We start from the raw sequence: 115,885 nt of genomic DNA on the forward strand, positions 1-115,885 counted from the left end.
TTCAGAAAAAGTGTATTTTAAACCATACTCAAAATTTTCATGCATTTGCCTGTGCGTTCTATTAATAATTTCAGATAATTGATACACTTTTTATTTTCGTTTATTTGTGGATTTTAAATTTTTATTTATTTATTCATAGAGACACACAGAGAGAGAAGAGGCAGAGACACTGGGAGAAGCAGGCTCCATGCAGGGAGCCCGACGCGGGACTCGATCCCCGGGGGACTCGATCCCCGGGGGACTCGATCCGGGACTCCAGGCTCACACCCCGGGCTACAGGCGGCGCTAAACCGCTGCGCCACCAGGGCTGCCCTTAATACACCTTTTAAACGTCTTTAAGGAAGGTTTCCATTTGTTTAGGGCGCCGACGCAGGATCTAGTAGTGCTGGCTCCTCACCTGTAAGTGTAGCGCCCTCCAATCAACCAAAAACGTTTGTGCAAGTTTCCAAAAGTCCCACCAGGGGGCGGTACCGCCCCGTTTGAAGAGAACCAATTTAGCCCGAGATTCTAAGTAAGTGGTTTGTATATTGATTGGGGTCTGGAGCTCAGCGGAGAGCTCTGTGCTGGACATAAAAACTTGGTGGTGGTAATGGGAGTGTCCTCTGATGTGAAGTGGTCACCGAGCCCCAATCTTAAAGACTGAGTATGGGACCCCTGGGTGGCTCTGCCTTGGGCTCAGGGTGAGATCCTGGAGTCTGGGGATCCAGTCCCACATGGGGCTCCCCACAGAGAGCCTGCTTCTCCCTCTGCCTATGTCTCTGCCTCTCCATCTCTCTGTGTCTCTCATGAATAAATAGGTAAAATCTTTAAAAAAAAAAAGTGAGTAGGTGTGCAAGGCACTGAGACACAGAGAATCACGGGAGAACCGGGGGGAGAGAGATTGTCCTAAAATTGCTGCTGGAGAATTGTTAAGGTGGGGAGTGATAGGAATTGAGGCTGGTGAGGTGGACCAGCATAGGTCATGAAGGTCGTCTTATGGCATTTGTACTTTATCCTATGAGTGGTCGCAAGCCAAGAGTTGAAATAATAAAGACGACAGACACACGGCTTTCATGAGCTGTCTCCACATGCCAATCCCTATACTAAGTTCTTTTTAAGTATTTTCTCCTGGAGCCATTAAAACCACTCATGAGCCCAATTGTTCTATCACCCAGTGTCCATTCACCCTTTCCCAAGCTGACTCTTGGGAAGCGGCAATACCTAGTCCCCCACTTCAGGTAGGCTCTGTGCATTGGATGTAGCCTACTTGACTGGGGACTCTAGCAAATGGCCACTTGGATTTGGCCAGTGAGAGTATCTAACTCTCCAACCCCAGTGATTGACTTAGGGGTTACCCGGCGACCCAGTCAGAACTCATGTGAGGACTCTGACCCCACAGCTGTTCTCCCACTTAGAACTGTCTCTTTGCTAATAGAAAAGCCCCTTTTCTTCTCACCACAACCCACAGGACAATCTGGAATTTCTTTCAAGAACCTTCCATGGCTACCATTGTATCCTCTTTGTTCTACCAGGCACTCAAGGTTTCCCACCTAGTCTCTCCCCTTCCCAGACTGTCATTTTCTTTCTTTCTCTTTCCTTCCTTCTTTCTTTCTTTTTAAAGATTTTATCCATTTATTCATGAAAGACAAGAGAGTCAGAGACACGGGCAGAGGGAGGGAGAAGACGGCTCCCTGACTCGATCCCGGGACTCTAGGATCACTTCCTGGGCTGAAGGCAGGCGCCAAACTGCTGAGCCATCCAGGGATCTCCTCTTTTAAGATTTTATTTATCCATTCATGAGAGACACAGAGAAAGTCAGAGACATAGGCAGAGTGAGAAGCGGGCTGTGGGACTCGATCCCAGGACACTGGGACCATGACCTGAGCCAAAGACAGATATTCAACCACTGAGCCACCCAGGTGTCCCATTTCCTTTCTTTAAAAAAAAAAAATTATGGGACGCCCTGGTGGCTCAGCGGTTGGGCTTCTACCTTTGGCTTGGGGAGTGATCCCGGGGTCCAGGGTTGGGTCCCGCATCAGGCTCCCTGCGTGGGACCTGCTTCTCCCTCTGCCTATGTCTCTGCCTCTCTCTCTCTGTGTCCCTCATGAATATATAAATAAAATTAAAATTAAATAGAGAATATTTATTTATTTATTTGAAAGGGGAATGGGGGCAGGGGCGGAGGGAGAGAAAATCCTGAAGCAGACTCCCCACTGAGCACAGAGCCCAACCCTGCGCAGGGCTCAATCCCAGGACCCCAAGATCATGCATGACCTGAGCCAAAATCAGGAGTCAGCTGCTCAACTGATTGGGCAATCCAAGCACATCCAGACTGTCATTTTCAACTTAACTTGACCCCAGTCTTAACTTTGTCCTTTGGGTGGGTCAGAATCTTTTGTTGTTGTTGTGGCAGATTGTATTTTTCAAAGATGGCCACAAGATTTGTTCTTCTTACAATGTGGCTTGACACTATCCACTGAAAGATGGGATCTGTGCCCTCCACACCTTGATTTGGTCAGGTTTATGACTATGGCAGAAATGACACTTCCAAGACTAGGTCATAAAAAACAATGCAGCTTCTTCTTGGTTCCCTTAAGATGCTCACCCTAAGAACTCGACCACCACGCTGTACAAAAGCTCAAGGGCAGCCCGGGTGGCTCAGCGGTTTAGCGCCGCCTTTGGCCCAGGGTGTGATCCTGGAGACCCGGGATCGAGTCCCACATCGGGCCTTCTGCCTGTGTGTCTGCCTCTCTCTCTCTCTCTCTCTCTCTCTCTCTCTGCTTCTCATGAATAAATAAATAAAATCTTAAAAAAAAAAAAAAAAAGGCTCAAGCACCCTATGGAGAGGAACTGAAGCTCCTCCCCAGCCTACCACCCTGGCTGAGCTTCCAGCCATGAGCCAGCACCAAACTGTCTCATATGTGAGTATATCATCTAGAAAGTACTCTTTCAGCCTCAAGTCGAGCTGTCCCTGCTCAGACTGCATGGAGCAGAAACAAGCTAGCTAGGCTGAGCCTTGTCCAAATTGCCAATTTGTAAGCAAAATAAATTACTGCTGTTGTTTAAAGCTACCAAGTTTAGAAGTAGTTTTGCAGGAATAACTGGAGAATTGCTTTTGCTGACACACTCACTCCTGGTGGCTTCTTTTCTTGTGTGCTTGGTGATCTTTGAGTGTGAGCCTATTACCTGATCTTAGTTACTGGGAGTCCTACAAACTTAAATTGGGGAAGCCTTCCAGAGAGGATTTGCTTCTGGTCGTGGTGGTACTTAAGGGTCACCATTAATCTGGGTCTATCCCAGCCCCTCTCAGGGCCTTGGCTTAACTCAAGAGTACCAAGTCAAGATCCCCTACCTCTCCAATAGCCCGAGACTTAGGGTCTCAGTAGCAATGCTGTTCTCAGCAACCACTGTCAGGGCAGCTCTACCTCTCTCTGCTGTCCCTGCTCTATGCTCCGCCAGATCATGATTTTTTTTTTTTTTTGAGGGGGTGATTCTTGAGGACTCTTTTACTTCTTGTAAGATCACAGTGATTCAAGGAGGGGTCTTAATCCACAATTTATGCATACTGCTGCAAGAAGGAATCGCTAAATCCTGTGTCCAGCAAATGCCAAATACATCCATGAAATCATTCATTCATTCAACAAGAATTAAGTTCCCTGTTAATCACTGGGGATAAATTAATGACATAAACAAATCTGGCCCTGCCCTCATGACATTCACGGTCTGGTGAAGACGAAGATATTAACTAAATATTTGTTCAAATAAGAATGAACATGTCAGGACTTACAAGTCAAGTGTGGAATGGTTAAACTTCCCCCTCACAGAAGGGGCTGCTGAGGATGTATCTTGAGTCCTGAGACCTGAAGACATGTGCGCAAATAATTAGGCAAATAAGAAAGGGAAGAATTTTTTAAAAAGGGGGAAGAATTGTTTGTTTAAAGATTTATTTGCTTTATAGAGAGATAGAAAGAGCACAAGTAGTTGTGTGTGTGTGTGGGGGAGATGGAGAGCAGAGGGAGAGAAAGAGAATCTCTAGTAGATTCCATGCTGAGCACGGAGCCTGACTTGGCCCGGATCCCACAACCCTGAGATCATGACATCCAACCAACTGAGCCATCCAGGTGCTCCTGTTTGTTTGTTTTTTTAAGTAAACTTCACATCCAGCCTGGATCCCAGTATGGAGCTTGAATTCATGACCCTGAGATCAAGAGTCAGATGCTTAACTGACTAAGCCCTCCAGGAACCCTAGAAAGGGAAGTGTTTTAAGTGAAAAGGAACAATAAGTAAAAAGGCCCTGAACAGGAGGAAGCCTGGTGTGTTTAAGGGACGTCAAGGAGTAAAAGAGGGTGGGAGTGGGGAAGATGTAAGAGCTCAGTCGGAGAAGTATAGGAGCCAGACTGTGGGGGGTCAGGGTTCTCAGCTGGTATGAACATTTAATCACCAGGGGAGCTGGTAACATTCCCAATGCCTATGAACAATGAAATCAGACTGTGTGGGGGTGGAAGCCCAATTATCAGAATTTTTAAAAGCTAACTGGATGCTGGAAACAGTAGGTTAATGGATAAACAAGCTGAGATGTGTCCACACGACAGAATACTACTTAGCAGTCAAAAGGAGCAAACTAAATGCAGCAACTTATGTGATCTCAAAGACCTCACGCTAAGTGAAAGAAGCCTGTCCCAAAGGATGACGTACTGTATGGCTGCGTATATTTGACATTCTCTACGGTGCAAAACCACAGCAATGTTAGCAAAGAGATCAGTGGTCATTGGGAGTTACGGGTGGGGAGAGGGTGTGGCTGCAAAAGGAGTGTTTTGGGAGGATGCAACTGTTTTTATCCTGATTGCAATGGGGTGTGTGTGTGTGAAATCAATTTATATATGTGTTAAAGTCATTGAACTGGGGGTGCCTGGGTGGTTCAGTCAGTTAAACGCCTGCCTTCAGTTCAGGTCATTATCCTGGGGTCCTGGGATCAAGCCCCATGTCGGGCTCCCTGCTCAGTGGGGGGTCTGCTTGTTCCTCTCCCTCTGCCCCTCCCCCCTGCTCATTCTCTCTCTCTCTATCTCTCTCTCTCTCTCCCCCAAATAAGGAAATAAAATCTTGAAAAAATTCATTGAACTGTACACACACACACACACACACACACACACACACAGAGTTATTTTCTGGTATGATAATTTAAAAAAATTAAAATCATCTCCCCAGGTGATCTCAGTATGCAGCCAATGTTGAGACACTGATGATGGCTTTGAAGACCATTTGAAGGTTTCTTTTCAGAACCATGGGGAGCAAGGGAGGGGCATTCCTGAGATGGGAACTCCCAGGAAGATTCACACATTGAGGTTGGTCCAGGGAGTGGAACACTCATTGGCCTGGAGGTGGCAGAATGGGAATGAGACATACTGTTTTTTTCATGTATTCATTCAACAGTTACTCAGCACCTAAGTTGTGCTGCCTGTGCCTGGGAAAGAAAACAAGAAAAAAAAATTAAACTACTCTTTCCTCCTACCAGGCAAGGAGAATGGGGTACTTTAGAGATTTCAAGGGAGAAATCTGGGGAAGGAATCAGAAACCAGTATTTCTGATCCCCACACCTGGCTAGAGTCTCTGTGCTTGATTCCCTGGAACCTGGGGTTCTCATGGAAAAGTTTTTGGGGGTTAGAGTGAGGAGACCATGCCCCTCAGATGCCACACCTGTGACTGTCACCTTTGGGATTTGGGGTTTCCATGAGGATTTGGGGGATCCCCCATTACCCATCTGCGTGGCACCTGTTTATCTCTCCCCTCCTCCACCTGCACTCTGGCCCCGCCTCATCCTTGCATCCCCATCCCTGCCTCAGTCTCCTCCTTGGCTTCTAGACTCAGACTCTCTTTTTATCTACTCTCCCACTGGGCAGCCAGGAGGATCTTTCCCTCCAACCCTGCCCTCTCCCAGAGGAATCTTCTTAAAGTCTAAATGTGAATTTCTCTTCCACAGCTAAAATTTTCCATGGCTCCCTAGTGTACTCAAGGTAAAATCAGCTCTTCAAAATGAATATTTAAGGTCTCTTGCAATCTAGTCCCAAAAGATAACTTTGTTTCTGGCTTCTCTCTTCTCCCTCTACCTCCCTGAACTCTAGTCCTCTTAATCCCAAAGTGGCAGGTCTGGGAAGGCTTTGAACTTAGCCTGTCTCCTACCCTCCTGTCAAGGCTGCCCTGGGAGAGTTGTTGAGGAGCCTGGAAGGCCTAATAACATGGTGGCTAAGAGATCAGGCCTGGGGACTCTGGAGTCAACCTAAATGGTCTCCAGTAGGAGGCTGGTCTACCAAATTATGGCTCTCAACCAAAACACAGGATTTACAGCAAATACATAGGATAAAGGAACACAGTAGATGACATCACATGAGTATAACCAGGCAAATACAGCAGGTCAGGCATTCTCCAAGACACCTGGCCTGGGCTTTTTTGGAAAGTTAACATTGTCTTTTAAAAAAAACATGGGGCATCTGGGTGACCTCAGTTGGTTGAGTCTCCAACTCTTGGTTTTGGCTCACATCATGTCTCAGGGTCCTGGGATTGAGCCCTGTGTCGGGCTCCATGGTCACTGGGGAGTCTGCTTGAGATTCTCTCTCTCTCCCTCTGTCTCTCCCCCTGCTCACACACTCTCTCTCTCAAATAAATAAATCTTTAAAAAAATCCTGAGGACTGTACCAAAAATATACCCAAAACACTAAAGAGACATAATAACCAAATGCAAAGCATGAACATGTACTGATTCTGGTTTAAAAAATGATAATAACAGGGATCCCTGGGTGGCGCAGCAGTTTGGCGCCTGTCTTTGGCCCGGGGCACGATCCTGGAGACCCGGGATCGAATCCCACGTCGGGTTCCCGGTGCATGGAGCCTGCTTCTCCCTCTGCCTGTGTCTCTGCCTCTCTCTCTCTCTCTGTGACTATCATAAATAAATAAAAATTAAAAAAATGATAATAACAGCCATGAAAACTATTATGGAGACAATTAAATAAATATGAATGTGAATGTGATATTAAATACTAAGGAATTATTGATTTTTTCCTAGATGTGAGAATGGTGGTATGGGCATGTAGGAAGGAGGTTGTTCTTTTTTTTTTTTCCCCTGCAGACAGGAGGGGGCCCGGCCCAGCCAGCTAGGAGGATGTTCTTATCCTTTTTTTTTTTTTTTAAAGAATATTTATTTATTTATTTATTTATTATTTATTTATTTATTTATTTATTATTTTAGAGAAGAAAGAATGAGCAGGGGAAGGGGCAGACAGAGAGGGAGAAAATCTCAAGCAGACTCCCTGCTGAGTGAGGAGCCCAACATGGGCCTCAATTCAAGGCCCCATGATCTGACCTGAGCTGAAATCAAGAGCTAGACACTCAATCAACTGAGCCATCAGGCGCCCCTGTTCTTATTCTTAAGACATGCATCCTGAGTTGCCACAGGACTATAACTTCTTTCAACTATAACAACTTTCAACTATAACTTCTTTCAATGTGTGTATGGGGCACACATTTACATTAAGAGATAAGAAAAGAGGAGAGAAAAAGCAAATATGGCAAGGTTGTTGGATCTAGATGGAAGGTGTATAAATGGTCAGTGGTCATTCTTTAAATTGTGTTTGCAAATTTTTTATGCTAAGTGTCAGAGAAAATGAAATCATCAATGATGAGAGTCCATACAACAGAACAATCTGCAAATGTTAAAAATGAGACAGATCAGCAAACCACAGAGAAAATTAACAAAGCCCAAGTTGATTATTTGAAAGAAATTAATAAGATTGATAAAATCCTTAGTTAAAAAAAATCCTTAGACTAATCAAGAGAGAAAAAGAACAAAAATGACCAATATCAAGAGTGAAAGAGAGGTCATTTCTACAAATTCTGTAGTTAATAGACAATTTAGATGAAGTAAGAACTCCTTGAAAACCACAAAGAGTGAAAGTTTGTGAAATAGAAAATATGAAAAGCCCTATATTTATTAAAGAAATTGAATTAATTATTTAAAAAAACTTCCCACAAAATAAAATCCATAAATAAATAAATAAAATCCCATAAATAAAATCTTAAAAAAACAAAAACCAAAACCTCCTCAAAAGACAACTGGCTTTGTGGTAGATTCTAACAAAGATTAAAGGAAGAAACAGGGGTGCCCGGGTGGCTCAGCATCTGCCTTTGGCTCAGGGCGTGATTCCGGGGTCCTGGTATCGAGTCCCACATCGGGCTCCCTGCAGGCAGCCTGCTTTCCCTCTGCCTGTGTCTCTGCCTCTCTCTCTGTCTCTCATGAATAAATAAATAAATAATCTTAAAAAGATAAAGAAACAACATAGAACTTTTCATATTTGAGATGGAGTTATTTGTGCTGAGATAGGAATGATCTTTCAAAATACATTGTTAAGTAAAAAAAATAAAGTCAATGTGCAAAGAAATGAGTAGTATTTTCTCATTATGTAATAAATCAAGGAACTATATAGGTGCATTTCTGTGCATAGGAAATTCTGTCTTTGCAAGGATAGCCCATTGCCTTATAGGGAGGAAATTGAGGGGTTCAAATTCAGGCATAGGAGAAAGATTAATTTTTCACTGTCTCCTTTTGTATTGTTTTATTTTTTTATTATTTTTTATTTATTTATGATAGTCACACACAGAGAAAGAGAGAGAGAGAGAGAGAGAGAGGCAGAGACATAGGCAGAGGGAGAAGCAGGCTCCATGCACCGGGAGCCCGATGTGGGATTCGATCCCGGGTCTCCAGGATCGTGCCCTGGGCCAAAGGCAGGCGCTAAACCGCTGCGCCACCCAGGGATCCCCACCTTTTGTATTGTTTTAACATGAACTGTGATTGGAATAGAAAAAGCAGTTTAAAGACTTTTTTTTTAGCTCAAGCTTTGCTGGATTTATAATCTGACTCTAGTCACGTGTTCTGTGAATTGCGTACTGATAAAAGATTGCAGAAAGAGACTGCATGGCTAAAATCTTGAGGCCTCGGGGTCTAGGGGACAGGATCATTAAACCCACACTTGGCCACCCACTGGCTGTGTGACTTCAGGTAGGTAGCTCTACTTCTCTGAGCCTCTACTTTTAACACCTGTGAATTAGAGGATTATGCAGTAAAGGATTAATTTTGCCCAGTTCCTGGGAGGTAACCTCTTGGAATATCTTGCTTGGCAAGAGTGTTTTTGTTTACCTGTGGACATGCAGCGTCAGCTTGACCTTGGGAGGAGCTGGAGGCTACAGTCAGTCATATGGGGCAAGAGCCATGACTATGTGACTGATTCTCCAATAAAGAGCCTGGACAACAAGGCTCATGTGAGGGTCCTTGGCTGCAATACTCCAGGTGTGTCGTCACACATTGGGACTGGGATCATTGAGTGCTGTTTGCTTGGTGGCACTGGGAGAGAGCAACGGGAAGCTTGTGTCTGGGGCCCCTTGGATCCCACAAGTCTCTTCCCTTTGTCATTTTTAATCTGTGTCCTTTCCCTGTAATAAACCATGACTGTGAGTAATCAGCTCTTTTGAGTTCTGTGGGTCCTTTTAGTGAATCACTGAACCTGAGGGGGCTTGGGGGATCCCCCAACACAGGAGTAATGAACAGTGTGTACTTCACTGGGGGCGCAGGCATCATGAGATTGTGTGCACACAGCACCTTAGGATCACAGCCAGTACTTACTGAGCACATACACAGTATGTGTGAGCACACGAATGCACCGGATCCTCTTAACAGCCCCATGAGACTGATACTATGATTAATGTTTCACCTTTATTTTATCTTGAAATGTACTGTACATTCAGGAGTAGAAAACGTAGATGTATGGCATTAAAAAAAAATACTTAGAATGTGAACAACAATGAATCATCAGGTTAAGAAGAAAGGACAGGGAAGCCCCCAAAGAGCCCCAACCCAGTTATAGCTCCTCTCATCGCCTGAGGTGACCACCTCTCTGACTTTGGTGATAGTCATTTCCTTTTTTGTCTTTTCTTTATGGTTGGGCCACGCATGTACATATTCCTAACATTTTTGGATCTAGGGGGTTTCATTTTTCCCTGCTCTCAAGAGTAGTGAACACAATAACGCAGCTTGTGCCGTTTGGTGTTTCGTTCACTTTGTTCACTCACCGCTATGCACGTGAGGTTGCCCCACGTGGTTGTATGCCCCAGGACTCTCCTCTTTTTCGCTGCTGTATAGTATTCCACGCAGCATTCCACTGTAGACCACGCTGCATCTAATCCGTTCTCTGGCTGGTGGAGGTTTGGGTGGCTTGTGGCCATCCCACACCGTGCGGCTACGAACATTCCTTCCTCTACATGTTCCCGGATGGCCGTGTTCCAGTTCTCGAAGATGCACGCTCAGCCTGGAACAGCCGGGTTACAGGTTCCGCGCACTTTCAAATTTATTCAGTAGCACTGTCATCTTTCCCATTCGAAGATGAAGCAACGGCAACAGCGAAGTTAAGTAACTTTGCCAAGATCATGAAACCAAATTGCCTTGAGCCCAGCGATCCTTGCTCCAGAGCACCCACTGCTACGTGGTGGGCAGCTAAGAATTGTTGGGGGCTATGACTGGGAGTTTCATTTCCTGACCCCATTAGTCTGAACTCTGTCCTCATCAGTTAATAATTAACTGACCCCCAAGGAGCCCACAATCCTAAAAGATTTGCCTTGCCCCAGCTACTGCCTGGTTAATCAATCACTGGCCCTGGCCGGGCAAGGGGCACTTGGTAGACCTCCCGCCCCCAGAGCCCCGTTACTCGCCGCAGAAGTGGCCAGGGATTCACGATGCTTCGGACCTGTCGTGTGCTCCGTTCCCAGGCTGGATCCTCCACTGGGGGCTGGCAGCCCCTGAGCTTTGATGGGGGTGCTTTTCATCTCAAAGGCACAGGAGAACTGACACGAGCTTTGCTGGTGCTACGGCTGTGCGCCTGGCCCCCTCTGGTCACACACGGCCTGGTGGTGAGCGGTGCCCCCTGGGGATCGGCCTCGGGCATCCCCGAGGCTTGGCCTCTGAGCCCTTCCTCTCTGTCCCTCCAGCTCCAGGCCTGGTCTCAGCGACTCCTGGGCTCCCGGCTCTCGGGAGCGTTTCTCCGAGCATCCTTCTACGGGCAGTTTGTGGCTGGTGAGACAGCAGAGGAGGTGAAGGGCTGCGTCCAACAGCTCCAGACCCTAGGCCTTCGACCCCTGCTGGCGGTACCCATCGAAGAGGAGCCAGACTCAGCTGTCAAGGCTGGGTGAGTAGGGGCCGGGTCCGGGGAGGCGGGGAGGTTGGCAGGAGGGGGGCTGGTGGGCTCCGGAAGCTAATGCCTGCTGGCTGGGCAGCGAGGCCTGGTATGAGGGGAACCTCAGTGCTATGCTTCGGTGCGTGGACATGTCACGAGGCGTCCTGGAGACCCCCAGCCCGACTGGGAACATCCTTATGCAGCTGAAGATGACGGCGCTGACCAGTACTCGGCTCTGTGTAAGGGACGGGCAGGATGGGGAGGGAGGCTACAGCTGCCCACCAGGTCCCCCTCACCCCTCCACCCACCGCCCCATTCCAGAAGGAGCTAACCTCCTGGATCAGAAAACCGGGGGCTTCCTTGGAGCTGAGCCCCGAGAGGCTGGCAGAAGCCATGGACTCTGGGCAGGTAAGGAGCCCAGGCTGTCTGGATGGTTGGTGGGGACTGTGGGGCGGGAGCAGAGTCCTCTGTACTAGGATGTAGCAGCCACCTGCAAGCGGCGTGTCTGAACCATGCAACTACTGCTACTTCCCAGCCTTAGAACAATTGGAATAAACGTGGCTATAGCCCGGGCCGTGGTTGGCATGGACGGAATATATGGGCCACCTGGGGGACCTAGGCGAGGGGGCTGCGGGCTGGGAGTTCTCAGAGGCGGGGGTGAGAGAGTAGCTCTTCCCCAACCAGAAGAAACTAATCAGTATTTGGTCAATCAACTCAGCTATGACTGGAAGTTATGATTAGGCCAGTGGGGTTTTGGTTTAATCATTCATTCATTCATTCATTCATTCATTTCATTTCCATTTACTATTTCTACTTTCCTTGCCATTGACACCCCCTTGACCCTGCATAATGTATTTCTCTTTGTTATTGTTTTGGCAAGTACACTGTTCAGGGGGACATATTTCCCCAACATTTTATTATGAAAACCTTCAAACATACGGAAAAGTCGAGAGAATCTTACAGTGAACACCCATATACCAGCCACTGTTAACATTTAACTTTACCTGCTTGGAATCATATCAGTCCCTCCATCCATTTTTCCGTTTGTCCACCGATCCATTTTATTTTTCAATGCATTTCAAAATAAGTTGCAGGCATCAGCACAGGGCCCTCCGAATGTTTCGGGATACGTATCACCAATTCGAGCTTGATAATTATTTATAGTATTTTATTTCTTTCGAGGAAAAATGTATATACGGTGAAATGTGCAGATTGTAAATGTATCTATTGGTGATTGTATCTATTTGTGGATTTGACAAATACACACACCTGAGCAATTCAAGTCTATCAAGGCACAGAAGATTTTCATCACTGCAGAAAGTTCTGGCATGCTCTTCCCCATCAACCTGAGGGTGTAATTTTAGATGTACACAAATAGCATTGTTACCTATCTCTTTCCATTTTTCACTTTTTCCACTGAGCACTCTGATTTTAAGATCCGTCCAAGAGTCTTTGTGTGCATCTAATCCGTGGCCTCTACCTGCTGCTCCTCGCCACGCAGCTCACGTCTCCCAGGATGGACACGGCGAGGGCGCCTCTGAGTCTCCACCACCACAAACAATGCTGTGGGCGATGTGGTGTCTCTTTCACATTTTAAAAAAATTGGCATTTTGAAAAAAGCGTCACAGGACACATAGAAGCAGGACTCGGGTGTTTCAGAGAATCAGCTCTGGAGTATCACGGACAGTGGGAGCAACTTCTTCCCAGGGCGGTTTTAAGGAATAAAGCCCCTGCTTGGCTGGCATCCGATCCCCCGAGGAACAGAGGGGCCTTCCTCGGCCTCTCGTCACATGATTTCCTTGGCTTCTCTAATACCTGGTTTTCCTTTTCCATCTCAGCCAGCTGGTTCTCAAACCATGTTAGGTTCTTCTCTGCTGGTCTCTTCAATACGGAGGCTCCCCCCTCCTCACTCCTTCCTCCCCTCCATGGGACCTTCTTCACCCACGCTGCAGCCTCAGTTTCTCCCCTGGGTACTAGTGAGGCCCACATCTGTCTCCAGCCCCAGCCTCTCCCCTGAGCCCCTGGACATCCTCCAGACCGCCCATACCTACCAGATCCCACCCTGGCTTCCGTGTCTCCCCAGACCCGCTCCCCTTCCTGTCTCCATCTCAGCGACAGCCCCCCATCCCCTGTCTCAGTCCTTGGCTCAGAGGGAGGCAAAGACCGGGTGAGTTAAATATTAGGTGAGGTACCCCAAATAGCACCGGGCACCCAGTAGGCCCTGTCTGAGGGTGGCCATCATATGCAGGCAGTTTCACCAGCTACTAACTCCCCAGGACTTCCCCAAGACTCTGCCCCCAGTCAGGGGAAGAGGAAAAGGTAACTGGGCAGGTGCCTCCTTCTGGAAGGTTTCTCCACTAAGCCGAGGGCAGGGTGGTGTTTGCCACCTTCTCACGGCCTGATCCCGGGGGCCTCCCATTAGCAGACCCAGCCCCCCCACCCAGTCTCCATCTGGACTCTGTTGGATCTGGGTAGAACTAAGTCCCACCTGCTCCTCCTTCTTTAGCTTCCTAATTTCTTTGAACCCAGCTGACTCCTTGAGTGGCCAGCAGTTCACATCCACCCTTAGAATCTCCACAATAAGAACAAGAGTTGGGGGACAACGATTATTTCCACCGTGTTCCTCCAGGGCTGGACGAAATGATGATGGAGATGAACTCCTAGTCCCTGAGGCACTTACTTGCTAGTCGGGGAGAGGCAAGACCAAAGCCAAGATGTACAAGTATAAATAGGCGTTGCAGGGGGGGAAATAAGGCTAGGGAAGGAGAAGGCAAGAGCCCCAGACAGGGAGTTGCAAATCTGAGCCACGGAAAACCTCGCTGAGAAGATGACATTAAGAAAAACACCCGGAGGAGAGGCAGGAGTGAGGCAAGAGGACATGGAGGGGAAGAGTGTTCCAGGCAGGAGCAGCCAAGCAAAGGCCCTGAGGCTGGAAGGTGCTGGACATGTTGAAGGACTGGCAGGGAGGCCAGCGTGGCTGGAGGGCAGGGGGCTCCGGAGAGCCGAGGAGATGAGAGCAGAGGGGCCCGATGGGGGAAGCCTCGTGGGCTGCAATGACGCAATGAGGCTCTGGCCCTAGAGGAAGGTATTGAGGTCCTAAGACACCCAATAGCAGGTGACACTTGTCGCACCCACTACGAGCTAGCCCCTGCTCACTTCCTACGTGTTAATTCCTAGTCTTCACTCATGGAGCATTAGTCTCCTCGCTGCAGAACAGGGTTTGGAGTAACTGTCCACCAGGATCATTGTGAAGATTATATATAGGAAGTCGCTTATTATCATCATGACAACAGCATGTTTTGAATGCTTATCACGGGCTCGCCCCGTCCCATTCTTACGTCCAGGCACGTCTTACAGGTCCACACAGCAACTCCACGAGGTAGATGCCATTATCAACTAATTGTTGAAAAAAATAGACAAAACTTGAGACCCAGAGAGATTATATGACTTGTCCAAGGTCACACAGTAAGGGATGGAGTCAGGATTCAAACCCAGATCCGGGGCTCTAAACCATTTATTCAGGTGAATAAATGGTTATTATTCACCTGAATAAATGGTTTCTTTGTGATAAGGTTACTTTTCATATTGCTTACAATTTCTCAACTTTTTTCCCTTCTTGGTGGTGGGGGAGAGGAGACACAGGCCCTGGAAGGATCCAGTAACCTGAGCCATTCCCACCTCCCCTGCTGCTCCCCCAGGACCTCCAGATCTCCTGCCTCAACGCCCAGCAAAACCAGCATCTCCAGGCCTCTCTGAGCCGCTTGCACCGGGTAGTACAGGTAACACCTGCCGCGGCCTGGCTCCGCCGCACCTGCTGGGCACCCCGAGGCCTGACCTCTGACCCTGTGACCCTCAGCATGCCCGGGCCCAGCGTGTGAGGATCCTGGTGGATGCCGAGTACACCTTCCTGAACCCTGCTCTCTGTCTGCTGGTGGACGCCCTGGCCCTGCGCTGGAACGGCCCCGGGGAGGGCGGGCCCTGGGTGTGGAACACTTACCAGGCCTATCTGAAGGTGTGTGGTGCACCGTGGGGGACTGCGGGCTGGCGCCCCGGGGCCCTGACCCCAAGCTGCCGGGGTGCTTCGCCAGGACACACACGAGCGGCTGAGGCGGGCCGCGGAGGCCGCTGACAGGGCTGGCCGGGCCTTCGGAGTCAAGTTGGTCCGAGGGGCGTATCTGGACAAGGAGAGAGAGGTGGCTCGGCACCAGGGGACCGAAGACCCCATTCAGCCCAACTACGAGGCTACCAATCAGAGGTAGGACTAGGCCAGCCAGGCCTCTGAGATAAATCATAACATCTAACCCTTCATCACGCACACATCCCATGTGTGTGCACCATCATTTCCTCTCCCTGGGCCAGGACCTCATCACTTCCCACTTGAACAGCAGCCTCCTCCTTGGGCTCCCTGCTCCCTCCTTTGTCCACCCCTCACCCCCATCCCAGTCTGTACCCCCACAGGCAGCCAGAGGGAGCCTGTTAATAAGTCAAATCCTGTCCCTCCTCAGCTCAAAACCCTTCCATTGCTCCCACTGCACCTCAGTAAAACCCCAAATCCTTCCAGCAGCTCCCAGGCCCCATGTGCTGTGATCTCCTCACCTCAGACTCTGCTTCTCACTCACTGCACTCCAGCCACACTGGCCTCCTTGATGATCCCCAGGGCCTTTGCCCTTCCTGTTTCCACCGCCTAGAACATTCTCCCTCCAGACAGCTGCATGGCTCACTCTCTCATCTCCTTAGGTCTCTACTTATCGGTATGTCCTCGGGGGACCTTCCCTGCCCTCCCTGTCAAAAATTAGAACACCCACACCTACTCTCTTCCTGAATTTATTTTTCTCTTTAGCACTTGCCGGTGTCTGAGGTTCTATACACTTTCGTATTCAATTGCACATTGTCTGTCTCCCCCTCCAGAATGTGGGCCCCCAGGAGGACAGGGGTTTCTGATTTGTTGAGCACCCAGTGCTTGGAACTGAGCCCGCTACAGGGCAGGTGCTCAGTACAGATCTGTTGAATACGTAAACGACCCCCAAGCAGTAGGTACTGTTATCTCACACGCACGCGCACACACACTCCATTTCTCAGAGGAAGGAACCCAGGCACAGAGAGGTGGAATCGCTTACTCAAGGTCACATAGCTAGTAAGCGGCAGGGCCAAGTTTTGCACCCAGCAGACTGGCTCTAGAACCTGAACTCTCATCCACCTCAAATCACTCTGCGTGGGGAGCAAAATATGGGTGAGCCCCTGGGGCCCCCATCCCATGGCCCTGGGAGGAAGGAAATTGTTCCTTTACTTTCTGATCACCTGACTTAGATCAGGACCTGTGCTGGCCCCTGGCCCCAGTAGCAACCAAGGTGGTCCCCAAGCCTTGTCCTTACAAAATCTGCCTCCATTTCACACTGGATCCAGGAGAGGTATGTAGAGTTACAGAGACTGACCCAAGCTCACAGGGCAAGTGGCCACATCACGGTCGGAACCTAGGCTTGCATCCAAGGACCATGGGGGCTTTTTTTTTTTTTTTTTTTTTTTTTTATGATAGTCATACAGAGAGAGAGAGAGAGAGGCAGAGACATAGGCAGAGGGAGAAGCAGGCTCCATGCACCGGGAGCCCGAAGTGGGATTCAATCCCAGGTCTCCAGGATCGCACCCTGGTCCAAAGGCAGGCGCTAAACCACTGTGCCACCCAGGGATCCCCCATGGGGGCTTTTGTGTACGTTTGTATCCCACGGTCTTTTTTTTTTTTTTGTATCCCACAGTCTTAATCACCGGCACCATTATTATTCTTTTTACTGAGATATGATCCATTATTATTTTTTACTGAGATATGACCCATAAAATCCACCCTTTCAAAGTATACGATTCAGTGGATTTTAGCATATTCACAATGTTGTGCAACCATCACCACTAATTCCAGAACATTCCATCACCCCCCTAAAGAAACCCCATGTCCTTAGCAGTCCCTTCCCATGCTCCTCCCCTTAGCCCCGGCACATTTTGTTTAGCCACTCATCAGCTGATGGATCGCTTCCAATTTTGGCTATTGTGACTAGTGCCGCCATGAACATTCGTGTGCACATTTTTCTATAAATACACATTTTCCATTCTCTTGAAAGCTCAATTGTCTAGGAGTGGAATCGCTGGGTTGTATAGTAACCCCCTCTTTAACTTTTGAGGAATGGCCAGATGGTTTTCCAAAGCTGCTGCACCATTTTGCAAAATTCACATATTATATATTCTGAAAAAATAATAAATTTATGCCACTAAAAATCAAAGTGATATGGGGTGCTTGGGTGGCTCAATCAGTTGAGCGTCAGACTCTTGGTTTTGGCTCAGGTCATGATATCAGGGTTGTGAGATCGAGCTCCACATAGGGCTCTGTGCTGAACATGGAGCCTGCTTGGGATTCTCTCTTACCTCTCTCTCTGCCCATCTCCCCTGCCTGCTTGCACTTTCTAAAAATAATAATAATAAAATCAAAATGCTATGAAAATTAATACACTGGGGCACCTGGGTGGCTCAGTGGTTGGGCATCTGCCTTTGGCTCAGGTCGTGATCCCAAGGTCCTGGGATTGAGTCCCACATTGGGCTCCCTGCGTGGAGCCTGCTTCTCCCTCTGCCTGTGTCTCTGCTTCTCTCTCTGTGTGTGTCTCTCATGAATAAATAAATAAAATCTTGAAAAGAAAATGAATACACTGACATATCTCACTTCCACCCAAATCCCCATCTCATTTTGGAGTCTCCTTGCTCTTCACAGGTGACTACTTTTGTTAGTTTCTTACACATTTCCTAAGTTCCTTCATCCATAAACAGGTAAACACAGAGATTTCTGTGTGCAAAGGGCATCATGTCTACACACTGCCCCTTGCTTTTCCCTTCAGCTGCATAACTTATTTTTTTAAATTTTATTTATTTATGAAAGACACACACACACACACACACACGCACACACACACACACAGGCAGAGACACAGGCAGAGGGAGAAGCAGGCTCCATGCATGAAGCCTGATGTGGGACTCGATCCTGGGTCTCCGGGAACACACCCTGAGCGGAAGGCAGACACTCAACCGGTGAGCCGACCCAGGCGTCCCCAGCTGCATAATTTAAAGCCAGGATAAAAAAAACCCAGGCCCTGGAGCATCAGACAGCCTAGGTTCAAATCCCAGCCCAGTCACTTTTAGCTGTGTGACCTGGGGAGAAGCTTCATTCAATCTTCCCCTCCTTAAAATGGGGATAACCAGGACATCTACTTCACGGAGCTGACTTGAGAGTCAGATGAGTGTATGTGCGTCAGGCAGGACCCCAAGGGAGGGCAGCCCCGGTAGCTCAGCGGTTTAGCACTGCCTTCAGCCCAGGGCCTGATCCTAGAGACCCAGGATCCAGTCCCACGTCGGGCTCCCTGCATGGAGCCTGCTTCTGTCTCTGCCTCTCTCTCTCTCCTCTCTCTCATAAATAAATAAAATCTTTTTTTTTTTAAAGGACCCCAAGGGAAAAAGAACTCTGAGCAAAGGAGTTTAACTAAGGGAAATGTAGTAAAATGCACTCTCCCTATTGAATGTGGGGAAGGTTAGGGGAGCCACAAGGAAGATCAAGGAACCCCGGAACCCCTAAGAGCATGAAGCCGTAATGACCGCTATTCCATAGCTTAGGAAGAGGGGCCACCCTAAGGAGGTGTCACCACACACAGGGGACAGTCAGCGGAGGCCGGGGAGGGGGCTACGGGGTGAAATACCCCAAGCTCTCTCTCTCCCCACCTTCGGATCTCCTGCCGGTTACTCCATGGGTGACACAGCTTCCCAAGGGGCAGAGACGGGCAGATCTGGGAGGTGATGGAGAATAACCAGGGCGGTGTGTGGAGTCCTTAGCTGGGCACATGGCCTGAGGCCAGCTGGGAGCACATTCACCAATTTGCCTCCGTTTTTAGTGCCTGGCGCTGCACTCGCTCTTGTGCACCACCACGCATTTTAGCCAGTGCCCACTTACAGCTAGGGTCGCGCTACTGCCACTCCTGTTCAGTGGCCAACACCGCAGTGAATGACTGTAGGTAAATGTCACCTTGTGCCTGTGATGAGGCCCTTTGCTCTGAGGCTGCCATTGCACCAGGGGCTTCATGACACCCTCATCTCACCCCATCTGCAATAGCCCTGTTAGGGGACCTTAATCCTTATAAGGGAGGTAAAAGGCCCAGTGAAGGGCCATCCCTTGTAGCAGGGGCAGGTGAAATGGGGGGGGGGGGGACTTTCTGGCTCCAGAGTACTTGCCCTTGGGCACCCCACCTCCCAAGGACAGGGTTCCCTAGCCCCTGGGGCCTGACCCTTCATCACCGGAAGCCATAAGCTAAACAGAACACTTCCCTTCAGTTACAGCCGCTGTCTGGAGCTGATGCTGACTCAAGTGTCCCACCGGGGCCCCATGTGCCACCTCATGGTGGCTTCCCACAATGAGGAATCTGTTCACCATGCCACCAAGCGGTACGTAGGGGAATGGGAACTAGATATCCACAAGAAGGCCCCCTTCCTTCCTCTTCCTTGCTCACATGCCAGGGATGAGCAAAGGGTGGTGGACATGGAATAGGGGGAGGAAAGCGATGGGCCAGTAGGTTCACAGGGATTCTGGGGGAGGCCAGTCACAATATCTAACCCTTGTAGGCTAAACCTGTAGACCCTGTAGGCCCCAGCTAAATAAGACATTTGTCCTTATTTGCTGGGGCCTAGGGAGGCCTGAAGGCTCCAGAGAAGGAGCTGATACCCACTGGGGAGATTTCAGGGGCCTGAGAACAGTGGTTATTTATCACTAAGTTTAGAAGAACTTCAAAATTTTAATAACTGCAACAGCCGTATGAGTGCATGATGGCTGACTTCCAGCTCTGGATCCAGCTGCTGTCTGGATTGATGATGTGGCCTTTTCTATAGCATGTGGGACCTGGGCATTCCTCTGGATGGGCCTGTCTGTTTTGGACAACTTCTAGGGATGTGTGACCACGTCTCCTTGGCATTGGGTATGTGAACGATCCATTCTCCCCATGTCCCACCACCATGCTCCATCAGCATGTGCGCCCCCCCTGCCCTAGGCCTCATCCCCATCCCCCCAGCCAGACCCCTTTCCCCACTCCCAACCAGTGCCTGACCAGGCTCCCATCCAGAGCCTGCAGCCGGCCCAGCCACCAGACTCTTCCAGAGAGATTTGTTGTTCCCATATCTGAAGGCCTTGCACGCCTGTCTCTGAGCCTGCTGTCTGTTGTTTTGGCTGGTTCTTGATCATGGTGTCTTGTTTCCCCGGTGCCTTATTATCTTTGCTGTGCAGCTGCCCGGGGTCTGAGACCAGAAGATTTGTGTTTTCTTCTGCCAGGTGCTAAGGGGTACAGAACCACTTTACCCTAAATTCAGGGCTTGAGGTTTCCTGAGGCATCTCAGTGATGCAAATTTGAGCTACAAATATATGAGGCTAATCCACGGCCTCGATCCCTCAGAGATGGGTTTCTGTTTTCTTCTCTGTTCCACTTATGGCCAAGGCCACAATTCTCTGTGAGTGGGGGAAGGTGGGAGGGTTGATTTCTGGTGAACTCTGACGCTGAGGGCGCAGCTTAATTTGAGCAGGTGCTCCATTACAACTCTCACCCTGGTCAGGCTCTGGGCCTCGATTTCGGCACCCCCTCAACTCTGTGAGGTCAACAAGTAGCTCGATTTTGCCTTCAGGGTGGAAGTGCTTCCTGTACATTCTTCCCTCTTTGGGTTCTCAGTTTCTCTTAATGCTCAGGTTAGTAAATTCCTTACTCTTTTGGTAGGATTTTAATAACTTTAGGAAGATTTTCTAAATGTTTACTGCAGGATTTTACGTTTTTTCAGTGGGAGATTTTGTCCAACTCACCTAGACTGCCAGGTTCTCAGAGATGGAAGTCTCTGTTCCAGATGGGGCCTCTCCCTGAACAGGAGGAGTTCACGCCCTGCCAACACTCTCCCCACAGGGCAGGCCGGCTATGCCGTGTATAAGTCCATCCCTTATGGTTCCCTGGAGGAGGTGATCCCCTACCTGATCCGGAGGGCCCAGGAAAACCGGAGCGTGCTGCAGGGTGCCCGCAAGGAACAGACGCTGCTCAGCCAAGAACTCAAGCGGAGACTGCTGAGACGGGGCCTGAGGGCACCCCATTAGCATCCCCAGGGGGCACGTGGTTAATAAAGATCCTGAGCTATTGCCCAGGCTGCTGCCCTGCACAGAGGCTGCCTCCTTGGGGAAAGGCTATTCTCTCTCTCTCTCTCTCTCTCTCTCTAAGATTTATTTATTTGAGAGAGAAAGCATGAGTTTTTGGGAGGAGCAGAGAGAGAGGGAGGAGCAGAGAGAGAGGGAGAACCAGACTCTACTGAGCAGGGAGCCCTATGTGAGGCTCTATCTGGGGACTCTGGGTTATGACCTGAGCCAAAGGCAGATACTTAACCAACCAAGCCACCCAGGTGCCCCATGGGAAGGGCTACTCTTGACCTTCGTCAGGGCTTGCAGCTCTAGAGAGACTGCTAGCTGACCCTAGAGCACAGCAAGGGTATCAATCACAGGCAGGCCAGACAATGGCACCTTTGGTGCCAGACTTCAGGGCTTGGACTCTGCCCCAAGGGCCGAGCGGAGTCAGGAGGGTTTCACGTAAGGGAGAGACAGGGTTTGGCTTTAGGAAAAGTCCCCCGGCTACCATGCAGTGGGTGTCCCAGAGTGGGGCGACAGGCTGGGAGCCCAAGGGAAGCTGGACTAAGAAACCCCCGCTGCCAGCTGGAGCAGGGCAGGGCTGTATCAACCGGAGGGGGGCTGGTGGGGAGGACCAGCTGGAGGCTGAGAGGCTGGATGGGAGGGAGGCAGAGGGCGAGGCCCAGGGCTCTGGCTGGAAGAGGGGGGACCCTGAGATGGGGATGGGGGAGGAAATGTAATTTGGGGGAGATGCTCCTAGTGTGGGAGCTGGTGGATGGGAGGGTCCCAGGGGACTTCCAGGGGGAGCTGTCCAGGACACTGCGGGGCCCCAGGCTCAGGGCAGAGAGACGAGGCTGGCGCAGGGAAAGAAGGGACAGTCGGGGGGCGGGGGGGGTGTGAGAAGCGTGGGAAGAAGACCGCGGAGGACAGGGAGGGCCCAGCACCTCGAGCCCCCGGAAGGCGGAAGAGGCGTTCCAGGTGCAGCAGAGCCCACAGCTCTGGGGGGGGGGCATCGCCTCGGGTTCTCTCGCACCGCCTCGGGGCTGGGGGGCGCCTCTCAGAGGAAGCGGCTACTGCAAGCGCAGACGTGGCAAGCAGCCACTGGTGCGCATGCGCCTCTGATGCCCGAGCGGGAGTGCCTGGGTCACGTGGCAGGCACGTGGTGAGTGCTGCGGGAGCCCAACGGTAGGTGCGCAGACCCCGGGCTGGGGCCTAGGCCCCTGACCCTCCTGGAGCTTACGGCCCTCCGGCTAGACCCCGCCCCCAGGCCGCTGCCCCCCAGCCTGAGACCCCCTCCTACCCCCACCTCTAGGCCGCAGACCCCACCCCGCACCCGACGCTTCCCTGAACCTCAGTCCGAGTCCCCAACCCTGAGACCCTCCCCCAGCCTGCAGAGCCTGCCTCAGGGCCTTTGCACCAGCCCCAGCCCTCGGACTAGGACTATCCTCCTCCCTAACACTGCCCCGCCCAGCCTGGAGACCCCCGTCCTCTCCGTCCCAACCCTCAGGCCCTTCTTCCGCCAGACTCCTTCCCTGAACCCCTAGACTCCTTTCCTCCTTATCCCTGGAGCCCTTACAGCTCCTCCGCGCAGACCGAATGCCCAGAATGCCGCCCTCAGACTCCCTGAACCAGGGCCTGGCCCCAGGCCCGCCGCTCTCCCAGACCCCACCCCTTTCCTCATCCGACACCTAACAGCAAAGCAGACCCCTCCCGAGGCCCCTGCCTTCTCCCGCGGCCCTCCATGGTCCCCAGAGGTCCTGCCTTCGCTGTCTCCTGCCCGCATGAGACCCCGGAGGTGATCCCGGCCCGGGAGCTGACCGTCCGGAGCCCACAGATGCCCTCCGTGCGCTCCCACTTCCCGGTGGAGCTGGGCTCTGTTAGGGATCCAGAAGCCCAGGTGGGACGACTGCACCGCCTGGCTGTGGCCGGGGGCCCGGGCTGGGGCCTGGCCCGGCTCCTGCGGAGAGGTGAGGGTTCGCGGCTGGGCCGCGTGGGGGGCCAGGCCAAGAGGCAGCGTGGCTCAGAGGTCAGACGTTGTGCGCCAGCCGGTGCGCGCCAGCCTCTGTCGTCTATGCTGGGGATTTAGGGATGACCTTCGGGTCATTGGGAGCGAAGTCTATCATGAGAATTTAAGAGAGTGAGGAGGATGAAGTAGATTCACGGAAAGGGTGGCTTTGGGGATGGGGTGCTACTTGGGCCCCACAGTAAAAGAGCCGTGGAGGGTGGGGGAAGCACTTCAGAAAAGTGGAATAGCCACTGTAAAGGGCTTGAAGTCAGAACAAGCTTTTTTTTTTTTTTTTTTTAAGATTTTACTTATTTATAAGAGACACACAGAGAGAGGCAGAGAGACACAACACAAGCAGGCTCCCTGCGAGGAGCCCGACTTGGGACTCGATCCTCGGTCTCCAGGATCACACCCCGAGCTGAAGGTGGCGCTAAACCGCTGAGCCACCCCGGGCGACCCTAGAACAAACTTTAAGCAGCAGCAGGGAGACTCTGGGAGAGGGCTGAAGCTCAGAGGCGCAAGCAACAGGCAGGAGGTGTGTGAATTCTGTGAGGTTTTGCCCCGTGTGTGATGGGAAGCCATTGGAGTTGTGGGCAGGAAATTAACATCTAATTTACAATTTCCATTTTTCATTGATTTTTGCAAGTCGACTGGGGTTCTGGCCACTTCCTGAACTTAATTAATAGTTGTGATTTTTTATTCTTTGACATTTTTTATTACCTAAAGATGGTGACAATTTGATCTCAGCCCTTTAAACTCTAATTCTTTTTTTTTTTTTTCCCTCGTGTAAAGTGTTGGCCAGAACTCCCAAACCTTGTTGTCCATGGACATCTCTTTCCTTGTTCTTGATATCAAAGAGAATTAATCTGTACTTCTGCATTAAGTATCATGGGTGCTCTTCGGGTTTTGGTATGTAATTGTTACGAAGGGAGGGAGTTCCCATCTACTCATAGTTTTTTGAGGTATTTGCTCCCCTCAATCATAAGTAAGTATTGAATTTTATTTTTATTTATTTAATTTACTGATTCATTACTTACATATACCACCCAGTGCTCATCATAACTACTGCCCCCCAGTTAGCCCACCCCCCCACCCATCTCCCTCCATTAGCCCTCGGTTTGCTCTCTATCCTTGAGAGTCTCTAATGGAAGTTCGGGATTTTATCAGGTGCTTTTTCTGTATCTACTGAGCTGAATGTGATTTTTATTTATTTTTATATTTTTAAAAATATTTATTTATTTATTTATTTATGATAGATATATATATATATATAGAGAGAGAGAGAGAGGCAGAGACACAGGAGGAGAGAGAGAAGCAGGCTCCACGCCAGGAGCCCGATGCGGGACTCAATCTTGGGACTCCAGGATCGCACCCTGGGCCAAAGGCAGGCGCTAAACCGCTGAGCCACCCAGGGATCTCCTGATTTTTATTTTTTGATCCATGGATGTGTTTTCCTACATTGATTGATTTTCTTATGTTGAATCATCCTTGATTTCTGGGAATAAATCAGTTGGATAATCCCTTTTACTTTCTTTACAGGTTTAGTGTATACGGTCAAACATGAAATTGAAATATAAGTTCATTTTTGGTTCTGGAAACTTAACTGGTTTTGGAATTAGGGTCATACTAGCCTCATAAAAGGAGACTTGCCCCCCCTCTTTATTTTTGGAACAACTTGTATAAGATTATGTATACAAAAAATGAAATGATTACCATTGTAATGATTATATCACGCAGTGATTTGTGTTTTAAGAAGACCCTTCTGCAGGGCAAGACAAATACAGAAAACCAGTTAGCATGCCATGGCAAAAGACCGTGGGCTTCCAAGTAAAAAAGAATGCAGTAAATGTGATATTCAGATGTTCCTAAAGGACCTCATTTGGAGGGATTTTATGACAGAGACTGTCATAAAGCTGGGTTGGGCCAAGCGCATGATTGATTTTTGCCATATCTGCCTAGGACATAGGAGTGCAAGGACAGAGACACCAAGCATTTGCCCTCGGTAGGGATGTGGGCGAGGGCCTACAGGAAGAACTGGGATGACAGGTGCAGGGGGGAGGGGTTGGGGGAGGACCTGAGCAGAATGATCCCAGGAAGGGATTGGCATAGGTGAGGTGGAGAGAAAGTTGCTACTTGGATTCAGTTCTTAGAAGCAGCATTCAAAAATAACCGTGAGAGATTTCCTGATAAAATCCAAAGATTTTGATTTTCTTGAAGAACTAGGTGCTGGCTGCACGGGGCCTGTACACGTATACTGAATGCACACACGGAGCACCTGGACTGTGCCCGAGGCTCCTGTAGGCCGGGGTCCCTGAGGAGTTCACTTGCCCCCAGCCCCTGGGTACCTTTGTGTGATTTTGACACTTCTGGTATGGCAGATGGGTGTCGGCTTGGCAAGTGGATGTCACCTCTCGTTGCAGCTCTATGGACCTATTAACAGCAAGCACTGTGTTGAGACAGATTCTGAGCAGAGTCCCTGACGGTTGGAGGGTGGGGGTTCCAGAACATACAGATAGAACCTGGAGTTGAGGGTCACCCAGGCATCGAGGGACTGCGGGGACTGGGAATTGGCAGAGGTGTGGCATAGCAGCCCCAGGACCTCTGCCTCTGGAGACAGTCCTAAGCCCTGCTGCCCCTCAGTCGTCCAGGTGGATGGTGAGAACTCTGCTGGGCAGACCGGGCTCTTCCTTTCGGCGCTGCTGGGCCGCAGCTCTGCCGTGCAGCTCTTGCTGTCCTTTGGCGCCAACCCCAACCAGTGAGTGGACCGACGGCGGTGCCCCCGCGCTCCCAGGGGTCTGAGTCTGAGCCTGAGAGAGCCAGGGCTTTCTTCCCCAGTGGGGGACCTCATGACACCCTTCCGCCCCCAGTGAGCTCCCCTTTGTTCTCTAGATTAACCCCTTGTCCTCCAGTGACTGTTCCCGTTCCCCTGGCACCTCCTGTGCTCACCAGACACCCTCACCAAAGACCCCACCGTGTCCCCAGGTGACCCCTCCTGTTCCAGTGATCACTTCCTGTGCTCACTCTGACTCCTCTCATGCCTCCATGCTCCCTGTCCTGCCACCTCTTGTCCCCATCCCGCCCCTCTCCTAATCCATCTCTGTCCTCCCTGTTCCGCTGCAGTCGCTGCCTCGATGGCAGCACCCCTGTGCACGCGGGCGCCTTCTCGGGCCGCAGCCTGGTGATGCTGCACCTGCTGCAGGCAGGGGGTGACCTGCGTCTACATGACCAGCAGGGCCGCACGCCTCGGGACTGGGCAGAGCAGGGTGGTGCGAAGGAGAGCCGGAAGGTGCGCGGTGGCCCAGGGCAGGTGGGGGCGTATGGAGCCGGCACCCCCACCTGCTTCAGTGCACAGGTCCCCCACCCAGGTGCTGGAACTGCTAGAGCTATGTCGAGCCCATGTATCTGCGCTCGTGCACGGCAGCCAGCTGGTGGCCAGTGCATCCCTGGGCCCGTGGCACGCTGGCTCTGGACGCAGCCCGCGTGGCTCCCTGTCCTTGCTGTGGCGGGCGCGCGTGGACAGGTAACTACCCGCATCCTGGAGCCCACTCACCCGTACCCCCAGGCGCCCAGGACTTAGCCCTGGACCTCCCTTTGCCCCAGGGTACCGAGGCCGGTGCAGATCAGAAGATGCCCCCAAATCCCAGCCTTGGGGTTTGGCCAGGTAAGCGGGAGAGGTTGGGGGAGCAGGGAACCCCCCTGTCCGTTTTGTGCCTCATAGCCCGGCTCCCCATCCCCAGCTGAGCAGCCTATGGCCACTGGGGCTGGCAACAGGCATACCCCTCGCGGACCCCAAGGAGCTGCTGCCAGCCCAGGGCGAGCCCGACCGCACCTATGAGAGCAGCTCCCACACCCTCATGGCCAAGTGAGAGAGGGCCCCCTCCCAACCCCCACCCCCCCACCCCCCACCCCCACCCCACCCCCGACCTAGCTGTCCAGCAGAGTTCTGGGAGGTGTCCAGCTCCCCTCCTCCCCTCGCAAGGAAGACACCCCCCCCCCCGCCCCACCCCATCTCAGACCCATGCTCTTCCCCCCCCCCCCATTCTCTAGCCTCCTGTGGAGGGGCCACCCCGTGACAGCTCGGCAGCTGAAGGCCCCGGGAACTCAGCCCGACGTGCTGTTGGCTGACCTTGAGCACTGCAGGTACAGGGGAACCCCCCTGCCCCCCAGCCTTGCCGCAGGCGGGCCCAGCCCCACAGAGCAGTCTCCTGCCTGCCCTCCAGACAACGGAAAGCCTGGAGCGTGGCAGTGGCCCCGTTACCGTCTTCCCGGTGCGCCAGCTCCCGGAGTGGCCCCCCGCCCCCCCGCTGTACAGTGGTTCGGTCCCGTGTGCTGTGGGCCCCAGCCCAGGGAGAGGGGGCACAGGGCGGCAGGACCTGGGCGCTGGCCCCGTGAGCCAGGCCTCAGTCTCTCCTCGTCTGGGGGCTGGTGCAGATGGGGCCTCCCTGTGAGCGGCCCGCTCTCCTCCCGCCAGCGCCCTGCACCACCCCAACCTGTTGCTGCTGATGGCGCTGAGCCCCTCGGCGGACCTGTCGGGGCTGTGCTTGCTCTTCGAACCCGTGTGGCTGGGCTCCCTGCACGTGGTGCTGCACCCACGGGGGCCGAGCCAGGGGCGGCCGTGCGCCGTGCCGGGCCTGCTGCCTGGCCACCTGCTGCTGCAGGTGCTGGAGGCCCTGCTGTTCCTGCAGGCGCGCTGGCGGGCCCATGGCGGCCTCAGCTCCCACGCTGTGCAGCTGGTACGGCCGGGCCTGGCCAAGGTGGGCGGCCTAGAGCATGGGCGCCCCCTGCACCGGCGCTGGCTGCAGCCCGGGTGAGTGCCTGCCTCGCCCGCCGGCCCCTCATCCGTGGGGCGGCCCCCCTCCCGGCTCACCAGGCCCCTCGGCCTCCTCCGCAGGCCACAGCAGGGCTACTCTCGGGAAGGCCCAGGCCCGGGGCTGCCCCCGCCTCCCGAACTGTACCCGTGGCTGCCACTTGAGCTCATCTGCGGTGACACGCCTGCGGCCACCTCGGATCTCTACAGCTTTTGCATCCTGGCCCAGGAGGTCTTCACTGGTCAGTGAGTGATCCTACCCCCTGCCCCACTGAGCCAGCCCCTACTGTTTGGGTCCCCCAATCGTGCTTCCTCACAGGAGAGCTGCCCTGGGCTGGGAGAGAGGGGCCTGAGGTGAAGGCTAAGTTGGAGGCAGGTGAGAGCCCGACCCTGGACCCCCTGGTGCCGGCCCCCTACCAGGCCCTGGTTCAGGCTGGGCTGGGCCTAGGGCCCGCTGACCGCTGGGGCAGCCTGCAGAACACTCGATACCTGCTGCGGGAGGCCATGGCCCAGGTACAGGACAGGTTGGCAGGGGTGGGTGGTAGCCATGGAACCTTAGGCAGGCCTCACGTTGCACACTCAGCCTCCTCTCCGCAGGACTCAGCTCCTGGGGTGAGCTCTCTGATGCACGGGACCACACAGTGCCCTGTGTCTCAGGGTTTCCTCCCAGGTTAGAGGGCACGGAGTGGGCGGTAGCGGGTGCTGAGCTCAGCTCTGCTCTCCCCACTCCAACCAACTGGTCTGTGCCCCCCAGAGACCCTGTACTGTGAGGTGGCTCCCAGAGCCAAGACCACACCCAAGCCTGTGTCCCCTGTGATGTCCCTAGGCCCCTCCCCATGCCAGGTAGGAGCCAGAGCAGGGCTATGGAGGACCAAGGGAGCTGTGGGGCACCTGGGCAACCTATGCCAGCTCCTGCCATTATCTCCGCAGGCCCTGAAGACTCCTGAGGTCACAGGCCACTGCAGAGTCCAGAGGGCCACTGTCTGGGACTCAGGCAGCAGCTTGACTCTAGGCAGTGGCCCAAGTCCCTGTCCCATCCTCTACCCAGGCTCCAGCCCCACAGCCAGGGTCAGCCTGCACCGCTGCCTGGAGCCCAGCTCAACAGTATGAATACCCCAGGGCCCTGCACAGCCATCCCTTTGTTAATCTGGGACCCCTCCCCCCAGCTGTCACCAATACCAACTTCCCTGGCTGCCTCTCCTTTGACTAGGGACCCCCAGGACTCCCTAACTGTCCTCTCACTGACCTGTGCCCCCTGACCAACCCGACTTCCCCCAGGGCCCTGCCCTTGCACTCCAGCCTTCAGGACTCAGCCTCCCTGCTAGGGACCCAGGGCTCTGTGGAGCAGTGTGAGAGGAACTCAGCCAAGACCCCAGCCCTGCAGGGGCTACAGTGGCACACACACAGGGCTGCCCTGCTGCCCCCGCTGCCCTGTGAGCCCATCCCCCGCCTGCCCACCCACACCCTGGAGGCTGCTGGCAGGGAAGGCCACAAGGGTGGGTGAAGCAGAAGACCCCGAGCCCATCCCCTGTCCTGAGCTCCATGGCTATTGGGTGGCAGCACCGGCCTTTTTCCCCTGCAGGCCCCCAGTCCTGAGCTGATCACAGGAGGTCTCTTCTCCAGCCTGCAGAAGTAAGAAATGGGCCCTGCTGGGGGCCCCCTCCCGGGCCCATTCCTCATCCCTAAGGTCACCACGGCTCCACCCGTATCCCACTACTCCCCAGGATGGACCTGCTGGAGGAGATCTTAGCAGAGCTGCAAGGTGGATACCAACTTGGAGACAAGCCCAGCCTCAACCCTGCTCTTGACACAGATTCTTAGAGTGCCCATGACTGCCTCTCTGCAGATACCACCCCCCTCAGAGCCTCCCAGGAGTGACTTCCCATTCAGCACTTGCTGAAATGATAAAGTGAAAAAGCAACCCATCTGTCTCGGCCTCTTTGTTCAGGGTCTGGCCCCAGCGTGACACTAGCAGCCATGTTTTCACTGTTTTTATTCATTAATTTTGTCAGATGGTTTAGTGGGGTATGGGGGGGTGGATGGACAGGAGCTGTTCCCCAACCCCCTGTGCACAGGTCAGGACAAGCTGGGGGCTCCTGGAGGGGGAGGGAAGACCGTGTCAGCCTAGCCCTCAGACTTGTGCGAGAGCCCCCAGAATGGGAGGATGGTGGGGGGATGGGTGTGCCCTTCGGCCCAGGGTAGGGAAGCTATAACAGGTTAGGGACCCACATCAGAAACAAGTTACAAAGTTAGAAATCTGGGGTAGGGGTCAGGAGCTCAAGAAAGTACAAAACAAGGGATTGACTGGGCCAAGATAAGTGAGAGGGAAGGGAAGGGAGGAAGATCTCTCCCAGCTGTGGCTCAGCAGTAGCTCCGGGTCTGACCCTCAGAGTGGAGGGACCAGCTGGGAGTGGGGTAGGGGGGTGGGGGACCAGCCCCCTCCCTTCCTTGCCCCCCATTCCTGTACAAGGACCCTCGGTGGTGCTCACCCCCCCTCCCATAGGCTGGTGGGGCTGCCCTATACAGCAGGAGAGGCTCTGGAGGGCCCCAGGGTGCAGGCACCCTGTGAGGAGTGTGGGGGCCCCAGGGTGCCCGCTGTTTCTGGGGTAGGCGGGGGGCTGGGGGTCCAGGATCTGAACGGCTACGGGGGTGGGCAGGAGGGGAGGAGGAGCTGGAAGAGGCAGGTGAGGGACCCCTGGGCCCCAGAGCTAGGTTGACATAGAGGGGCTCAGGCCGGGTGGGGCGCCTGGCAGGATGCTGAGGGGCTGAGTAGCCAAGGTGGTCGTGGGGAAAGCAGGAGGGGGGCGGTGGGTAGCTGAGCAGGAAGTCGGGGGACCTGTGGAGTGGTGGTGACTGGCCAAGCAGACCATATGAGGCATTGAGCCGATCTGGGGGCATAGAGCGAAAGGGACTCCAGGACCTAGTGGGGCCAGAGTAGGGGGTTCCCTCACCCGCCTCGATTTCGTAGTACAGGTTCTCTCCCCTGTCAAGTGGTGTAGGGGGACCTAAGGGGCTCCTCCAGACTGGGGCTGGGGAGCTGGGTTGGAAGGATGGGGAACCCAGGGGGTACAAGCCTGGTTTGGGGACCCCAAGGAAGGGTGGCAGGCACTCCCGAGGGGCTGAAGAGAAGAACCCCGGGAGTAGGAGCCTGTGAGGGGACAGAACAGGGGAGCTGAGCTGCCATCTCTGGCTCGTGCCCACGCCCCCTACACCCCCCTCTCCCAAGCTGGGCACTGACCTGGGCAGGGCCTCTGAGTCCCCTCCTTGAGGTCCCTGGGGGCCGCTGGTTTCTCACCAGGCTCCCATCGCTTTGTTGCCTTGGTAGGGAGGGTGGGGGTCCAGGAACCCAGGCACCTGGGTGGGCTAGGGAATTGGGGGCTGGCCCAACCCCTGAGGTCCCTGGGGGCTCACCGCCCACCTCCAGTGACAGTGAGCGGTGGAAAGGGGAGTGGGGAGCAGAAGGGGTGCTCCCATGCTCCTGTTGGCTCTGTCTCTGGGCCACCTGCTGAGCCCGCTCAGCCAGGGCCAGGGCCATGAGGCGTGCTGGGTTCTTGGGGGGTGGGGGTGGGGCCCCCCCAGGGCGCAGGAAGGGACAGGGGTGGGGGCAGCAGCGGTGAATCCATGCCAGGACCTACCCAGAAAGGAATGACGACAAGAGTCAGCCAGGTTCTGGGTGCAGCTTCAGGGTCTCTATGGGTGTGGGGTAGGCTGAGCAGGACTCACCGTGCTGGCCTTGGGCTCCCCGGGGAACAGGCAGTGCCAGCTTGCTGCAGATCTCCTGTTGGCAGGTGTCACTCAGCTGGGCCTCGGCTCCACGCAGCAGCAAGGGGATGAGATGGGGCCGCAGGCCTGGGCTGGGGCTGAGGGCTGGTGCTGGGGTGACTGAGGCAGGCGTTCCCCCAGCCCCTAGCAGCTCCAGGACAGCAGGTGGCACTGATACAGCCAGGGGCTCTGAGATGTCCAGGGCAGTGGGCGAGGCAGGGCTGGTGGTCCCACGGGGTGAGAGGGCCTGGGGGGTCACTCTGGGTGGGAAGGCAGAGGCAGGGGCAGGGGGTGCTGGGCTGGCAGGAGGTGCCGGATCCCCCGGTGTGGGGCTGCTGCAGCGAAAGGTAAGGGGATCGAAGTCGAGCCCCCGGAGCCCCTCCAGGCAGCGGGGTGGGCTGAAGTCCAGCTCGTCACCATCATCCAGCCAGGCTGAGGTTCGATGTGAGGGGGAACCAGAGAGTGCCCCTAGACCAGCTGCCGAGGATCCAGAGGAGGAGGACTCAGAAGAGGAGGAGGACTCGGAGGAGGATGAGGATGAGGACAGGCTCTCGCAGGAGCCAGCAGGTGCCGGGCCCACAGGGAAAGCATCACTGCTGGAGTGCGGTCGCCGTAGCCTGTGCAGCCTCTGGAGGCCTGGAAGCGGGGGGACAGTAGGGTGTCAGGGGCCAGAACTATATATACCCATACGTCAATAATAGGGGACATAACCCAGTAAGTTAGGTTGGGGAAGTGACACAGAGAGACGCTTGCCCGGATAGGGTCACAGTGGCTGCAAATCCAGGGAGAGCTGTTAGCTGTTCAGACTCGCAGTGATAAAGGAAATAAACTGGCAAGGCCATGATGAGAACCTTCTACACCCCAAGGCAAGCCTGCTGTCTGACAACTGCACGGCTGGCGAGCACGAGACCAGTGGGATCTCACGGGCTCTCCCTACTGGGAGTGCAGAGTGGGGCGACTATTTTTGGAAAAAGATTGGGCCTTGGCACGTACAGTTGAACATGCATGCCCTACGGCGTGCACCTCCGCTCCGGGGTACGGGTAACCCTCTCTCAAGGGCACGGGTGTGGCAGGGATTGCTCGCCAGAGCTCCCCAGCCCACTGGGAGTAGGATGGACGGGCAACTCTGGATGGGACAGCCACAGCTGGATACCAGAGAGCAGCCAAGAGGAACGAGCCTGAGCCACACTCAGCCTTGTGGGTGGCAGTGAGTGAACAGTCAGATTCACATCCAGCCCCTCACCCCCTTTCTTAGGATAGGAGTCCTAAGGAACTTAAGAACTAAGGAACTTTAGGAATTTAAAGTTTCCAAAGCACTAGGACTGTGCCCTGTGCTATTTCCCCATATGCCTGCAGGTGATAAAACCTTAGAGCAAGGGGATGCGGACCGTCAGACCTAGAGGGCGCCTCTGCTGGAGAGGCAGCAGATGGGAAAGGGGGGAGCTTGCAGGTAAGGGCTGAGGCTCTTGCAGTTCTGGCCAGTGGGTTCATGGCTGTTCATTTTATTATTTAGATTTTTTTTTTTAAAGGAATGAATAAAAGCCTGACAGGATCCTGCCTGGGCCAATGATCACAGTACCTCATGAACCAAGAGTGATGCTTTATCCAACTCACTGCACTTAATGTCCAGATTTGGAACAACAACAACAAAAACTCGAACCCCCTGAATTTGAAGTACATTTAGAGGCCACCTCAGGGCCCCCGGTCCTCCCAGCTCCACCTGGGCACAGGCATGAGCCACCCTGCACTCACCAGCCCCGCTGGCCTGCGATGACAGAGACTCCTCACTTTTGGCAGATCTCAGGGTGACTGTGTCTGGTCGGCCGCCTGCTAGAAGAGAGGGGGATGGTCATGGGGCATTCCAGAGTGCCTCCCGCCACCTCCACCACCCCCACCACCCCCACCACGGCCTCTGACCTGAAGGCTGCGGTGGAGCACGGGTGCCCCCCAGCCAGGGTAGAGGCTTCTTTCGGGGGATGCTGGGGCCCCGGCCCAGTGCAAAGAAGGTCTTCCAACTGCTTCCCCCTGGCTTTCGCTGCTTCTCTCCTCTCTCCCCTTTCCTCCTGGGGTTTGTGGGAGACACAGGAGGCAGTCTGAGGATCTGGGGCCTCCAGGCTGGCCCTGTGCTCCCCTGGCATCCCACTCACCTTTCCACAGGTGAAGCTGGGGCCTTGGGAGTTGTGGGCTCGGTGGGAGTCCCCAGCCGGCCCTGGGTGCGAGCCTGGGCTTCCTCCAGCGTCAGCAGGCGAGTGGAGGGGCCGCTGCCCGCAAGGGACTTGGGCCTGGGGAGGAGGCAACGGCCTAGGGAGTTGGGAAAGGGGATAGGTGTCAGCTCAGGGGGGCCGTTCAGGGCCACAGGCAAAGCCAAGCGCTACAGCCCAAGCCCCGGCCCGCAGCGTGCCCACCCGGGCTGGCAAGGCAGGGGGCCAGGGCGGATCAGGCGGGAATGGGCGGGCAGCAGGCAGGTGAGGAGGAGGAGTGAGGCGGAACGAGCTGATGAGGAGGCAGCTCCCGGCAGCCAGCGAGGGCAGCGGCTCTGGCTTCAGTTACCTCGGGCCAGAGGGCCCTCCGACGTGCTGAATCCTGATTGGGCTGGGGTCCGGGGTAGGGCGGGGAGTCTGGGTGGGGCCGGGGTGGGGTCAAGTCTGGGGACCTCCCACCTCCTCCCCGGTGGACCCCTGGCCCCAAGAGCCCCCAGGAGCTACAAGGGGTGAAGGAAGAACGATGTCCGGGCCAAGAAGTGGGGATCCTGAGCGTAGGAGCTGAAATGAGAAGGGGGGGGAGGGGAGGGAGAGGCCGGGGCGGGGTCCTCAAGGAGCCAGGAGGGAGGTCCAGCTTCAGTGGGGTAGGGATAGGGTGGGGAGCCCACCTGCCCTCCCACTGCAGCCCTAACAATGAGGGGGCAGTAGCCAGGACATCAGGCGGCAGGATGGGCATACCTGCAGGGTCGAGGCCAGCAGAGGTGAAGGTGTCACTGAACAGGACATCCACGTGGGTGAGCAGGAATTCCACTACCACGGACTGCACCCGGACTTCCCTGAAGGCTGCTGCCCCACCCAGCCCCACAGACTCCAGTTCCATGGACCTGGGTGAGGAGGAGGAGGGAAGCCAGATGCTCTGAGCCCCAGCTGGTGGGTTCCCACTAGGCAAGATGGGGAGCCAATGAAGAAATGACTGTCGTCCTACACCTCTGACCTCATCAAAGTAATCACATCCAGAGTTGGGTTCTCAACCTTTCCCCCAACCCCGTCTTCCCTCCCTGCCTTCCCCATCTCAGCCAATGCTCAGGCCAAACACCTCCGGGGGTGTTGCTCCTGACTCCTCTTTCCTTTACCCCTATATCCAATCTCTCGGCAATCCCTGTCTGCTCCACCCACCTATCCTGAACCTAAACTCTTCTCCCCCACTGTCCCCACCCTGGCCCAGCCTCCATCCTCCCACTCCCAAACATCTCAGCAGTTCCTCCTTGGGCTCCCAGTCTGTCCTGCCCCCGGGAGGCTGCTCCCCTGCACAGGGAGCCTGTGATGCCAGGTCAGAATCCTCCTGGCTCAGAGCCCTCCCCTGGCTGCACCTCTTTCCTAGTAAAAGTCCAAGTCTACACTGTGCCCCGCAACCCCTAAGTCACTCCTCTGTCTGGTCCCGTTATCTCTGACGTCATCATCTCCTCCCCCTCAACCCCTCACTCACTTGCTCACTGACCTCTCTCCTGGTCCTCCGGCACAGTGGGCAGCCTTCCAGCCCCCAGACATTTGCTCCTCCCCAGATATCCACATGGGTCCCTCCCTCACCTCCTGCAGGTCTTGACTCAGATGTTACCTTCTCAATGGACTCTTCTCCACCCGCTTTATTTAAAATTGTAAGTTTCCTTCTCTTTCTCCCCACCCTTGTCCTAGAAGTTCTTATATCCACCATCTCATGTATCACTTATTTTACTTAGGACAGAGAGCTTTCCTGTCTTGGTCACTATCAAATTCTCTGGGGCTCAAACTGCTACTGGCCATAGGAAGACTTTCCCTGAAGCCTTCCCTGCCACTCTAAAAATGTCAAAATGCCATCACCCTGTGCATCTCCCTTTCCTGCTCTGTAATCTTTCTCCTTGGTAGTCATCACGATCATCACATTCTCTATTTTCCTTGTTCAGAGTCCATCCCTCCCGTGCAAATGTGAGCCCAGGAGCAGAGGATCTTGCTCCACTACTGTGTCCCGGTGCTGAGAACAGGAGCTGGCACCCAGGAAGGAGGTCCTTAAGAAATATGTCAGGGCAGCCCAGGTGGCTCAGCGGTTTGGCGCCACCTTTGGTCCAGGGCGAGATCCTGGAGACCCAGGATTGAGTCCCACATCAGGGTCCCTAGATGGAGCCTGCTTCTCCCTCTGCCTGTGTCTCTGCCTCTCTCTCTCTCTGTGTACCTCTAATAAATAAATAAAATCTTAAAAAAAAAAAAAAGAAATATGTGTCAAATGAAATGAGTAAGAGAACAAAGATTGGGTAGGTGCTAGGTGGGAAGTGTGGGGGCAGACCTGGGGCCCAGTTTGTGGAAGGAAGCTGAGGGGGCAGGCTGGTGAGCTGCCAACTTACCGTAGCAGGTTGGGTGCCCAGACGATGGCCAGGTTGCGAGCATGCATGCTGGTGTTGGCACTGTGTCTCGCCATGCGGGCCAAGTGCCTCAGCAGGTACTCCAGGGTCCTGGGGGTGGGAGTGGAGGATGACACCTGAGCCTCAACTCCCTTGGGACCCCATCACAGGCCTTCCCTGCCCCTTCTGGTTTACCTGTAGTGAGGCGGGGGCAGCTGTTGGATGACATCGTGGACACGCACCAGGCGTTCCTCCTCCCCAGGCACTGACATGGCTTCCTGAGATTATGCACAGACCTGGTGAGGGCTGGGCCAACACATCCCAGCACCCTCCAACCTCGGCAGCTCCCTTACTCACACTGAACTTCCCATAGAGCTGATATGTGAGCAAGGGATTGGGCAGCTCCCGGAAGTAGAGCTTGCAGAGGGAGGACACACTGTGGATGTCCTGCAGGAAGGCAGGGCCAGACAGTTCCGGGATCCTCTCACTGTCAAACTCGTGCCTGAGGCCACCAGGTCAAGGAGAAGAAAGATTCAGGTCAGAGCTGACCCAGCTGGCCATGTTCTTCCCCCACCTTCCAAAGTGTCCACACATGGATGTAACCCTGTGCTGGGCTCTGCAGAGGCAGAACCTGACTGAACCCCCCAACAACTGTGTGCCCCAATGAGCATGCCCCATTTTACAGGGGAGAACACTGAGGCTCAGGTGGGAGATGCTCCTGCTCGTGGCTACCAAGGCCATCTGAACACTGAGCGTGACCACGCATCCTCCTTCCACGAAGCTGTTCTTCTCCTGGCTTCAAGAGGTCCCTGGAAGATGTGGCTAAAATCCCAACAACCCCTGCTCGCAGTTCTCTGGTGGTGTCCCACTGCTCTTGGGTAAACGGCTTCTCATGTGACTTCGTGCATTGTCTCTCAGATCCCCAGGCTCCACACTGTCACCTCACTCCCCCTGTCAGCCCCAGTGCTCACGTCTCACTGTTTCCCACTGGAGGCTGTTCTTCATGCTACTCCTCCTCGGCTCAGAACCCTCCTGTGGTTACTGCCTTACTCCATGTAAAGGCAAATCCTAACTGTTGTCCAAAAGGCCTTGTATACTCTGCCACCATTTACTTCTGGGCCATGAACTCCTGCTGCTTTCCCCTTGCTCTAACTGTTCCCAGCATGGTGAATGCCCATCCCAGGAAGTCCACACAGCTGGCTCCCTCGCCTCCTCCAGAGCAAGCTCTCCCCCAGGTGGCCTCCTCTGTCCACCGAATTTAAAACTGCAATTTCTGGGCAGCCCAGGTGGCTCAGTGGTTTAGCGCCGCCTTCAGCCCAGGGCCTGATCCTGGAGACCCAGGATCAAGTCCCATGTCGGGCTCCCTGCATGGAGCCTGCTTCTCCCTCTGCTTGTGTCTCTGCCTTTCTCTCTCTCTCTCTTTCTCTCTGTCTCTCATGAATAAATAAGTAAAATCTTTAAAAAAAAATAAATAAAACAATAAATAAAACTGCAATTTCCCTCCCCAACTTATTATGATCCTTCGTACCCCATTCTCTTGTTCTCCGTAGCACTTGTCACCTACTTGTACACTTCCTCATTTCCTTGTTAGTCTCTCTGTCTAGCATGTGAGCCCCAAGAGGGCAGGAATCTTTGTCTCCTGTGCCTAGTGCTTGGCATGTGGCAGGTACTCAATGAAGGCTGATCTCTCTGCTCCCAATGATTATTCTGCTCTTCTTGCCTTTCAGGCCTCTGCTTGGGTGTCACTTCCTCAAGAAAGCCCTCCTTGCCCTCAGCCCCAGTCCTACTGCACCCTAAGCTCTCCTAACGCCCTGATACCTCTGTGTCCCCAGCACAAGGCACAGGGCCTGGACTAGAGATGATGCCCAGAAAGTGTTTGTGGAAGGAAGGGCTTGGTGGAGGGCCCTCACCGTAGCCTCTGGATGTTGGATGACACTCCTGAGAGCCGGTAGATTCCATCCACCACCCCATGGGCCTCAATAAACTCAGAGCAGCAGCGAAGTACCTGGGGCACTGGGAGAAAGCAGGGGCTCAGGTCTGGGCAGGTTGCACGAGTGGGAGGAGTGGCCTGGGCAGGTAGACGTGGGGCCTCACCATCCTGGCCTGAATTGCTGAGGTGCTCCCCAAGATCACAGCCGAACACCCTCTGCCGCAGGATGCCCCGCTGCCGCAGCCGCTGCCGAGAAGGGCGGGAGCGCATGAAGGTTCGCAGGAGGCCGGCCAGCTTCCCACGTGGCCGGGGCACAGCTGTGGGGGTAAAGGCAGGCCATAGAGGGTCAGTGCAGCCGCTGGTCTCATGGCAGGGGTGGGGTGGGGGGGTGGGAGGGGTGAGGGAGTTGGGGGTCAGGGGCCTGGCCTCTTGTTCCCATTACCTGAGGTCAGAGAGGAGACACCTTGGGGTGTTGGGACACCGCAGGGGGGACCATCAGCATCTGTGGGGCAAACAATGGGTGAAAAGAATGGATGACAGGCAAGGATACAGGGAGGCCTCCTCATTTTGCCCCTGGCACTTACCCCCCTTTAGTCCTGGACCAGGCCGCTCTGTGAACAGTTCCACACACTCACTGGGGAAGAAACCAACCTGTGGAGGGTTTGGGGTCCGTGAGTGGGCCGCCCTAACTGGTGCAGTGCCCTGCCCCACCTGTCTACCCAAGCCAGACTCACCTGGAAGCCCCGTTTGCCCCGCCACCAGCTCCGATCCTCCGTGGGTGGCATGTCAATCACTGAGACAATGTCGCCCACCTGGGAGCCAGAAGGTAATTGGAGGGAGGGTCAGAAGGGACAGGAGCGTGGGCAGCCCAGCCGGAGTCTGCTTCCCCACAGCCTCACCTCGAAGGACAGCTCGTCTGGTGCCTGGGCCGTGTACCGTTTTATTACGTGCGCAGCAGCCACCGCAGGGATGTTCAGGGAGGCTTCCTCACTGAGGAGCAGTCGGCGGCCATGGTTGTCCAGCTGAGATGCGGAGAGGCCAAAAGAAGGACATAATAAAGGCAGAGAAGATTCCTTCATGCCTAGTGGAGGCCACTACCTGTCCCCTATCTAAGAGCCTGTCAGTCACTTATTGGTCAAACACCGAAATCCTTGCCCAACAAAGCCCCTCCTTCCCTCTCACATCCCAGGACGCCCCTGCACCCTCATCCTCCACAGCAGACACCGCACATTTGCTATCTGAAAACCTACTGGTCCGAGCCACTGTTGGCCAGGTGTTCTAGGAGTTACAGTCACATCTATTTCTAACCGATATATCTTCAAATTCTCACATCCCCATAGTCCAGAGCCTGCTAACACACACACACACACACACACACACACACACACACACACACTCATTCTCCCTCACAGCCATGTGCCCACACAGACACCGAAATACCAGTGCCTCCTCCACTCTGGCTCGTTTCTTTCCTGTGCCCACACACACTCAGACTCTGTGAGTTCTCGCTCCTCAGACATCCCTCTCTCACTTCCAACTCCCAGCCCCCCTTTCCACCTCCATCCAGGTGAGCACAGGTCCACAGTTGAGGTTACTGTCCACCAGGCCTGACAGGGTCTCCAGGTATTGCAGCAGCAGTGGTACCAGCATCTGAGGGCAGGATATCAGGGTGGGCTTTTGTGAGGGGACCTTGAGAGAGTTCGCTGCCCTCCTATCTTGCCCTAGCTCACCTCTGGGCAGGGCTGAAATTCAGCCTGAATGCATGGGTGCTGTTCCACTGGTAAGACTGAAATATTTTCGTGTCAGTCAGTGGACAGGCTCTGACAAGCTCCTGTGTGCCCCCACTGGTCTGGGCCATGCTGACTCTCCCACCAAATCCCCTGGAATTCCTCATGATCCTAAAACTGAAAGGAGACTCCCTGCTGCAGTTTCATTCTGGACCTCTCCATTCTGATTGGTTGGAACTTGGGCCATACCAGTGTTTAAATGTTTAACTCTGTTCTCCTGACGGCTTCACACATTGCTCATGAGGACACAGCCTAGCTGAGGCGGGAGCTGAGACAACAAGCAGTTTACCTGGGCCGCCCTGGCACCCTCTGGAGGTGGGGGAAGCTCTGGGAGGCAGGAGAACCTTCTGTCAAATATGCATCGGTGTAGGTGGGCATCCAGAGAACGGAAGTCATCATAACTTCGGAGGACTGGCCAGGAACGGCCCTGTGGGGGCAGGAGGGACAGAAAGGAGCAGTAGTCCCATTGCACTGAGCTGAGAACCACGAGGAGCAGTCTGTCAGGCTAGATGAGAGGAGGGGTGGCCTCACCTGACAGGTCACCTGCACCCCAAACACCAGCTCATTCTCTCCAGAGAAGCTGGGCCCTTCACGCTCTGGAGACAGCAGGAGCTGTAGAGGGAAACAAAGGTCCAGGTAAGGGCCTCACGCTTGTCCCAGTCCTGACTTTTCCAGGTTGGCACTACCTAGAGAGGGGTCTGTGTCCCCTGCCTGAGCTTCCCTAAGGGCAGGGCCTGGCAATGTCTCAAGGTACAGGGTCCCCGCACAGAGCATACACCTAACAAAAAGTTAAGTGACTGAATAAAGAAACGAATGAAAGAAGGAACAGTTCTCCCCTTCCATCCTGCAACTCCTGCCACTGACTGCTCAGATTGGGGGAACAGCTATTGCTGAGATAGGCTTCAGGGGTACCGTGGCTGATACTGCTTCAGGGTTGGGTAAGAGCTCACCCTCCCACCTGGGTGCAAAGCCCTCATACCTGAATATGGCCAAAGTCAACATTCTCATAGTGGAAATGGGCACAGTCGGCCAGCCGGGGGAAGGGACCTCGAGGAGCCGAGAGCCTGGGGGACAGGTGACACATCACTGGTGGCTCCTGTGGTTGGCCCCCCTCCTAAGCTGAGCCTCACCCTCACCTCTCACCTTTTCCCAGGCTTCCCCTTCACACTGGGCCCCCCAGTGTGGGGCAAGGGCTGCACTGAGCCCTCCCCTGGGCCATCCAGGCTGTCAGTGCTGCGAGCCTGCAGAGCAGAAAGAAGAATCAGAGGCCTCCAGAGATGGGAACAGAGAGACAACGGCAGCATTGTTATCTGTGAGCCCTGGGCCCGGAGGCCCGAATTGCTCCACAGGCTGCCCTAAGCGTGGAGCAGAAGGGTAGGTCAGGGGGAGGTGAAGGCAACTAACGGTAGGCCTGCTTCTTTGTGTGTGGTCTGGGGTGGGGGGCTGGAAGAGCAGAGACCGAAGGCGAGGCAGGGAGAGCATATGCTGGTACCATCTCTCCCTGCTTCAAGTCCTCCCTTCGCCCCTGCAGAGTATAGTCTCCCCTACGTGCCTCTCCACACCTTTTATTGATGTTTGGACAATCACAGCTTCCATCTTATCAATCTTCCTTCCAACCTCTCCCCTCCTGCTAGCTTCTTCACAGCAAGCGCCAGGATAATTTTCATGCCACACATATCTGCCTCTGCCTCTCCACAGATCACAGACCTTCAATGGCTCCCCGTTATCTTCAAGATAAAGTCTGAATTCTCAGGTCTGTTTACCTCTCCAGCCCCATCTTACCCCCATGGCCTCTACTCTCGGAGCTCTCAAACTTCTAAGAGTCCAACAAAAGCACCATCTTCTCATTTCCTCCCAGGCCTTTGCAAAGTTTGTTCCCTCTTCCCCATCCTTTCAGTAGGTTCACTCCTCCCCATCCCTCAGGGCTCATCTCTCTCATTCTCTCCTCTGGGAAGTTCTCCGGGACCCAGGCTGTGCCAGCCTCCTCTGCTAGACTCCTCTATCCCCTGAGGTTCTCCCATCCCAGCCCTGAGCACTCTGAGATATCACTGGTGACAAGGGCATCTCCCCCACTGGATTGTGACTTCCCCAGGATCAGGGACCCAGCACAGAGCTGGGCACAGAACTGATGCTCCCCCCAGGTAAGGTAATGCCTGATTCCTCTCTGGGTCCCCATGCCCAGTCTCACAGCAGGAGCCGAGGAAAATCTGATGAGTAAATTAGTCAGCTGCCAGATAGGGATTTCCCAGGCTGGGCTCTCGCCTCTCCCTCCTTCATTTCCCTGCGACCCCAGGTTCATCCTTGGGTCTCACCCTCGGTTCTGTCCCTCTCCAGCCCATGAAGCTCCCCAAGGCAGGATGGGATGTGAATCTCTTTGCGCCTGGAACATGGGGTCTGCCAGGAGGTATCAAGGAGTGTCTGTTAAATGAGCGAATCAGGGAATGAATGGATGAATGAGCAGGAGCAGCATGGTAGGAGAGGGAGACGGTGGGGAGGGAGGGTGAGGACAGGAAGACGGAGAAGGACCCAAGGATCCAGCGAGAGGTACGCTGCTGGCTTGGGGTTGGGGTGCAGTGAGGAGAGGGGAGATGCTGGGGAGGCTGAGGTTCAGGCTGATGGGGGTGCTGGGGAGGGCTGATGGAGAGGGAGCAGAACGGAGTGAGAACGCGGGAGAAGAAAAGGGTCAGGCTGAGGATGGAGCCGGGTGGGGGTGGGGCTGGAGGCAGGAGGGGGAGGGGGCGGGCAGGGGAGGGGTGGAGGCTGGGAATAGAGGCTGAGGGTGGCTGTGGGATGGGGGCTGAAGAAGGACCCGGGAAGCTTCGGCAGGCCCCTGGGGGGGCCACTTGGGGGCGCGGGTCCTTCCGGACTAGCCCATCCCCCCAGCCTGGGTCCTCGGCCACTGTCAGCTCCACCCAGGGCGCGGCGAGGGATGTGCACTGAGGGGGCGGGGCCGGGGCGAGGGCTCGGGCCGAGACCAGGCCGGGGGCCCGAGAGGGACCTCGAGAGGGGTGAGGGGCGGCGCGGGCCGCGGGCTCGGGCGGGGCCGGGGGCGGGGCGCGCGGGGCGGGGCCGCGCGCGGACAGACTGACACGCGGACCGACTGACGGCCGCGTGGGCCCCTCACCACCATGGTAGCGTAGCCTCCTCAGGCGCCGGCCGCGCTCGACCCCTCGCTCGTCGTCCTCGTCGCCGCCGCCGCCGCCATGGCGACACAAAGGGGAGGGCGCGAGCCGCGCGCGGGCGGCTGCAGGCCCCGCCCCTAACGGCCGCCCGTGGCTCCGGCGCGCGCCCCACGGAGGCGGGGGCAGCGGGACGCGGCGCCGCTTCCCATTGGCTCCGCCCTCGGCCTTGGGCGACGCCCCGCCCACCCGGGCGGTTTTCATTGGCTGCGGCGGCGGTCCCATCGCTGGCTCGGTCTCTTCGGTCCCGCCCCGCGAAGTTTGACAGCGCCGCGCCCAGGACTGCTCTTCATTGGCTGTCATTGCCCTCCCGAGACACACCCCTAGGCTCTTTATGCTTTGCTTCCAACACTCCCGGCGCGAAGCAACGGGCCCTCCCCTTAGTCCACTCTCAGTGACCCGTCCTCTGACACTTGCTTCCCCTTTGCCATCGGAGTTGGATTCTCCATGGCCTCAGAGCTTGTCTCCATCCCCGAGCCGCTTTTCCACGTCTCCATCCTCCAGCTCCATCTTGTCAGTCCCGACCCGGACACCGCCCGCCCGCAGAACCCTGAGGGCATTTGCCCATGGACGGCGTCACTGTCTCACATACTCGGCCTGGGACGCAATCCCAGGCACTCTGCGATCAGCCTCGCCCTTCCCGCTGGACATGCTGTCCTTGCCTCCTCTACTGCATCTTATAGGCCGGTCTCCACCCTTGGCTCCTTTTTTCTAGGAATTGCCTTAGCCCGCAATTCCAGAACAGGACTGCGCCTGCCGTAAAGCCAATCCCAACCGATCCGCCTCTGACTTGAGCCAGGCCCAGGACACACTATAACGATGCCCTTTCCCAGAGAACCTTTCCACTGGTCATGTTCTCAACAGGGTCCCTCGCTTCAGAAAGTACCGCTTTGTTTCATTCACTCATTCATTCAAAAACTCTGATCACTTAATTTGTGGCTACAGCAATAACCAAAGCAAGGGGAAAATATATCCTGCCCACGTGGCACTCAAAAGCTCGTGGGAGAAGACAATGAACAAAATATCTTAAAATGTAGGGAGTCTGGGGTGGCTCAGACGTTGGGCGTCCGCCTTCGGTTCAGGGTGTGACCCCGGAGTCCCGGGATCGAGTCCCGCATCGGGCTCCCTGCATGGAGCCTGCTTCTCCCTCAGTCTGTGTCTCTGCCTCTCTCTCGCTCTCCGTGTCTCATGAAAAAATAAGTAAAATCTTTTTAAAAAATAATTTAAAAGTATCTTAAAATGTAGAAAATTAGGTGATAAATTCTATGGATAAAAAATTAATCAGGGATTGGGGAAAGGGAATCCTGAAGGAGGGGTCAATTTTTTAAAAAGATATGATTTATTCATAAGAGACACACACAGAGAGAGGCAGAGACACAGGCAGAGGGAGAAGCAGGCTTTCCGCAGGGATCCTGATGGGGGACTCAATCCCAGGACCCCTGGCTCAGGGTTGAGCCAAAGGCAGATGCTCAACCACTGAGCCACCTAGGTGCCCCAAAGGCGGGGTCAATTTATAGTTACTTATTTCAACTAATAAGTTCAATAGAACTTGCTCACTTCACTCCCATCCCAGGGATTTCCATGTGATGTTCCCATTGCCTACAGTCTCCCCTCAACCCCACCCCACTCCCCACTTACCCTGTGGTGGTTTTAAAACATGACTGCAAATTCTTTGACACTGCTTTCATGAAAAGATGGACTCTATGTCCCCTCACCCTTGAATCTGGGCAACATGGATAATTTCAACCAACAGAGAGTAGTGGAATTGACATTATGTGATATCTAAGACTAAGTAGCAAGAAAACAATGCATCTTCCTTTTTGTCCACTGGAATGACTAGCTCTAGAGCTTTGAGGCATCATATGAGAAGTGCAACTATGCCCAGGACGCCATGCTTTGAGGAAGCCCAAGCCCTGTGGAGAGACCATATGTAAGCACCACAGTGTACAGTTCCAGCTGAGCCAAGCCTTGGAGTCATCTGGGCCCTGGTGCCAGACTTTAAGTGAAGAAGCTCCAGAGGTCCTGCCCCTGGCTGTTGAGTCACCTATGAGTCTCTCCAGTTGAACCCCTAGACATCATGGAGCACAGATAAATTATCCCTTACTGTGCCTGTCCAAATTTCTGACTCTCAGAATCCATGAACATAATAAAATGATTGTTTTATGCCACTAAGTTTGGGGGATGATTTATAATCCAGCAAAAGTAATTAGGATGGCCCTTTGTCAACTAATTAATTCCTACCTGTCTCAGCTTAAATATAATTTCCTCAGAAATCCCTCTAGGGTCCAGTCACCCCTCAACTAGATCACATTCTGCTACTGTAACATCTTTCATTTCTCTTTATATCTAAACAGCAATTTCCTTCTTTCTGATTTCATTTAAATGTATGATTTGTTCAGAAAGGCTGAAAACAAATATACATCATGTCAATGATATACAGAAGCTACTTAAAGAAAAAGATTTTATGTATTTATTTGAGAGAGAGACAGAGAATGCATGCAAGAGATCAAGCACAGGCAAGGAGAAAGAGGGAGAGGGAGAAGCAGGCTCCCGCTGAGCAGGCTCTATTCGAGGACTTTGGGATCATGACCTGGGCCATGGGCAGACATTTAACTGACTGAGCCACCCACATGCTCCCCGAAGCTGCTTTTAACAGAAATCTATTCTATCCTTCTCTTTAATAAATACAGATATCAAAATAATCCTGATCATACATTCTTCAACATTTTATTATAAGTTTCTAACATACAGCAAAGTTGAACAATTTTATAGTAGACACCCACATACCTGCCACTTAGATCTTACTAACTAACTGACTGTGGGGTGAGGGAAAGAGATGAGTCAAGAATGGCTATGAGGCTTTTGGCCTGAGCAGTTAGAAGGATGGAGCTCAGGAAAGCCAATGAAGGGCAAGTTTTAGGGGAAGTTTGAGAGCTCAGTTTAAGACCTGTGGGGTTTGGGGCACCTGGGTGGCTCAGTGGCTGTCTACCTTTGGCTCAGGGGGTGATTCTGGGGTCCTGGGATCGAGTCCCGCATCGGGCTCCCCATGGGGAGCCCGCTTCTCCCTCTGCCTGTGTCTCTGCCCCTCTCTGTGTCCCTTATGAATAAACAAATAAAATATTTTAAAAGGGGGATCCCTGGGTAGCTCAGCGGTTTGGCACCTGCCTTTGGTCCAGGGCAGGATCCTGGAGTCCCGGGATTGAGTCCCATGTTGGGCTCCCTGCATGGATCCTGCTTCTCTTTCCTCCTGTGTCTCTGCCTCTCTCTCATAAATAAATAAATAAATAAATAAATAGATAGATAAATAAATAAATAAATAAATAAATCTTTAAAAAAAATCTTTTAAAAAATAAATAAAAAAGACCTGTGGGGTTTGAGACATCTCTTAGGCCTTTGAGTGGAGATGATGAGTAGGTAGCAGAATACAGGAGCCTATGTTTCAGTGGCCAGATTGAAGCTGAAGATAGAAATTTGGGGACCATTAGAATAGAGATGGGTGTCAGAGTGGTGGAACTAGACTAGATCACTTGGGAATGAATACAGATAGTTAAGGCCAGGGCCCTAGGACATGTTAAAGTGACAGGTTGGGGCAATGACAAGGGGCGACCAGAGAGGTGAGAAGGGTGGGGCATTGGAAGCAGGGAAGGAAGTGTCTCCAGGAGGGATGAGCACACTAAATGCTGCTGGCTCAAGCAGCGTGTGGACTGAGGACCGACCATTGCCCAGCACTCTATGACCCCATTAACTTCATGCCCTGAGGACAGCCCTTTGGTCTCAGCTGAGACAGGAGAATCCACTTCTGAGCTGAGAGTCAACTAAGGTGCATCCCAGTCTTGCCTGAAATCTGACCTGGACCCCCTCCCCCATCCTGACCTCGGAGGGCAAACCAGAAGAGATTTTGCCCTATAGGTCAGGAACTAGAATGGGGGTTTGGCAAGGCAGAGCCACAGCGGATAGGGGAGGGGAGGAGCTCTTTCCCCAAATTAGAATCACCCTCAGACATTCCAGAACAACTCTTCCTCAGAGATAAGTAACGTGAAAAAAATATTTTATTGGGAAAAATACAATTTTTACAAGTCAACGTCGTCTGGTCTCGGGAGGAGCTCCTTCCCTCCGCAGCCGCCTTCCTGGGGACCTGGGGGGCGACCCGGTGGGAGGAGACCAAGTCCCTGGGTCCTCAGTGTGCTCCAGTAGGAGGGACAGTTGCGCGTCCACTTTCCTGCAAAAAAGCCAGGGTCGTAGAGGCTCAGGACGGGTCTGGGGTGGTGGGTGGCTCTGGGAAAGGGGTGTTGCAGATCCTGGGGATGGCCACCTTTTCTGCCATCTCAGCTCGGCCCTCTGAACTCTTAGCAGCTGAAGTACAGGGTCGTCCTGGAACTCGCTGCCGTCGGACTCTAGGGGAAAAAGAGCGAGCGCCAGGAGGCCGACTCGTGCGTCGGGTGCGGGACCGCCACGCAGATCCGCGCAGCCACGGCGATCAGCTCACCTTCTGCAGCCTCCAGAAGTCGGGCCGCCAGGCCGAGCAGATCTGCGGAGGGGGCGGGACCCGCAGCGGGCGGGGGCGTGGCCACCGCCCCGGGAGGCCCCGCCCCGAAGGAAGTGGGCGGGGCCTCGAGAGAAGCAGCCGCCTCCTCGGCTGGAGGGGGCGGGGCCTGGGGCGGCAGATTCCCAGGGGCGGCCACGGGGGTGTCTCCGTCCTTCCGAGGCTCCCACGCCTCTAGGGGGAGCGTGGCCTTGGCTTTCCGAGCCTCGGCTTTGGAGCGACGAGGCGGAGTCTGCGCCTTGGGAAATCGCGATCCAGACTGAGGGGGCGTGACCTCTGAGCCAGGTGGCGTAACCTTGGTTTGGGGGTGTGTGGCCTTGACTTTCAGAGGTTCGGCCTGGGGCAGAGGTGGGCCCCCGGGGTGAGGGGGCGTGTCCTCCAAGGCGTCCGGGAAGAGCCGAGCGGACACTATTTGGCCCAGGGCGCCTCTGAGCTGCGGGCCAGGCCCCTCGTCAGCGGCCGTGACCGTCCCAGCGGACTCCTGGCGCGGGGCCCTGCTACTCCGAGGCTTGGGGCCCTGCCTCTGGGGCTGGGCCGGGCAGCTGGGCGCAGGAGTGGGCGGGTCCTGGGGGGCGGCTGGGGGTGGGAGGGTGCAGGCTGCAGGTGCTGGGGCCGGGGGCACGGGAGCGGGGGCCACGGGGGCGGGGCCCGGAGGCGCAGGGCTGGAGGGCGTGGGAGGCATGGCCCCAAGAGGTACCCAGAGACCAGACTGCGGAGCCCAGAAGAACCCCTGAGGGCTGGGACCCCAAAAGATATGTGGAGAGAACCCAGGGGGGATAGGAGGCCTCTCCATATAAAAGGCCTCCAGGGGACCAGGTCGGGCCACACTGGCCCAAAGTGGGATGCAGTTAGGCTGGGTTCCCAAGGAACCAGGGGTCTCTGCAGGGGCAGGAGGAGCCTGTAGAGAAACGGGGGCGGGGACCTGAGAGGGAGAGAAATGGTAGAGGGGTCTTCAGTCCCCTTCTGGCTCCTCCTTCCTCCAACTTCCCTTAGCGTCCCTCCCTCCAGTCGCCTCACACGCTCCCTCCCCCATCTCACTGGAGTGGTGGGGGCAGGAGTCCGGGGTAGCACCCAGGTTCCATCACCCTGCCCTCCTCGAGCCCGTTCAAGCTTCCTCCGCTGCCGCCACTGGTATAGAATGTCATCCTCTGGACGCAGGGGTGCCTGAGAGGAGAGGGGGCCCGAAGCAGGGATGCGGGCAGGTGCTGGTGTTGCTGTAGGGTAAGTAGAGGGGGGAAGGGTAAGTTAGGAACTGGGCTGATGAGCAGAGCAAGCCAAGGACAGCCTGTGCATATACCCTTCGATTGTACCAGAAAGTTATTCTGACAGGCTCTCCAGGTAATGTCCCAACTCCTCTCCCAAGCAGGAAGTGAGCAAAGGGGCAGAGTCAGAGGAGAGAGCACACAGGGGCTTCTCAGCCTGTCATCATTCAATTCTTTATTCATCAGCAAATATTCACTTAGCTCTTACTGTGTGCCAGGCACTGTTCTGGACCTTGTGGTTACAGCAGTGAACAAGACAGATCCTCCAGAATCTGCCTACTTCTCTCCCACTTTACTGCCCTTTCCTGGGCAGTAAAACCCCACAGAAACCTCTTCTCTGGTCTCTCTGCTTCTGTTATCCCAATCTGTTTCCCCCTGCAGCCAGAGGAAGCCTGGGAACACCTGAGTCCGATCAGGGCCCTCCTGGATTAGAACCCTCCTTGTCCTAGTAAAAAGCAAAAGTCTTTGAATTTGTGCTTCCCACTGCCTGGAGTGCTGTTCCCTCCTGTACACACAGGGTTCAATGCCTCACATCCTTCCAATCTTTGCTCAATATCACCTTCTTAGTGAGGCCTTCCCTGGCTCCTCTATTTAAAACTGCAACCACCCCCAGCCCTACCACTCATTATCCTATTTCCTATTCCATTTTCCTCCTTAGCTCTTTTCACCTCCCAACATATTCAGTGTGGTACATCTCTGCTTACTTCTCTCTCTTCACAATGCCAGCTACACAAGGGCAGTGGTTTTTGTTATCTGACCGGTACTATATCCCCAGTGTCAAGAACAAGACCTGGTGGGGCACCTGGGTGGCTCAATGGTTGAGCATCTGCCTTTGGCTCAGGGCATGATCCCAGGGTCCTGGGATTGAGTCCCACATCAGACTCCCTGCAGGGAGTCTCTGCCTGTGTCACCGCTTCTCGCTCTGTCTCTCATGAATAAATAAATATATTTTAAAAAATGGAACAAGGCCTGCTGCCATCAGTATTTGTGGCATAAATGCCAAGTGAGCTATTTATTATATTGAAGTGCAGTGTCCAGATCTGTGCTAGGGATACAGCAGTGAGGGCAGGGTCACTGGCTGCCCTCAGTTCCACGGGGCAAATGGACATCATTCCCATTACCCAGAGCATAACTTCATCAGTCATGATCATAGGGCTACCATCGTCTCTTAGAAGCCCTACCATCTGATGCTGCACAGAGAAGGGGGGTGTCATTCTGGATCTCTCTCTCTCCCACCTCCCTCTATATCCTGTGACTCTACTTCCAGACCTGGCCACATCCCCCTACTCTGTTCCTCAGGCTCTGGCCCAAGAGAAACTAACTACCAGTGTCTCTCACTGGGGGGTCCAGAGCAGCCAGAGGGAGTCTGTTAATACCCAAGAAATATCACATCCTTCCCTGCTCAGAACCTCCCCCTGGCTCCCCAGTACTAAGATAATGGCCAAATGCCTCCCATGCTTACATGGCCCAATGTAACCGGACTCCTGCCAATTTCTTCCACCTTACCCCAGACTACTCTCACTCGCCACCCCCCCTTGCCCTTTCTTTTCTAGTCCGTTGTGGGCACCATGCTCCCTCCCACCTCAGGTCCTCCCTACATGCTAGAGGGCTGTTGTCCCTACCTTCATCGTCAAGTCTCCACTTAGACAGCACCTCTTCCAAGAAGGTCTTCTCTGACTTCCCAGCATCATGATCCTCTCCTGCATGGCCCTCGTTTCTGCCTACATTTCACAGATGTGGGGTTAGGTAGCTATTTTCTGTCCCACATTCACTGTATTGTGAGCACCATAAACTGACCACAATCAGTTGCTTGGAACCAGCTGATTCACTGTGGAATCCCCAAGCCCACTCCCAAGGCCTCATTCACAATAGGTATACAATGTTTTTTAGATGGCAGATTGAGTAAATTTAGTCTGCAGAGTAACTCATGAAGTAGCTCCTAGTTTCAACCCTATGTTACAGATGAGAAAACGGAGGCTCAGGAAGGAGAGGTGAATAACAGGTAAGGTGAAGCTGAAAAGGAGCAAAGAATCAGACAAGAAAGAGCTCAGGCAGGATCACACACCAAGCACGAACACCTCTCTTACACTGACTGCCCCCACTCACTCCAGCCCCACGAGACACACACAGCACCTGTCCTGTGTGCCACTGTGTCCCAGGACCTGGCCACAGAGCAATAGTAATCCAGGTCCTTAATCCCATCTCTGAAATCTGAAGACATCAGATGGCAGGAATTGAGAGTTCAACAGTTTGCCTGCTTCAGCAAAGGCACATCGTATGTACAGCACTGGCAGGGGGCTGGCCCAGTCCGCAGACTCAAACACATTAGTATTTGGTTGAACAACATGAAATTGCCAGTATTCAACCATTTTTTTTTTCAACCATTTTTTACTTACAGAGACAAAGGTATCATGTGGTTCAGTGTAACACACAGCCGTAGCCAAAAGAATGACTGTTCACCCTAAATGAAATTTGGCAAGACTATAAACAGCCTTCGTATTCTTTAGGTCAGATTTTGCTGTTCAATCAGGTGTGGTGCTGAATTAGCAAAAAGCCATGTGATTTTGGAAATTCGTGTTCAGAACGGCAAACAGGACAGAGACAGAGAACCTGTCATGCTAATGATGGGTACTGTTAACAGACCTGTGGTAGGTGCTCCCCGTATTCACCACTCATTTATTACCCCTGTTTTCAAGTTGAAGAACAGAGAGGCCCCTGGAAGCCCCAGGTCACACAGCTGGGATTCACCTCCAGGCTGTTCTCAATCCGGGCCTCAGAACTTACCCTGTGCCTTGGGGTCAGAGCCCTTGCTGGGGTCAGGGGTGAAGGTCATGGAGAAGGGAGAGAGGCCATCAGAGCTGACTGGGAAGGAGGAGGTGCTGGCATCACTAGGGCTGAGTGAGGAGGAAGAGGAGATGGAGGCCTTGCTGTAGGGGAGAAAGCAGAAGCGAGGTGACAGGGGTCTCAGAGGCTGTGGGCGGGGCCTGGGGCTGTGGGAGTGGGGAGGGAGATGGGGGCAGGGAAGGCACCTGCGCTTGAGCAGCCTGGCAGCTCTGCTCTGCAGGCTCAGTGTCTCCAGGTCCAGCAGGGATGAGTTCCATGTGTTGAGGCTCTGCGAGGTAAGAGGGATCAGAGGCTAGCCCCCATCTCAAAGGGTGCTGGGAAAGGGGCTCTGGACAGAGGGCCTGGAGTACAGGTCTACACTCCACCTGGTGCCCTCACATGCTGGCTTAGAATCCGCTCCTCCTCCTCAGAGATGGGGGACTTCCTTTGTGATCCACACCTCTCCTGGTAGTCATTGTTGTGGGAGAAGGGTTGACCCCATCTTCCTGACCTGGCCTGGCTAATCACAACAATCTGCTTCCACAGTGCCGGGCTCAAAGATGAACACATGAGAGTAAGCCCTGGGGCTTTGCATGGAACTACTAGGAAATCCTCCTCTTTCCACTGAAGTACCTATGTAAATTAGAAGCCTAGAGTGACTGGGGCCATCTTCGCTACCTCAAGGGGAAGCCTGCCTGAGACTGAGCCCAACAAAGAGGAGCAGAGAGCCAAGAGAGTCGAGTTGCTCCTGGTACTGTACAAACACCTGGATCTAGCCATGCCTGAAAGCATATACATTGGGATTTCTTGATTGCATTAGCCAGCAAATCCTCCTTTTATCTTTAAGCTTCCTTGAATTGGGGATTGACTCTAATTCTATGCCAGGGGTAGTGCTCTCAGTTCAGGTACATAGAGAAGGAAGTGGATGAGGATGTCACCTGCTTCATTTCCTGAAGGGGGGCCACAGCCTTAGCCCGAGAGGCGCTGACCACCTTGGCAAGAGTTGGGACTGCTGTGTTGGGTCTTCCTTCTGGTTCACTGGCTCCTGCCGAGAAGCCCCAGTTGATTTTGGAGGGGGGCCACGAGGAACCTCTGCTGGGGGCATTGATCAGGAGAGGTTTAGGCCTACAGTGGATGGGACCGTAGCAGGTACCTGCTGCAAGCTGACTGCTGGGGTCTGGAGATTCAGGCCGGAGCCACCAAAAGTCAGCTGCGGTTGGGCCTGCAGGCTGGCGTTCCTCTCGGCTTGTAGGCTGAGCCTGGCGAAACCGGTTTATGTACCTGCGAGCATCAGAGAAGGGGAGGTGGGTGAATGAGGAGAGCCAAAGAATAGTAATAATGACAATAACAATCACAACAGCTGATGTTTATCAGTTACCTTGGCAATACCTAGCCCCTCAGCATCCTCTCATACACAGTAATGCAATATTATGTAAGACTATATGATACGGGGCACATAGCCACTCTTCTACAGATTATATTTAATTTTATCAGGGGTCCCTATAGTTTTATGGCTATGTAACTAGGTTCTTGACCAACAGGGTTTTGTTTTGTTTTTAAATATTTAATTAATTTATTTATGAGACAGAGAGAGAGAGGCAGAGACACATGCAGAGGGAGAAGCAGGCTCCCCATGGGAAGCCCAATGCGGGACTCGATCCCAGGACCCTGGGATCATGCCCTGAGCCAAAGGCAGATGCTCAACTGCTGAGCAACCCAGGCATCTCAACCAATAGGGTTATGAGATGAGGAAATGTGATTCTGGATAGTGGATGTGGTTGGGAGCCATTCTGGTCCATAAAGGAAAGGGCAAGAGCCTGGTGATGGGAGGCAGCACGACAGAAGGAAACTGTCCCTGATCCTAGCTGGGGGTTGCCACAGCAGCCCTGGTTGCTTCTGCCTGGACTGTTGAGTGAGGGAGAAATAAATGCTGTCTTTCTTACGCCACAATTAATTTGGGGCTATTTGTTAGAGCAGCTGAACTTGTATCCTACAAATTCAAGTGCTCACCACTATAGCACTTGTTATAGATGCTTTATAGGCAGTAACTCATTGAAAGCTTAAAATAGCCCTGGGGGATATGTGCTGCTAATATCCATGATTTACAAATGAAGAAACTGAGGCCCAGATCATACAGAGGGTAAGTAACAGAACTGGGATTTGAACGCAATGAGCCCAGCTCCAGACCTTTTTTTAAAATATATTTTATTTATTTATTCATGAGAGACAGAGAGAAAGGCAGAGACACAGGCAGAGGGAGAAGTAGGCTCTTTGTGGGGAGCCCGATGCGGGACTCGATTCCGGGATCCTGAGATCACCCCTTGAGCCAAAGGCAGATGCTCAATCACTGAGCCACCCAGGTGCCCCAGCTCCAGAGCTCTTAATAGTACACATAGTTTGGTCCTAAAAGTGCTGCATAAACAACTCTGGCTGTGATGATGATGATGGCATACCTGCCCCCCTCTTGACCCAAACCCTTCCTTCCCCCCAGGGCTGCTGGTACTTACTTGGCCACCACGGACTCCCCGCTGTCAACCAGGGTGGGTGGTGGGGAGGCTCCCACCTGTCCTTCAGTGGTGCTGGGTGGGGAAGGAGTCCCTGAGCTGGACGGCCAGGATTCTCCAAATAGCTCAGAGGTGTTGGGACCTGTGGCCAGAGCCTTGGGAGCTTCTGGGGGCCTGGACCTCTGGGACCTGGATGGGCTTAGGGTCTAAGACAGGGAGTGGGGAGAAGAAAGTGAGGGCTGAGGGGTTACCCCTGTATAGGGAACAAAGGCACGCATGAAGTGTGTCTCAGTCCAGAGGGGAGGAAACATCCTACAATGGTAACAACTCAGAGTGATTGGGGCCATGATAGGGGATCCAGGACCAGGTGAGGGCACAGCTGTAGGGAGGGAAAAGAGACTGTTTCTTAATTTCTCACCCCTATCTCTCATCACATGTCCTCCTTCCCTCTAGTAATCACTCCCTCACCACTGGGCCCACACACAGCACCCTCCATGGAGTGTCCTCACCTTGGGGTGCCAAGTCTGGGTCCGGGATGGCAAGTAGCGGCTGTGATCCAGGGGAGCATCCTCAAAGGGGCTGTCTTGGATGGAGAAAACTGGCAGACTGCAAGGGGAGAATGAAGTTGGCCAGCAGAGCCCCCTGCTGGGAGGCTATGGGTGGAGTCAGGGTTTGGGGTTGGGGAGAGGAGGGCAGACCAGATTACAATTCCCATAGATTCTTGGAAGAGATGAACTAGAACTCCCATGAAGCAGCGCTGCACATTCAAGATACTGATACTGGAAGCTCGATTCCCACCAGCCCTTGGAGCAGTCTCAGAAAACCAAGGAATTGCCTACTGGCAGTTCGTGACCCTGAATCCAATCTAGGAGCCTTTGAAAAATACAGACATGCGGCCCTCGTCCCAGGCCCAAAGCATCCTATCTGTAAGAGAGCTGGTCACCTTCGCAGGTGATTCTGAAGCGGAGCTCGGGTTAAGAACCGCGACTAAACCCCATCACTGTACCTTTCCCATAAGTCCTTGGGATACTGAGGAGGAAATGGTAAATGGACTATACCCCCCATCAGTAACTGGGCTCTGCCTAAGCAAGAAAGGTCAAGACCAACACCCACTGGAGTCTGGGGGGGAAGTTTTAAAGCTCAGAAATTTGATTCCCAAGAGGACACTGGAAACCCTTAGAGGAACACCCCTTGGAGCCACTTGGAAAGCGTAACGTAAGACTCTATGGGACCCGGAGATGCGGAGGTCCCAGGCTGGAGCTGCCGGAGGATGTGGAGCATCTTGGGAGTTGTAGTTCCAGCGCGGTCGAAGAGCAGACTCCGGACCCCAGCAAACCTGACCCGACGCTGCGTTCGCCGCACCCTGGGTCCTCCCCAGGCCTCCTGTGGTCCCCGGGAGGAGGCTCGGCCTCACCTGCGGTCCATCCCGCAGCCACCTGGGCGCTTCCGCCAGCTCCGCTCCTTCACTGGGCTGAACCCGCGCGCATCTCGGTCGCTTAGCAATGCCCTGCCAGGCCCGCCCCTCTCGGCGGGCGCCCGCGCGGGAAGACAGCGGCCTCCGAGGCGGCCAATGATGGAGAGGGAGACAGAAGCAACTGGAAAGTGGCCAGAGGGAGACGCCGCACGACGGGCTGTAACTTCGGCCCGACTGAGAGAGCGTGTTTGATTGGAGGCCCGTGGCGCGCGGCAGCAATTGGCAAGCCTGCGGACCAACGGGAAGGCTCTGAGGGTGAGCTGGCGTCTGGGAGGGTCTATAAAGTACTCGCGCTTTCTAGCAGCGTCTTACGGCCACTCCCCCTTTTGCAGTAGAGCTCCTGTCCCGTCTCCAACCTAAGCACCGGTTTTCGCGTCGCAGGGCAGTCAGGGGGCCTGTGCCCTCTGCAGCCGCCGCCCCCTCCCTCCGTCCGACCAGCCGGCCGGCCCCGCGGAGTCATTAGCCACTTCCGTCCTGCTGCAGGAGCAGCTGGTTGCGCGAAGTGCCAGGCCTGGGCTCCTCGCCGAGGTGGTGGGATCAAAATGAGCTATTTCGGGCCCGGCGCGCGGCCCCTGGGGGGCCAGCCTGGACTGTTCGTGCCCGCGCCCTCTGGCCGCTGCTCACCTGGCAGCCCCCGCTTCCCTGCGCACCCGAGACTGAGTCAGAGGCCCAGAATTAGGCCCGGCTTGCGGGGGGCTGGGCCCAGGGCCCTGCAGAGATGGGAGTAGGGTCTGTTCTGTGTCCTCCTGACAACCTGGCGGGCTACCACATTCCCTGTACCCAAGAATCTGCTCCTAAGACCGCCATCTGCGTCATCCCCAGAGCTGCCTGCGGGGCGGGGGTGGATTAAAGGGACTGCGAACTCTGCGGTGGGGTTTTTCGGGCCCTTGGGTCCCAAATACCGCGCTGTCCTACCCACTTGGCAAGGCTCCGCCTCCTCGGCCTTAGTTTCCCCTTCGGGACACGGGGGGGGGATCGCCTCTCTGGCATCCAGCAGGCGCTCAATAAATGGCCAAGTCATTGTTGGGCTTTCTAAATAAGGCTCTATTAATGGCCGGGGCTGGCCGCGGTCCCAATGTCCCCGGGCGGCCCGCCGAGGGGCGGACACAAGGCGTACTATAAGAGCGGCTGCGGCGCTCGCAGGGGCACTGCGGAGCCTAGGGGCGGCGGCGGCGGCGAAGCAGGATGGAGATCCCCGTGCCCGTGCAGCCGTCTTGGCTGCGCCGCGCCTCGGCCCCGTTGCCCGGGCTTTCGGCGCCCGGGCGCCTCTTCGACCAGCGCTTCGGCGAGGGGCTGCTGGAGGCGGAGCTGGCCGCGCTCTGCCCCGCCGCCCTGGCCCCCTACTACCTGCGCGCACCCAGCGTGGCGCTGCCTACCGCCCAGGTGCCAGGCCTGGGGGAGGGCGGGACCTCGGCCACTTGCAGGGCTCGGGCCCGGGCATCCCGAGGCGGGCCGCTCCGAGGGGCTTCCAGAGGTCCCGGAGCCTGGAGTCTCGCAGGCCGGATAACGACGGGGGTGGGAGGTCCCTGCCCGGGCGAGGAGGGTCTCCGCTCCGAGGGGCTGGAATGGCTGAGTCACTGATAGGGTGGGGCCGTCCCTCTGGAGGCTGGTGACCCAGGAAACCTGGGGAGAGGGGGCGCTCAGTCATCCTGAAGGGCATGGGGGGTCCCCGGGACTCCCGAGGGGAGGGAAGGTTTTGTCATCCTCGGGGAAGACTCTGGAGACTGTATGTGGTGACTCTATGTCTCCTGGAAAGACAGAGGGGAGGAGGGGTCCTGTGACTTGAGAAAGGGGGGCCTGGCCACTCTGAGAAGTGGGGGACGAGTGCTGGTAACTGCCGAGGGCGTAAGCGGCCCCGTGACTCCAGTGGGAGGGTAAAAAGAAGACTGGAAGCCGGGGGAAGAGGCAACTTGGCAATTTCGGGGGCGGGGGCGGTGTGTAGGGAGGGCACCAGGGGTTCTGAGGGGAAGGGGCCCGGGCATTCAGCGTCCAAAGGACACTCCGACGCTGGGGGAGGGGGCAGGCCTTAGCCTGTGAGAGGGAGGTCTCTGACCTGGCGGGGGAAGGGGGCCTCATCACTCCGGAAGAGGAGAATCTCCGTGCTTACAGAGGGAGGGGTGATCCCCGGTATTCTGCGGGAAGAGATCCTCTGGGGCTGCGACTAGGAAAGGGGACGGCCCAGTTCCGGAGGCCCCGGGGCAGGGGCAGCCCCGGAACCCGCGGGGGCGGGGCCTCACTGGGTCCCGGGAGCCTCGCGCCGCCGCCGACCGTACGACTGTGCTTAGGTCCCGGCGGAGCCTGGGCATTTCTCGGTGCTGCTGGACGTGAAGCACTTCTCCCCGGAGGAAATCGCCGTCAAGGTGGTTGGCGACCACGTGGAGGTGCATGCGCGCCACGAGGAACGCCCGGTGAGCCCGCTGGCAGGGATGGGGCCGGGGCGCGGAGGCGGGGGCCGCGGGGAGGGGGCGGGGCGCCGCGGGGAGGGGCGGGGCGCCGCGGCCAGGGGGCGGGGCCGCTGAAGCCTCCCGTCTCTCCAGGACGAGCACGGATACATCGCGCGCGAGTTCCACCGCCGCTACCGCTTGCCCTCGGGCGTGGACCCTGCCGCGGTGACGTCCGCGCTGTCCCCGGAGGGCGTCCTGTCCATCCAGGCTGCACCCGCGGCGGCCCAGGCCCCACAGCCGCCGCAGGCTGTTGCCAAGTAGGCGGCACGCCTGCACCCCGGGAGCCGCCTCAGGCCCCCTCGTTTAAAGCCGACCTGACTCCGCCCAGCCAGATGTCCCGAGCGAGCGCGCCCAAACCACCCTCCCAATCTGGGATCCTGCCCCGACCCTTCCCACGTAGACCCTGCCCTGGTCATGTAGACCATTCCACGGACGCACCCGCTGTCACACCCCCTCCAGCTTTCAAATTCCTCACACGTCCCTAGCTTCCAGGCCCTCCTTCAGCCTACAGCCTCCCGGCCCCACTGACCCCACTTTCTTGGCATATAAATCCACTCAAACTCCCTCCTCCACTTCCTTCTGACTCATCTATTAAAACATCTCCACATCTCATTACTCCTCTCCCCTCTCCAACACTAGATTATGGTGTGGACAACCCTGCCCCCACCCTTGGCCAGTCAAGCATAATCCCTCTCCACCCCTCAAATACCCCAGACTGCACAGACCTCCCACCCCAAACCATCCAGGCCTGGTCCTCAAGACTCTGGATCCTTCCCCTCATTCCAACTGGACAGTCTACTCCCCCCACCCATCTTGTGACTTCTTGAACCTCTTTTCTGACCCTCCACCCTTGGACACCTATTCCAGGCCTAGCAGGACCCTCAACCTCACTGCAGAAATACCCACTCCATATCCCCAGACTCTGCACAGATATCCTAAGCCCCATCCCCAACTCTAAACAGAACCCCCCACCCCCATGATCATTCTGTCTTAACCCTCAAGTCTCCAACCATATATCCCAGGTAATCCATCTTTCACATACCTCCCCTCATTCTCCAAAATCCAACCAAGCAGCCACTTTTGCTTTGGTTCCCCACAACCCTTCTTCCTTCAATTCTCTGCCACCCCATCCCCTTGCCCATTTCCCCCAATAAATGTGCTAGAGCTGTGCCAACTGCTTTTATGTCTGGGCTGGGAAATAGGGGCTGGAGTAAGCAGAGGCCAGCATGAAGGTGCAAAGGAGGCGAATGTTTATTGGGGGGGCGTGGGGGGCAGGGGAACATCACTGTCGCTCATACATCTCCCGCAGGATCTTCATGCTTTCTGAGTACCGAAGCTGATTCCGATGAGATGCCTCCTTCCACCTGCAGTGGGGGTAGAAAAGCAACGGGAAGACTCAGCAGTTGGGGTGGAGGCCATAGGGGTACAAACAGGTTGGGGGATGCTCACCTCTGGCGGATGCGTTTCCAGCGCTGCATGTTGCGATAGATGAGTGTGGACGGTGAGGGCTCAGGCTCCGAGGGCTGTGTGGACAGGAGCCAGGCTGGGTTGGCCACGCCCAAGGCCCATAACATATGCCCCACAGCCTTGGGCCGGCCTGCATACCTACCTCATCATCAGGGGTACCCTGGGTCTCAGGCTGCAGGGGGGATGGAATTCGGGATCTGCAAGCATCTCCAGGTGGTCCAGCGGCTGTGGGTGGAGGCAGCTTGTACACATCACGACTCTTGCTGTTGGTGACCTCGGAACTCTGGGGAAAAAGGAGCCCCACACCAGGCCCAAGAGAGTTAGGGAAGGGGGCCCGTAGTACACATTTCACCCCTCCTGCCTTTCAGTGATGGCAGACATTAGGTCTCACCAGGGCTCTTAAAAGCCATGCAAAGAACTGTCTGCTCCAGGGATCCCTGCCTGTATTCTCCTGTCCAGCCCAGGGACTTCCAATCACTCCTACCCAGCCCAGTAGCCCCCATCTGCTCCTCTAGGCCAGGTGGCTACACTTGTTTGCACTAAGGACCCCTGTGTCAAGCCCCCAGCTTTTGGGGACCTCTGATCTTGGAGGCCACCTTTACCTGCCCAAGGGAACCCTGTCCCCTTTCCTTCTCAGGCCAGGTAGGCATGTCTGTCTGCTTTAGGGAGTTCTACCCATACCCTCAGCCAAAGGGTTCCTATCTGTGTGCCTCATGGGACCCAGAAGTCACTGAGGCAGAGGACACCTTTAACCATCTACCCACTGGCTGCTGGGAGGGCCCCCCTCCACATCCAACCTCCTCATCCTCAGGCAGCAGGGGCAGCGGGGAGCTGGGGGAGCGTTCCCGCTCGCGCACTGAGGGGCTGTTGCGCATCCAGGCACGGCAGATCGGGTACAGTGGTGTGTTCTCGCTGAACTGGGCCAAGTCCACACTCCGGTCAAACAGCTTGATCACATACGTGTCTGGGGTAGTGGGAGGGGAAGGTGTGTGAACATCCTACACAGCTCTCCACCGGGGCCTGCCCTGCAGGGCCACCGCCTACTCACTGGATCGCTGCGGCCCTCCCTCAGCCAGCCCGTCATCCATCTCCCTCCTCTTCTTCCTCCGCTGGTGGGGGAAGCGGGCGGACGGCCTGCGTGGGGCATAGAACATCAGGACCAGGGCAGGGCGCAGACCTCCCGTCAGTTGGCTGGGGCCCAGGGCCACCTTACCGTTTGCCAGTGGCTGCAATGGAACAATCCCTGTGGGGAGAGACGAGGCGTCAGCAAGCCGATCCCCGAACAGAAGCCTGCTCAAAACTACCCCAAAGGGCACCCTGCGGATACTGAGATGTTCACACAGCACCCAGCCCCCCTTAGATCCTGTGTTCTGCCCACACCTCCAGGGCTGTAGGTGCCAAGCATGAGGGGACCTGAGCTCCTGCTGCTACAGGGTCTCTGTACATGCAGGGTGGTCAGGACTATGGTGGAGAAAGCACGGAGCAGGGTGGTCAGGGCCCGGATGGGGGAGGAAGCTGTCCAGCACAGACCATCAGCTGGATCCCATCAATAAAACTTACTTGTTGTGGGTGTCCGAGGGGGTTTTCCCAGCTTCCTCTTCCAGACGCTCCCTGGTAGCAGGAGAGGACTATGGGCTCAGGGTTCCCAGGGCCGAGTGGGAAGGCACTGAGTGGCTTTTCCACTGGGCCCCTTGCTCCCTAAGCCAGCCTCTGAGGTCCTACCCAGATCTACCCAGGACCAGAGGGTCCAACTTGCCAGGACCCCCAACCCTCTATGACCGGTGCTGGGCTACATCCCAACCTGTCCATGTGACTCTTCTCCAGCAGACACTGCAACACAGCATCAAGTTGGTTCCGGGCCTTGGCCATCTCCAACTCTGGGGAAGAAGATACCAAGCAGGAGTCAGTGGCCAGCTAGCTAGGCTGCAGAGGGGCATGCGCACTCAAGCCAACAGCCAGGCCCAGGCATGCTGACAGGGTGCAGGGGGCACAGACAATTGATGTGATGAGCAAGAGCTCTGGGTTCCAGGGCTGACCCACATGCTCATGTGTGACCAAAGGCAAGTCACCTTAACTCACTGAGCCTGCTTCCTCATCATGAAAATAGGTCTCCCAATGATACCTATCTGCAAGGACTGTTGTTTGTTTGTTTAAGGATTTTATTTATTCATGAGAGACAGAGAGAGAGAGAGTGGCAGAGACACAGGCAGAGGGAGAAGCAGGTTCCCCACAAGGAGCCCAATGTGGGACTTGATCCTAGGACCCTGAGATCACGCCCTGAGCTGAAGGCAAACACTCAACTGCTGAGCCACCCAGGCATCTGGATTGTTTGGAGGCTTAAATAAACCTATGGTGCATATGAACCTCTCAGCAGCAGCGTGCAAGAACAGCAAGTAAGTTGTGCAGAGTACGTACCATGTGCCAAGAATTGTCCCAAGCATATCACAGACGCTAACCCATTACATTTTCACAATAACCCTGGCAGGTAGATGTGCTTATCTTCATCTTATGTATGATGAAACCAAGGCACAGAGAAGTCAGGCTACTTGCTCAGAGTCACACAGCCAGGCCACTGCAGGGCTGAGGATTTGCACTCAGGCCGTCTGGCTCCACACACAAAGTCAGAAGGCAGAGACTCAAGCTGGGTGCAGAATCTAGGCCCTAGATGTGCGTTGTTTGGCGGAGGCAGTGGTATTATTTTAAATCTGAACTAAATCTGAAAGGACAACATTTAATAATTTGGAGATCACACCTAAAATATTCATTTGGGGCTTCCCCCCTGCCAGGGAGATAACCTCCGGCACCTGCATTCCAGGCCTCAACACAGAACTTGAGGTGAGGGTATAAATATTCTCCTCTCGCTCTTATGCCAGTACCTAGCATCACTCTGGCCCAAAGCTCAGAGCCTGGAAGGACACGTAAGGACATGCTTTGCCAGCCCTGGGATGGGGAGATATGGGGATTCCCAACATCACTGCGGAGAGACAGGGTCAGGGTAAAGGGCTAGGGGCAGCTGAAATTCTAGCAAAGAGCCCTGGGCGGGAGCCAAGATACAAGGCATACCCACATCTCTTTCCCTAGCACCTGCTTCTCTCCTGAACCTTAGACCTTGGGATCCCATGGCCTCCTAGATACCTTCCCTTGGACATCCCCTAGGTCCCTACCATCTGCTGGGTCCCACACTAGCCTCAGTGCTTCTCTTAACTTTACCCTCTTTCCTGGGCCCCCATCTCAGGGTTGCCCCACTGGCCCCCAGTCCGTCCCTAGGCCTCAAAATAGACACTCTCCCCCACCCCAGCTCACCAACAGCATGGCCTGTCCACTTGGCCTCCTGAGTGTCTCTCCACCCACCCACTCCTTACCCTGGTCCTTTCCCTTTCTTCTCCTGGGCTTCCAGCCTCAATGTCCTCCTCTGACCTACCCTCCACAAGCTGGTCAGAGGACTCTTTGGAAAACCAAACTGGCCCTGATCCTCCCCTGCTTAGAATGCTCCACGACTCTGCGGAGCCCTGGGACGGAGTCTGAGCTCTTCGGCCTGATGTTCACAGGCCTCCACGACCCTGCCTGCCTTACCCCTGCCCCCACCATCATTTGTGGTCAGGCCTCTACTCTTGCACTCACATTTTTTTTTTTTTTTGCATTTGGGGGGGGGGGGTGTATTTTTTTTAACTCGCTCCTCAGTTCCAAACCCTCCCTTGGCTCCCCATTTCCCTCAGAGCAAAAGCCAGAGTCCTAACTTGGGCTCACAGGATCTGTCCTCCTCCCTCTCGCTCTTTGTCATCATCCTCTCACTCTCCCTTCACTCCCTGTGCTCCAGACACACTGGCCTCCCTGCTGGTCCCTTGCACGCGCCAGATGAGTCTTCCACCTCAGGGCCTCTTCAGAGCTACTTCCTTGGTCTGATTTGCTGTTCCCTCACCTATGCTCATCGCTCTCTCCCTCACCTTGCCAGATCTTGCCTCCTCCTGTTTCGATTTATTTCCACTTACACCATCTAACACCCTACACGTCATCTTACTCCTTTTTGGGGGGTCTGGATCCCATGCCTCTCCTACACCCTCACCGTGCCAGACCCGGTTTCCCATCAGCTCCGACCCAATTCAAAATGACTTCCTGTCTCTCGGCTTCGGTTCCCCCATCCACCACATTTCCTACCTCCTAGGATTACTGGGATACAGTGGCTGCCAGGACTAAAAGCTTCCCTGAACTTCAGGCTCTGAGCACAATGCTTGGCCCATGACCACTGCTGGAAACAGGGAAACTGAGGCAGTCAAGAAGTCTCAGGCGGCTCGGGGTCCCACGTCTTCCCGCACCACACAGTCCGAGCCACCACCGTTCAACCTCAACACTACCTTGAGCACAAACCCGGAGGGTATGAGGGTGGCGAGAATCGTTCGATGCCTGACCTAGCGCTCGTCCGAGGGGCGGCAGGAAGAAGTCGCGTGGTCCGTCTTATCGCGATAAGCCTGTCTATCGCGACTCCCATACCCCGGCCCGTCGGTGCTCCCCTAAAAGCCCCCTACCTCGCGGTTCTCACCTGATTTCTCCACTTTCACCTTCACCGGGAACATGGTTTGGGTCTGAGGTGTGGCTAACTGGGTCACAGGAGCCCAAAGGAGCCCAGGGTCACAAACCAAGGCTGAAGGCAGAGAGGAAAAGGTCAAGATAAGCTTCGTGAGCGGACAGTCCTCGGCGCTGAACAGTGTCCGGCGGCGACCGCCACTGCAGCCGCCACCTCCACTAGTTTCCCTTCTGTGGGCGGGGCCCTTTGGCAATTGCTTGTTTCCATTTGTCGGTGCAACCGTCGATCTCATCTCTGACCAATTGACGGCTGCCGCCATCGGCTCCCAGGTCTAAGTCCCACCTTTCTGTGGCCCCGTTTCCGGAAACAAACCGACGACATCCCCGAGCGCTTCCTGGGAGGTGTAGTTCCAGCTCCCGAGACGCAGAGTAACGGCGCCTGCGCCGCGCGAGGCACGGCGGGAGATGTAGGATCAGGGCTTCGCAAGGCTTCTTGGAACTTGTAGTGTTAAAGCTCTGAGTTACATCAAGTTAGCTCTTGACAGGGTTTATTATAACCGTGGGAGTCCTTCTGGTCCCTGAGAGGAAGAGAAGTCTGGAGTTAGGCTCGCTTCAATCTTACTGAGCGCTCGCCAGGTGCCAGCTACCTGTTAATCTCTCTTCAGGCACAACCTCGTTTATTTAGCAAATATTTTAGTGTGCCAGGCACTGTTCTAGGAACTGGGGACACTGCACTGAACAAAACAAACAAAACCTCTTGCTGTAATAGAGCTTGTATTTTAGAGAATGTAAGATTACAAGAAACAAGTAAAACCTTTTAAATGAAATGGAATGAAAAAGGATACCAAAGTAGAAATTGAAATTTTATTTTTTCAAGATTTATTTATTTATTCATGAGACATACAACGAGAGGCAGAGACACAGGGAGAGAGAGAACCAGGCTCCCTGAGGGAAGCCTGATGCAGGACTGGATCCCAGGACCTGGGATCACGCCCTGAGCCAAAGGCAGACGCTCAACCGCTGAGCCACCCAGGCATCCCAGATTTGAAATTTTAAATAGGATAATCAAAGAAGCCTTCTCTGATAAAGCTCTTGGCTATGTCTATTGCTGCAGACAACATCTTCTCCGGAAAATGGGAAACTTCCATTTACCACATATGCTTTAGCTTAGATACATTCTAGGAGGTAGCACTGATACCACATTTCTGATGAGAATATGGAGAGCAAGTGGGAAGTAGTTTTCCAATTCACACACCACCGGTACAGGATGAAAGCCCCTAGCAATGCAAGCATTATTCTTTTCTTAGTTTTGCATCTGTAAAAGAGGGTCCCTGAGCAGGAAAGTTCCAATTTCAGAGGGTGCAGAGTAGAAAGGATTGTACATGTGTGAAGCAGTAAGCCTGGCACAAAGTGAGCATTCAATACGTGTTTCTGAATATTAATAACCATATTAGGTCTTAACCCCCAAAAGATCCAGGAAGTCAATATAGAGAATTAGAGTCCTTTATTGGGGGATGTCGACAAAGAACATAGGAGATGGGAACATGTCTTTGGGGCTTGAGAGTGAGCTTAGAGTAGAGGAGCACATCCTGGGAGAATGAGCCCAGGCCTGCAGAGGAAGGTATCAGGGGGTACCCAGGGGTATGGTGAAGGAGAGGTAGTCACCAAGGGCACCCCAACGGGGCCGGTAGATCTGGAAGATAGTGATCCAGGTGGTGAGTACAATCACCCAGAAGAGGAAGCCCACAGCTGAGCGCCAGACATCTGTAAGAGGGAACAGGAATGGGTAAGGTTGGCCTCCACCTGCTCTCTGTCTCCCCCCAGACTGGCCTCTCTTCTCTTCCATGGCTCCAGAATTCCGGAACCCCCATCATTCCCTCCCAACACCTGATGGCCTCCCTTCTTCTGTGCCCTGGACTCACAGCCTTTGATTTGGCTCTGTTCGGTGTATGCTGGGACAAGAAAGGCCTCTCGGAAGAACCAGAAGATGTTGACCAACCAGAGAAAAGGCAGGAAAGCAAACCCACCTAAGAAAAAAAAAACAAACTGGAACATAAGTCAGTAAGGATTCCCGCCGGCCCCATAACCCGCCCCAACTCCCAACTAGAGGACGAAAGGCCCTCTCCCATACCCAAGTTCAAATGGAGTCCTCTGCTGTCAGAGACCTGGAAATCTTGGCTCCTCCCTGGGGCCCCAAAAATCTGACTCAAGTCATCTCTTTCTCAGGACCCGTTGTCCAGCCCAACATCCCCGCCCCCCCCTCCCCCCCGTCTCTTGGGACCCAGAAGCTGAGGCCCCAGCCTCCTCTTTTCTTAGGTCCCAGGCCCTTCTCTCAGACCCAGGAGTCTGCAACCCCAGTCGCTTGATCCCTAGACTGAAGAATCCAGGCCCCCAGGCCCTCTTCCCTCAGGCGCTCTAGTCCGCTCCCCTCTTTCTTCTGGGACCCTAGGAACCGACCCTTACCCAGGTAGTACTTCCGGCACAGATTCAACTTCTCCTCGTTAGACACCCGCTCCAAGTTCATAGTTGCGCTGAGGCCGAGTCGTCCGGCGGGTCTGTACGGCAGCAGCCGAGCCTTGGCCGCCAGTGACAGATGCAGGGATCGCGAACAACCACGCCCCTATTACGACAAAACGGAGATAAACTGAAGGGTGGGTTTGCTGAACGAAGGCTACCCCGGCCCCCACCAGCAAGCTGACTGGGTTGAACGCTCTTCATGTTTATTCGGGCGCGCAAACGACCCCCAACTCACCAGCGGAGTCTACTTCCTCCCCTTGGAAGCCTTTGCCACTTTCAACTCCGGACGTTTGCACGAGATACCGCAAGTGTCTCTGGGGTTTGTAGTCTTTTAGGGGTGCGGCGAGGCTACACGCATGCGCCTTCAGGGAACTCCGGGTGGTGATTTTGCGGGGAGGGCGCGGGCCTCCAACACGCAAGCGCAGTAGGCAGTTTCGGAGCGCGTGCTGTGTCGGGAGGCAGCGACGAACTACACTTCCCAACGCTCTGAAGCAACGGAAGTGACGTAAGGGCAGGACAGAGTTGGAGGGTTCGGGTAAAAATGGCTGAATATTTAGCTTCGATATTCGGGACTGAGAAGGACAAGTGAGAAGGGGCGCAGGGAGTGGCCCCTTGCGGGGGCCGGGACCGGGACCTTGGGTTCCCTGGTGGCTGGGAGGCGCTGGGCGGTGTTTCTGGGGTGTCCGGCCTCCCCGGCCCTCGGTTCACCTTTGTCTTTGCACCTCTTCCAGGGTTAACTGCTCTTTTTACTTTAAGATCGGGGCCTGCCGGCACGGGGACCGGTGCTCCCGGCTTCACAACAAGCCGACTTTCAGCCAGGTGAGACCCGCGACGGAGCCTTGAGGGTTAACGCCTCCCGGCCATTCCCCTCCCGTTGTCCATCATCACGAGGTCCCGCCTTTTCCGGATTGCTAAGGCCCACCCCACCACCGGCTTTTTTCTTGTCGGGCCTCTGCAGGTTCCTCCCCCTCCTTCTGGCCCTTCTCGCAGGACCGTGGCCACGCCCCCGTACGTACAAACTACACCGCTGGGCTGTCCGTGACTGTTAGGTTTCTCCCCTTCTGCTTTCCTTAGGGGCAGGCATCGCTGATGCACTCGAGGTGCTCAGGCTTCTTCTCTCTTGCCAGGTCTCACCCCTAACCTTCCTACCTCACCCCTTTGCATGAGCTCAGGCCCCGCCCCCTTTAAATTCTGTTCAGACCATAGTGCTGCTCAACCTGTACCGGAATCCACAGAACACCGCCCAAACCGCAGACGGATCGCACTGTGAGTGAGGGACTGGGCTTGGGGGACAGGGCGGACAGCCCCCAGCAGGTCACCCCCTGATTTCACCCTGCGCCCTCCTCCAGGTCACGTGAGCGACGTGGAGGTGCAGGAACACTATGATAACTTCTTCGAGGTGAGGGTTGGCAAAGGATGGGTTGAGTTCCCTGTGGAACCAGGAGCTCAGCTGAGTTCCTCCTGGTCTTCCGCAGGAGGTGTTCACGGAGCTGCAGGAGAAGTATGGGGAGATTGAAGAGATGAATGTGTGCGACAACCTGGGGGACCACCTCGTGGGCAATGTCTATGTCAAGGTGCCTGCTGTCCCCATGTTAGAGCCTAGAAGTGGAGGCATTTCAGTGCTTAAAGGCCACCACTGAAGCCTCACAGCTTGCGGGCCATCACTAAATCCAGCCCAGCCCCAGAGCTGCTAACTAATCCTTTCCTAAATACTTCTGAGTTTGATTGGTGAACCTGATGGACTTTCCCCTCAGTTTCGGCGAGAGGAGGATGCAGAGCGGGCAGTGGCCGAACTCAATAACCGCTGGTTCAATGGGCAGGCTGTGCACGCTGAGCTGTCTCCTGTCACTGACTTCCGGGAGTCGTGCTGCCGGCAGTATGAGATGGGGTATGGGTGATGAGTACCAGGGTGGAATCGGCACCTGGAGCCCCAGACTCCTGTGTGTTGGGGTGCTCTCACCGGCAGCAGCCTCCCCCATCCATCTACCCTCTACCCAGGGAATGTACCCGCGGTGGTTTCTGCAACTTCATGCACCTGCGGCCCATCTCCCGGAACCTCCGACGTCAGCTGTATGGGCGGGGACCCAGACGCAGGTACCTCAGGACCAGCCTGTCAAGACATCGCATACCCTAAGGCCCTTATATCATGAGATGGACCTGATCCTACGCCCCAGGAACAGCATCTCTCTTTTGTACCCTAAGATATCCTAAGACTGGCTCTAAGCACCATCCCAAGACCAGTGCCCGAGTCTCAACCCCTAAACTAGCTGGAACTCCAAAGCCCCAAACCGAAGACCAGTCTGCATCCCCAGTGGAGATCAGTCTCTGAGCACCTGTCCCGATACCACTCAGGAACTCTGGTTACTTGCCCCATCCCAGAGCATAGAGGCAGGCTGGGGGAATAGTGCAGTGCTCCTTACAGCTCTAGTCCTCATCTCTCCATCCTGTCCCCAGGTCACCCCCGAGGTCTCATACCGGCCACCGTCCCCGAGAAAGAAACCGACGACGTTCCCCAGACCACCGGCATGGTCGCTTCTGAGACCCTGGCTCCCTTGACCCACTCCTGACGGGCATCAGTGTTCCTGGCCAGGACCCCTCCTGAAAGCTCCCTTACCTCGCCAGCGCCGTCTTCCCCAGACTCCGGGGCTCCAAGATGTAATCTGTTCAACACAGGGATCTTCTCTTACCACCCCTTCCCTAATAAAGTTCTCTATTGAGGGTTTAGAACCTTTTAGCTTGAGCCTAGCTGTGGGCTGGAGTTTCCTTCCACCCCCACATCTTCTGACGAAAAGGGGAAGCGGGCTGGGCTCTAACCACAACGCCAGCCGAAGTTGTTCCAGCAACAGGTGGGAGAGCAACAGGCTCAGGGCCCAGGGCTTTAGAAACCCCTCCATTGGACTGGTTGGGGTGGAGACGCCTTTGTGCTGGGAACTTCAGCACAAAACATCTCCCTGAGGCTTCTCGAAGGGCAGGTGAGAAGGGCCTGGCTGTGTCAGGTGGGAGGATTCCCAGCCGGGAGGAGACTGGGGTTAGGGAGCTAAGGTAAGATCACCGGGAGTTGAGTGGGAGTCTCCAGAGGGTATGGGCCGGGTCCTCCATGCCAGCTGCCCTGAAATGGGAGAGGGAAATACCTAATGCTTAAGCTTACTACATGCCAGGTGCTATTCTAAGTACTTCAGGTAACGATTTTAATTTTTCACAATAAGACTCTGAGACAGGTATTGTTATCCCATTTTAGGGATGTGAAAAGAGGTAAGGAAGATGGCAGAGGGGGGATATGAATCCACTTACTGTAGCTCCAGACTCCTCATTCTAGCCATCTTGAGGCCTTGGTGGCCCTTCCGATAATGGTCCAGGAGCTAGAGTAGGGGATGGGGGTAGACACCCATCTTCAAAGGGGCCTGGGGGATCCCGTGCCCCGACATCACTGCTTCCTTCTTCTGCCGGCTTTCCTGGAAAGTGTGACAGGCGCTGTGGCCGGAAGTCCTGCGGTCGCGGCCCCCCAGGCTGCAGACCCCGCCCGGATGGGGCCCCTGTGCCTCCTCCTGACTGCCGCGCCGCTCCTGGCCCAGGCGGCACCTCCGGAGGCCTCCCAGCACTGCGGGGGCCTCGAATACTGGAACCCTGATAACCGGTGCTGCGGCAGCTGCTTGCAGCGCTTCGGGCCGCCCCCCTGCCCGGGTGAGGAGCAGGGACGGGGGCGTGCGTATGTTGGGGTGGGGTGGTAAGGAGCCGGGGAAGGGCTGAAAGCAGGATTACTGCCTGTGAGGCTTGCTTCGGGGTAAGGGCAGCGGGATGAGACGGTGTGGGGCTGAGCTGGTGCTGGGAGGGGTAGTGTGGGTTACCTTAGGATCCCCGCAGTGTTCAGAAGGTGGGCTGCGTGGATAAAGCGGGGGCGGGGGGGGGGGGCTGCGGAGAGAGGGTCTCGAGACTGGCGGGGCTCGGGCGGGGGAGGGCGAGCACGTCGCTGATAGGTTGGGTTAGTAGAGTGCCGGGGGTGGGGCCTGCTGGGATAGGACAAAGGGGAAAGGGCGTCGCTAGTGCAGGAGAGGAGGGGCTGGGCGGCCACACGTGAGACCCTGTTTCCCACCAGACTACGAGTTTTCAGAAAACTGCGGGCTCAATAACGCTGGCGATCACGTGTCGCACCCCTACAAAGAGTGTCCTTTTGGGCAGTGCAACCCCGACAGTGCGGAGCTATGTAGGCCTTGTGGCGGCGGAGCCACGGCCCCCGCCCCCGCGGGGAGCCGGAGCGGAACCCAGTGGCGCTGCAAAGAGGTGCTGGTCTGCTGGGGGGCGGTGGGGGCAGGGGGGCTGGGCGGGGGTGTGGCTTGCAGGAGGCGGGGTGGGAGCAGGAGGGCGTGGTTTGGGATGAGGTGGGCAGGGGCTGGATGGAGGGAGGGGGTGTAGCCCCACTGGAGAGAGGGGGGTGGGGGTCCAACAGGATCAGGAGACTTACCTGCGTTGAGATGTGTGTGGGCCGGTGGGGAGGGTAGCTGCGTCAGGCGGGGATTTGGTCCCACTGAGGGATGGGAGGTTCAGGCCGAGTTCAGGAGGGGGGCAGGTCTCCCGCTTTACTCCGACCTGTTTGCAGAGGCCCGTCCCTCCCAAGGAGCCGTGCCCCCTGAAGTCCTGGAAACCCGAGGTCTTCAGTTCCCAGGAGCCCAGCCCATCAGCGATTTCCAGTCTCTCCTGGACGTCGGAGCACAACGTCACCCGGCAGGCCCTGCAGACCTCTGCCCAGGCGGTGGTGCTGGTTCTCTCCGTGCTGGTGCTGCTGGTCACCTCTGCGGCGATCCTCCTGCTCGCCCAGCAGTGCCGCCGTCAGGCAAAAGTCCTCCATCCCTGTCCTGGCTTGGTTTGTGGCGACACCAACATCCATACCTTCTTGCACTCATCCTCTCCAGGCCCCCTGGAGGCACCAGAGGCAGGGGACTCCTGGAAGGAGGTGGCTCTGGTTCCCCTCCTGGGCAGAGGTTAGTCGGGGACGTGCCAGGGAGGGAGTGGACTGGAAGACTGCCCTTCCTCCCCCTCACCCCTCCACAGTTTGTCTCCCAGAGCTGCCGAATCTGGCCTCACAGCCCCTGTCTCGCCTCCTGGATGAGCTGGAGGTGCTAGAGGAGCTGATAGTGCTGCTGGATCCTGAACCCGGGCCTGGTGGGGGCATGGCCTGCGGCACCACTAGACACCTGGCGGCGAGATACGGAGTGCCCGCTGCCTGGTCCACCTTCGTCTACTCGCTGCGGCCGAGTCGCTCGCCACTGCGGGCCTTGATCGAGATGGTGGTGGCAAGGGAGCCCTCAGCCTCCCTGGGCCAGCTTGGCACGCACCTGGCCCAGCTAGGGCGGGCAGATGCGCTGCAGGTGCTGTCCAAACTTGGCTGATCTGGGGCCTGCCCAGCCTAGTCCTCAATAGAGCTTCCTATGAAGTAGGTGCCTGCCATTTCTGGGCCTCATTAAGGTGCACTTTTGAAATAAAGCCCTAATCGGGCCAAGACCTAAAAGGAGTCTACCTCCCTTTCCACCGTACACACAAGACCAGACAGATATGGCCTGAGGTGCCCCTGAGAGCTGGCCCCAGGGGCCTCTGAGCAACCTCTCTGAGAAATGGCCCTGCCTCCCCTGGAAGAGCTCATCCACGGGGAACTAGATGAGTTGTAACCGGAAACATATAGAACATTTCTTGCTCTGAAGCTTTAGCAGACCCCCACAATTTACCCTTAATTCTGAACGATGGCCTTGCACCCCTCTGTTGAGGCTGACAGGCTTTCCTGGCTCAGGACTGGTATGGAGAAATGGGAGCGCCTACCTTCCCCCAGCACCATACAAACGGGAAGACCACCTCTCCAAACATTGACAGACTTTATTATGGGGGGCTCCCACCTGGGAACCCACCCTCTTAAATAAAAAAGTGCATAGAAAAGAAGGGATTTAGAAACCTTTGTACAGTATCTACATCCTGGGCCCCCAGGGCAGGAAGGAGGCGATTGCTGGGTGGGCTGGAGGGGTGGAGGCAGGGCCTTTGCCACCTGCATGCCCACATCCACCCTGAACAGGAGGGTGGGGGTGAGATGCTCTGGGAGGGACTAGGGAGCCCCCAGACTAGGGGCAAGATGGCAGCAGGGGATGTGGTGGGCAGCCACGGCTTCAGTTAAGGAACCGACGGCAGCGCTTGGCGCCACAGTTGCAGGGCAGCTTGTTGCTGGCATCCTCAATGGGGAATTTGTAGTCATAGGTGAGCTCCTCACCACGCAGGATGCGGCGCAGGGCAAAGATGACAATGTGCTTCTGGCCCTCCACGTGGATGACCCGAGAGAAGCAGTTGGGCTCACACGAGTGGTTGATGAAGCGGGCAGCGTTGCCATGCATCGTGGCATCCACCACGTCAAAGTCATCCATACGGAACATGTAGCACCCAATACCCTACGGGGGTGGGGAGGGGCCGTCAGACGCTCTGTTCCCATGCGCTAGTGCCGCTTCACCCACCTCATTCCCGTGGCCCCGGGGAGCCCACCTTCCCATCGTAGAACTTCTCCCGCTTGTCAGTCAGCACAGAGCGAATGACAATACCAGAATACTCAATGACCATCTCGCCAGCATCGATGTTTCGCTTACAGAACAGGCCCCGCCCGTGGATGGCAGATCTGCAGGGGAGGATGGGCAACGGGAAGCTCAGCGGGGGCAGGGGGACAGAACCAAGGCAGCCCCACACCAGGGCACCTGTCCATCCACCCAAGGGGCATCCTCCCCCCAACCCCACTAACCTGTAGACACCCACAGCCTCTTTGGATGTCTTCTTGAGGTGGCGAAAGCGCATGGCCATGGGCAGCTCCAGGCTGGTGGCACGTCTGGTGGGGTCAGCAGTGTCACAGGCTGGTACCCAGGAATGACCTCTCTTGCCCCTGGTCACCCTCTTTAGGACCCTACCAGGACACCCCCAACACTCTGGCCTGCCCTCCATACCTGGTTGACCTGAGCTGCACCTCATCCTCTTCCTCGTCACAGGTGGCTCCCTCAGGGAGCACCCGATGCTGGGAGGCCAGGAAGTTGAACATGTCGAAGGTGCACTTCCTGCAGCAGGGAGGGAGGGAAGAAGGGAGGATAACAGCCATTCCTTCAAAGAGATGCCACCCACCTATCCTTTGCCTTGGGCCTGCTGCGGGCAAAAAAGAAATCCTGCTGCCACCGGAGACCCAGCAAATGGGGACTGGATGGAGCTCATCTTCTGATGGGACCTCGAGGGGAATTCTTCCCATCTCTGCAGACCTAACTCCCACGCCTGAGAACTCCCACACAGGGCACCCCGGACCTCTCACCGGAGATAGACCTCGGCACGGGCTGCCCCGTGGGGGTTCAGAGGGGGTTCCTCCTGGCCCTCTCCCTGCTGGTGGTAGCGGAATTTATAGTGCTGGCAGCGCTGGGCCCCGGGCAGCTGCTCTGCCAGGAAGATGACGGCGTCATGGTGGATGCCCAGGAGCCTTGCCCCACTCATCCCTGGGGACAGTCAAAGGTGAGGACACACAAGTCATGTCAGATGCTCAGCTCATCCTGTGGGGCTCATCCCAGCTCTCAGCATCCCTGTGGCCCCTCCACTCACCACTGAAGGAGAGATGCCGGAGCCGGGCATGCCCTCGGGCCTCTTGCACCTTCTCGATCAGAGTTCTCCATGCCCCTGAAGAGAAAGCAGGACCAGCACGGTCAGCATGGGGCTCCACTGGACACCTTCCCTCCGTCACCACCACTCCCGACTCACCCTCCAAGCTCTCTGCCTCCACGCTGAACCCATCCTCACTGCTGATCTCAAAGCGCAGATGCGGGCCAGCCCGTTTCGGGGCCTGGTTCTCTTTGTCCTCTGGGGATGGAGGCTCTTCCTCAGAGCTTGAAGCCTCACCTGGTCCCAAGCAGCAGGTCAGAGTAGGTGAGGTTCACCCCTCCTGGACTCCAAAGTCTCCAGTTCCCCACCACCCTCCCTCTCTCCCTGTACAAGCAGATACTTGGTCTGAGGGCTCTCCTGCTCTAACTGCCCAGTGAGCCCTAAAGGATGAATATTTTTTTCTAAAGAGCCTGCAGTCCCTTTTCCGTAAGAGTCTTTGGAAAGATGAGCGTTTCCACAGAGGCCTGGAGTGCCCTGGCTCTGCAGGACACACTTAGGGCTCACTCCAACCCAGCTTACCAAAAATGCCACCTACCCTTCATTCTCCTCTCACAGAAAATTAAAAATACCAAAAGTATATTTTGTACGTGTATTTTTTTTATATGCAGTACATCTCTGTACATATTACACATTTTTAGAGCCGGGACTTAGAGCCGTGAAACAGAGGACCATACCTGAGAGTAAGTGCAGACAGAGAAGTGAGGGCCAGGGCCCTGGGACACGCCAAAGTGACAGGCTGGGGTAATGACTAGGCATGACCGACCAGAAAGGTGAGGAGAGGGGCGGAGTTTTGGAGACCAGAGAAGGAAGTGCTACAAGGAGGGAGATATTAGCACAGACGCTGCGGCTCCCTCAAGCAGGGTGTGGACCGAGGACTGAGTGTCCTGTCTGGAGGGGAGGGTGGGAGGAACCCAAGTGTGAGTGGAGCACGCTTTAGGAGAGAGGCAGGACCCATGTGGCCACACTTGCTCCCCACACCACTCCTCTGGGCCAGCCTGATTACATGCGCTCCTGGCCCTAGGCAAGGCTCCAAACCTGATTTTGCTCTGTGACCCACATCCTCTCCAGGCCTCAGTGCCCCTGGGTGCACCTCAGACAACTTCGTCCACCTCGTTTTTGCCCTTAACCCCATCCTCACCTCCATTCTGTTCCCTGAACCCGACAGGCTGGCTACAGGAGCCTCACCCGGGTGCTCTCATTGCCTTCTTTCTCACGACGCTCGTTCTCAGCTGCAGTACACTTGCTAACGTATATGTGTTTCCTCTACCAAAAGGTGGCGTGATCCCTAAGGTGGGGGGACCTGTCCGTCATGGTCACTGCCATAGCCTCACGCCACCTCGGACCCCCAAACGCAGTCTTTCAGGTGAGTGGTCTCCTGTGTACCTCGCTCCGCTTCCACGCTCAGTAGCTCAGTGCTATGTAATGAGATAATCCACACATCTGGACAGGACTGGGGTCAGGAGAAATTCGGAGCCTCAGGCTGCTCATTTACCAGCTTGTGTGGCTCTAGCCTACCCCCTCTCCCACGGCCCTCTATAACCAACAGAGCACTGCCCTCTCCGCTTCACTGATGCCGTCAGCCCAATCCACTGTTTGCTCGCATCCCATGTCCTGATGGCTCTGCAAGCGTGCTGGCCTCACCTCTCCTGCACGTGCACTCAGTGGTCTCCTACTCAAATCCAACTGCCATGCCTCCTCCCACTGCTGCTTCCATCCACAAGCCCCCTGTGATCAGCCTCCTCCGTGGCTCTGCTGTCTCAGCCCTCACACACAAACGCCTCTAGGCTGCTGCCCAGCCTCTCCTCAGACCCTTGGCCAAGCTTGCTGGCAAGATGCCTGGGTCTTGTTTCGGCTTTCTCATCAACCACGGTCTTCAATTCTGGACCCTGACTCAACATCCTTCCCAACCAAGACACCAATCCTAGATACCACATACTTGGCGTCCTCTGGGGCACCACTCTCCTTTTGTCTCCTTCCTACTGCTTCTGTCCCTCTGGGTCCTACCAGGTGAGCTCCATCCTCACTGGCTGACCCCCAGGTGCTCTTGTCTAGTTGCACAGCTCTAAATCCCCTAATTCTGACAGCTCACACACTGCTCAGCTTTACTAGGGACCTCACCCCCTGATCCTAGCAGACCAGACTCTGAAGCCAATCCCCCAGGGCTCTTGGGCATGCTGCAAAGGTACTTTCAAAGGGCCTCTCCTGGAGAGCAGAAAGGTCATCTCTGTCTCTGCCATGGGCCACGAACTCTGAGGCCCTCTCTCTGATACCGAATACCTAGCCTCAGCCTTATAGCCAAGTGGGTGCACAAGGTCTGTTCTGTGGTGTGGACGGATTCTGCACCCGTTACCCAGCTGAGGCAAACACAAGGAAGGAGGCAGTGAGAGTGAAAGGTCAGTCCCTACCTGAGTAATGGTGCCACTGGGACTCAAGCAGCAGGTCAGAGGGACCATCAGGGGCCCGGGGAGGACCACCTTCTGGGAGTGGCAGCAGAGGGGACCGGTCCTGAAGGGGCCTGTGAGGAGAGACCTGTCAGAAAGCGAAAGGGATGGAGGTCCCAGAGCCTCCAGGGCAAGGGCACTGGCTACTCACCTCGGGCTTTCCTCCCCAGTGGGGTCCCCAGGCTCATCCAAGTCAAGAACTCCACGCACTGTGGGCGTTTTCATCCTCACTCGGCTAAACCTGGGGAAGGAACCCCAAGAAGGCTGAGCTGCCTTCTCCTGCCCACCTCTCTCACCCTCCTCCGCAGACTCGGCATATTCACTCACCCGCTGCCACTAAGCCCTGGACCCTGGGGAGCATCCTCCAAGGACTCTCCATCTTCTTCCAGCCGGGGGGTCTTGTTTGGGGGAGGCGCTGGTGGGGAACGGCCAGAGAAGGTGGACACCCTCTTGACACGGATGGCCTGATGGGGCGGGCTGGGGGGCCCACTGCTCAACACCAGTGTCAGTGGAGGAGGGGGTGGTGGCGGGGTGGGGCGGACCACCCCTACCACTGGCAACACACCCAGCAGCGGTCCCGGGGGCAGAGTCCAGGAAGCAGGGGCTGTGGGGGGGATGGGAGGGGGCAGAGGTGGCTGCTTCACTGGGGGTGAGACGGGTTCACCCTCCCCAGCCATCTTCACAAACACTTGCCCCAGCTTGTTGACAAGGATGATTTTGGATGTGGCAGGTTTGGGGGGCTCGGGGGCAGGGCCCAGGCTCAATACCCGGACCCCTGGGGCCCCAGGGAGCCAGGCAAACGTCCGAGTTGGGTCAGCTGGGCTAGGAGGCAGGCCCTGGGGAGGCTGGCTGCCATTGGCCAGGGGAGGTGCTGGAGGGAGCGGCTCCTCTCTCGGCCCAGCACCTCCCTCCCCGGGCCCTCCTAGGTTCTTCAGCACAAAATCCACAATTTCTGATGGCAAGTCCTCAGGAGGTCGGGTTCTGTCCCCTGCAGCCCCAAGGACCCCAGCCCGGCCCACTCCTGGCCCTGAAGGAGGAGTCTCCTGGCCCCGAGGCTGCTGGACTGCCTCTGCCTCACTGTCTGTGCCATCATCCACTCCATCCAGCTGTTCGATGCGGGGGGCTCCAGGGAGGGCACCAGGGGCCAGAGCTGGGCCCGACACCACCGTCACAGGGAAGTGGACATAGCGAGGGGTCGGACTGGCCTCCTCCTCTGAGCTGTCCCCCGGACCCCCATGGCTGCTCCCCACTGCCCCTGCAGCCACAATCTCTTCCTGGAAGGGCTCAGTCCCCAGCAGGCTGGCCGCAAAGTCCAGGTCAGCAGCGCTCAGTCCTGACACCACCTCCATGTCCTCAAAGTCTGGGCCCAGGTCTTCAGGGGGTGGTGGGGGAGACGGGGTTGGGCCAGGGGGAGCCGGCTCCCCTGAGGTAGGCGTGAGGGCTCTGACAACTGAGGTAGGAGGGGGCACCCTGAGCTGTGGGGAGCTTCTGAGAGGGGGAGAGGCCCGCCGTGATGCTGGCAGCCTTGGGGCGAGGGGGCTGGGACGACGGGACCGTCTTGGGGGAGCTGGGAAGTCCAGGTCTCCCACTGTGGGGATGTGGTGGGTCAGAGAAGATGGACTTCCTGTGGGGGGAAGGGTCAGCGTCAGCCACAAGCTCCTGCCTCACCCACCCACCCCTCTCCCCGACACTCCCAGGTACTCACCAGGGGAGGGCAGGGGTCCAAAGGAGACACCCCCCAAGGGCCTCCGGGATGGTGAGTAGTTGGGCACTTTGATTCGAGCCCCCGAGAAGGAGCGGGGGGCTGGAGGAGGGGCACTGCTTGGATCCGGCCGAAGTGGCGGGTCTGGGTTCTGAACGGGTGAGTGGTGCTCAGGAGCTCCAGGGATGAGGGCATCTGTATCTGGTGGGGGGTCCGCATGATCTGGGGGCTCTAATGAGGCAGGAGGGGGGCATCAGGAATGGCAGAGGCTCTTTGTCAAAGCCTCTCCACACACACCCTCTCTTCTTTTGAGCCAACTGAGCTTTCTCGGCCCCTGCCCAACGATCCAGTCACAATACGCACTGGTTCCCAGTCATCACCCAGGTTCCACACCCCTCTGTGGATTCTTCACGATGTCCATGCACGCCTGGATCAGGGGCCCTTTGTAACCCCTCCTCACCCATCTCTGCTACCTCCCCTGTTCCTGGCTGTCTACTGTTCTGACTCAGGCCCCACCTGCCACAAGGGGCACTGCCCTCTCTCCAGTAGAGCCAGTCCTACAACTTTCTCACCTGTGCTGCGCATCCCTGCCACATCAAACACATCTGCCCCAAGCTGGCTCCCCATTACCTGGCTCCACCCAATCTGTGAGAACAAATCTCTGCCACCTCCTAACACTCTCCCATGTCCAGCCAGGATGGCTGCACTCTCCACCCCTCCCCACTGCATGCCATGCTCCAACCTGGCACAAACCCCTTCCCTGAAAACACACTCCGAATCTCTTCCTCCTCCTGTTCAGCCCACAACCTCTCCTTTTACCAGCCTCCAACCCCAATGTTTGCTGTGTGCCATCCAGCTCTCAGCTACACCCCCTAGCACTGGCATGGCTCTGAGGGGTCCAATGTGGTTTGAATCCTGATTCCACTACTGTGTCACTGTGGAGAGCAATAGCCCTTTCTGATTTGCAGTACAGCAGAGCTTGTACCTTCCTCAGAGGGCTGCGGGGAGCATTACAGGAGCACATAGGCCCATGTCAGGTGGCTGTACACATGCTGTTGTCTAGAAGCTGCCACCCCCCAACAAACAGGTAGCTCTCCCATCACTTCCTGTGAAATGCTGAGGACAGTCCGCGACATGTGATGCACAGCTGTTATCAGTTATTGCCATTACGACAAAAAGAAAAAATGGTAAACATCCTGGGGTTTCTTTAGGAAAGAAAGAAACTGGGTTGGTGGGCATCCATATGGGGATAGCAGCATTCAGGGAAGGAAATAAGGGAGTTCCAAGGCCCTTACCTGAGGAAGGGGCAGGGCTGTGCACAATGGTCTGATTCTCCTCTGCTGCCTCTAGGTGGACTGGCTCTTCCCTCGGACCCCATGGCCGATACTCCAGAATGCGACACCGATACCAGCAGCGCCGCCGAGCATCCACTGTGCTCCAGTACAGACGGGAGCACCTGTCAGGTGGACGTGTGGGTCAAGAGGGTCAGGACAACTTGGGAGATGGGATCCAGTCCTGGAGTCCTTCAACCCCACCCAGGCACCCTGGGCTGCTCACTGGTAGCCAATGGGGAAGAGCCGTCCCTCGCAGTCCGAGAGATCAGACAGGGTACCCAACGAGTCAATTCGGATGGAGCCTATGATGTGGAGAAGAGATCAGGAGGATGGGCCAGGGAGGGTCAGGAAGATCAGGGCAGAGAGCAGAAGGCTTACCAATGAGCACATTGATGGCATCAGGTTCGAGCCCCGTCAAGAACTTTCGCTTAAAGTTGATACCCTCGAAGTCCACATAGACTCGGCGGAGTACATCAAACCCGTCCGGGGTCACAATCTCCTGGGAGGTAGGTGGCAAAGGGGGTTGCCGGATTGGCGAGGGCAATGTGAGGGGAGGCTCTGAAGTGGGGACCTGACAGCTGGGCGCTTGGCTCAAGGACTCAGAAAAGGAAAGGAGACGCTGAGAGGCAGCTGGGGATAGGGCTGGGGGCCGCAGTGGGGAGCTGTCTTCCCCGTGGTCCTGGCTCACCTTGCCATCCAGCAGGTCTGTGTGTTTCTGGCAGAAAACTTTCTTGTCGTCCTGGAAGATGCAATAGCTGGCCCGGGCACACATGAAGTGGAAGTTGCTGAGGCAGGAGGAAAGGCAGCAGCCCACTGTGGCTCCAGGCTTCAGGCAGAGTTCACAGCGCTGCGGGTGGAAGGGGCTGCTGAGGGGAGAAGCCAGTGACCGAGACCAGGGTCTGATGCTCAGCATCACTGTCCTTCAGACTCTGCCTGGGCCCGTCTAGCCCAGCGCCCAGCAGAGCAAAGGCGCTCATCAAACACATCCTCTGCCTTGGCTGCATCCAGGGCCAGGTGCACATCACATACATTTCAGGTATTCAGAAGCAGAGTGTCTCAACAGGGAGGAAAAACAACATCTAACGTTGTCAGCGAACTGAGCAGCGCTTACCGTCTTTCTCACAGCTTTTAAAAGAAATATTTATTTATTTAAGTAACCTCTAAATTCTCCGTGTTGGGCTTGAACTCATGACCCCAATATCAGGAGTCACAGGCTCTTTCAAGAGGTGCCCCTCTCACATCACTTTAGCGTAATACCTGTATCATTTCATTCATTTGCAAACCCCCACCTCCCAGTACATTTCATCCCATGTCTCACTTCCTGAGCCTGAGACCCAGGTCCCACACTGGTGAGGAGCGGTTCTAACCCTGGCCATACCTCACTTCACGGGGACACAACAGGAGCTAAGTGTCATACTGTACAGAAAGCATCCAGTACAGGTTCAATAAGTAGAATATCTTCTAACTGTTAATCTCTCGGACTTTAGGCCCAAATATGAGGGTAGCGGGGGGGGGGAGGGGGCCACTATCACTACAGCACCAGAGTCCTCTGACAACCAAAAACAGTACCCAGGACTGGCAGTGAAAGGACATGGTGGGGTAGAAATTGTGAAACAAGAGCAGTTTCCCCTGCAGGGGGGCCCTACCCGAGACCCTGGGGCTGCCCACCTCTCTAGGCCCGGGCTCTCACCATCTGCCTCCCTCGAGCCACAGCAGCATGCACATTTTTGAGGGAGCCATCATTTTCCTCAAATACTTCAGCTGACCAAATGGCACAGTTGACATGTGTCCACTCATTCTGCCCAATGTATAGGAGCCGTCCTGCCTCCTGGGGACAGAGGAGAAATGGTGTGAGGGAAGACCCCAGGGACTAGTACCCACAACCTGGGGCTGCACATGGTAGCCCTCACCTTAGAGTCTGCATCCCCATATTTGAGGCAGAGTGCACACTGACGGGGGTCCTCCAGGTGTGAGAAAGCAGCTGGATCCTTGCCCTGAAAAGCTGGAAGAGATGTGGGAAAGGAAGTCCCAGAATCAGGATCTAGAGCTTACCCCACCAACTCGGGGGCCCTGGCTTCCCATCCCCACTTCCCAGTACCTGCTGAGGGATCTCCTGGAGGCTGCCCTGATTCTAGGGTCTCTGGTTCCTGCTGCCTCCACTGAGCATAGACATGGTCCAAGGATGGGGGCAAAACGGCATTGGGAAGAACTCCGCTGTGGACAGGCAGGGTCAGCATGTGACACGTTCTAACAAGGGTGGCCACCCACAATCTTAGCCTAAACATGCCATGACATGCTTGGTCCTTTCTCCATGTGGCATTTCTCCCAATGTCCCAAAAAAGCCAGGACCACTCATGCCACCTAGGACACACGAAATGCTGTTTCACATGCCTAGAATACTCTTTTTTCACATCTCGGCTTGGATGTCATTTCCTCCGAGAAACCTTAGGCCCTAAGCACCTTCTCTGCACTCCCACAGCCCCCTGGACTTTTCCATCACCGCCCTGACAGTCTGGATCATCAGGCACTAATGCGTCTGCTCAACCCCCCAAACATGGCTTACTCACTGCTGTTTCCAACACTACCTTGCACATAGTAGAAACAAAGTGAGCTAACTGCACAATCTGAGTCTTTGCTGGCCTAGAACCACTGAAGACTCTCATCCTGGTCCACCACCCTCCAGACCCTAACTCCATTTCTCGTCTATTCTCAGCCCAGGATCTGGACCCTGGATTCCCAGGTGCCCTTGCTCTTGCCCTCACTCCCTGGTTCCCCTCCTGTTACCCAGCCTTGCTCACTTTGGCAGCCGGGTACTCCGTCGCCAGTACTTGGGGTCGTGGGCGTCGAACCAGCCGAACGCAGACTCTAGCAGCTGGGAAGTGGGTTAACAGGATGAGAAGAACTGGCTTCCCCAGGAAAGTTGGTCGAGGCAGGGTCTGAAGGACCCACATTCCTCCCCACTACCATTCAAACCACCCTATATGCATCCCCCAAAGTTCTCACCTTCAGTAGGAGCCCCTTCATCTGGCCTCCAGCCCGGCGCTCTGGGGTTTCTCCTTCTTCTGAGTGCCTCATCAAGATACCCACCATGTCCTCCATAAAGCTGTGCTGTAAGGGGGCTTATAAGAATCAGAGCCCCCACCCCACTCACAACCCCTCCTCCTGGCACCCACGTATTCCTCTCAGTGTCCCACTCACCACAGACTTGTAGTGGCCTTCCTCGAAGCGCCGACTCACGGCTTGCAGATCGCAGGGCCCTGAGTGCAGCTGCTTTCCAGCCTGCCCACACTGTAGAGAGGAAAAGTCAGCCAGGCTGGTGCTGGGCCTGGCCCCACCCCGTCCTGCCTCCTGAGGCCCCCAGACCTGAGTGCACAGCAGCAGTGGGCCTGCCACCTTGGAGCTCAGCAGGCCCTGGAGCACCTGGCGCAGGCCCCCCTGCAGGGCTCCACTCAGGGCCTCTCGCCAGCGGGGGTGCGTGGCCCCTGCACACGGTCCGCAGGTATACAGCACTGAGTCTGGCAGCCCAGAAAGGATCTCATAGTCTTCATCTGCAACAGCCAGGGCAGGATGAGAGAAAATGGTTTGGGAGAACGTGAGAACGTAAGAACATAAGGGCTCTCAGCAGCCCCCAGGAGTTGCCAAGGACATTTAGAACAGTTGTCCTGTGAGGGTCTGTGCCGGGGTAGGGCAAGGACACCCCCCCCCGGGCTTAGGTGGCAGCCCAGGCACTCTGCTCACCTGAAAGCCCCTCGCACTTGGCATGCACCCAGTGGTCACACTGCGCGCACTGCATCATCTTGCTTTCATAGTCGTTGTCTTCATAGCAGCGTGTGCAGATTGGGCAGAAGTTTCCTGCAGAAGCAGGAAGAAAAGGGCAAGTCAGAGGGGCTGGGGCCACTTCCTGGCCCTTGCAGGTGCCATCAGGAGCCACCACCCCTTGGCTGCTGAGAGGGCTGCCCCTGCTAGGCCCCATCCTGGGTCCCTACCATTCTCAGAACGCTGGCTGAGGATAAGGCCTCTTCTAGCCCTGCAGCCTCAACGCCTCACAAAGAACCTTGTTAACATGCTGCCTGAACAAATGGGGAAAGCCCCCAGGTTTTCAAAGTGATCAGTGGAGACTCGAGGTTCCAGGAGGCATGTCAGGGACCACTACAACGATGGGGTCCAGGCTCTCGATTCCCGCTGTCCCGAGAGGAACTGTGTCCCTCTATGTGAGGTACTGGACAGGCTTCTGTGGAAGACTACCGTGAACGGAAGGAAAGGTCCTGCAGCTACAAGAGGACACAAAGCCACTAGAATACCACGTCTGTCCTGCCTGTCTAGGAGCCTGGCCCGCTGCCCCGTGTCCCCCGGGGCCCAGGTCCCCTGACAGGTCCCCACCTTTCTCATAGAGCTGGGTGCACCTGGGGCAGAGGCTGTAATCTCCGGACCACTCGACGTCCCAGTTCTTGCCTGGAGTCGCCCCACAGCTCTTACAGCGCACACAGGCTGAGCAGATCTAGAGGGACAGGGTAATGTTAGGGAGAGCAGATTAGTGCAGTGTGGGAGGGTACGGCGGAAGGAGATGGGCAAAAGGAGTGGAGAGCAGAGAAGAGACAGAGGAGGAAGGATGGGTAAGAGGAGAAAAGGAGTGCAAGAGAAGCAAGGAGGGACGGGGGGAGGGAGAGGAATGAAGTGGGGGAAACCAGCAGAGGGAGACAGAGAAGAGGGGAGGCCAGGCAGGGGCAGAAGATTCAGAGCCCAGGACCATGGAATGCATGAACCCCCGCAATTGTTCCATATAAATTCTGTACCCGTCTTGTCCGTGTGAAATTTTGGAAGAGAAGATGCTATTTATCATGAAAGACTCCCACAGGGGCCTCCAACCTTCCCCTCCGCATGGAAACCCTGGCCTAGACCAAGCCTGGGGTGGTAGCGGCCTTAACGAGAAGCCCAAAGCAAGGGGTGTGGGCCTCATCCCTCACCCAGTGACGGCGCTTGCGTGTGGCCCGGGTCGGGTAGCTGGGCCCGAGGCAGGCTGGGTGATACGCATGGCGGCAGCGCTCACACTCCAGGAGGTGCTGTCGGAAGTCGGAAGGGAGACATCAGCGGTGGAGCCTGCTGGCACAGGGGTACCCCCTGCTCCAGGCCTCCGCCCACCTTCACAGTGCCCGTGCCCAAACCTTGGATCCCCGGCCTTTGCGCCCACACACGTGGCAGAACTTGCAGCGACGGCAGCACCAGGTGTCGTGATGTTGGGGCAGGGGCCGCTCAGCCTCCTCCAGGCAGAACGGGTGGAAAGGGTCGCAGCACACTTGGCAGAACACGAGCTGGCGGGGGTGGGGTGGGGACAATGGGCTCAACGTGAGACCGAGAGGCCCAGGGACGAGACCCCACCCCGGGGAGGCTCAGGCCGCCAGGGCCACCAGAGCGCAGGGGGCTGTGGACAGAGCTGGGGATCCCACCTCATGCAGGCCTTTGCTGGCACACAGCAAGCACACCATCGGTGGCCCTCCCGGCACAGACGTGAGCACGCTGAGGCCGCCCATCAACCACACGTTCTCCAGGTCACAATCCTCCTGAGGAATAAGAACACAGGATCAGAGAGCAGCCAGGAACACAAGCCAAAGGCTTCTCAGACACAAATTTCTTTTAAACACGGTCGAGACCCTTTCCCTCAAAGCTATACCTTAAAATCCACACGGACCCGGTGCACCCCATCAGGGGACTTCTGTTTTCCAGTCCAGCCGTTGGGAAAAGAAGCAAAGGGGCCAGGAGCCAGAGCATCCTAGGAGGATGGTGGTGGTCAGAAGGCCGCCAGCCCCACCCTCTGCAGACTTCTCTCCACACTGTCCTCTCCCCCAGCCAACTCTGTCTTTCGCCTAGATCCTACTTTGCTTTCCAGAAGGACAGGCCTGCCTTACCCCTCAGGGCCTATCCTCTGGTGTGGACACAACACAGCACTCAGGTGAGCCTGTTACCCTGACTTGCTAGGAAGCTCCTGAAGGGCAGGAGCCATGCCTTCCACAGGGCTCAGGGTTCTTGATGTGGGGCCGTACTGACCTTGTCCAGGCGCCTTCGGGCCTTGAGCTGCAACACAGGCTGCAGGGTGGGTTTGCGGGGCCGGCTCTGCTCCTCAGGTTCTGGCAATGGCAGCTCTAGGCAGCACACATAGGTGGTGAGGGTCTCCCACTTCCCTGCCCATTCCCTTTCCTCCGCAACCCCCTAACGTTACCTGGATCCCCATGGTCTTCTTTAACCCAAAGGATGACTCTCAGACCTGGCTCAAACAGCTACTGAAAACCTTACGCATCAGTTTTCCCCCTCCACCTCAAACTACCTGCTTCCCTGCACTCAGCTACTTTCCCCATCACACAGATGCTGCCCTTAGCCTGGAAACCCCCCCAAACCCCCCCCCACCCCCGACACAAGGTGGACTGAAAGGGGAAACAACAAGCAATTCGCACCATTCTCTCGGGGGGTCCGACGCCGAGGAGCAGGGGGACCCCCAGGCTCTGAATCATCCGAGTCCTCGAAGATATCATAGGAGGGTCGCTGTTTGACGCAGCGCCGGGCTGACTTGCGCTGCAGTAGGAGGGAGTCCTGCTCCTCGGGCCCTGGGGGGGCCACCACCTCCTCCCGGGGCCCCCCAGCTCCCGCCCCCCGGCGTGGGCCTGGAGGACCAGGGGAGGCCTCAGGAGATTCATCGGAATCCCAGGGCAACAGCGTCTTCACTATCGTCCGGCCTGTGGGAACAGGGGACTTAGTAGAATCTGAGCTCAGCCAGGGACATGGGACATTGGGATGGAGAAAAGCCAAAAAGCAGTGGGGCAGAAGAGCACGAGTATAGGAAAGATGCAAACACACACGATGGCAAGACGACAAAGGGAATAGACTGCAGAGATAAGGGGAGGACAGCAAAGAAAACGTGGTTTCTTCCACATCACAGATCTAAAGAAGCTGGTGTAAAGAAATACTCCTCAAACCTCGTTACCTTTTTTAGCCAGCCGTTCCATCTTCCGAGCCTCTATCTTGTCGCACTTCCGGTATCTGGGGAGGGGAGCAGCACGTCACCAGGGTAGGGGACTGGTGGTCTGGGGGAAGAGAGGAAGCTCTCCACAAGGATGCCAATCCCACTGCTCTGGCGGGGCAGGAGGCCTGGGTGACTGACAACCACAGGTAGGAACAGAGGCTGTGCCCTGGCTACTCACACACAGCACTGCTTCTTGGTGTTGGGGCCCCCAAACTTGGGCTTGTCCAGGCAGTTGACACAGGACCCACAGTCCTGCACACGCAGGCAGCCCCGACAGTGTCCACACCGTGCCATCCGCATCTTCTTGCCATGATGGGAGGGCAGCGAGCGCCGGGGTGTATGGGCAAGGGTCCCTCCAGACCCTGCAGGCTCTGAGTCTCCCCCAGGCCCTGCTGACTCCACCTTTCCCCGCCGAGACCGTGATGGGACACTCTCAGTCTCAGACGCTGATGACGTATCTAGTACAACAGAGAGGAAGGGATGGAGCCACAAGGCCAGTAGGCCTTTTACCTCAGGTCCCTCCCTGCTCTCCCCTACGTCTCATTCAACTGGCCCTCTGGTCCCCTTTCCCACAGTGCTCAGGTTCCAGGTGCCCCCAGATCTGCTCTAAGACCTAGCACTCCAGCCCACCTGCCACCTGCCCCAAGCACCCAACTCAGCTCCCTCTCTCCTAGGCTCTTGGTGCATCCGCTCGCCCTCAAACTTGACACAGCTGTCAAATCTTCCCACAACACACCCGCCCCTACCCTCCGTGGCGAGGTCCTGCCGATCCCGTAGAGGGAGAGCACTGAGGCGGGGGACGTCTTCAGGCACCATGGCCCGGGCCTGACCTAGGGCCACAGCAGCATGACGACAGACGTGTTTGATACGGGGGCCTTGCACAGGGGACTCGGGGCCCTAGGGGAGGAGAAACCAGGAATACATGTGGGAAGCTGCCCCCTGTGCTCCCGAAACCAGACTTCAGAGGGTCCTCCTCCCACTCCATACCGACGGTCTCTCTCTCTTAGTTTCCATCGATTCATCTTCAGACCTCACAGAACCTCTATCTGAGATCTGCTTGACAGTCCCCACGACTTCCTCCATCTGCCCTCCAGGGCTCGGCTGGTGGAGGAATAAACAGGGTCAGAAGTTGGAAAGTGAGGAAAGAGAGCGCCGGGGGGACTAGCACGGGGGAGGCCCACAGCCAGGGCCGGAGCACAGGAAGCTGAGAAACAGAGAAGGGCTGGCTCTGGGGTTCCGAGACACCAGAGGGTGCCTGAGGCAGGAGGTTAACAAAAATGGAGAGAACTGCGAGAATTGAAGCCGGATGACCCGGTGCGGGAACCTGGCTAAAGCATCATGCTCACCGGCATCAAAGACGCCACCTTCTGCTGCTGCTGCTGCTGATCGATCTTGAACAGCTGCACCTTGGCTCTCTTGAGGAGGCTAAACATTTTCTCCTCCACGCCGGACAGTGGTAAGGAACCCAAGGCTGCGATACGGGCCTTTTCCAGTGGTGACGGCTGCTGTGGTAGTGGCTGCGGCTGCAGTTGTAAGTGTGGCTGTAACTGTGGCTGCTGCGGTGGTAACGCCTGAGGCGGCAGTTGGGTTGGCAAGGCCTGCAGGGGCTGCTGTAGCTGAGCCTGAGACTGCTGCCCATTGCTCAGAGCTGGAGCCCCAGGAAGGGGCACCTCGGCCTTAACGGGAGTGGGCGACCACAGGGGCAAATCGAGGCAGGCTGAGGTGGTTGGTGCGACCCACTGCCCGTGGCTCAGGCTCAGCTGGAGAGTCATCGGCGGGAGGAGGCTCTGGCTCAGGGGCTTCAGGGGCCCCAAGAGGAGTAGTAAGCACCGATTCATAGATCTTCAGGTGGGCTTCGCTCGGGGTAAACTGAGGTGCCCGAAGGAGCAGGGGCCTCCGGGATGGAGGGACAGGGACAGGAAGTGGGGGTGGGGCCGGCGGGGGGGCAGGGGGAGGAGGGGGCAGTTCCCGGGTCAGCGAGGTCCAGCGAAACGTGGGTTCCCTTAGAATGGACCGTCTTTTCTCAGGGAGTGGGACTGGGGTAGATGGAGGAGTTGGGGCACGTGGTGGTGAGGGAGCTGGTGCTGGTTCAGGGGGGACGAGTGGGGAGGTGGCAACAGGAGGCCGCAGAGTAGGTGAGACTTCTACCTTTAGGGGTTTGGGGGGGTCTTCATCCATAAACCTCCGGGGTGTCTTGATGACTCGGGAGGAGCGGGCACTCACCACAGGCATAATAAACTGCCGGATATTCTTCAGGAAGGTGGTACTTTTGGGGGCCACAGTGGGGCTGTCTTCCAGAGGGCCTCCTGTGGTAGTGCTAGGGGCTGGAGTGGGAGGAGAGGTACCCTCTGGCATGGCCCGAGCAGCTTCTCGCTCTGCCCGCTGGCTGGGTGTCAAGGGAGGCCGACCCCTCTTCCTGGAGCACGCGGCTGGGACCACCGGAGGAGGGGACTCTTCCTGCTGCTCCTCTGGGGCAGGAGGTGGTTGGGGCGATGGCGGGGGCAGAGGGGACACTGGGGGCGGTGGAGGACAAAGCGGGGATGAAGGAGAAGTTGAGGGGGGTGGGAGGAGTGGAGGGGGTGGAGGGGGTGGAGACGGGGGAGGGGGAGGAGGAGCTGGAGGAGTCGAGGGTGGGTTTGGCGGCTTTGCCTCTTCCTTTTCCTCTGCGAGCACCATCTCTTCTTCAGGTCCAGCCGTCTCTACCTTCTCCTCTCTCTCTTCCTTGTCTTTTTCTTTTGTCTCTTTCTCTGCCTCCTCCTCCAGCTTTTGCTCCTTCCTCCAGCAGGGGCCCTCTCCCTGTCCAGATCCAACTCTTCCTTGGGGGGCATCCTGCCAGCTTTCCTCATGTTGATCTTGACCCTGACCTGATTCAAGTCCCAAGGACAACTGTCCCATCTTCATTTTTTTGGCCTTTGAAACAAACTTAATCACGAGAGGGAGCCCGCCTCGGCCTCGGCCTCTACTTCCACGGCCTCCTCGCCCAGACTGTCCTCCACGCTTGGGGGTCCCAGGTCCTGGGCCAGGCCCCTCTTTGCACTTCCAGCTGCCAGTTCGGTGTCTTACAGGAACCACAGGAGGTGGGGGCTCAGGTTTAGGGATTGTCACAGCTGCTTCTGCCACCACTACTGCTTGTTGCTTCTTCCTGCAGGGGCCTGCTGGCCGTCCTGGGGGCCGTCCCCGAGACCGACGTGGAGTGGAGGGCTCACATGCCCGGCTCCGCGGGGCTGGGGGTGCCTGGGCCCGCCGGAGAAGTTCAGTCAGTGCCTGCACCATCCGTTCTGTGCCCTCCTCACCCCGTTTCCGGGCAGGAGTCTTTGGGGGGGTAGGAGCGACATCTGCTAGGCGAGGAGGCGGAATGGGGGTCGTCTTATGCTTGCGGCCCCGACCTCGGGGGGCTCGACCTAAAAGGAGAATAGGTGTGGGGAGATGGGTCAAGCTAGCCCTGCAGACTGAAGGAGGCACTCCAGGAGAGCAAGGACTAAGTCTTACTTGTCTGTTTCCCCCACAGCCCAGCCTAGCTTGGGCTTTGAACACAGAACACACTATGTAACTGATGGAGACTCTAGTTAAACAGGGAAAAGCTGACGTTAAGAGCAAGAATAACATTCCTGTAAAGCTATAGAGGTAGAGTTTCCCCATCACTCACCTCGCTGGGATCGGAGCGCAGAGCGCAGGGAACTGGGGGCCACATCTTCATCTGAATGAAAACCCTGAAACTCCTGATTTAGGGGACCAGGGGTGGAGGGGAGAAACAGCAGTCAGTGCCAAAGCCCTCATTCCACCTGAGACTCAGATATGGAGATATATCCCCAGTTTCCCCCATAACGTACTCCTACCTATTTAGAAAAAAACTTAACACTGCAAGATAAGACGAGTAGAAAAGAGTCTCTTCCTACGGGTGGAGGCACGGGTATTTTGAACCCTTGTCCCCTGTACCGGGCTACACCAGCACAGCCATCAAGGGTTCGCTGGCTCCGAAGGGAACAGAATTGGGTCTTCCCAGGCCAGGCAGTAGAAACTACCCTCAGACTCTCTCATCCTCCAACTCAAAAAAGGTGGGACTAGTGTTTACACATCTCAGGATGTAGTTTCCTCCTGAATGAAAATGGGAATAGGGGCACTCAAGTCGGGTGTGTGCATGTTTTCAAACGATTTACTGTAACAAGCTCCACTCTTGAGCCCTCAAGGGACTGCAAACTGTCCTAAGTAATACAACCCACACCTTCCTTCTGAGAGGCTGGGGATAAATCCTGAGCTCAACCCAGACCTGCTAGAGTTCCCGGTCACAGCCTTTATTCCATTTTTTCTTCAACCTGTGCCTCCAAGAGGAAGCCCTCCATTATGCTACCATCTCTCCACTTGAAGAAGAAAAATTGGGGTACTGGTGAAACCAGTGATGTGTCAGAGATTATGAGGCCAGGTGGAGCAGCCTGCAGGTAAGAGCTCGGAGAGCCCCAGTCTGGGTCCGCTAAAGCCATGCTGCTGCTGTCAACCACCACTGGTTGGGCATGCAGTACCCACAGCCTTCTCGCTCGGCCCCGGCTGCCGCCGCTTTGCCAACTACCAAGATCACCAGCCCAGGACACTTCTGCAGGACGAGCCTCGGGCCCAAGTACCAGCTGCAGCCCGGGCTTCCCTACTTTCAGAGGCCTTTTTCACCGGCAGTTCCGTGCAGCCTACCTCCCCCCAGGCCTATTTCCAGGGCCCCCTTCCCTCCGCAGGGGCCCCGAGAGCCTCGCTTCCCCACGCCACCCCTCGGGGCCACCCAGACCCTCGCAAGCCCCCGGCCTCCGCCCCGCCCGGCGTCGGGGACGCCGCCGACTGCCTCACCTCATCGTCGGATTCCTCGTCACTGCTCTCTTCCTCGGGCACGCAGCCCCGGCTCGGGCCCCAGCCCCGGCCCCGGCCCCGGCCCCGCTGAATGCGCGGGCCGGCCCACAGGCGGCGGAGCCGGCGCAGGCCCCGGCGGAGCCCCAGCAAACGGAGCAGGGCCGTGTCCTCCCCGGGCTCGGCTCCGCCCGGCCCCGCCGCGCCGCCGCCGCGCCGCAGAGCTACCCGCACTCTCTCGGCCCCGCTGCCCCGTCCGCCGCGGCCCCCGCCCCCGCCGGAGCCCCGCGGCCGGCCCGGGAAGCGGCCCCGCGCGGAGCCAGGCCCGGGGCAACTGCCGCCGCCCGCCGCCGCCGCCATCTTGGCACCGTGAGAGGGGCCGGGGAGGCGGGGGGAGGGGCGGCCCGTGCGCAGGGCCGGGGGGAGGGGAGGAGAGGTGGGGCGGGGCGGCTGCGGCTCACGACAGCAACCAGCGCCGCCGCGGGGCCAGCGGGAGCCGGGGGCTGGGCCGGTCACGCGCGGGGCACCACGGGAGCGGGAGTCCGAGGCCAGTCGGCCGTCACCCTTAGACCGCGCCTGAAGAGCAGAGACCCCGTGTTGCGGCCCGAGAGGGGTGAGGCGCAGAGACCTCCGGGAAATGTAGTCCAGGCGCCTCGCTCCTTCCGCCGAGAGCTAGGGCCGCGCGAGAGCTGGGACTATAGGGTCCTAACCGAACCCAGAAAACCATCTCCAGGGCTGCCGGGAGGTGTGGTTTTCGCCCCAAACTCCTCCCATTGCTCCTGTCGAGACGAGGACACGCGTGAACTACTACTCCCAGGGTGCAGTGGGCTTTGGACCCTGGGAATCGCAGAGACCCTGGGAAATGCAGTTCGCGACTTGCCGGAGGCGTGGGCTGGGAAAGGGGCCGCGGCAAAGGAGTAGTCTCGGTTGGAGACGCCACCCGGCTGCCGGTCTGCAAGGCATGGAGGGAAGAGGCTCGAGAGCCACAGCCTTGCGGTCCTTGTGCTCAAGGAGAAGAGGAGGGTGGCTGCAAGTAGGGTGGAGCACGCGTTCCTGGAGCCCCGGGCTGGGGGTCCCAGACTCAGATTCTGCGCACCGTTGCTTGCTGTGGAAGGGGCGAATAACTTGGTTTCTCAGTGCCTCTTTCAGCGGGGCTTGCTGCTAAATCAGCCTTCCAACAGGCTTGCTGCTAAATCAGCCTGGACTTCGCGGCCCTCGCGGGCCCCTACCTCAGGGGGAGGACAGGGATACCGGGGAGAAGGAGGCGGCCCCCGCGCTGAACAGTGGATGCACGGCCACCAGGGGCCGCCACAGGACAAGGGGCAAGGCTGCCCTCCTTCCCTCGCTGCTCACAGACTAAAGTCTGGACTCGGCTTCTGATCGTGAGAGGAGGGCACAGGAAACTTTATTTTGATGATGAATCACCAGCCCCCGCACAGTTAATTTTCACTCGTGCAAGCTTTACTGCCCACACCCCACACGGGCTCGCTGGCCCAGACTTCTGGGGCCTGCGGTCATCTGGGAGGCGGCTTTCAGCGCCTTTCTTGCGGTGCTTCTTGGAGCCAAATTTGCTAGGCTGCCGTGACTGCGGTGCTGGGTCAGAAGCCTAGTCAGCCCATCAGCCCGTCTTTCATTCTTTAAGCCAAAGAAGCTGCCAACACCATCAAGTGGTGGAGCAAGGGGACCTACAGGGAGAGGTCGAGGCCCGGGACGGCCTGGAAGAGGAGTAGAGGAAGGTGGAGCGAATGGTCCATCCAGGTGGGAGCTGGCTGGGCGAGTGGCCACGCATGTGCGCCTGCATGGAGGCCAGGCTGGGGCAGCCGGCCCGGCACAGAGGGCAGCGGTAGGGTGCGGCCCCATGCGTGCGCAGGTGCTTGGTCATGGCTGAGAAGTCCCGGGAGCGCTGGGGGCAGAGGCTACAGGAGAAGGGCTTCTCTCCTAGGGCAGGTGGAAGGGGAGGCCAGTGAAAGAAAGAAGGGGATGAAGGCTGGCCTAGGGACGGATCTGGGCGACTGGGCAAGGGAATTGTGTGGGAGCCAAGCACGCAGAGAAGAACTCAGGAGCAAACAGACCGGAGTTTGGAAAGGAGCAGATAATTCGCACTGGGCAGGGAGCCCCTACCTGTGTGGACTCGGTAGTGCGTCTCCATCTGATGCTTGAGTGAGAACCTTTTTCCACAGACAGAACAAGAATGGGGCCTGGACCGAGCAGGTGGGGGTGGGGGAGGTTGTTGGCGTGATGGGCCTGCTGTACACACATGACCCACACAGGTGGCAAGTGGACCTGTGGGGACAGAGAAAGCAAAGGTGGGCAGGACTGGGAATCTGAGAGCTGGACTACTGGTACTCCCAGACCTCAGGAACTACAGTGGGGCTGAGGCAAAAGAGCCCTCACCCTACTCACCTGTGTGCCTCTGATCAGACTCTTCCATCTCCCCAGGGCTGAGTTTTGTGGGGCACTGGGGGAGGGAACCTGGAGAGGGCAGAGTGAAGTAGGTTCCCTACTCAAGCTGGACTCCTGGAGTCCCAGACTCAGGAAAGAGACCAGAATTTGTACAGGGCACTGAGGGGCTTACCTGGGGCAGGACTGGAGGAGCCCAACTGGTTCTGGTTCCAGAGACCTTTCTCGAGGTTCAGGGACAGTGGGATCCTGGGGATACGGTGGGGAAGAGTTAACCTTGGCAAAACCTGGGATCCTGGCCAGACCCTTCCTGGAGAGGGAGATGTCATGAGTCCTCCTCAGAGGCTGGGCTTTGACTTCCCCTGTGATGGAAGCTTCTTGTCCTATCACCAGCTCAGGAAATGTATAGTAGAGATTAGAGATGTGGTGCCCTCCTACCCACTGCTGCCTATCCTGAGCCACTCCCTCCCAGCCAAGGAGGTCTTCCGTTAGGCTCTTTACTCACCTCTGGTCCTGTGGCCAGACCTCCTGCCAGGCTCCAGTGATGGCGGTGCTATGGGAGAAGGGAGTGCCGTATCTGGGTGGCAACAGCAGGATGCTCCACAGGGCAGGCTGGCCCTCCCCCAACCAAGGGGCCTCAGCCCACCAGGGCCTAGGAACGACGCTGCTTTGGAGGCAACCTGGTGGGGGGAAGGGGCCAGGGAACTCCCGCAGACTTTCCTCAGAGCCCCCTGGACTCTCCGTCACCCACATAATTACTTCTTGTTTTCCATCTGTTCCACCATGGCCAACAGGGGATTGCTTGAATTTCTCCTTTGATCTCATCTGCTCCCTCGAACCCTCCTGCATTGCCTCTGCTCTCTCCGGCCTCTCTCTTTGTGGCCTTTGCTCATGCAGTGCCTCTTGTTCTCTCCAACCAGCTCTAACAAATTTCTCTGGTCTTTGATTTCCATGTCCCTCCAATCCTCTCTCAGAACCCCTTATAGGTTTCTCTGGCTCCTCCTGATGTTCCTTGAGTCCTGTACCCAGTTCTCTAGCCCTGTCCTGTCGAGCTCTCCTGCATGCCTCTTCCAGGGACTGCACCCCCAAAGTTCTGGCTGCTTCCTCAAGGGGTCCCAGTTCCCCAGGTTGCAGCTCTACACTCTCCCCATAAACAAAGTACAGAAGCTGGGCAAAGGTAGAAGGGCTGATGCCTTTGACCAGAGCCCAGCGGCCCCTGCGGCCCAGCTGCTGGCTCACGCCTGCCAGCACCAGGCTGTGGGCAGGGAATTCTTGGCTCCCCACAGTGATCAAGGTATCACATAGTGCTGGCCGGAGCCTGGCTGCTAGCCGTACCAGTCGATCAGAGCAATAGGGGCTAGGCAGTCTTGTCGGGCACAGGGGCATTGTGCCTTGCCTGGGTACCAATCTCAGAAGATCTGAAAGAAAGGCCATAGTGTGGGGTCCATGGTGGAAAGGGGAGGGAGGAACAGCATATTCTCAAGCCTGTGGAGGTGAGGGGAGAAAGAATGAGTTGCTGGTTCAGAGCTCTCTCTGTCCTGAATGGAACAAATAAACTAACCCAAAAGAGGACCTGAGCTTATCCAGAATCATAACGGAGCTGAGGGTGGAGGTGTCAGGAGAATGGAAATTAGACCATATTCAGGACTTAGAGAGTAAGGACCAGGCAGTTAACGACCACATCAAATAGTGAGTTTAAGGCTAGTATAGATGGGTCCCGCCAGTCTCTGACTTAAAAGAGAGCAGACGCTGATACTTCTGCTATTCTAAGCTCTTCTGCAGGGAAAGACCTTGGAGTGCGCCAGGCTTTCTTCTTTCCAAAGAAATCGCCATAAGACCCCCGTCAGCCCTGGCAGTTAGGGACAGAACAAGACAGAGCTTCATGGGAGAGTTGAGGAAGCTAGTGCCACCTCCACCCCCACCCTATCACATGGAGCTGAGTAGTCTTGAGAGGCAGAAAGGGCAGTAAGACTGAGGTCATGGGTGCAGGAGGGCATGCTCTAAGACACCAATTGGTTATCTCCCTACGGCTGAAACTTCTAGAACATGTCTTCAGAGGAGGACCTAGAAGAAAATCTCATCCAGTGGGTTGAGAGAGCAGGTGCAGAAGCCACAGAAGAGAATGCTCCCAACTCAAGGACAGGGAGAGATTTTGGAGGAGGTTTTGACCCCTTAGGAAGCATGGAAAAAGGAAAATGGGAACTGTAGAAGGGGAGGCTATTTTCTCTCCAGATTAGGATAAGGAGGTGGTTTAATTTTGTTTTTCATAAGCCAAGAGTAAAGAATAGAAAGAGCCAACAAGGCAGAAATTTATCACACATCATAACTACCACAACTGCTTTTAAGAAGAGACCTGGGAACCCAGATATTAAAAGACAGCCCTAAGTGTTTCAGTGCCCAGCAGGCATATTCCTCAGTGTGGGCTCACCATGAATAAGGACCCTCGGGGGGAGGATTACTACTTGGATACCTCAGGAAGAAGGCTACAGGCTGGCAGGAAGTGGATAGAAAAAGGGGTATAATGGGAGGAAAGTCTCAGCTGGGGAGAAGCAACCACTCACCGGTTGTAGCTTCCTCCTGGACACCGCATGCTCTGAACTGCTGTTGGGGCTCCTGGGTGCCCCCCCCCCCACCCAGAGCTAGCCCCGCCCCTGACCTCACAGTCTTCCATTGGGTGTCCCAAGTATCACTCTGCCACAGTCCCCCAAGGGGGTGTGGTCTTATACCCCTGGCTCTGCTTTACCCCTCCAGGAGAGACCACCTCTACTTCCAGATTCAAGATATTCAGCTCCCTTCCTGCCTCCTTATTTCATTTGTGAACTTCTAGAGTCAAAGAAGTTCATATGAGGGGGTGCCAGGCTGGTTCAGTTTGTAAAGCATGCAACTCTTAATCTCAAGGTTGTAGGTTCAAGTCCCATGCTGGGTGTAGAAATTACTTAAAAAAAAAAAAATCAAGGGATGCCTGGGTGGCTCAGTCAGTTAAGCATCTTCCTTCAGCTCAGGTCATGATCTTGGGGTCCTGGGATGGATCCCCGTGTCTGGCTCCCTGCTTAGTGGGGAGTCTGCTTCTCCCTCTCCCTCTGCCCTTACCCCCCTCCCCAACTCTCACCCCCACTCATGCACATGCGCTCTCTCTCTCTCAAAAAATTAAAATCTTAAGAAAAAATAAAAATCTTTTTAAGAAAAGTTCATCTCACAACAAGAACCTTGGAATAATCAGACCTGCATTTGAGTCTCATTTCTGCATTTATAAGTTGAGACACACTGGGACAAGTCACCTCTCTGAGCCTCAGTTACCTCATCCATGAAATTAGGATAACCTTTGCTTACCTCATTTGGAGGTGAGGGTGAAGATGAAACGACATGATGAATGTGAAAGTGGTTTGTCAGTACATAGCATTGTTCAAAAAATATTAGTTCTGAGATGTGTCAGAGCTCTAGCAGCTGGAAGCTGTTTCTATTACCCCAGAAGTAAAAGGGACTGAAACATCTGGATTCCAAGGAGAGAGTGAAGGAGGGCCAAAAGCATGCCTTGTCCTTCCTCTCCTTGATTTAGTACTAGGAAGCCTTAACTGCTCTGTGGAAATGACCCCTATCATCTGGGCCACCACAGGGGACTGAATGTACAAGTGACTCAGATTCTCCCATTAAGCTCTGAAGGGGGCAACCCCAGGAAGGGCCTGCGGTGGTCTTGGAAGAGAAAACTCCCTTTTCTTGGGTTGATGACAAATGACATTTCTCTGAAATCAGGACTCCGGGGTTTCTTTCACTTCCTGCCAAAAGCATCAAGCTCTCAGGAGATTTCCCCCGTGTTCACACTTTAGCGCTGGTTAACCTGGGGAAAGGAGGAGGTCTGAGAGACTCAAATTTCTTTTTCTGGTTTTTATTATTCCATAATCCCTCATCCTTTGGCAGATTTTTCATTCATTCAACAAGTGCCGAGAAATCATTTATGATATGTTCCTGGTATATCATGTATGCCCAGTAAATAACAGGAAGGTAAATCAGGCTGTGGTAGACTGTTCTGGTGACCTGACCCAGTCTGGTTCACCATAGACTTTTCCCTCAGATCCTAGTGCCCTCCTAGACCCAAATATTATGTCTCTAACTCCCATTTCTTCCTTTGGCCCCAGGACCCCAAAATGTTGACAGCCTTCTACTTTCTCCTTCCAGACCAAACATGCCTTCCCTCTACCTCTCATTCTAGCTTGGGTATAGGCAGATGTTAACCCTTCCTAGATCAGACAGGGTGTGCCAATGGGTGGGGCTGGTGGAGGGGCAATAATAGGGTGGGGAGAGGGGAAGATGAGTCAAACTGAAAGGGAAAATGCAAATGGACAGGCTGTATTCATGTGCTACTCTGAACGTTAAATATTTTCCATTTCTGAGCTTTCTAACTCCTTGTACCACCACACCCAGGGACTCACAAGGCACTCATATAAAAGACACTTGGCCTTGGGGCACCTGGGTGGCTCAGTGGTTGAGCAGCTGCCTTTGGCTCAGGGTGTGATCCCGGGGTCCTGAGATTGAGTCCCACATAGGGCTCCCCAGAGGGAGCCTGCTTTTCCCTCTGTGTCTTTCATGAATAGATATATAAAATCTTAAAAACAAAAGAACAAAAAAAGACACTTGGCCTGGACATATAAAAGCACCGATCCCTGATACGTATGTATACAGAGAAAAAGACCCTTTCTTCAACACAGTAATACAGTCCCTGAGGATATGGAATAAGTGGGGAAAGCCATGAAAGAGAAACCCAAGTGTAAAAGAAAAGGTACAGGGGTCTAGAAGACAACATCATCACTCAGTAGCCTTGCCTCCCAGCCCCACTTCAGTGCCTGTGACTCAGCTCCCCCACTGGTATGATTTGCTCATTGATGATCAAGAATGTTGGAAAGTGAGCACCTAGGTGATTCAGTCAGTTAATTGTCTGCCTTTGGCTCAGGTCATGATCTTGAGGTCCTAGGATTGAGTCCCGCCTCGGGCTCCCTGCTCAGGGGGGCACTGCTTCTCCCTCTCCCTCTGCCCTTCCCCTCTGCTCGTGCTCCCTTTCAAATAAATAAAAAATCTTAAAAAAAAAATGTTGGAAACTGTGCTCAAAGGGCAGCATCCTCTGTAAGCCAAGTGTAGTTACAGGAAGAGTCTGCAGGCTTTCAGGAAACCTAACAGGGAGGAGAAAGGGCAAGGGACTCCCCATTCAGTGAACAAAAGCTCCCAAGAATAGGAAACCCTATTTTTGCCTCCTACCTAGTGTCTACCTCACCTAAGGATATTGTTTTAGAGACTGCTTCTTTAGAGGTTCCTCCAGGGCCATCTATCCCTCAGCCCTTAGGCTGGTGACACTGTAGGCCCTTCTCTCTCCCTACATTCTTGACTACATAGTTCAAGCCAGATCAATGCAAGAGCATTCAGCATTCAGCAGTGACAGCAGAAGTACAAGCAAGTAGCACTTTGACTTGGAAGGGTAGGGACACTGTAACTCTTTTCTATTCCTGAGAAGTCCCCCATCACAGTCTCAAAAACCTTGTCCACCTTCTACTTCCCAGGCTGACTGTAGGAATCACCTGCAGTTGTCTCCTGGGGTGGACTCAGGAAACCATTGATTCTGAGGACACAAACCTGCATCTTGGGAAGGTAGAGTGGATAGGAAAGACTAGATAGGGCATACCTGGAAGAAAGTATGTGGGAAAAAGAGTTGACTTTTGCCCCTCATTCCTAATACTCATATTACTGAATAAAGTTTAATGTCTGGTATTTTTTATTCTCATAGGCTTGACCAGAGCTCCTTCATATGCCCCTGCAGGTACAACTCAGCTTGATATAAAAATGTCAACGCAGCAATACAATTATGGATTCTCCTTAAATATAATTAAAACTAAGCCACAGAATAGGCTGATTAGCGGGGTGATTATTTGTTTTATGACAAATGTTCTCCCTTTATCTCACTTATTTCAGATACTACTTCCAAAGTCAAGTTTAAAAAGATTCAATTTAGAAAAATTATATGAACTTTCCACTTTTTTCAGGAATGCATCTCTTTCTTCAAATCAAAGTGGTTAAAGTCCCCACAGCATTTTATAATGCAGATGAAGACCAATTATCCAAATCTTACCTAAACTTTCAAATGCCCACTCTTTCTAGTGAAGTACATCCAACACATACCGATACATACCACGGAGTAAATTAGTTTCTTTCTTCCCCTCAATCTGTATTTCATATAACTTAAGAACCAGTGTAATTATAGCCAGGTGAGCTGCAGCTAGGTCATAGAGACCCTATCATAGCATATCTTTTGTGGATGAAGTGGAAAAAGAACTAGACTAGAAGTAAAACAATTTAGGTTCCACTACATCCTCTCTGTGGGTGGCCTTTCTTTTCAGTCCTAATACGGGGGCTAACTCTTCTAAGATCCTCAATTTCCTCACAGGGACTGCTTTCAAGAGCAATACTGAATGCCAATATTGTGTTAAACCTGCTCTGACCCCCTCTGGCTGTGGTCCCCCCTTGGGCCAAGGATCCCAAGAGCATCGAGGAAGGGCCCACTGGGAACATGTGTCCCCCAGTTCTAGGCCATGCTCTGGGAACTTGGAACCCTGGACTTCCTCACCCAAATGGCCTCCTTCCAGGACAGCCCTCAACCCTGGGTCTATATTCAGGAGGGTGAACTGTGAAACCGATACACACACCCCAGGCCCTAGTTGTGTGTGAGGAACAGGTAGACTGAGCTCAGACATGCAGACTAATCTATGAGATGCCTTGAAATGTGCACCAACACCAGGTGTGGGAAGAAAAGGGGAAATTTTCATTTTTAGTCTTGCCTCAGCCCCATGAATAATACAGGAACCAGCTTTATTCCAATGGCTCTTAACATAGGTTAAGGGGATCACCATCCCTTTTAAAATTGTAAGCCACAGAATCAACTCTTTACATCAGAAAATTGTGGATACTCATACAAGGGATTCACAGGCTGGAGTCAGTCCTTGGACAGGTTAGATACTCCTTGTTTATCCTTGTGGCTGCTTTGCATGCCCCCCCCCCAAATACAACATGCATATAGTTTTTCTTGTGATTTCCAGGAGCTCCAAAACCCTTAAATCCACTCATAGACCACTCCCCCTTGCACCCCCCTACCCAAGGTTTAAGAATTCTGGGTGTACATGAAAACACTCTGAAAGCTTCAATACCACATAGAACTTGTCCAGCTGAGTGAAATTAGATATCAACACCCTGTCCCATAAGAATTAAAAAAAAAAATCTTCCGTAATGACAAGCTGGGTGATTTCCTAAGGAGCAGGAAATCTCACACACCTCTTCCTGTGCTCTAGGACAAGATCCATCTTCCCTATGCATCTGGCTCCATTCTTACAGCCTGGTATCTTCTGAGAATGACCAGGGTTTCAGAAAGAGCAGACCAAAAGGCCCTAATATGACCCAATCCTGGTTTTTTTTAGAGCCACACGGCAATAATATTTCATGGAGGGCAAACAACCTGAGATTCAGAAACTCCCTCCTCAAGAACCTCCAGAAGACCTTGGGCCTAACCTCCTGGCCAAGTTGTCTATCCTGGACCTGATAGTGGAAAATCTGCACCTCAACCTAGAGTCCAGCGACCCCCAAAACCTTGCAGCTGCATGTTCTTAGCACAGCCTGGGTGCAATGGCTGTTGACAACTGCCCATTGGACTTCCAATCTCGACAACTCTCTCAGCCCAGGCTGGATCCAAAGACCCCAGAAAATCTCCCAAGAGCACACTAGTTTCATCTTTTGGCCAGTAATGCCCCGCCCCCCCCCCCCCCCATAACCTCTGGAGAGTCACAGGCCTCCCCTTCCAGTCACCACATCCAGACTCAGGCCAGAGACCTCAGGCAACCTGTCACCGATCAGAGGCCATACCTCACCGCCAACGAAGCCACGCAGAGCTCCAAGGGCCTCCCACGGCCACACAATACACTTCCAAATCAAGTCAGCCTCAGGGACTGTGGACCAACCCAGGGCATGTTGGCCTCTGCCCCAGCCCGGGTCCAAAGGTGCCTGCCCAGGAGGCCCCACTGCCATCCTTGCCAGGAAAAGGGAGTCCCCGGGGACTAGAGTCCTCAACTCTCGCTTCTCAACCCTCACGACGACCGCTCCGGCCCTCCCACCCCAGCTTGGCTTGGGCCAGTCCCAGGCCTGAAGAAGCGTAAGAGAAACCATGGCACTCACCGACTCGGGCCCTGTGCCTCCTCCCACAGTCACATACACCGAGGGCGGCTCTAGCTCGAGTGGCCGTTGGGGAGCGGCGAGTGGGGAGCGGCGCGAGGCCCGGAGCTCGAGGCCCTGCGCGTGCACAGCTCACGGGTCTCGCCTGGTTTCCGCCGCGGACGCCGATTGGCTGCCGCCGGCCGCCTCCTGCTGAGCATGCCCAGCATCCTCGGAGGCACCTCGGACAGCTCCCCGTGCTCCGCCCCCCCGCCCCCGCCCCCGCCCCGCTCCCCCCGCCGATTGGCTGCGGAGCTCCCTCCCGCCCCCCTGGCTCTGCCGAGGGGCGGGGCCTTGAGTCCGATGGGGATGGGTCGGTGGGCTTGGGTTTCAGGTCTCTGAGGCGGAGGTCTCACCCTCCAGCCTGTCCCCTCCCCTGCTGAGCGGCTGCGGAGTTTGCCCCTTCCCACCCTCTCTCTGGAAAGACTTGGCCCGGAACCTCCTTGGCCTCAATAGTCTTGGAAGCTGCCTCCGCAAGGGCTCAGGATTCAACGGCCTTCTTGCTTCTGTCTTGGCACCCTGACGAGCTCTGTTACACACCCTCTCACCTCTCTCTCAACCCCTGACAGTCTATGCAGTGTGTGTCTGTGATTGGTCGGGAGGCCCTCGAGAGTCGGCCAGGCTTCGGGGTGCCTGTGGGCAGCTCCCCTTTCCCGCCTCTTGTCCTGCCCACCACTGATTGGTTGCAGAACGCACCCCGCCTCACCTGGAAGTATGCGGGGACGAGGGAGGCGCAAGAGGGGGCAGTGCCTTGACCCGCGATTGGTCTAGATGCTCGCGCTTCAAATGCTCATTGCCTGTCAGCTGAGCCAGGGATAACTGCGTACTTCACGTACTAGCCACCCCCCCCCCCGCCACACACACACACACACACACACACACACACACACACACACACACGTGGAGAGGATGGCCCATTGCTCCGCCCCGCCATGAACCGGCCAGGGCTAAGAGCTCAGCCAGCTGGCTTCCCATTCATGCCGGGTTTGGTGCGGACAGGCGGCGAGCTCGCGGCGCGCGGGGCAGGGAGCAGCCCCCGAGCCGGGCTGCGGCGGCGCTGCTGATTGGCTGGCCGCTCTCTCTTCCAAGGGCTTTGGGTTCGCGCTCGGACACAACCAATGAGGAGCGAGGGCGCTTTAAGGAGGCGGGCGTTGCTCGACCGCTTCCACTTCTGATTGGCCCAGGGGCTTGCTTGATTGATCCGAAGGCCGGGAGGCGGGAGCCCAGGCCAACGGCTTCAAGCGGCGGTTGGCTTTCGCTCCCTGCGCTTCAAGCGGCTCAGCTCCGGGGCTTGCTGGAGTGTTTTCTGGCGCCCACCACCCCGCAGCTAGCTGAGGAGCTGGAGACGAAGGACGGGCGCTGGGGGACCCTCCAGAGGGGGGCCTGGGACAGCAGGTGCAGACGAAAGTCGGGACGGAGACTGGCCAGCGGGTGGGAGCAAACCCCTCCAGAAGCAGGAGCAGGCAGGCGGGTGCTGTGGCAATCGTAACCAGAGCTCCCGCTCCCGAACCCTTCCGCTGGGCCGCCTTGTGTGCACCATCTCCTTGGCTCCTTCTGGAACCCAGCGAGGGAGCCGATTCCCCGCTGGTTAACGCCCGAGGCTGACTTGTCTCACGTCCTGGCGGGAACAGGCGTTGCTGGGGCTCTGATGAAGGAGGGTTGATCTTGCAGGTGTGGGGTGGGGCCTGATGTGATCACGTGGCCCTGGTTTACCTCATCTACAAATGAGGGTTGTTTTTTTTTTTTTTTTGAGGGGGGGGGTGTTTTGGACTTGAATCTGATCCTGAAGGCTTCCCTCCGTGCATATTTTCAAGACCTCAAACTTTTTTGGGCAAATGCATTTGCATTCCAGAGAAGGGTATTTTTTAAAATTATCCTCATCAGATCTTTGCCTACTTATTGGCCACTTACACTGAACCAGGCCAGTTTTAAGTGCTTTGCATGCATCATCTAATGGAATTCTTATAACCAGCCCTATTGGACACTTAACTGCGATTATCCTCACTTCACAGATAAACGAATTGAGTTTGGGAGAAGAAATTGATTTCCCTTAAATCTCACCAGGAGTAATTGTCAGAGCTGGAATTTGAGCCGAGGCCTGCTGCCGCCTGACTCCAGAGCCTAAGCTCCTAACTCTTGGTATATACTGCCCCCCATCCTAACAGCTATAGGATCCAGAGTGTGGGCACACATGGTCCTGGGAAATCCTCATAGCCATCCCAGGAATATGAATGGTGACAACACCCGTTGGAGCAGACGACCAAGTCTCATAGAGCAGAAGACACTCAGCTCACATAGCTGGTCTGTGACTAAGAATATCACATAAATTGAATCTGAACTCACATTCTTAATCAACACTAGTCTCTTCCCATTTGACAGAGAAACAGGTCCTGAGGAGAAATCAGAGCTGGAATTCAGACCCAGGTCTATCAGAAGCCCCCACCCACCCACCCACACCGGAACCATGTTGCCTCCAGGAAGTAATTGTCTAGTAGATCCTGGGCTGGGTCAGGTGGGGAGTCCTCTCACCCAGCCAACCCTGTCTACAAACAATGACTTCATCTGGTCCCAACTTTGGCTCTAAAGGTGGTTGAGAGTGTATTTCACAGCCCCAGAACTTTGGGGGCCTTTTCACTTAAAAGCTCTAATCAATGCTACAATTTACTGAGCCATTTTTATGACCCAGACAAGGTGGTAGGCATTCTGTATGCATCATCTCACTGAATCCCTATAATAATTCTAGAACATAGGGACTGTTACTGTCCCTATTTTACAGGTGAGGAAACTGAGACCCAGGGAAGGATGTAACATTCCTACGTTTACCAAGCTGAAAGGTGGAACCTTGATGGGAACTCAGAGAACCTGACTGTAGAGCCCTCAAATCTAACTATCTAGCATGTGCAAGCATAAAAAGGTGGAGTGAGCCAGGTGGAGTCTGGGCTCTGGCAAGATGGACTAGAAGGGTTGTCTGCTTGGTTCCAGGGGTTGGACTGTAAGATTAGAGGAGTCAAATGTCTGAAGGGAGTAGAGAAATGACTATTGCTTGTTGAGCAATGCTCCCCCCACCCCCGCCCCTAGTGCCAGACACTGTGTTAACTAAGCTACAATATATGTTGAGAAGCAGGGAGCTTTGTGGTTTCTTAACCGCACTAGACCCAAACTGCCTGGATTCCTATCCTGGCCCTGCTGCTTTCTAGTGTGAGACCTTTAGCAAGTTACTTAACCTCTCTTGGCCTCAATGTCTTCATCTGTAAAACGGGGGAAATGACAGTAAACACATTTCAGGACTATTGAGCGGATTCATAGAACAGTAGCATGCTACTCTTTTTGTCTCCAGTGCCCTGAAACTGAACTGCTTTCTTGCAATCACCATCACTCCTTCTTGACTTTGGCATAAACACTGAAAATTAAGGCTGTTATTTGCAATGGAAAATTCTGGGCAAGGTGTGTTCCCAAAAGAGATAGCAAGTGCAAAGGTTCTGAGACAGGCATGGACTTAATATGTTTGAGATACAGCAAGTAGTCTGGCTAGAGCTAAGCAGATGACTAAGACTCAGGAGCGCAGTTCAACTGCACAGGTGTTCAGAACAGATGTAAAAATGATCCTGTACTTTATGCTTGTTAGAGCATAAAAGACTTTCCCTCAAGCTTTGATCTCTGGAGAAACACAAGGCCATGATTACTTTTGAGGTTTCGGTATCCAAAGTTGCTCAGGAATTTAGAGATGAAGCTTAGAACTCAAGCCTTCTTGGGGTGCCTGGGTAGCTCAGTGGTTGAGCGTCTGTCTTTGGCTCAGGGTGTGATCCTGGAGTCCTGGGATCAAGTCCCACATTGGGCTCCCCAGTGGGAGCCTGGTTCTACCTTGCCTATGTCTCTGCCTCTCTGTGTCTCTCATGAATAAATAACTCTTAAAAAACAACAACCTTCAAGCCTTCTTGCTCTCCATCCAGGGCTTGTATGTGGGGATCAGGAGACTTGCATTCACTCAAATATTTACTAAACTCTTGACAGCATATGCCAACTGTGCTGAGCCCTGGAGAAGACTCAGCCCCTTTGAAATCTTTAGATTCAAAGATGTAACCTTCTAGAAAGGAATTAGATATCAAAACATATCCTTCCAAAAAAAAAAAAAAACATATCCTTCCAGAACCAAGTGAAAAATATAGCAACTAAAGCCCAGAAGGAGCACTTAAACCTGGGGTGGGAAAGGAAGAAAAGTGAACAAAGACTTTCCAGAGAGGGTAGTGGCACCTGAGTATATATTTTTGGGGTACTGTTATGTGCTAGGCACGGTTCTTGGTACAAAGTATATGCTGGCAAGCAAGAAGAGACCAAATGTATGTGTGCTTGGGCTGCTGTAACAAAATTCTGTAGATGGCATAGTTTAAACAACAGACATTTATTTCTCATGGTTCTGGAGGCTGGAAGCCCAAGATCAAATGGCCAGCAGAGGATTTACCCCAAAGACTACAGATTCAATGAAACGCCGGGACACCTGCACCCCGATGTTTCTAGCAGCAATGTCCACAATAGCCAAACTGTGGAAGGAGCCTCGGTGTCCATCGAAAGATGAGTGGATAAAGAAGCTGTGGTCTATGTATACAATGAAATATTCCTCAGCCATTAGAAATGACAAATACCCACCATTTGCTTCAATGTGGTTGGAACTGGAGGGTATTATGCTGAGTGAAGTAAGTCAGTCGGAGAAGGACAAACCTATGTTCTCATTCATGTGGGGAATATAAATAATAGTGAAAGGGAATAGAAGGGAAAGGAGAAGAAATGTGTGGGAAATATCAGAAAGGGAGACAGAACATGAGAGACTCCTAACTCTGGGAAACGAACTAGGGGCGTTGGAAGGGGAGGAGGGTGGAGGGTGGGGGTGACTGGGTGGTGGGCACTGAGGGGGACACTTGACGGGATGAGCACTGGGTGTTATTCTGTATGTTGGCAAATTGAACACCAATAAAAAGTTTGTTTGGTTTTTTTTTAATTTTTATTTATTTATGATAGTCACAGAGAGAGAGAGAGAGGCAGAGACACAGGCAGAGGGAGAAGCAGGCTCCATGCACCGGGAGCCTGATGTGGGATTCGATCCCGGGTCTCCAGGATCGTGCCCTGGGCCAAAGGCAGGCGCCAAACCGCTGCGCCACCCAGGGATCCCCTAAAAAGTTTATTAAACAAAAACAAAAACAAAAAAACAAACAAAATGGCCAGCAGAGTTGGTTTCTCTGGAGGCCTCTCTCCTTGGCTTGCAGATGGCTGCCCTCTCACATGGCCTTTCCCTTGTGCATGCACACTCCTTGGGTCTCTGCTGAAGGTGCTACAGGGTGAATGTTGGCATCAATTCGTATATTGAATCCTAATCCCCAGTATGCTGATATTTGGAGATGGGGCCTTTGGGGGGGGTGATTAGGTCATAAGGCTGGAGCCTTTATGAATAGGAGCCTTACAAAAAGGCCCCAGAGAACTCCCTGGCCCCTTCCATCATGTGATGTTACAGTAAGAAGACAGTTGTCTGTGAACCAGAAAGTAGGTTCTCACCAGATACCAAATCTGACAGTGCCTTGATCTGGGTGGGACATCCCAGCCTCCAGAACTGTGAGCGCCAGAAAAATAGATCTTTGTTGTTTATAATCTGCCAGCCCACGGTGATCTATTATAGCAACCTGAGCAGACTAAGACATAAGGACACTAGTCCTATTGGATTAGGGGGCCTCCCTACTCTTAGGACCTCATTTAACCTTAATTACCTCCTCAAAGGCCATATCTCCAAATATAGCCACGTTGAGTTAGAGCTTCAATATATGAATTTTGGAGGGGCCACAATTCAGTCTTTAACACAGAATATCTACCATTGAGTGGCTCACAATCTGGTAAGAAATGTGTATTATTTACTTCAGTGGGAAGGAACACAGAAGAATGGTTAAGATGTTGGCTCTGGAATCAGACTGACAGGTTTGGGTCCTGCCTGTATCATTTATCAACTGTGTGAATTTTCTTCTCCTTTCTGTGCCTTGAAAGAATCAAATGAACAGACGCCCGTGAAATTCTTAGAACAGCCCCGGGCACAGAGCAAGTGCTGATTAAATGTTGGCTCTTGTTATTAGTTGCAAGTAAACTTAAAACTATGCTAAGTGCTCTGAAGAAAAATCATAAGATAGATACTTTAAGAAGTAAAATAGAACTCTAACCTGGCCAGGGTTTTCCAGGAAGGCTTCCTCCCGGAAGCGATGCTTCCACAAAGATTTTATGAATAATTACTAACTTGACTAGGAGAGGGGTGAGTCTTCCAGGCAGTGGGAAAATAGGTTCCAGAGCTCTGGGGTGGGAGGAAGCATGGCCCTAAAGTCCATTGCTGCAGGGATGGAGACAGCAAAGCGAGGAGAAGCAGGGGAAGCAGGGGAAAGTGAGGTTGGATGTGTGGGCAGGGCCTAGCAGGGCATGCTCAGGAGTGCTGGCATTTCCTAAGAACCATACAGAGTCAAGGGAAGAGGCATTTATTTTTTTACAGGAAATAATTTAACCCTTCCTGGGAACACTACAAGTACGACCATGTGAACAAGCTTGGGCTGGCCTGCTGCAGACGCACGGCCCAGTGAAAGCCATTGCCCCAGCCACCTCCACCAATTGCCAGCCAGCCATACACGTGAGGGAAACCACCCTAGACCTGATTGCAGCTGCAAGAGTCAGCCCGGATGAGACCCACAGAAGAACTGTGTGACCGGGCTCAGCCCGGATGGTCCCAAAGAATCAAGAGCTAGAAAATAATCATTATTTTTTAAGTTGCTGTGTTTGGGGTGGTTAAGAAAGTCAACTGACATACCCTGGACCAGAGTAATTTCTAGGCAACAAATATCACTTGCCTTGATTCTGGATCTTGAAAGTTGAAAAGTCCTCCCGTTTCTGATCTTCTTTCTTCGCTCTTCTGGATGAATTTTTATGAGATGAACTTTAATGCCAGGGATCTTTTGATAATTCCCCCCCCCCCCCCCCCATAGGACTGGAAATGGCTGTTGGGAAAAAAAAAAAAAAAAAAACTTGCTCTGGTTTGCATCTTCCTATTTCCATTTGCAGGGCATCTGAAAAGGCAGTTAATTAAGGGGAGAAATCATGATTCTATTTCGTATTTTCAATACATCTCTTGGGCTAAATGGCGCGTTCCTAGCTGGGCTCAAGAAGGTGTTGGAGTGGCCAACTCCAAAGTGAAGAGTAACAGCCACCTGCTGGTCAGGGCCAGTAGGAACAAGAACAAAGCCCTGCAAGCTGGAGAGAAGCCCCTCCCTTGCAGTGTCCCTCCAGCGCCCCCTACTGACAAGGCCTAACCTCATGCCGGCTGATAAATCCTGAAATTAAGGCGCAACAAATGGATAGCTGGCGCAGTGAGTAGTGGGGTCCTCAAATACTAATAAAAATTATAGCCATGATAATGGCTAACACTGAATTCTCAGAGCACTTTGTGTCATTTATTTCTGAATCATCAGGAGAAAGTTTATAGGGAGAGGGGAGAGTGGTCCTTTCTGCTCCCAGGGTCTCTGTTCCTTCTTCCCTAGGCTCAGAGCCTGAGGCCTTCTGGGCAGCCAACTTTCCCCCCTGGCAGGCCAGGCCCATTGCGTGGAGCCGAATCCATCTCTGTTCCAAGCCAGGCGTGTGCCCCAGGGATGGGCAGTCAGAGCTCTCTCCAACCCCGACATACCGTGCTGGGACAATGGGGCATAATCCAGAGGAGGGACCTTGCCACTTCTGGAAATTCAGACATCCAGACAGGATGTGGATGTGGTGCTAAAATTGCTTGCCTCTCTTCACCGCTAGTTTTAAATTTTTATTTTTACATTTTTTTCCCCTCGCACTAATTTCCTACTATATATATAATATAATTTTTATATAAATATATATAAAATATTTAAAATATATAAAATATATTTTTAAATAAATATATTTATATATTTACAAATATTAAAATAAATATATTATATATATATTTCCCTTCTTGGTTTTCTTGATCTTCTCTTCCAAAAGGTAAGCTTTTATAAAGGGAGAGATTGAGGTCTGATTTGCTCCCTGCTGGGCCCCCAGATCTAAAACAGTGCCCATGTGAGGTGTGTGCCCATGTTAGGCAAGCAATAAATATTTGAATGAGTCATTTTACTGGAAAGACATTCACAGTTTTACCACCTAGGACAGGGGCAGATGCACCTTGTCTCACCAACATAGCTTCTGGGCCCCAGTCCCTGGGGCTTACAGGTATCCATGAAATTGTCTGCATAAGACTGGTTCTCAGTGGATCTGGACAATTTAGCTCTTATTATTCTAGAGCGCCTTGAATACCCAGGACTTCACATCACCATTCTGGAAGAGTTCCTGTAACAGTGTAAGCTTTTCCATTTAAGAGAGGTTAACCCACATTAGACTGTTGGTGCTCACCCCTAACCCGGGATAAGCAAGGCCACACTGGGGAACCAGCAGCCTCAGTGGCCGGATTTTCCTGAAAGCTGTTCCTGCCTCCAGACCCTTTTAGGAAGTCTGTTCCCTGTTGCCTGCTGTCTCTGATGCTGGACTCTGAGCTCAGTTCAGAGGCGACGACCACTAAAAACTCATTTCTCTACAATGTGTTAAACTATGTACATTAATACTGGCAAAAGAATTTTTGGTAAAAAAAAAAAAAAGAATTTTTGGTAAATTCAGTGAGTTGACCATTTGGTAACATGAACATTTTGTGGGTTGGTTTCTTTCTTTCTTTTTTTTTTTTAATTTTTTTTTTCTTTTTGTGGGTTGGTTTCTAGTGAATTGCCCTGCTTCCTAATTTTCACTCAGTCCTCAGCCATGTGTCATTTCTTTCTGCAGTCCATGCTGAAGACATTTTGAAATTATGCCATCAGATAAAAAATGTCAAATAATGACACCGGTCAGTTAGAACTCTGAAAAAATCAGGATGCAAGCATGAGTATAAATTATTTTTAAAATACCCACCAGTTGCAGAGTAGATAACCATTCCTGAATTAAGGAAAATTACTCATAAAAATAAAAGGACATTTCCCATGCATACAACACCTTTGCTATTTTTGTCTCCTTTTTAGAGTCCTACATATATAGAAACATACGTTCAGTTTTTTCAAATAAACTTTATTTTGGAAGAATTTTAGATTTGCGGAAAAGTTGCAAAGACAGTACAGAGAATTCTTGTGCCCCATTCACCCAGTTTCCCCCAATACTACACAGCCATGATACATTAATCAAAACCAAGAAATTGGAGATACATTCGTTAGATTACTCCTTTCTGCCCCTGGACACCCCCGAGTAAGCATCGTTAAAGTCTCCCCTCCCACCGCCCTCATGTCTAAGAGTCTCCCAAAGAGCCCGAGCAGCTGCGGAAGCTCTTCATCGGAGGTTTGAGCTTCGAAACAATCGATGAGAGTCTGAGGAGCCATTTGAGCAATGGGGGACGCTTCTGGACTGTGTGGTAATGAGAGACCCCAACACCAAGCGCTCCAGAGGCCTTGGGTTGGTCACGCAGGCCACCGTGGAGGAGGTGGACGTGGCCATGAACTCAAGGCCGCACAAGGTGGATGGAAGAGTCGTGGAACCAAAGAGGACTGTCTCCCAGAAGATTCTCAAAGACCCGGTGCCCACTTAACTGTGAAAAAGATTTTTGTTGGTGGCATCAAAGAAGACACTGAAGAACATCATCTAAGAGATTATTTTGAACAGTATGGGAAAATTGAAGTGATTTGAGATCATGGCTGACCGAGGCAGTGGCAAAAAGGGAGGTTTTGCTTTTGTGACCTTTGACGACCAGGACTCTGTAGACAAGATTGTCATTCAAAAATACCACACTGTGAATGGCCACAACTGTGAAGTAAGGAAAGCCCTATCGAAGCAAGAGATGGCTAGTGCTTGGTCCAGCCAAAGAGGCCGAAGTGGTTCTGGAAACTTTGGTGGTGGTCGTGGAGGGAACTTCAGTGGTCGAGGTGGCTTCGGTGGCAGTCGAGGTGGTGGTGGATACGGTGGCAGTGGGGATGGCTATCACGGATTTGGTAATGACGGAAGCAACTTTGGAGGTGGCGGAAGCTATAACGATTTTGGCAATTACAGGAATCAATCCTCAAATTTTGGACCCATGAAAGGAGGAAGTTTTGGAGGCAGAAGCTCTGGCCCCTATGGTGGTGGAGGCCAATACTTTGCCAAACCATGAAACCAAGGTGGCTGTGATGGTTCCAGCAGCAGCAGCAGCAGCAGCAGCTGCAGCAGCAGCTATGGCAGTGGCAGAAGGTTTTAATTACTGCCAGGAAACAAAGCTTAGCAGGAGAGGAGAGCCAGAGAAGTGACAGGGAAGCTACAGGTTGCAACAGATTTGTGAACTCCTGGCCCTCATCTCTCAGTTTCCCTCTCACCCACAGGAGTGGGCATCGGAGTGGAGGGGCCAGGGCAGACATACCCGTTCTGCTGGCTGAGGCCACACTGCTACCAGTCCAGCTGAATGAGCCATATTCTGCAGGTATGTGACCAGATGGAGCCAAGGAAGGTGGTGGCAGATATGGGACAGAGGTGGAAGCCTGCCTACCTGCCCTCTCAGAGGCCAGCTCAACCCCCAGGCCCCCCCAGCGTTTGGCAAGGCCTGACCTGTTTTAACTGCTCAGGTAACATTTGAAAATATTTAGCAGACTCATTCTTTCCTGGATGCCCATCTCATGTCTCACGGTGATATTTTTGTTAACATTTATTTATTGCTTTTGGCAGACACCAATAATCATCATAGACTATTTGGAAAATACAAAAATGCCCAAAGAGTGAAATGGGAATCCCCTGCAAATATCACCTCTTCCTTAATAACCAATGATAAGCTTTGGGGGACTTTGTTTTAACAAGCCTAATGCTAATGTACACATATTTATATTTTTATCAGAAAAGTGATTGTATTGAGCATGCTCTTTTGTAATCTTTTTGCATTGAATAATTTCCCAAGTATTTTCCCATGCATGACTTAAATACTCTTTTGAAATGTGATTTTTAAGTGAAAAACTGATTTTATGAATACCAGCCTCCATTAATTCCACAAACACTCTTTAAAAACTCTCCAATGAAAAGTATATTAACTCTAATGTTTGCTCAGCCCTTGGGTTGGACATCCCTCAGCGAAAGCATGAAGTATTTTCAAGTATGACATCACTCTTTAAAGCAGCACAAGTACAGGAGTCACCTTGATGAACACTGGGCATGATGGAGCCCCAAATATTTGAAATTGGGATTCACACAGCCTGAGCTGTGATAGTATTTCTTTTCTTTTTAAATTTGATTTATTTATTCATGAGAGACAGAGAGAGAGGCAGAGACATAGGCAGAGGGAAAAGCAGGCTCCCATGGGGAGCTGGATGCGGGACTCAATCCCAGGACCCCAGGATCATGACCCAAGCCAAAGGCAGACCTCAACCACTGAGTCACCCAGGTACCCCACAGATGGTGGATTTCTGCACCTGATCCTGATTACACAGGACTGAGAAAATTCCTGATTCACAATAAAAAGGTCTGTTAGTTCCTGAGCTCTTAGAATGAATGGGGCCCTGAAGCAGGGACTGTTAGGACCCCCATTTCACAGAGAGGCACATTGAGGCTCAGAGAGTGCATTGGGGGTTGTGAGAACCTGGTGCTGCCCCTTTGCCTCCCTCAGAGAGTCTGAGTCACAGACAAGGTCACTGTGAACTTGCTTATGAGGGCACACCCGAATTTAAAAGCAGATTAGGCCAGAATCACCCCCTTTCCTTGACATGTTTATGAGGCAGTCAAATATATGCACAGGGTGATGGAGATTTTCTTTTCTTTTTTTTTTTAATTTTTTAAATTTTTATTTATTTATGATAGTCACAGAGAGAGAGAGAGAGGCAGAGACATAGGCAGAGGGAAAAGCAGGCTCCATGCACCGGGAGTCTGATGTGGGATTCGATCCCGGGTCTCCAGGATCGCGCCCTGGGCCAAAGGCAGGCGCCAAACCACTGCACCACCCAGGGATCCCAGATGGAGATTTTCATCCCAGGGCCTCTAGGAAAGCCAGTTAGGTCAGTTAGCCCGGAGCACCTCTTATGTGTTAAAATATGGTGTGTAGGGGTCTGGGTGGCTCAGTAGGTTAAGGTGTCTAACTCTTGATTTCGGCTCAGGTCATGATCTCAGGGTGGTGGGATCGAGCCCCATGTCAGGCTCTGCACTCCATGTGGAGTCTGCTTGTCCTTCTCCCTCTACTCCTCCCACTTGCTCATTCTCTCTCTCACTCTCTTGCTAAAATAAATAAACAGGGATCCCTGGGTGGCGCAGCGGTTTGGCGCCTGCCTTTGGCCCAGGGCACGATCCTGGAGACCCGGGATCGAATCCCACATCGGGCTCCCGGTGCATGGAGTGCATGGAGCCTGCTTCTCCCTCTGCCTGTGTCTCTGCCTCTCTCTCTCTCTCTCTGTGACTATCATAAATAAATAAAAAAAAATTTAAAAAAAAAAATAAAATAAAATAAATAAACAAAAGCTTGAAAAGAATTTTAAAATAAAATATGATGTATATCACATCTACATGATGTTTTAAAATTCTGGCTTGCAAAGTAAAGCTATATGTTGCTCAGTATCTTGAAACCACTTTTCCTGTTTTTGAAAAATAACAACCTTTATAAAAAGTTTTTCAAATATTATAAAGTTACGTGTGGTGTGTAGACCTTCCTCTTCTCAGCCCTCCATTCTGCTCCTCTCCTCAAAGGAGTTCTTCGTGGGGAATACATATATATACGTGTGTATATACACATATATATATATAATTTTAAAATTTTATATAACTTAATTTTTAAATAATTTTGATAAAAATGAGCTCGCTTATGTATCCTGTTCTGTAAGCCTTGTTTACTTAACAACAGATCAAGATGATCTGTGATGCATCTATACCCTGGAATGGATTGCAAAAGTTAAAAAAAAAAAAAAGATGGATTCATAAATACTGACATGGAAAGTGACCATAACATATAGTTAAGTGAAGAAAGCAAGTCACAACACAGTATTTTATTTTATTTTATTTTAAAGATTTGTTTATTTATTCAGTCAGAGAGAGTGAGAGAGAGGCAGAGACACAGGCAGAGGGAGAAGCAGGCTCCATGCAGGAAGCCCAATGTGGGACTCGATGCCGGGTCTCCAGGATCACACCCCGGGCTGCAGACAGTGCTAAACCGCTGCGCCACCAGGGCTGCTCCACAGTATTTTAAAGCATGATTCTGTGAAACATGTGTGTGCACTTATGTAAATATCTAGAGATGTGTTGATATAAACTTTTGAAAAGCCATAAGGGACATTCATCATGTGTTGA

General features: G+C 54.5%; 11 protein-coding genes and 3 long non-coding RNA genes across 60 annotated transcripts; 7 read left to right on the forward strand and 7 right to left on the reverse strand.

Moving 5' to 3' along the window:
- Window positions 1-9,717: 9,717 nt before the first annotated feature.
- LOC119876015 lies at window positions 9,718-15,589 on the reverse strand. The gene is made up of 2 exons (XR_005354728.1): window positions 15,187-15,589; window positions 9,718-14,585 (listed from the first exon to the last, which is right to left on the reverse strand). It is a non-coding gene; the product is annotated as an uncharacterized LOC119876015 (long non-coding RNA).
- PRODH2 (proline dehydrogenase 2) lies at window positions 10,658-21,392 on the forward strand. The gene is made up of 10 exons (NM_001313832.1): window positions 10,658-10,926; window positions 11,005-11,201; window positions 11,290-11,428; window positions 11,511-11,597; window positions 14,888-14,968; window positions 15,046-15,201; window positions 15,278-15,444; window positions 19,542-19,652; window positions 20,094-20,179; window positions 21,146-21,392. Exons 1-10 carry the CDS (start codon window positions 10,753-10,755, stop codon window positions 21,328-21,330), a joined length of 1,383 nt encoding a protein of 460 aa, NP_001300761.1. The 5' UTR covers window positions 10,658-10,752; the 3' UTR covers window positions 21,331-21,392.
- Window positions 21,393-22,546: 1,154 nt separating this feature from the next.
- On the forward strand, window positions 22,547-30,086 carry LOC100684931 (inactive serine/threonine-protein kinase TEX14-like). 7 transcript variants are annotated; one of them, XM_038529260.1, is made up of 16 exons: window positions 23,177-23,318; window positions 23,658-23,891; window positions 25,997-26,111; window positions 26,477-26,642; window positions 26,722-26,876; window positions 26,957-27,017; window positions 27,094-27,218; window positions 27,404-27,496; window positions 27,828-28,163; window positions 28,248-28,405; window positions 28,483-28,676; window positions 28,761-28,833; window positions 28,918-29,006; window positions 29,094-29,267; window positions 29,746-29,795; window positions 29,888-30,086. In XM_038529260.1, the coding sequence occupies exons 4-16, from the start codon at window positions 26,538-26,540 to the stop codon at window positions 29,982-29,984; spliced, it is 1,710 nt and encodes a 569-aa protein (XP_038385188.1). In that variant the 5' UTR covers window positions 23,177-23,318; window positions 23,658-23,891; window positions 25,997-26,111; window positions 26,477-26,537; the 3' UTR covers window positions 29,985-30,086. The 7 variants fall into 7 exon arrangements, with proteins under 7 accessions (XP_038385187.1, XP_038385189.1, XP_038385184.1 ...); XM_038529255.1 differs by lacking the exon at window positions 23,658-23,891 and having other exon boundaries at window positions 22,554-23,318; XM_038529258.1 differs by lacking the exons at window positions 23,658-23,891; window positions 27,828-28,163 and having other exon boundaries at window positions 22,556-23,318.
- Window positions 30,087-30,139: 53 nt separating this feature from the next.
- ARHGAP33 (Rho GTPase activating protein 33) lies at window positions 30,140-43,475 on the reverse strand. The gene is given in 23 exon segments (XM_038529254.1): window positions 30,140-31,301; window positions 31,303-31,749; window positions 31,751-31,794; window positions 31,887-32,561; window positions 33,678-33,752; window positions 33,843-33,988; window positions 34,073-34,226; window positions 34,865-35,010; window positions 36,502-36,609; window positions 36,694-36,776; window positions 36,856-37,000; window positions 38,409-38,511; window positions 38,593-38,745; window positions 38,871-38,930; window positions 39,013-39,079; window positions 39,163-39,240; window positions 39,328-39,450; window positions 39,986-40,078; window positions 40,505-40,642; window positions 40,747-40,827; window positions 41,195-41,279; window positions 41,359-41,456; window positions 43,340-43,475. Coding segments are annotated over 23 exon segments (3,885 nt in total). The 5' UTR covers window positions 43,346-43,475; the 3' UTR covers window positions 30,140-30,524.
- A 3,950-nt stretch (window positions 43,476-47,425) lies between these two features.
- PROSER3 (proline and serine rich 3) lies at window positions 47,426-58,420 on the reverse strand. Of its 13 annotated transcripts, XM_038529274.1 has the most exons (12): window positions 55,941-57,172; window positions 55,036-55,132; window positions 54,530-54,732; window positions 53,176-53,303; window positions 52,961-53,067; window positions 52,229-52,311; window positions 51,984-52,126; window positions 50,822-50,920; window positions 48,976-49,151; window positions 47,881-48,859; window positions 47,707-47,788; window positions 47,426-47,613 (listed from the first exon to the last, which is right to left on the reverse strand). In XM_038529274.1, exons 1-12 carry the CDS (start codon window positions 55,949-55,951, stop codon window positions 47,472-47,474), a joined length of 2,250 nt encoding a protein of 749 aa, XP_038385202.1. In that variant the 5' UTR covers window positions 55,952-57,172; the 3' UTR covers window positions 47,426-47,471. The 13 variants fall into 13 exon arrangements, with proteins under 13 accessions (XP_038385202.1, XP_038385194.1, XP_038385195.1 ...); XM_038529266.1 differs by lacking the exon at window positions 55,941-57,172 and adding an exon at window positions 58,054-58,414 and having other exon boundaries at window positions 52,961-53,303; XM_038529267.1 differs by lacking the exon at window positions 55,941-57,172 and adding an exon at window positions 58,054-58,411 and having other exon boundaries at window positions 47,426-47,788.
- Window positions 48,032-53,969, forward strand: LOC119869696. The gene is made up of 2 exons (XR_005354731.1): window positions 48,032-48,222; window positions 52,569-53,969. It is a non-coding gene; the product is annotated as an uncharacterized LOC119869696 (long non-coding RNA).
- HSPB6 (heat shock protein family B (small) member 6) lies at window positions 57,129-59,618 on the forward strand. The gene is made up of 3 exons (XM_038529278.1): window positions 57,129-57,383; window positions 58,286-58,408; window positions 58,538-59,618. Exons 1-3 carry the CDS (start codon window positions 57,186-57,188, stop codon window positions 58,703-58,705), a joined length of 489 nt encoding a protein of 162 aa, XP_038385206.1. The 5' UTR covers window positions 57,129-57,185; the 3' UTR covers window positions 58,706-59,618.
- A 53-nt stretch (window positions 59,619-59,671) lies between these two features.
- Window positions 59,672-64,820, reverse strand: LIN37 (lin-37 DREAM MuvB core complex component). Of its 3 annotated transcripts, none has more exons than XM_038529275.1 (9): window positions 64,449-64,820; window positions 61,713-61,788; window positions 61,472-61,522; window positions 61,125-61,154; window positions 60,960-61,045; window positions 60,709-60,875; window positions 60,054-60,194; window positions 59,894-59,967; window positions 59,672-59,808 (listed from the first exon to the last, which is right to left on the reverse strand). In XM_038529275.1, exons 1-9 carry the CDS (start codon window positions 64,750-64,752, stop codon window positions 59,727-59,729), a joined length of 1,011 nt encoding a protein of 336 aa, XP_038385203.1. In that variant the 5' UTR covers window positions 64,753-64,820; the 3' UTR covers window positions 59,672-59,726. The 3 variants fall into 3 exon arrangements, with proteins under 3 accessions (XP_038385203.1, XP_038385204.1, XP_038385205.1); XM_038529276.1 differs by lacking the exon at window positions 64,449-64,820 and adding an exon at window positions 64,264-64,338; XM_038529277.1 differs by lacking the exon at window positions 64,449-64,820 and adding an exon at window positions 64,067-64,145.
- A 1,099-nt stretch (window positions 64,821-65,919) lies between these two features.
- On the reverse strand, window positions 65,920-67,208 carry PSENEN (presenilin enhancer, gamma-secretase subunit). The gene is made up of 4 exons (NM_001284449.1): window positions 67,185-67,208; window positions 66,896-67,052; window positions 66,355-66,459; window positions 65,920-66,196 (listed from the first exon to the last, which is right to left on the reverse strand). The coding sequence occupies exons 2-4, from the start codon at window positions 66,954-66,956 to the stop codon at window positions 66,057-66,059; spliced, it is 306 nt and encodes a 101-aa protein (NP_001271378.1). The 5' UTR covers window positions 66,957-67,052; window positions 67,185-67,208; the 3' UTR covers window positions 65,920-66,056.
- Window positions 67,209-67,439: 231 nt separating this feature from the next.
- On the forward strand, window positions 67,440-69,676 carry U2AF1L4 (U2 small nuclear RNA auxiliary factor 1 like 4). Of its 3 annotated transcripts, XM_038529284.1 has the most exons (8): window positions 67,440-67,534; window positions 67,681-67,768; window positions 68,149-68,215; window positions 68,299-68,348; window positions 68,425-68,523; window positions 68,704-68,837; window positions 68,948-69,043; window positions 69,404-69,676. In XM_038529284.1, the coding sequence occupies exons 1-8, from the start codon at window positions 67,491-67,493 to the stop codon at window positions 69,486-69,488; spliced, it is 663 nt and encodes a 220-aa protein (XP_038385212.1). In that variant the 5' UTR covers window positions 67,440-67,490; the 3' UTR covers window positions 69,489-69,676. The 3 variants fall into 3 exon arrangements, with proteins under 3 accessions (XP_038385212.1, XP_038385213.1, XP_038385214.1); XM_038529285.1 differs by lacking the exons at window positions 68,149-68,215; window positions 68,299-68,348 and having other exon boundaries at window positions 68,919-69,043; XM_038529286.1 differs by lacking the exons at window positions 68,149-68,215; window positions 68,299-68,348.
- A 3-nt stretch (window positions 69,677-69,679) lies between these two features.
- Window positions 69,680-72,380, forward strand: IGFLR1 (IGF like family receptor 1). Of its 4 annotated transcripts, none has more exons than XM_038529283.1 (5): window positions 69,680-69,795; window positions 70,410-70,630; window positions 71,043-71,227; window positions 71,544-71,925; window positions 71,996-72,380. In XM_038529283.1, the coding sequence occupies exons 2-5, from the start codon at window positions 70,474-70,476 to the stop codon at window positions 72,331-72,333; spliced, it is 1,062 nt and encodes a 353-aa protein (XP_038385211.1). In that variant the 5' UTR covers window positions 69,680-69,795; window positions 70,410-70,473; the 3' UTR covers window positions 72,334-72,380. The 4 variants fall into 4 exon arrangements, with proteins under 4 accessions (XP_038385211.1, XP_038385210.1, XP_038385208.1 ...); XM_038529282.1 differs by lacking the exon at window positions 69,680-69,795 and adding an exon at window positions 69,839-69,991; XM_038529280.1 differs by lacking the exon at window positions 69,680-69,795 and having other exon boundaries at window positions 69,839-70,630.
- A 413-nt stretch (window positions 72,381-72,793) lies between these two features.
- Window positions 72,794-92,278, reverse strand: KMT2B (lysine methyltransferase 2B). The gene is given in 38 exon segments (XM_038529279.1): window positions 72,794-73,371; window positions 73,463-73,592; window positions 73,713-73,796; window positions 73,912-74,019; window positions 74,265-74,442; window positions 74,546-74,620; window positions 74,702-74,839; window positions 77,008-77,117; window positions 77,195-77,284; window positions 77,371-78,667; window positions 78,749-78,976; window positions 80,041-80,201; window positions 80,303-80,381; window positions 80,458-80,578; window positions 80,768-80,926; window positions 81,770-81,907; window positions 81,990-82,081; window positions 82,178-82,293; window positions 82,878-82,951; window positions 83,083-83,187; window positions 83,278-83,367; window positions 83,443-83,627; window positions 83,818-83,931; window positions 84,460-84,577; window positions 85,044-85,139; window positions 85,242-85,388; window positions 85,524-85,637; window positions 85,748-85,846; window positions 86,122-86,216; window positions 86,526-86,804; window positions 87,053-87,108; window positions 87,270-87,549; window positions 87,838-87,988; window positions 88,079-88,192; window positions 88,438-88,779; window positions 88,781-90,492; window positions 90,738-90,810; window positions 91,922-92,278. Coding segments are annotated over 38 exon segments (8,181 nt in total). The 3' UTR covers window positions 72,794-73,095.
- Window positions 92,279-93,292: 1,014 nt separating this feature from the next.
- Window positions 93,293-102,632, reverse strand: ZBTB32 (zinc finger and BTB domain containing 32). Of its 22 annotated transcripts, XM_038529300.1 has the most exons (7): window positions 102,521-102,601; window positions 97,649-98,153; window positions 94,824-94,871; window positions 94,494-94,567; window positions 94,322-94,390; window positions 94,040-94,201; window positions 93,443-93,856 (listed from the first exon to the last, which is right to left on the reverse strand). In XM_038529300.1, exons 2-7 carry the CDS (start codon window positions 97,681-97,683, stop codon window positions 93,582-93,584), a joined length of 663 nt encoding a protein of 220 aa, XP_038385228.1. In that variant the 5' UTR covers window positions 97,684-98,153; window positions 102,521-102,601; the 3' UTR covers window positions 93,443-93,581. The 22 variants fall into 22 exon arrangements, with proteins under 22 accessions (XP_038385217.1, XP_038385228.1, XP_038385232.1 ...); XM_038529304.1 differs by lacking the exon at window positions 97,649-98,153 and having other exon boundaries at window positions 94,322-94,418; window positions 102,521-102,632; XM_038529307.1 differs by lacking the exon at window positions 97,649-98,153 and having other exon boundaries at window positions 94,824-94,998; window positions 102,521-102,627.
- Window positions 102,633-103,573: 941 nt separating this feature from the next.
- LOC111090531 lies at window positions 103,574-106,717 on the forward strand. Its single transcript, XR_005354735.1, has 2 exons — window positions 103,574-103,951; window positions 104,569-106,717. It is a non-coding gene; the product is annotated as an uncharacterized LOC111090531 (long non-coding RNA).
- The last annotated feature ends 9,168 nt before the right edge of the window (window positions 106,718-115,885 follow it).

This window comes from Canis lupus, chromosome 1 (genome assembly GCF_011100685.1).
Source record: "Canis lupus familiaris isolate Mischka breed German Shepherd chromosome 1, alternate assembly UU_Cfam_GSD_1.0, whole genome shotgun sequence".
In the NCBI taxonomy this organism is placed as follows: Eukaryota; Metazoa; Chordata; class Mammalia; order Carnivora; family Canidae; genus Canis; species Canis lupus.

Coding starts and splice junctions, on each gene's coding strand:
- LIN37 (XM_038529275.1), bottom strand. CDS start 64,752: ATGGCGGCAGCCGTCAATTGGTCAGAGATGAGATCGACGGTTGCACCG. Junction 61,789..64,448: donor GGTGAAAGTGGAGAAATCAG/GTGAGAACCGCG, acceptor CTTCTTCCCCAG/AGTTGGAGATGGCCAAGGCC. Junction 61,155..61,471: donor CCCTCGGACACCCACAACAA/GTAAGTTTTATT, acceptor CTCTCCCCACAG/GGATTGTTCCATTGCAGCCA.
- LOC100684931 (XM_038529255.1), top strand. CDS start 23,093: ATGGTCCCCAGAGGTCCTGCCTTCGCTGTCTCCTGCCCGCATGAGACC. Junction 26,643..26,721: donor GTGCGAAGGAGAGCCGGAAG/GTGCGCGGTGGC, acceptor TCCCCCACCCAG/GTGCTGGAACTGCTAGAGCT. Junction 28,677..28,760: donor TGCGGGAGGCCATGGCCCAG/GTACAGGACAGG, acceptor TCCTCTCCGCAG/GACTCAGCTCCTGGGGTGAG.
- HSPB6 (XM_038529278.1), top strand. CDS start 57,186: ATGGAGATCCCCGTGCCCGTGCAGCCGTCTTGGCTGCGCCGCGCCTCG. Junction 57,384..58,285: donor TGGCGCTGCCTACCGCCCAG/GTGCCAGGCCTG, acceptor GACTGTGCTTAG/GTCCCGGCGGAGCCTGGGCA. Junction 58,409..58,537: donor CGCGCCACGAGGAACGCCCG/GTGAGCCCGCTG, acceptor CCGTCTCTCCAG/GACGAGCACGGATACATCGC.
- PRODH2 (NM_001313832.1), top strand. CDS start 10,753: ATGCTTCGGACCTGTCGTGTGCTCCGTTCCCAGGCTGGATCCTCCACT. Junction 10,927..11,004: donor TGGTCACACACGGCCTGGTG/GTGAGCGGTGCC, acceptor CTGTCCCTCCAG/CTCCAGGCCTGGTCTCAGCG. Junction 14,969..15,045: donor GCTTGCACCGGGTAGTACAG/GTAACACCTGCC, acceptor TGTGACCCTCAG/CATGCCCGGGCCCAGCGTGT.
- PROSER3 (XM_038529262.1), bottom strand. CDS start 58,076: ATGAGGCCCCCTTCCCCCGCCAG. Junction 54,733..55,035: donor CCCAGACTTGGCACCCCAAG/GTGAGGACACTC, acceptor TCCCTGTCTTAG/ACCCTAAGCCCATCCAGGTC. Junction 47,789..47,880: donor ACTTCTGGAGGCTGCAGAAG/GTGAGCTGATCG, acceptor TTTTTCCCCTAG/AGTCCGACGGCAGCGAGTTC.
- ZBTB32 (XM_038529287.1), bottom strand. CDS start 95,752: ATGGCCTTTCTTTCAGATCTTCTGAGATTGGTACCCAGGCAAGGCACA. Junction 94,568..94,823: donor GTCTGGCCACAGGACCAGAG/GTGAGTAAAGAG, acceptor CCGTATCCCCAG/GATCCCACTGTCCCTGAACC. Junction 94,202..94,321: donor GTCTGATCAGAGGCACACAG/GTGAGTAGGGTG, acceptor CTGTCCCCACAG/GTCCACTTGCCACCTGTGTG.
- PSENEN (NM_001284449.1), bottom strand. CDS start 66,956: ATGAACTTGGAGCGGGTGTCTAACGAGGAGAAGTTGAATCTGTGCCGG. Junction 66,460..66,895: donor GTGCCGGAAGTACTACCTGG/GTAAGGGTCGGT, acceptor TTTTTTTCTTAG/GTGGGTTTGCTTTCCTGCCT. Junction 66,197..66,354: donor ACAGAGCCAAATCAAAGGCT/GTGAGTCCAGGG, acceptor TCCCTCTTACAG/ATGTCTGGCGCTCAGCTGTG.
- IGFLR1 (XM_038529280.1), top strand. CDS start 70,321: ATGGGGGTAGACACCCATCTTCAAAGGGGCCTGGGGGATCCCGTGCCC. Junction 71,228..71,543: donor CCCAGTGGCGCTGCAAAGAG/GTGCTGGTCTGC, acceptor ACCTGTTTGCAG/AGGCCCGTCCCTCCCAAGGA. Junction 71,926..71,995: donor GGTTCCCCTCCTGGGCAGAG/GTTAGTCGGGGA, acceptor ACCCCTCCACAG/TTTGTCTCCCAGAGCTGCCG.
- U2AF1L4 (XM_038529284.1), top strand. CDS start 67,491: ATGGCTGAATATTTAGCTTCGATATTCGGGACTGAGAAGGACAA. Junction 68,216..68,298: donor AACCGCAGACGGATCGCACT/GTGAGTGAGGGA, acceptor GCCCTCCTCCAG/GTCACGTGAGCGACGTGGAG. Junction 68,524..68,703: donor TGGGCAATGTCTATGTCAAG/GTGCCTGCTGTC, acceptor CTTTCCCCTCAG/TTTCGGCGAGAGGAGGATGC.